Source organism: Amblyomma americanum, chromosome 6 (assembly GCF_052857255.1).
Source record: "Amblyomma americanum isolate KBUSLIRL-KWMA chromosome 6, ASM5285725v1, whole genome shotgun sequence".
NCBI classification, from domain to species: Eukaryota; Metazoa; Arthropoda; class Arachnida; order Ixodida; family Ixodidae; genus Amblyomma; species Amblyomma americanum.
Genome location: NC_135502.1, coordinates 59,817,758 through 59,961,936, shown reverse-complemented (window position 1 = coordinate 59,961,936; position 144,179 = coordinate 59,817,758). Strand labels below are relative to the sequence as shown.

At 44.0% G+C, this 144,179-nt stretch overlaps 4 protein-coding genes across 6 annotated transcripts; 3 read left to right on the top strand and 1 right to left on the bottom strand.

Moving 5' to 3' along the window:
- The first annotated feature begins 689 nt into the window (after positions 1–689).
- On the top strand, positions 690–5,157 carry LOC144094735 (toll-like receptor 9). Its single transcript, XM_077628644.1, has 3 exons — positions 690–1,749; positions 2,506–2,654; positions 4,665–5,157. The coding sequence occupies exons 1-3, from the start codon at positions 1,100–1,102 to the stop codon at positions 4,814–4,816; spliced, it is 951 nt and encodes a 316-aa protein (XP_077484770.1). The 5' UTR covers positions 690–1,099; the 3' UTR covers positions 4,817–5,157.
- Positions 5,158–6,303: 1,146 nt separating this feature from the next.
- On the bottom strand, positions 6,304–11,871 carry LOC144093575 (toll-like receptor 9). The gene is made up of 3 exons (XM_077627113.1): positions 11,146–11,871; positions 10,622–10,770; positions 6,304–6,574 (listed from the first exon to the last, which is right to left on the bottom strand). Exons 1-3 carry the CDS (start codon positions 11,820–11,822, stop codon positions 6,393–6,395), a joined length of 1,008 nt encoding a protein of 335 aa, XP_077483239.1. The 5' UTR covers positions 11,823–11,871; the 3' UTR covers positions 6,304–6,392.
- Positions 11,872–23,091: 11,220 nt separating this feature from the next.
- On the top strand, positions 23,092–94,749 carry alpha-Man-IIa (alpha-mannosidase 2). 3 transcript variants are annotated; one of them, XM_077627112.1, is made up of 24 exons: positions 23,092–23,247; positions 55,595–55,774; positions 58,101–58,343; positions 60,447–60,594; positions 61,975–62,146; positions 62,654–62,781; positions 64,535–64,708; positions 66,935–67,121; positions 69,771–69,948; positions 72,696–72,898; positions 74,715–74,900; positions 75,591–75,705; positions 77,052–77,125; positions 78,873–79,035; positions 81,102–81,232; positions 81,428–81,524; positions 83,865–83,990; positions 84,432–84,543; positions 84,666–84,802; positions 85,397–85,538; positions 87,109–87,242; positions 88,473–88,693; positions 91,078–91,192; positions 93,105–94,749. In XM_077627112.1, the coding sequence occupies exons 2-24, from the start codon at positions 55,616–55,618 to the stop codon at positions 93,261–93,263; spliced, it is 3,504 nt and encodes a 1,167-aa protein (XP_077483238.1). In that variant the 5' UTR covers positions 23,092–23,247; positions 55,595–55,615; the 3' UTR covers positions 93,264–94,749. The 3 variants fall into 3 exon arrangements, with proteins under 3 accessions (XP_077483238.1, XP_077483236.1, XP_077483237.1); XM_077627110.1 differs by lacking the exon at positions 23,092–23,247 and adding an exon at positions 35,434–35,727; XM_077627111.1 differs by lacking the exon at positions 23,092–23,247 and adding an exon at positions 49,905–50,040.
- Positions 94,750–99,928: 5,179 nt separating this feature from the next.
- l(3)72Dn (UTP4 small subunit processome component l(3)72Dn) lies at positions 99,929–143,825 on the top strand. The gene is made up of 17 exons (XM_077627109.1): positions 99,929–100,237; positions 105,661–105,715; positions 105,786–105,905; positions 109,253–109,321; positions 109,689–109,770; positions 113,643–113,811; positions 114,349–114,424; positions 116,602–116,649; positions 120,494–120,650; positions 121,614–121,675; positions 123,905–124,165; positions 127,540–127,720; positions 130,099–130,202; positions 135,257–135,352; positions 138,385–138,564; positions 141,770–141,826; positions 143,691–143,825. Exons 1-17 carry the CDS (start codon positions 100,062–100,064, stop codon positions 143,799–143,801), a joined length of 2,004 nt encoding a protein of 667 aa, XP_077483235.1. The 5' UTR covers positions 99,929–100,061; the 3' UTR covers positions 143,802–143,825.
- The last annotated feature ends 354 nt before the right edge of the window (positions 143,826–144,179 follow it).

Genomic DNA, 144,179 nt, shown 5'->3' with positions numbered 1-144,179 from the left:
CCCCACAACCTCCTTAATATCTTATTAGGATGCCTTCTCCTTTGCTGGAGGATGAGAACGAAACTGTCATTGTTGCAAAGGGCAAATATAAGCTGGAAATTTCTGGACACGCACATTTTGCACACTTCTGTGCTGAAAAACCTGTCTTTATCCTATCTTATAAATCGCATTGCGTCCTTGATCACCTCTTTATTTTCTTTTTGGTTTCCTGTCGGTGCAGTGCCTATTTATCAGAGTCCACACAAAACATTCTTGCGGCGACACCAATAAAAATAAATTTGCATTTTGGAAGTCACAATACGTAATCTATTACTCTCTGTCGTCTCGAAAAGGCGTCTGCAGGATAGAGTTAGTAAGACATTGAGTGTCGTCCTGAACGGCACTGCCCCTTTCTACCCGTTTCCTATGTTCCAGTTTTAAAGAAGTGCCATTTATTAGTGTGCATGCACCGAAACGACCGATAAGCTAACGCGTCTGGCCGATATACCCTACTCTCATCAATAAACGTGTTTCTTATTCTTATGCAATGCCTTCCATGGTTGATACTGAGGGACACTTCCCAGATCATAAACAAGATATCCGGCTTCGTGTCGCTGTCCCAGGCTGCGTTTGTTTACTTTCGTAGTTTTCGTTTCCCCCATCCTTCTCGAGTTGTCTGCCGCGATAAATGCGTCTGGTCGCAAGAAGTCGCTCGAGACGCAGGGGGAAAAAAATCACACGCTGTAAAAAGCACCACCAAAGTGGCTGACCCCAAGATAGGGCCGTGGGGTACGCCGAAAACAACATGCCACCACAGCCGGTCGAGGGTGCACTGTTTATGTCACTCTTGGGTTTTCTATATAAAGACTGCACCGTGCGCCATCAGCCACTGGCACGGACACTCTGTCACGCACGGACGCTCCTGAAACCTGGTGCGAGAAGGAGCGAAGTCTGCCTCTCTTCGCCTCGCACTCTTTCCACTTTCTTCTTTATAACAAAGTTGAATCATCCTGCAGCAAAAAAAGACGTGTTATCTAGAGCGTTCTATGCCCCGTGAAGTCTCGGCATTCCCGTCCTCTTAATTCACTCCTTGGATTCACAGCAAAGCAGCCTAGCAGCCATGCCTTACGGAGAGCTTCGTCGTAGCGCTGTGGTCTCATTGTCCCTACTGGTAGCTCTTGCAGTGGCCACTCCTTCTTGCGATATCTTCGACGCCCGTGACTACCGAAGATACACGTGCCGAAATTTCCGCTCCCCTGGAGACTTCCGCACTCATGTCCGACGTGAGCCATCCGTGAAGCCTACGTGGTTTCAGCTCATCGACTCCCAGCTCCCATCGCTGCCTCCAGCAGCCTTCGCGGGACTCAATGTCTCAATCCTGGAATTGAGGAGCGTCGACGTCAGACGCTTCGACCCGACTGCCACTCCGACGGATAACCCTTTCGGAGGCCTTGAAGACACTCTGCTCCGACTCACATTCAGCCTGGGCACCCTACCTTCATCGTTGGCTCTGCTCTCTGGCTTGCGGCAACTGGAAGAACTGGAGCTCGTCCACTACGGACGTCTTCGGCTGACGCGTGACTTCAATCATCTGCCCAAGAGCTTGAAGACTCTGTACATTGCCGACGCAACCATCGAGTCCATAGAGAGCGGATGGATCAGCGACCTCGTGAACCTGGAGAGTCTCATATTCCGCGGCACGGATCTTGCTCGTTTCAGCAGAGACTTGCTGCCTATGCCGGCGCCTCGCTTCACCACACTCGACTTGCCGTGAGTGTACCCACACTCCCTTAACCTGCTCATTGGGCTGGTGTCGATGAACCAGACAGGCGCATAGTGTATATGTACCGGCCAGTGTACTTGAGCCTGAGACAGAAAAGCATGTAGTTCTATCTTAAGGTTCCCCGTCATATATCAGCCACTGTTTCGACTTGTTCCCCTTAGTTTATATCCCGAGCGTATTTGAGTGCTTGTGTACTGTGTATGTACCCAATCAGATTTTCTTCTTAACGAGATACCTTCCACGTATTTCGTGTAGGATACCTTCCAAGTAGAAGCCTTTCGACGTCATCATGAATGCGGTTAGCCATCAAAAATGATAGCGTCCTTACTGTAACAGGTTCAGAAGCATGCTATATCATCTGTCCACGTTTTAAGGCAGTCATAAACTTCCATTACCCGACAAGAGTTCTTGCCACTGTCGCTTTTGAGCGACGGTGAGCATGTTGGCGGTGGATGTGCCTGGCCATATACTCTATATTTTAGTTCTTCATTGCCCTGCTTGATTATCTTCAATTCATGCGTCTCTGTTTTCAAACTATTCCTCTGTCCTAATTTTAGCTCACTAGAAAATCCTGGTGTAGGCATATACCGATGATGTGCTTAACTGATGGTGACAGCCACTACAAATGCATAATGCAAGACGGAACAGGCGAACCAGCTCAGAATACAGGGTCTTTTTCTGGACTATATTCATGGACAAAAATGTATTCCTTGAGAATTTCTCTCACTTTTGCGTCTGTTCAGAACCAACAAGCTGATCTCTTTCCCTGTTGGACTCGGCGACGATCTGCCTGCCCTCAAGTACATCAACTTGTTCAAGAACCTGATCCCGACGCTCCGAGAGCAGGACCTGGCTCCCATCAAGAATAAGGTTCCCGTCGTCGACATGATGTGTAAGGCCAGATTTAAACATGCACAAATATGTGCCACTAATTACAGCAATTTATTTTTCACTAGTAATATTTTTTAACAGCATAAATACCCACCGCTGTGCTCAGTGCCGTTGGCATTCAGTTGCTGATCCCAAGGTCGGGAGTTCGATCCCGGCTGCAGCTGCCGTGCTTTCGATGGAGTCGAAATACAGAAAACACCCTGTGGTGTGCAATGTCAGCACATGTTAGAGAACTCTATGTGGTATAAATTAATACGGAGAACTCCAATAATGCGTCTCTCTAGCCTATGTGTCGTTTTGTGACGTTAAACCACAGAATTTACAATTTGACCGGGTAACTTGCTGAAGTTGGTGTGCGTAGTTTAAAAGAATGTGTGCTTAAATATTGTTTGCGGTTGTCCGTATCAACCATTTATGTGTCTGCTCTCGTTAGCTAATTATGCTCAGGCACGTGAAGCTATCACCTTTCCACAACACGTTTCACCAGTTAGTCCCAGGATATTTTCTCTCTCTTTTTTTGCAGCAAAGCAGCATCGGTAAGTTTAAACATACGATGGGTTTGGGTAAGTATAAAGCCGAACACAGAAGTAAGGATTCTAAGACGAAGAAGGAGTCTTTATTTTTCAGCTCAGGCCCTCAAACGTCAACAGACTGCACACATCGGTTTCAGAGTTTTTTTATTCCTGATGAATAGAAAGTTTACTCACGCCCTAGAAATAATGCTCAATGGCCTTGTTGAGCTAATCTTCATCGATAAATTGGTGTTTTTGAATGTGCTGCTTTAAATGCCAAGACCCATTGGGGGCAAGACCGAGAGCATAGGCCGGGAAGTTGGAGGTTTCAAACACGCGGTCCTGCACAGAGTGTTATGTAACATCGAGGCGTGTCGGCTGGATCATTACCAAGAAGCATCATTTTTTTATCGGTTTGCTTAGGTGATTTTTTTTTATGACCTCATGCAGCCGAGAAACACGTAGGCCTAGCAGGCATTTGTCATTGTTGTTTTAGCTGGTTTTAGCATTTGTTGTTTTAGCTGGTACATAACTTCGTTCACCCAAAACCAACTCCTCGTCCCTCTTCACAAAACACACTACTCATCCAAAAAAAAGTCTGATCATGATCTTTCCTGTATAAACTCTTTTGAATTGGACAGGCGCTGGAGAATTGGATTTTCAGGCCATGCCTTGCTCGCTCTCAAAATTGGAGTGGTAGATAAACGTTTCGTGCCCAATCACCAATCACCCATAAAAGCTAGTCTCATCAGAGTTAATCGTGGCGGCTACTACATGACCGCCTTTCACTCCATTTTCCTTCATTCGTATCAGATTCTACGACTTTCAGCACACCCCGGCGAACAGACTATGTACGTGTCTCAATGTCTGTGCAAAATAATTTCTGTAGGGGCCCACTACTGATGCCACAGCAACCTGAAGAACCGTCACAGGCCTATTCGCCTTAATCTGCTCTACACTCTGTTGCATGTTTGTTCAGTGATTATTTCAACTGGCCGTCCGGCAGGCGTATCGTGTTTCAAAGATTCCCCGCCGTGCCTAACAAAGCTGTCCACCGTATGACAGTCGTATATGATAGCGCACAGTGCCCGTGGACATTCTACATGCGCTCATGAATTATAAGTCCTTCTTTCGTCAGAAATTCGATCACGCCACAATGACTGACTTTCCCGCTTCAGGCATTCCCACAGAGCGACCTGTAGCACGAAGCGATACCAGACAAGATGAGAGTAGAAAACCATATGTACAGTCAGTACCAAAAATAACGCGGCAAAATGCATGCAGCACTTCAATGCCCCCTTTCTAATGCATCGCAGTTAAGCGTAGCACTTATTCCAGCCTAGCTAATTCGAAACTTCATGCGAGTAAGGGCTCTAGGATTCTCTGTTCAGTGAACACCACGGAACGAAATGTGTCGTTCGTTTACGCGGAGAGCCGAAGAAAAAAAGAGTGACAGTTCGGTGTTTTTGGTGCTCAATCCCGCGTCATTTTTCATGCAGTCAACCCGATGCACTGCGACTGCCACTTGTCCTTCATCCTGGACTATCCGTCCACGTGGCACTTCTTCCTGTGCGACAGCCCACGCGAACTTAGGGACAACTACATCACCAACGTGCACCACAAGCAGCTCAAGTGCGAGGGAAGTGCCTGAACAGCGGCCGCCCTATAGACTGCCTCTTCAGCGAACCAGTGCGTTCGCGAAGCGCTTTTCAGCATTCCCTGTGGATTAAACGGGCGCACTCATAAGCCCTATAGTTGCGCTTGTGGGCCTCCTTCTTCGTTTCATTTCTCAAGTTTACAAGACCCAGCCATTCGCGAAGCGATTGTGATCTGCCTGAGGAATTAGTGAACTTCCGAAGGTAACTTGCGAACGGACATTCGCTAGGGGTAACAGCAGTGCATTGATTGATAGATAGATTGATTGCTTGATCGAGTCATCGAGTTATCGATTGATTGATTGATTGATTGATTGATTGATTGGTTGATTGATTGATTGATTGATTGATTGATTCATCGATCCGCACCCCTCCTGTGGTAACCTACTGCTGGTGACACTTTCCGTTTGAATAAATTTTGTTCATGCAAACCTTCTTGGTTGTTCCTTTTTAGTGCCATTTTTTGTCTGCTTCCACTTCATTATTTTTTCGCGCTGCACCAAACGAAGGACGATGCAGCTGATTTGTTATTGTTAAGTAGTAGAAGGAAAAATTTGATCAACAAGTGTGAAGAACGGGGGAACTCTCGCGCGTACTTCAGAGATACTTCAAGCCGCCAGTACTTGCGCGACTGCCACGCTTGGCGCTTTGTTTAGTTTCATTCGTTTGTAACATACCGAGGAAATATATTATATGGTGACAAGCAAATAAGGCAAAACTTTGACCCCCCCATCAATGCCCTGAGAACAGCTTGTCTGCCACACTCTCGTTAGAAGCAACGTTTAGTCTGAGCGGTTTCCAGCTAGACTGAAAAAATATTCGGAAGATTGTTGCTCAGGCTGAACAAGGACTTTTCTTTTTTATTTTTTTTTACCGCATGACATTGCATTTGGACAGCCAGAAATTTCTTTCTCTGGGGAGCCCCTCTCTTTGCAAGTGGCGTTATTCTGAAGTTTCATTGGCTTTTGGATACCGGATTAATTTCCGGTACCCTGCACTCAGTATCAGACCTCCTGCTTTCCTTCCTCGACTGAAACTGAAACAATGGACTCAATGCGAAAAGACTCAACAAGCGAAAGTTGCGAAAAACATGAATCGCAGCCGGGAGTGGCTTTAAAATGCGAACGCTATAGTTGGTAGTCTCTCTAAAAAAATATTCTCTCTAACAAAAAAAAGAAGAAAACACCTGCAATGATCACGCCTCCTCTCCTTTTTCACAAACGTTATGCGTCGCACATTGCCGAGAGTCTTACAATAGTAAATAACAGTTGATATCCACATTAATGGTGAGAGTATGCCTTAACATACGTAGTTTGTTAGTATGACGTACTATAGTGGTTAAACACGGACCTATCCAGAATTATGAAACCTCAGTATGGAAGGGCCCTTGGGCTCATTGTCAAGCTGTCGGCTGCCGCCTTTAGCCATTTCAGCACTGCATCAAATATAGGCGTTTTTTTTTTTTGAAGAAAGATGTTCTTCATTCGAGTTGTTTATTCTTCACTGGACACTCTAAAATAGTAATTTTTTTTATTCAAGAAACTCATTTTATAGTTATGCAAAATAATTACTTTACACAGCTTGAGTGCTTGCAGCTTGTTGCCGTCCTCTACACTGCGGTAAGTCCCTTGCAGAGAGCGCCCGCAGATTTCGTCCCTTCAGGGAAGCTGGGGATTCGCACTTTCCGTAGATAGGGTGACGTCGCCGGTTTTCGGTGAGGAATAGCAGGTTACAGTCGCAGTTCAGAGGGTTGCCTGCGGGGCGAAAAAATGTATGACTTAATTTTAGAGAAATCAAGAACGACTTCATCGAAAGAGCATCCAAGAAAGCAGTAGTGAGGATAGCTGGGCGCGTTGGTGGCTTTAAAAAGCAGAGGCAAAGTAGGAAGGAAGCATGCTTGTCTGCGCTGAAATCACAATCAAAATGGATTGAGAAAAAAGGTGATGAGTATATTTGATAGTACCACATGACTGAAAGGGAAAAAAATTAAACATAAATACATTAAACATTTAAAAAGCGTACTAGAAGACGACATGATTGTTTTCATCAATGTTTCCGGCTCTCTGAAATTTTTCTTGCGTGATGTTTTCATCAATGTTTCCGGCTCTCTGAAATTTTTCTTGCGTGATGTTTTCGTCTTTTGTGACAGACGCTCGACGTCGGAACACAATAACTGAGTAGAACTAACAATCTGTCTTTATATACTTAACCCTCTTCCTTACTATTTAAATACGCTGCTACTTTCAGTTACGTGAAAATTTCGGGCAGCACTAAAGGATTGCTCCCGGATCATAATGTATCATTTCGACAGGCATGAGCGAAGCTTCCAACCGCGAAACGGAGGACACTGCAATTCCTAAACTGTCGCAACTTAGGTACTGCCACTGCAGCGCCACACTTTAACTTGCAAAACCGCAAGGCGCCATATTGCTTTACGTTGATATGGCTGCACATCTAGCTTGTAGCCTGAGCAGCAGCTGTATTTATTGCTTGCGCACGTGCCTTAACAGTGTTCCTACATCTAGCAAGTCAGCAATCACGTTTTGCGGAGAGCCATAAAGGCCTTTGTGTTTGGAGTGACATCGTGTATAATGCTATGAATACCGATATAAAGTGTCAGCGATCATCAGGTATCACTGCATTTTATTTGTACAGTTTTAACGATTCTGAAATAAATGACTGTTAGAGCCATTTGAATCCTTGATATCAACTTCGGTTCAGCAAACCAAGCCCCAGTGTTGGCATTTTTTGAAAGCGAGGATTCACTTCAGCACACCTTTCTCTGAAGTCTTTAGAAGTTCGTTTAAGTGGTATTTCACTGTATCGCTTGTTTACTGTCTCTGCTCACACGATGCATAAGAGTGTGTTCTTCGGCTACTTGGTGTTTGCTGAGCGAAGTTTTGGAGGACGCAAAAAAGCTGTCGCCAGACAAAGGAAGGACGCTACACGGGCGCTCATTCACTCACAATATTTAACAGATGGCAGAAACATATTGAAGCTTTGTGATGTCCAAACACATAAAGAAGAATAGGCGCTACTTGCTGGCGTATACGAAGGACACGCACTAACAAAAATTTGACTCAGCGTCATTACAAGGGCAATGGACGTTCGGTTGACGCCTCCTTTATTCTTGACGTGAAATGCTTCCGAAAGTTCACGTGACGCCTTTCTTCGGTGCTGACCATTATATTCATGCAGGCGTGTATATACCTTATGCGCATTAAGGTGAGTGATGACGTCTTTGAGGTGCCAGCGGTGACAGCACTCCCTCATAACGTGGCTTTGTGACTGTTTGTACAAACGAACAGAAAAAAAGACTGCATTTTTCCGGAATGCGGCTGGAGCAGTATTGTTGGCGGTTGCTTCAATACATTCGATGTTTTTACTCTTTCACGCTAACCCGACTAATGATCCGAAATAATTAATTAATTTTTAACGCTCTATAAATACGTAAAATGGTTCACTTAGAAAATCACAGACCATTAAACCAAGCGCCAAAGGCGTAGTCTATTTAAGGAGAAATATCTTTACTTTTAGCTTCTTTTTCTTTCCACGACCTTAGGAAATCGTAAGAAATAGCAGGAAAACACAAGATTATGGCCGCAAGCGGGCGCTGATATGGCAACTGCGTGCGGCTCCGCGAACTTGGACGTACAACGTCAACGACCTGAGGATGATAGACACCGAAAGCGAGCTTTTAAAACACACACTACAACTGCGTACAACTGGAACTTTCCGCTCTTTGTTAGCAGCGCAGAAAGAACACTTTTCAAAAAGTGCGCAAGTGGGAGCGTGCCCTTCAACTTTGTAATGGAATAACATTACACTCCTCCTGCAAATATGAAAACTAATATATAATGGGGGTTTAACGTCCCAAAGCGACTCGGGCTATGAGGGACGCCGTAGTGAAGGGCTCCGGAAATTTCGACCACCTGGGGTTCTTTAACGTGCACTGACATCGCACAGTACACGAGAGAGAGAGAGAGAGAGAGAGAGAGAGAGAGAGAGAGAGAGAGAGAGAGAGAGAGAGAGAGAGAGAGAAAACAGCTAGCTCTAGCATTTCGGCCGAGATCGAACTCGCGTCTTTCGGGTCAGCAGCCGAGCACCATAACCAGTGAGCCAACGCAGCGGCCTGCAAATATAAAAGTCAAAGTCCGTCTAGCAACAGCGATTTTGGTAACTATCAAATAGAAAATGTCATAATTACGCAATTACGAAGCTATCCCATACAAAAATGTTCTATGGCCGGCTATAGAATTTTGGCCCAAATAGCTATAGACCTTTCCTATTTCTGTCTATAGCTGTCTATACACGCTGATATATTTTTTCTATAGAGAGCTTAAGACAATTGTATGGTTCCAAAGCTATAGCTTTAGTGGCATAGATTTTTCAATAGCTGGCAATAAGCACCTCTATAGGTGCTTATAGACGTTCATAAAAGGCCATAGACGGACATAGCTTTCTCCATAGACGCCCATAGGACTTTTTTGTATAGGATAACAACAATGCTTCGAATTAATCCCCGCCTGATCTTTTATTTTGTCTGCTTGCTTTTAATCTCTGCAAGGCACACTTACGCGGACACGAGTCCTTCGGTTCACTTACCTGAGGTATCTCTATTCACTCATTCGACATGTCCATTAACATCGGCTGCAGTCACGTCCTGATTGTGAATTTAAGTATTTTGGATTGAAACAAAAAAATCGCGCAGGCTCTATTAACGCCCTCGTGTAGGTCACATAAAGGGTATCGTTTGAAAATAGACACAATTAGCCAATCGCCAACAGGAGTGAGAAGTGGTAGCTAGAAAACATGAAGCCATTAACTGTGTGTCCAACAAGCGTCTTTGTAACTCATGTTGAGTATGAATTATTAAAGAATAAAGAAGTATAGAGCTACTGCTGAGACTGCGAATATTAACGAACTGTAATGCTAGGCTCTTAGTATACAGCTTTATACAAATTGGAGGGAGCACTTAAGCTCCGCCTGAAGGGTATGACATGATAGCGTTAATGAGTTTATGCCCATATATGCGGAATTGGTCAGTCTCAACTTTAAATTCATATATACCTGGGAGTGATCATACTACTCGTTGCGCCATTCTGCGGCGGTTAAGGAATGCGCCACTGCACAGCGATGGCAGGTGCTGCCACTGGTGGGTTTTGTGCGACCAAAATTGCTGTTCCCGAGCAACCTCTTGCGATTAATCATTAATTGAACTTCTACCTGCCAGGGTGGTTAGTTTGCTGTCGTGTTAAAAGATAACTGCTCTCTCAATAATGTGTTGTCGGTTGATCGCTTTATCGACTGATGGGCCTTACCGATCGATTGATTGAATAGCGGTATTTCCTTTCCGCTTAGCCCTTGACCTTTCTCTTGCGACTTTGTTACAGCTTTTCTGTCAGTACAAAATATGCACTGTGTATCAAAGCCATGCACCAGTTGGCCAGCTAGTCAGTGTTAACACACGAGTCTTCTGACCAGCCTCTGTCTTAAGAAACATTGAAACGTGGGTTGCTGCTACGTAAGTCTGAGCAGGCATTCACTGAGCCATTGTCCTGTTTTCATCAACATTTTTGTGTCGGCATTCTTCGAAAAGCTGACGATTTTGACAAAGCAGAAACGTCAGACGCTCGCATGCAGTTACCTTTCAGCGATAGTAGAAAAGTGCCGTAGTAAGTGTTAGTGACTGAAAGCGTGCAAGGTAAAACTATCAATTTAACATGGCCTTCAAAAATGAGAATGAAAAGGATAGTTAGACGATATGCCGCGGACAAAGCAAACAAACGTTGGAGACTTACCCCTTAGCTGCACAACGACGCCTCTGTTCACTAAAGGTGCTACGTCTTCGCTGCCAAGTTGGACGATTTGATTGTCTTGTAGACCGACGTACTTTAAAGACGGAAGACCTTTGTCGAGACCAGCTGGAAAGCTTGTCAGCGAGCAGTCCCTGAAAGTCAAGTAAAAGCAATTTGGTGGATCTTATTTCAGGATCACATGAATAGATTCCATAAAGAGAAAAGTGAAAAATACTGCTTCTGTCTTCTGGTGGGCCTATCAAGCCGGGTATTGCCTTTACTGACGATGTCACAAATAAGCATCATGTAATTCGGCGACTCATGGGTCAAACTATGAGCACTTTTACAACTTTCTCCAAAAAAAAAAACAGTGTTCTGAAATGTTTTCAGTTTCCAATGTGTATCGCTATTAGTATTTTTTGTTCAGATATTCTTGCTACTCAGGATTCACGAGGACAGTGTACGAACTACGCGACCTGCTGGCTCAGAGAGCAAGCGACCGAAAATAATAGACGACGGCGACTCACTCCAATAGAAGCGTCTCCAGCTTGGCTGCCGTCGAGGGCAGCACGGTTCTCGCAAACGCCGTGAGGTTGACGTGACGTAGCGAGAGCGCCTCCAGGTCTGTCAGAGACGAAAGCCAGTAGTCGTCCGCGCTCGCAATGGTCGAGCGGACTAAGTGCAGCTTCCGCAGAGTCCTAGGAAGTCCGTCCTGAGAACTGGAAGCCAACCTCACACCGCTCATGTCGAAGAAGACCATCTCGGAGAGTTGGGCCATGCCTGACAGGAAGAAGGCCCAGTTGTCTGGAACAGTGCTGTTGTGGCTGAAGACCAGCTTCTCCAAGGTGTCTTCTAGTCCGCGCAGAGGTGTCGATTCGGCTCGACTCCACTCACCGGTCAGAACGACGTTGTCGAACTGAATCGTAGAGACGTCCAAACCTTGGAAGAGACCCTCAGGGATGCGTTCCAGTGCGCTGTTCTCAAGGACAAACCTCAGTTTGCCTACTGGTGCTGTCCTGTTGGGCTCAAAGTGTTCAAGTAACTGGCCTGAAGATCGCAGATCGGTGCACGTGTAGGTTACCTGCCCTGAAGATCTTCTGGTGTAGAAGCAAGAGGGCACACATGTTGACCATTGCACAGCCCATGACAGTAGACAAAAGCTCTGGAAGCCACGCGACGCTCCTCGACGACTAGACCACCGCATGGTTCTCGGTCTTTGGCATGCTCTGCCAGGTTTTAACGTCGTCCACTCTTGCACGGAGCAGTGGGAAGGCCAGACTACGCAGAACGCCAGACGCGAGATAGGGGCAAAGCGTGCGGTGCTAGGAACAGATTGCGAGCACTCGGATTTCGCCCGAAGCTGCAGTCGAGGGCATTCCCCACGTCGCCTTTGACGGTGCCAGGAGCATGGCTATACATCAGCATGTCACTTGGTCCTCGAATGACATTGAGTCGGACGAGGGCAAAGACAAAAAAGGATAAGAAGGAAAGAACTCCCTTAATTATTTATATTTAACTGTTGAAGTCAGATAGTGTAGAAAGTTGCCAGCGTGTTGTTATTTGAAAGCACAGGTTTGCGGTTGCACTACAAGTGCTCGACAAGACGTGGCCCCCTTCGAAGGCAAACCGAAACAGCGTCACCTTCTGACGTCAAGCGCAGATTTAGACCACTACGAGTAAGTTAAAGGTACGGAAATAGGCCCGCCAAAATACGCAAATTCAAGCAGCTATTTTTTTCTTTTGGAAGTTTTCAAATGCCTTGGAAAAGTCGTTTCGATGTGTTCGTCGTATCACGCATGGTTCCAGGAAGTGACAGAATTCGTAAAACCGACTGGCCGGTTTTGAGAGCCCCGCTAGACCCTCGGCTTTGAGGCCGCTGCATAGCTTAACCTAACGCAAAACCAGTCGTGTGTCTGGTTTGCACCTTGCTTCGACGAATAAAAGAGGGCAAGATTTTGGTGGCGTGCGTGTGTAGTATCCGGCGCAGAGGGCTACAATGTTCATGGAAACGAGGGCATCTTTAACCCGCCGTAACGATATGTGCATTCGTTGGAAGAATCAGCACACGGTGAGCAAAATATATTGCACGCCAACGGCATGCTTGGAGGGAATACCAATAAGGACGCTCCTATCGAAAGAGGCACAAACATCACCGTTGTCGAAGAACAGAAAAATGTGTGGCCAGTGCTCGCGTAGACTTATAGCCAGCGGTTCTTTCGCTGGTGCTGACGGAACGCTTTCCACGATGGCAGATAGTATGCAGGCAGTCACAATGAGTGCTTCTGCATCAGTGTATTCGACGAAATACGTTAACAGTCGCGGGTTACTTACTAAAACATGGCAACAACATTTTTCCGGGATAGAGTGCATTTCCGAATTGCGTCCTTTGTTGCTTTTGACGAACCCTGCGACAAGCGCCCCCATCAGTGAAATCCCTTGCTTATTTAACACTTATTCGTCCCAAATTTTTTTTTTAATTGGCTCTGGGGGAAAGGAAATGGCGCAGTATCTGTCTCATATATCGTTGGACACCTGAACCGCGCCGTAAGGGAAGGGATAAAGGAGGGAGTGAAAGACGAAAGGAAGAAGGAGGTGCCGTAGTGGAGGGCTCCGGAATAATTTCGACCACCTGGGGATCTTTAACGTGCACTGACATCGCACAGCACACGGGTGCCTTAGCGTTTTTCCTCCATAAAGACGCAGCCGCCGCGGTCGGGTTCGAACCCGGGAACTCCGGATCAGTAGTCGAGCGCCCTAACCACTGAGCCACCGCGGCGGGTTCGTCCCAAATTAGAATATGCATCCGCGATCCGGGACCCTCATCAAAATAACCTTTACATTACTCTCGAGTCTACAAAAAGCTCAGCTCGTTTCATTTTCTCAACCTATTCTTACCATATAAGTGTCACTGAACTAAAGCTCAATGCTCATCTCCCAACTTTAGCGAATAATCGAAGGATTTTCAGACTGTGTCTGTTTCATAAGTTCTATTATCATCCACATCTCAACTCCATTATCGGCTCCGTACATCGCATCTCCGATCGCACAAACCACAGGAAGGCAGTCTACCCTCCCTTGCCCACACTTCTGTGCATCTGTCATTTTTCGTTCATACAGCAAGGGACTGGAATGACCTGCCAAACGCCATCGTTGATCAGATCGACTGATCGTAATTCAGATCGTCCATTGAAGAAATGTACTGCTGAATATTCCACCCCCCTCATGTAATACCCCTTCAATGGGGCCTTTGAGGTACTAATAAATGATAAATAAATATAGATGGTGCCAAGTTTTTCCAGCACAATGTCGCCACGTTCTTTCAAGAGACCTGCAGGTACTTGATCCTCAACGGCCGCTTTTCTCCTATGCATTGCCTATTAAGCTCCTGTACTCCTTTTTTTAGTTACCTTCGGAATAACCACTTCCTCGGCATTACAGCCTCTGTCATTGGCTTCCTGGCGATTCTTTCTACTGTAGAGATGTGTTTATAGTATTCTTCGGTTACTTTGACCATCTGATCGTTTTTCTTGTGTCTGGATTTATGGCCCCATAAGCAGCTAGGGCTATGTCCTCTTCGTGAAAGACATAAGAGCGCAAACTGGCAACACAAACGAGGAAGGGAACAGGACGAGCGCTGCAGCGCTCGTCCTGTTCCCTTCCTCGTCCGTGTTGCCAGTTTGCGCTCTTATGTCTTTCACGAATATGCACCAACAAGCCCAGTTGCAAGTACTTCTATGTCCCCTTCTCGGTTTTCAGTGATCAAGTCCGTGAACTTCACGCTACAAAAGATGGCACGAGCACTGTCAATCCGGACGGTGATCGAAAACTCTGCGCGGAGCCTGTCGGCACACGGCACTTCCTCACTGGGGCAAGACATTTTCTAATAGGTTCCACTATACACTAGCGAATTTTTTTCACGTTACTTACACGAATAACGCCGCCGCGGTGGCTCAGTGGTTATGGCGCTCGGCTGCTGACCCGAAAAACGCGGGTTCGATCCCGGCCGCGACGGTCGGATTTCGATGGAGGCGAAATTCTAGAGGCCCGTGTACTGCGCGATATCAGTGCATGTTAAAGAACCCCAGGTGGTCGAAATTTCCGGAGCCCTTCACTACGGCGTCTCTCATAGCCTGAGTCGCTTTGAGACGTTAAGCTCTCACAACTCAAATCAAAATCAAATCAACTTACACGAAGGACGCTACTTTGATTTGGAAACGCTGCTCCCAATGTCTAAAAGTTCATTCGCGTCCGTGTGCTCGACCTATACTGACGTTTCGCGACTTCGTAATCGTCGATTCCATCATGCAGTGACCTTAGTTGGCGCACGGTTCGCAGTGCCACTGACCTTTCACATTCCTCGACGGCCTCGACCATCAGCCGCCCGAACATGTTGCCGTAATTTAACCACTTATCAATGCTTGTAAACTGTAACTCCTTGCAGCACATACACGCATTCACACTGTCTTCTTTTCTAACTATTACAGATTTCATGGCACGTGCCAAGGGAGGCATCGAGTCGCACTTCAAGGGCGACGTTGCACAAGCCACCGCAACGTCATCCTCTCCCAGAGTCGTTTGCTGGCCAGTGATTTTGGAAAGGGCTGACGTAACGAGAGGCAAGATATACTATTACTTCAGTTACCGACGCGCTATCTTGGGGGTTAGTTAGCTGAGTGAGTTTTGACTGCGCTTTGGCTACGAGAATTCTTTGCTTGAACGTCTGATAACTCTGAAAAGAAATTCAATACTTTCTTCCTAAACCTAGCGCTAAGTGCAAGCGAGACGTAGTTGTGAGCGATATAAGCGGCCACTTTAACTTGCTGATAATACCGCAAACTTGAGATTTCAAAACCAGCGCACGATCGAGCTTTCACAGGCGGTGCACAGAGTAGTTTCGTACTGCTTCAATTCATGTCGCAGCTGCGGTCTCTGACATCTCTCGTGGCATAAACTGATGCAGCATTCTGCTATAAGCGAACTAATTAAGAGTGATCCTGTCCCTCATGCTCCGTCAGTGCTGCACTGCTGTCATTGTAAAAAATTATGAGCCATCGGCATCGCGAAAGACTGAACAGTAAGGCTAAGTGTCCGTTCCTGATGTTAGACAAAAAATCCGCGATTTTAAGTACCCGCGTCTGAAATTTTTAGGGTTTATGTGTTAATGTGGTTTGACGTGAGGGACGCCGTACCGAAGGGCTCCGGAAATTTCGACCACCAAAGGTTCTTTAACGTGCACTGACATCTCACAGTACGGGGCCTCCAGAATTTCGCCTCCACCGAAATTCGACCGCCGTAGCCGGGATCGAACCCACATCTTTCGGGTCAGCAGCCGAGCGCCGTGACCACCGAGCAACCGCGGCGATTGCCGAAATTTATAAACTGATGTCGTAAAAACGCAGCCGCCGCGGTCGAGTTCCCGGGTTCGAACCCGACCGCGGCGGCTGCGTTTTTATGGAGGAAAAACGCTAAGGCGCCCGTGTGCTGTGCGATGTCAGTGCACGTTAAAGATCCCCAGGTGGTCGAAATTATTCCGGAGCCCTCCACTACGGCACCTCTTCCTTCCTTTCTTCTTTCACTCCCTCCTTTATCCCTTCCCTTACGGCGCGGTTCAGGTGTCCAAAGATATATGAGACAGATACTGCGCCATTTCCTTTCCCCAAAAACCAATTATTATTATTATTAAGACAACTGTCAATAGACGGTTTGTTTAATTAATGAATAAATAATTATGAATGAATGAATGAATAATACAATTTTCGGCCGAGCTGTCCGACAAGAGTCACACTCATGGGACTCGTTTCCAGCTGGGCTCCGAAGCGCGACAGCCTATCGCGTTGTGTATGTAGCGTGCGTCGCCTGCCACGGCCGAGGTGACCGAGGTGCGGGGGGGGGGGGGGGGGGTGCATTTTCCCGCATAGCTGCTGGACAGCGCGTGACCTACTGTGGCGTGCAGCGAGCAGGCGTGCATTTGGCGCGCATTGTCGCACACGAGCCGCTGCTCGCTGGGGTGCATCGTGCGTCGCCATGGCGACGCTGGCCTTTGTGGAGTTCGCGCGTGGTGCTCTTGACACGCGACGCGGGAAAACAGAGGCGCGGGAACCGCACCTGTTCTGCTGGCGCGCTTGACCTTGCACGCTACGTGAAGGCAAACACGGGACGAAGAGCTCGCTGCGATAAGCCGCTCTCGCAGACTCTATATAGAGGCCTTCGGCAGGTTTGCATGGCATTTGTAAACATCTGCGTTGAGCTACAGCTCTAAAATTATGGCTTTTTGTTTGATTTTAAAGAAACAGAGATTAGCCCAATGTATAAATGGAGCAAATGAAATACAGCAATGGAAGAAGCAATAGGGAGTAGCTCAGCAACAGAAAGTAGCCCGGTTATCTCGGTTAGTAAAGCGACAGCTCCGGTGTAGCGGTGGTCCCGGGTTCGAACCTCGGACCAGGACAATTTTTTTTATCGGCGAAGTTTTGTAGTGAAAGCTACATTGGCCACGAACTCGCAGCCTCGCGGTGCTCGCATTCCCACCGAGGTCGCACCGCATCACGTGACCAACCACGTGACTGGTCACGTGACCAACACCGTGAGAACTAGCCAGACAACCAGACCAACCTGGACTTGCAAATAAAGATTAACCAAGGCTAGCCAAGCTATGCCTTAGCTTTCGCTACGTATATCCTGGCGTAGCCGAGCTAAGCCACTGCCAATTTTTTTTTTGTAGAAGCTGTATAGCTGTACAGCTTTTCTTTGCGCTTGGGTGGATGCCAATTAGTAATTGCTCCCTTATTAACAATCTACTCCACCTTGGGGGATTCCCCTAAACATTTGACCAACAGAGATAGCATATTTTTAACGCGAAAGCGTTAAGAAGCCCGTGTCGCAGAAAAGCCGGCGTCGTTGGGCGTGAGCGACAAATCCACGAAGAAAAAAATCCCCAGAGAAGCCACCTAAGTGACCCACCCAGGTCAAGTGTTAAGACGTTTTGACGGGCTAGTTGATTATGAAGCATAACGAAGGGAAGAGCGCGAATGTGAGACACACAGTGGGACAAAGAATGAGAACGAACACAGCGCTGACCATCAACTGAATGATTTATTTCCGTGTCAACGTGTATAAATACACAGAAAACACGAAAGAGATTCAGAGCATCCGCGCCAGGAACAAAAAAAAAAAAAAGAGAGCTAATGCTCAGGAGCAATACAATGATTGTGACTGCTCCATAAATGACAGTTCCTCGTGAAGCAGAGCATTTGAAGGGATGCTGACACACAAATACCCCAACCGTTCAATCTGCAGAGCCACGATCATTTGTCGCTGAATCTGTCGCGATTTCTTGCAACCACTGCGGCATCACTGCACCGCGGCACGCGCTGTTTTTTTCTGATTTTTTGCTTCGTTCTCATTCTTCGTCCCGCTGTGTGTGTGTCAGATCGCGCTGTTCGCGTCATGATAGGTCATGTGACCTTGTGACATCATCACAACCTGCCAATTGACTGTGAGCAGACTGCCAACCGCGGCAATTGGCAGTTCAGTTAATGATTAGTGACGAGAGGCCTCTTGGGAACAGCAACCTTGGTCGTACAAACCCCACCGGTGGCAGCACCTGATATCGCAGGGCAGTGGCACACCGCTTAACCTCTGCATCACTGCGCCAGGAGTTGTACAAGGACGCCCAGGGATCTATGAATGTTAAATAGAGAATGACGTATTCCGCATATTTGGCCATTAACCCATTAACGCTACCGCATCGTACCCTTAAGGTAAAGCTTAAGTGTCCCCTCCAATTTTTTTTTCACTCAGAACATACAAATTTCTCAAAAATATTTAAGGTGAAGCTTCTGAAGAGAATTTTTCTCATAAAAAGTTCTTCCAATACATAGGTACAACTGGTGAGGTACAAACAGTCCGCAAGTTGAATAGTCGATACTATCAACATCACACGTCGGAGAGCATGAGCGCTCCGACGGCTGTCGCAGAAATTTTGTCTTATAGTTTCTCTACTTTTATTTTTCTAGTTTCTAATGCCAAACGTGAAAGCTTGCAAAAGAAAGTAACACAGCAGGGTTAGTACATATCAAATCCCGTGTACTGTGCGACGTCAGGCTCCTTTGGTTAGATGCTTGTGCAGGGCACACACGTATCCCGCAACTCTCAAGGACAACATGCAAAGCCGTAATGGCAACCAGAAGTATGCTTTCTGAGCCATTTTGCGGCTATCATTGCACAGGAAACCATCGGCATCTTTCTACATTCTTTAGCGTGTCGCTGTAAGCTGCCACTGCAAATAGAGTTGCATCACTGATACAGCAACACTGAGAATTCGCCTCCTGCTTGCATGTTTTATTAAATAGCTTTGCCTGAAAACAACAAAGTAACAGCTTAATTTTCTTCATAAATCTCACAGCTGAGGCTCCCACGGTCTGACTCCTTATTTTTCTCGGGTGCGGTTACGAGAAACTAGATTTCATCTTCAGTTAGGAACCCTCAGTGCAGTGCATGCGTCCTGCTAGCACGGTTAAATCACAAACGCATCATGTTGATTCGGCTTTCCTTTTGTTGCCTTTCTTGCAATGTGGTCGCGGTGAACATCATATTGCAATTACCGTCAAGCGAGGCAGCTATCTCCGACTCGTCGCAGCGCCGTTGGTGTGAACATCAAAGATTTGCCTAAAAGATACCTCTTCCATCTTCTCAAGGCCTCGTTTTACGGCCACCTCCTCAGTCTTCCATACGTCGCTCTCTGCCGACGTCTAAAGGTGCGCAGCTTCAGTATAGTAAATTGGGAGGGCTGTATTCCTCGCTGCTTTTAGGTGATACCAGGTGGCAGTGTTCGAGGGGTCTTTTCTGGAACAAACTTCGTTGAAGTGGTTCGTCGTAACAGAAAACCTCTCGAGCTCACCTGCTGGACAATAACAGAGTTATCCATGCAGGCGGCCTGAGCCTCAACGGCCTCGGGCTCTTATATGTGACCTATGATTGACATGTTAAAACAGGCGCCGTGCTTCATAGCGTCGGCAGTCAATGCCTCGTCCCATAATTTCGCGTCGGTGTCCGCAGCGATGGCAGGTTGCAAAATGGGGAGAGAGGAATCGCCCTCTCCACCGTCACGGGCGAGGCCGCAGAGGGAAAGTGGGACAGCGAAGAGGGAGAGAGGCGACGGGTGTCAAGTGGCTTGGGCGTACGCCTCGGCTGCGGCTAGTGGTTGGATGGCAACACGCCGCTCAAAAAGGATGGCACAAGCGTTCCCCGGCCCGGTGCCAGACTTCTTTTTCAGCTGTCATATCACAGCTAACGCTCACAGATTCGCGTTACCCGCTCGTAACCGCCTTGTGACTTTTTTTTTTAGACTTTCGTTTCGTTTTCGTTTGGCTGTGACGTCAGTCGTGACGATTGATGGCGAACGACCAATCACAGGCACGGATGGTCGTCGTGCTCCCTCAGCGTGACGTCTTCTCCCACGGCGCAGCTCTCCGGTAGCAGCGACCAACAGCAGAGGACGAAAGGAAAGGAAAACAGAACGTAACAAAACACGACCATTCACACAAAACTTAAATCAACAACAAAGTGAATATTAAAGGTTCATTGTTAATTACAATTGGTCAGGGGGATGTGACGTGTTTTCATAGTAGTGAAGTCATTCCGTTTTTTTAGTGCGGTAGCACTACTTGGCACATTTTCGATTTCAGGCATATGTACAGTACTCACGGATTGAAATAGGACATTCGGAGCGCGTGGCCGTCGCTTCATGGAGCGCCGCCCGTAGACGCTCATGGAACCAAGGTGGTGCATTGTGGTATGGCGCGAGAGGGAGAACATCTACAAAGCAGAATTGTTCCTTCCAGTAGCCAATGAGCCGGCCTGTGGTTTACCACATGCCTGCGTGGCACTGCAAGGCTAGCGCTCCGAATGTCCTATTTCAATCCGTGAGTACTGTACATACTGTCAAGGTCAACTGAAACGCGACCAAGAGGATTGAAACGCAAACTGCAAGACTGGAGCAGGATACTAGAGCGGTTAATTTTCGCATCGACAGTGCGCTCTTTGAAAGTGTTAATAGGCCACGCCTGTATTTCCTCTTCAGCCACTACTAATATTTTTGAAAGTTTGTGCTCGCGTTTCAGTTGCTTTGTTCCCGTTTCATTTGACGCTGACTTCCCAGAAGCCTGCTTTGTGACAGGCGGGCCACCTGCTCACCGGATTGTGGGCAACCTGCCAAGCGTGTACACCTTGCAGGCCTTCCCCTGGGTGAAGGCCTTCGGGTTAAAGGCCTTTGTCGTAAAGGTCTTTAGGTCAAATGTCTTTAGGTAATAGTTATTTAAGGTAACGGCCTTATGGTAAGAGCCTATATGGTGAAGGCCTTCATGGTAAATGTCTTCCGGGTCAAGGCCTTTATGGCGGATGCCTTTAAGTTAAAGGTCATTATGGTTAAGGCTTCTAGTGTAAAGGTCTTTAGGAAAAAATATGCTTTCGCACTCAGAGCACATGCCCACAGTAACTAGTGCCCCTGCAAGATATTGCGCGCTTAGCCATGCGAAACCGTCTGTTATTTATTTCTTTTTCGTGAAAGACGACCTACTACTGCTGCTGTTGCAACTACGACGATTCTGAAAGCGCTGCAAATCCCAGAGGTCACAGCTATCGCCTTAAGGCCTAGCCTTGCGTAAGACAACCGACGAAAGCACTACGGACGTGCTTGGCTCGCGCATGAAAACATGAACCGCCAAGGAAGCCTGCAGTTCCCCATAATCGCAGGCATCTGATGAAATTTTGCTGTGAGGACGGTTGAAGAATCAGTTTCATGTGCCCCAGGCGCCTGGAGCAACTCCCCCTGGCGCCTCCTTTTAATTCCACCACCGACATTCACTTGGTGTATATCGACGCGTAAGGCGTATTCAGCATTCCTTGTTCTTTTATAAAAGAAGCTGTTAGCGTTCACGATTGGTCATATCTAAGCGCACGAACTATCTTTACATTCATCTCCATGCATGTTCGCCAAATAGCTAGAGAAGCTATTAAAAAAAAAGTCCCAGACTTTGCAAAGACAATAATGTTCAAGACGAAAACGCGACTACGAGTGCGGTTACGATATCCGAGTGCGCCTCTTTTAGTAGGAAGCATTTCAGGCATCACAGGTCTCCACTCTCGATGGCGAGGTAGAACGGCCTGATCATGGTTTTTGCTTTCTTTTCCCTTTCATCTTTAGAATATTAGCGTCCAGGCCCGGCGGTCAGCCGTCAGGAGCTAGCCAAATAATTCGTTCGGAATTTTATCTTCACGGAGCCAGGGTTAACTTTGGCCTGGTCGGCCACAACAAAAAGCAGCGCGCAACTACGCATTTAGCGCCGAGATCCTCGAAGATTACGACTGGTGTGTTTCTTTATTTCCTGCAAGTCAGACAGGGGCAGCCACACCGAGGCCTGATTGGAGGGCTGTGAGTAGCGTACTATTTCCTTGACGCTACCACCGTTTCCATAGCTACAGAAAACGTACGTCCTAGTGCCTGCTTTCACATGAAATCATTACTTATTGATCTACAGACAACTCTAAGCCGTTAAACTACCGCGTCTTCGTAAGTATTACTTCCCGTACCGATACAGCGCCGGCACACTGTGCAGCTTCACCCGCATAATACCTTTACTGATCGAAAGATGGAGACACTAGATATCGATCCCGCTCAGAGCCGCACATTTACCGCACATTCTGGAGCGTGCCTTGCTACTTAGACAAAGCGCCCCTTCCGAGTAGCCCGTCGCGTTTCCCGAACGCTGTCACGTGTGCAGAATAGTCTGGCCAGGTAAGCGCGCATGTGAGGCACCAAAGAGTGGCGAGGAAGATTTCTTAACGCGCTTGCTTAACTCTGTACGTTTGTCCCTGTGCTGCAAATAAGTCACTTGAATTAACCGGGGCCTCTTCCTCTGCAAACTGACGGCACCGACGGTCAAATAAGAGTATAAAATAAAAGAAACTTGTCCTACTTAAGGCTACAGCCGAAGGACACCGAAGTAGCACTGTAAATACAGGATGACTGCTCTTGTTCATACTGTGTACAGCGCTTAACTCAAAGTTACTCGAGTCAGGTTCCGAAAATATGCACACGTATAGTTAATTGTTATTCTCAGAGCCGTAGGAACCGATGCCGAACTGAGGAAGGGCCTTCCAAACTTTCAACTCGAGGTCAGAACGGTGTGCATCATCATCCCGCAAAGCTAGATTAGGTGGCGCGTGTGCCGTCCTAAGAATGCACTCGGCACACTGACAGTACATATATCCGCAGGCAGTATCACGACGCAACTTGGCGTTCACGAAATTTGCCTGTATCGGCGATTGCTTTTCCCCTTTATCTATCCCTCCTCCAGCCCAGCTGCAGCGCGGAATTACACAAGTATTGTCCGTCGCTATCGCTGCGATAAGGAACAATGGGGCGAGGCGACGACCGAAGAGAAAGGGTGAGCCACAGTGGTCGCTCGGCAAGGGTGAGAACTGGGGCAGCCGCCTCTGTGAATGTGGCGCCTTACGCCAGCCGCTCACCGGCAGCTCGCAAAACGCCTGTCACTGGCAGGTCGCTCGCTCACTCACTCACGCTATCACTTGAGGATTACGGGAGGAACACGCCGGCCACGCCTCGGCAAGTAAGTGAGCTCTCTTTCGGCGCTCCTAGTATGCTTCACTTTGCTCGGCACCCGCCACATATGGGGCAGCGTTTTCGCTTCATGGCCAGTACCGTGAAGGACCGCCGTGTTTACAAACAAAGCTGACTCGACTGCGGAGGCTGAGCTAGCTGTCTGCGTGCTTGATGGTCCTAACCCAAAGTGCATGCGTTCAGATATGTGACGCTCGCCGGTGGGTATCACTTCTGTCGGGCTTTTTTTTTTTTTTCGCGCTAAGCGTACAGGACGTGACGTCAGCTCTGTGCCTGTTACCAATACCATTGACTATAAATACCCTTCCTATTTAACTTCATTATCTAGTGAAGGCTCCGCCTTTGACCCTGCACTCCGCACTAGTTCTTCTTTAGTTTTTTGTTTTGTTTTAATGTTTGGTTTTAGGTTTTAGGGGGGTTTAACGTCCCAAAGCGACTCAGGCTATGAGGGACGCCGTAGTGAAGGGCTCCGGAAATTTCGACCGCCTGTGGTTCTTTAACGTGCACTGACATCGCACAGTACACGGGCCTCTAGAATTTCGCCTCCATCGAAATTCGACCGCCGCGGCCGGGATCGAAACCGCGTCTTTCGGGCCAGCAGCCGAGCGCCATAACCACTCAGCCACCGCGGCGGCTCCTGTTTTAATGTCGGTCCATTCATGAGTTGTACATGTAACCCACCCTGCCTCATACCGGCGTTGGCAGCGCAGTATGAGTTTTTCCCGCTGAAAATGAAAGTGGTCGTAAAAATGTCCCCGGTGCGACTTCGTCCTCATAAAATACTTGCGATCAGATTCAATAGCAGCTACCACAAACGCCCATTGATTGTTACACAGTGTCTACTCAGTTTCATAATTAAGAGTGCTCTACAATCGGAAGCACGCCCAGCCGGTGTCGATTCGCTGAAAAGCTTCCAACAAGCTGCAGGTCCCGGCACCGGCTGACCTGCATGTCATAGTGGCACACTAGAGCGAAAACTAAACTTTTTTTTTTCGCTTATGAAAAGGTCTCTAGCCCCAGTAAACAGTTGAGCCTCTGAGCAGTGCTTTGGCGAAGGCATGAACAAACGAAGCTATCAAAACATGCCCCTCACCTCCAGAATTTATTTCTTCATCATCATCATCAGCCTGACTACACCCACTGCAGGGAAGAGGCCTCTCCAATGTCTCTCCAATTAACCCTGTCCTTTGCCAGCTCACAATAGGCCACGAGACGAGGTCGCCTTGTACGACGAAAAGCAGCATATCTATCGCAGAGCGGATACCTTTTTCTGCTGCCTCGGCTGCATCCGAGCCCTTCGTTTTCTGAACTCCCGGCCATCGGCCACTTATTTATTTAAATGTTATTTATTTGACTTCAAGGGCTTATCCTGGGTTATTACGTAAGGGGTGGGCATTGAAGTGGTGATTACTGGAGACAGTTGTGGATGGCCGTGGTTGTCAACTTTGGTCGATTTAAAACGGGAGTGTTCTGTTATCACAGCGACGTGGGCGGGAACGTTATTCCGCTGTCTCGCTCTATGCGAGAAGGACTGTTGAAATGTCAACAGTGTTCGCACGCTGAGGATGAATGGCATTGGTATGGCTATAAAGGATGAGCCGAACACTCGTCGGATAAGTTGCTTGTCCGGTGGGAGAATAAAGAAAAAAAAATGAAGGTTATGTTTGGTTTGAAATTACTGCCAGGCTTTTCATTCGTTGACTAAGTTTACAGCCTGTTTACAAAGATAAACTTCTCTCCCTCTCAAGTGTAGTATGTGATTAACTGCCGATTTTAGCCTCGTATTTTTCTCGGAAGTGACCCGTTCTTTGGTGAAACGACCTGAATGTAATAACGTGTCCGAACGCATAGAAAGAAAGCGAATCAGCACTGTAAATTTACGCGTTTTTTTACAAAGAGTTGTCCTTTCGGCTCTGTACTTCAACAAAAAAGACTGGGGGCAATCACTTGGATTGATGCGCAGGAAACGCGATAGCATTTTTCTTTCACTCCCCAATCTACTTAAATTCTGGTTCTATTCCTATTCCTACTAGGCAACTACGTGAAATGTGTCACTTTGTTCGATCGCGGCGATTGCTCATGCCGCTACCCGGGTAGTGGCGCTGCTGTTAAGCGATGCGCCACTGCACCGGCAGGTGGCTGTTTCAAACCGAGCCACAGTGGGGCTTGTGAGACCCGGGTTTCCTTCTCGGAGCAATGCGAGAAGGAATAGCTCCCAGCCTCATTTTTGCCCACATGGATCGCAGGGAAACGATATGATTTGCACGTTGGTCTACTGCGGCCCGAATCATTTTCTGAGGCCATTTTCTGACGCCGCTACATGTGTATCCTCCAGCAAGGATTTTTTCTAATGCTCTTTTTAGAAGCTGAGTTATCTGCAGTCAAATTTTGAATTTCAGCGCCTTCGGGCTTTTCCCTCTCCTCTCGTCACTTTTTGCACGCTCAAAGGTCGGCGCTCCTCCGCCAGGTGGGAGGAGGGGGAACTTCCTGACCCCCGCCGGAGCTACGCGGATTCCTGGCCGCAGCCTTCGTAGCTGCCTGACGCCTGAAAGAATCTCACCAATAGCCATCTCTGAACTGGTATACGCAGGAGCGTGTGACGGAGGAGGGTGAGAGCTTGAAAAAGTGGCCGGAAAGGGCTCGCCAACTTTCGCGTCCGATTGTGGGTTCTCTGCTGCGTGTAGAAGTGTATTGTTTGCGTTTGGCTCAGGTGTTCACGACAACACAATGCAGTGATTGGGCAAGTTGATCTACTCTCCTCTGAAGGTGTTTCAGAGCCCCTTTGGAGTGTGGGACTTGCGTCAGGCAAGGGGTAGGTGTCAGGGTATTGAGTAGGATACATTTTACTGTATTTATGTACGTTTCAAAATGAGTTAGTCTGTGTTTGGCGCAAGGCTGCAGCATCTGATGTGCTTAGCTTTTTGTACGGTGGAGAGTATCTCCTGCGGTTGTAAGACGTGTTTCTAGTCGTTCGCTCGCTATATATGGACGGAAGAGATGTGAGTTGAGGATGGGAAGGACCCGTTCGCTTAATTAGCGCTCGAGCTAGGTTGTGAGCCGCCTCGTAACTCTCTTACCCGACGTGACCCAGTGTTCAAGTAATTCGGTGATGTTCTTGTGAAGGGGTAGCAGCAAGGAGTTCTACTGCTCTTTTCGGTGGTCTATACCGGTCGTATAATCGCGGCAGGCTTGCTCTAAGTCTGCGATAACGTGGGCCGTTTTGCCGGGTCTGTCTTGGTATCTAATAGCCATGGGTAGTTAAGAAGAACTTCTTGTTGGGCGAGTTGGTGCATACTGTTGTAGGTACGAATTGCGCACAAAAGACACACACAGGAAAAAGCACGAGGGAGACTGAGTCTCCCCTGAGTCAGTCTCCCTCGTGCTTTTTCCTGTGTGTGTCTTTTGTGCGCAATTCGTACCTACAACAATAGCCATGGCCACAGCTATGGCTCCAGCTGTGGCAGGGTTTTCTTCCCTAATGGAGGCTGTTCCCAGTGGGTTGTATATGTGGTCTACCGCAGCTATCACGATGGCGCCCCCATTCGGATGTGCCGCAACACCCACGTATGTGGCATATAAATGTCATTCTGGAGTTTTCGCCAGAAACGCTCCACTCGAGCCTTGAACCTTCACATGTGCAATTCATGGTGCATATGTTTAGGTATTAGGGTAACCGTTGAGAGAGAAACCAACTTAAGCAAACTTTACATGAGTCTCCGTATGCATACCCAATCGCTGCATGCGATACGAGCGGCAGCTGTCCGCATGGATTCATCAGTAATACTTGAAGTATACGTCTGCCCACGCATGCTTTTATACCGCCACAGACTCTGGGTTCAAACGACAGCTCTCGATCAATTCCGTTCTATCTCCTTTTTTCCGCCCTTCTCCACAGAAAGTAAAGCTTACATTGCGCACACGTCACGCCATTTTTAGGCGACACCGACGCTTCGTAACTGTCGCATTGCGATGTTGAGTAATCGGAGTTGCGTAGGGAACTTTTGCGGACGGCTCAGCGAGGCCGGGAAACGGCGTCATCGGAGCGCGTAGAGGCCTCAGTTCCAAAACACTGTGAATAATAATAATTGGTTTTAGGGGAAAGGAAATAGCGCAGTATCTGTCTCATATATCGTTGGACACCTGAATCGCGCCGTAAGGAAAGGAATAAAGGAGGGAGTGAAAGAAGAAAGGAAGAAAGGGGTGCCGTAGTGGAGGGCTCCGGAATAATTTCGACCACCTGGGGATCTTTAACGTGCGCTGACATCGCACAGCACACGAGCGCCTTAGCGTTTTTCCTCCATAAAAACGCAGTCGCCGCGGTCGGGTTTGAACCCGGGAACTCCGGATCAGAAGTCGAGCGCCCTAACCACTGAGCCACCGCGGCGGGTTCCGACACAGTGCACGATGGCGATTTTGAGTCGAGAACTCCGGCGAAAGAGAAAGCGAGGTTTACAAATCAATTCGGGAACTGATTTTTGATTTTGTCACACAGCGCCTTGCTCCATCATAAACTAATCTTGCGCGAAACCTGTGCACATTTCTTATCGTGTAAATAGTTTGTGTATATTACCTCTCCCCCTATCCTCTCTTGTTTTCTCCTCACCTCTTTCATTTCATTTCTCCATTCTGCCTGATATCCCTTATCTCCACTGCCCCAGCTCAGGTGCTTCAGTATCGATGGCAGATGCCGGGGCTAGCAAAATCCCCTGCTTCCTTTTTATTATTATTTTAATAAACCACCACTACTACTACTACACAGCGCCTGTCGACCTTGTGACTGGTGTTGTTCGCTTGCTTGAAAATGCCCTCAGTTGCTGGTTTTTGGTCAAAAGCTGCTTTCATTCCAACTTACTTCTAATCTGCTTAAATCACCGGTATAGAGCGAATGCACAACCGGTGTAAAGGCGCCTTGCAAATGCACGACACTTTCGTACCTCGCTGAATTATACTGCTGCTCGTTTAGATTATGCTTCGAACGAGTAGAGTTGTACTGGGACTGCGGACATCTTAGAACCACGGTGAAGCTGAGCAGTCCTCAAAGAAGCGCTGTTCTCGAATTAACATGTTAAAAAGTATCGCAAGGCATTGAGGGAAAACTGTCGTGCGGCATAGTTTTGTTTCATGCCAGGGACACATCATGCCTATACGAGTACGTGGCATTTTTTTTTAACTTACGGGAGTGCAACGCAGAGCTGTCAGTGCATAAAGGTCAAAGTAAAATATTTGCAGCGCCTGTTTCGGACAAATGGAAAGAGCCGAAACTCTAAACAGAAACGCGGGGTCAATAAAGAAGCTCGTCAAAAACGCCACCACCGTGCGTATCGGTACGAGCCGCGCAAACAATGCAGCAAAGCACGTTGCGTCGTCAGGAATTTTTCCGTGCGGTCACTCTCTGTTCACTCGCTCTTTTCCTTAGAGAATAAAGAGATTTTATCTCTCTTACCTAATTTCAGTCTGCTTTTTGTTGCGAAGCTGTTACGTTTCAGGTAATTTTTTGTGTTGTTCCTTTCACCCTCGAACAGTTTTTTTTTTTGCTTCCTCGTTCAATTGCTTCTTTTCTTTCATTCCTTCTTCATTCTTTTTTTTTATTCTGCCTTCCTTGCAGTGCTTTTTTGCAGTAGCTTGTGCTATTCTTTGCTGTAGCGCGCTTTTAGAACCTCAGCGCACTTAAAGGCCACACGCAAAAAAAAAAAATATAAGACGATGTTTTGCTCAAAGTTCGAATCCTCTCTTGCATTCTCTAGAGTGTTTGCAAAGGGCCGCATTCGTGGAAAGATTACGCTCTTGTCACATAGAGGACTACGATAAGTGAACATGCATCTTCCATAACCGCAAGGTGCACAAGTGTAGAATTTAAGAGTTGTAAGAAGAGTGCTTTTAAGAGTGGCCTATAGTGCGAAAGACCCTGATACGTCGCATTGCTTCACGAGAATCTGTGGGAAGACATAAGCGTGTGTGGACATCTTGTCCGGATACCTGTTCGGATATCTTGCTATACGAAACCATCTGGGATATACACTCGTTTAGGTTGATAAACGCTGGCATACTGAAAGGTCTGGGTTTTCGATATAACCTCGTTACCATAGCTGTTTACTCTACACTTGCGCTAACTCGGCCTGTTCGGAGGGTTGAACACGTATGCATGAACACCTCTGCAGGCTGGCCACATATTGGCCGCATGCCGCTATGAAACTGCTCCCTTTACAGCGATGTATGAGCGGTGAAGATGGGCAAATGTGCTTTTTGAATGTTTAGGCAGCACTCATGCTAATTCTTCAGACATGTACTCTGGTGTTGTTTGGGACGAGAATAAAAATTCCGCACGGATCGGATTGCAACAGTAATAAAGTGTTGAAAAAAAAAACGCCCCAATGGCAGCGTCAAAGCAGAAGAAAAGGCACCATGGGGCAGACAACTTCGCTGGACGCTGCCAACATTTTATACTATAATCGAATTTGTTCGCATTCCTAATAGCCACCATTTGTTCGCTTTAGTGTCTTGTTGAAGCACTTACGCAATTTTCGGGCAGTGACTCAGTGGTGGTGCTCGGCTACAGACCCAAAAGACGTGGGTTCGATCCCGGCCGCGGCGGTAGAATTTCGATGGAGGCGAAATTTTAGATGTCCGTGTGCTGTGCGATGTCAGTGCACGTTAAAAAAACCCAGCTGGTAGAAATTTCCGGAGCCTCATAGCCTGAGTCGCTTTGAGACTTTAAACCCTATAAACCAAACCAAACCAATTTTTGGGCACAATTACAAGCCGTTTTAATCCCACTCTGCTTTTACCGAACTGTCGCCTATTACGGATGGTTCTTCCCATCTCGCTGACTGCCGAGTTCCCGATATCTGTGTACGAATAGTATGTTTAAGTTTCATTCCCGCGAAGTGAGTCCTTATGATTTTAGCCTCAGTTCAAGTTACGCGGCACACACGCGGTGCGTTTAAAGCTGTGTAGTCAGAATATCAAACGATACGACGGCTGTTTTCATAAGCACCGGAAAAATAGCGGTTTTTGCAACATTCTAAGCACCTGGAAGCAACCGCGCACGCACAGATGGGCTGCGGCTTTTGATATTTCCACTTTAACCTTTCTTTTTTCACTTGTCTATTCATTGCACACGTGGCGTACTTTGTGGCAGTGCCACGATACGACGAATTTCGGTGCCTGGATCCTTTATTTGTTCCTCTGAACAGTGGAGATGACAGCGTTTTTGCAGGGATATATGCCCTGTTATTGTAGCGTTCTAGCGTACAGGAAGTACCAGCTGCTCTCTATCTGTGTATGAGCCGCCGCGGTGGCTGAGTGGTTATGGTGCTCGGCTGCTGACCTAAAAGAAGCGGGATCGATCCCGGCCGCGACGGTCGAATTTCGGCGGAGGCGAAATTCTAGAGGCCCGTGTACTGAGCGATGTCAGTGCACCCAACCACAGGTGGTGGAAATTTCCGGATCCTTTCACTATACGGCGTCCCTCATAGCCTGAGTCGCTTTGGGACGTTAAACCCCCATAAACCGTAAACCACCTTTCTCTGTCTGTGTGTTCCCGACCCTTCGAGAGCGCAGCAAAAACGCCGGCCGCAGCTGCAACTTTCAGCATTTTTATGTTTTTTTGTTTTTTCCCGATGGCGCGAATTGGGAACCAGCAAGTTGTGTGTTTTCGTCGATATGTTGTGCGCGTTGGGTCACCTTTAGACCATTGAGGCCAGTTTTTTCTCTCTTTTTTTAAAAAAACCCAACGGGCTACTATGTACGAAAGAAGTAGCTGAGGTCTCGGCGTGTCGAAACGCGGCAGGCCTAAAAACCCACTGAACGAGAACGAAGGTATGCAAGTGATGCAGATATTTCCTATTCTTCTCTTTCGACCGTGACAAGCTCCCATTATCGCGGCGCTCGTAATAACCAGCGGGAGATGAGCTTGAACATCTTCGCAACACACGCGTCAGTCGGCCGAAGAAGCTTCAGGCGGCGGCGCGCGTGTTTTGTGCGCCCCGCCGGGAGCTGCTGCTTTTGTATTTTGCGGCTCAAGCGTCGAGAGGCGGAAGCGTGGCATCTAACAAGTGTCATTGGAGAGGACCGGCTGTGTGTGAGCATTTGCGCAGCATGGGCTGTTGGCTGTCTACGTAACGACGAAGGCAGCCGACGCCCGTCAACTGAGTCGGCTCTCTCTTTTGCAGTCTGAGGCCTGGGATAAAATAGAGAATGCCGGTTAGCGGCTCGAGTAAGACGTTGACTTGCTTCTACGTGTTTGGCAACCGTCTCGATAGGTAAACCCTGCACTCACTCACTCACTCACTCACTCACTCACTCACTCACTCACTCACTCACTCACTCACTCACTCACTCACTCACTCACTCACTCACTCACTCACTCACTCACTCACTCACTCACTCACTCACTCACTCACTCACTCACTCACTCACTCACTCACTCACTCACTCATTCACTCACTCACTCACTCACTCACTCACTCACTCACTCACTCACTCACTCACTCACTCACTCACACTCAACCTCAACCTCATCAGTTGAGGTGTTGAGGTCTCCTTAGACGCCCTCACCTCACTTTTCCTGGGGCTACTGCTGACCTCACTCAACCTCACCTCGACCTCAAATTGTGAGGTTGAAGTCGGCTGCTCGACCTCAGAAAACAAACGAAAAACAAAGCAAAAAGCAATCAAGAAGTTTTTCAGTTAAAAGCAATTTTGGGAATCCTAGGCTGTCAGACAGGAAAGCCAAAATGATGATGGTATTATTTAGTACGGTGTGTACAGACACTATTGATGTGCACGCAGTAGGAAAAGCTTATACTCTGGGATGAACCCTCAGCGTATATGGCCTGCGGGCAGGGGTGTCCCATACGCGGTTACCACCAGTACGTCGGTGAGTACTTTATATGTGTCAATATTTGGCTACCTGCTTCGTGTATACTTGTTCGTATTGGAAGCCTCTCGCTCATTCACGCACGAACCGGCAATTCACAAATACAGACCTTGTACACTCTCTACCAGAAATTGGGAGGGGGGGGGGGGGGGAGGAGGTATTCACGAGGCTCTTTTCAGGCTTGAGAATAGTTACCGAATACAAGGAAACTGGCCGTCGATGTACTTTCCAATGCGACGGTTATGCAGACGCATATCAGTATATTTCGATTTTCTAGCTCCTTCCGGCATAGCGAGAATGCTCTTTTCAGTCCTGTGTATGTTGCCTTCGAAAACACTTAACAAGCTGCGACGACTGTAGTACACCAACAGAGGCACGTTGTCTTTATGTCTGTGTAGAAGCGAGCGACTTAATTTATTAATGCGCGAAAGCATTAGATGGCTCACTTTCAAGGTCATAGAGCAAAAAAGTGTCCGCAAGAAACGGCGCCATGCGACGTCACGAGCCGGCCAGTCACGTGACATAGGTGGTGACGTCACATAATTAAATAATGATAATTAATACAATTCGGTAATGTTGAGACTAATTAGTATGATTGGTGATGACACCATGTGAGTGTGACGTCATACCACGTCACGTGACAGCGATGCAATGTGTAACGTGCCATCAAACCTAGTCACGTGACGATGTAATTTCTCGTCATACCAACCCCCCCCCCCCCCCCTCAACGAGATCCATATGGATCCCACATTACTGCACTTGCGCGCATGACACATTACAAAGAGTGCCCACAACCCGGTCCACATTAATGACATTCGAATTGTCCAGCAGGTAAATGCGCCAGTTCTCATGTAAGACATACTGCAAAGGTCATGCAACGACACATTCTTTTGACTCTCGAGACGATGGCGATGATGCCCATGCTAACAGTGTGTCCTTATGAGCCCGGGGAAGTCTGACATACCGCTACCAAATTGAAAGTTGCCAGAATATTGATTAAATATTGTACATTGCCCAGCAACCGAAGACAATTATTGTGCGGGAAATTAGGAATATCTGCAGCTAATAATTAGGGATGATGATGTTGATGTTCCTGGGAGGTCAAGACCCTCCTCCGTTCCCGCCACTTCGCTCCAGGTGGCGATGGTAATGGTTTCGAAATCCTGGGAAATATCCGATGACTCGGTGAACCCGCGGCATTTTGAGAGAAAGGGCTAGATTACGTCTTCGAACACTGTGCCAGCTATTAAAATCACACGGGTCAAAACAACTGGCCTAGAATGGCTCTCCGCTCAAATTTCCCCGCAGCGAAATCTTTTTATTCCGAGACCCCTCCCCCCCCCCCCCCCCCAACTCTGGAGGAAAAAAAAAAACTCCTAAGTACGCATACGCCTCAACAGAATTCTAGGTGCAGTTTCGTCAACCAGTCTGAGACAAGCTGCTTTAAGTCAATCACTTATTTTCCTTCAAAACTGAACTAATGAAAGGTACGCCAGCACCCTCGACGTTTTTTACCCGCGAGCACAGCGCGAGCATTATGCGAAGCCGTTCAAGGTGAACGATGGGTTCCTGCAAAATAGTTAAAGGAAAGATAACGTGTAGTGCCTGGACGTCTGGAAGGCAGGCCGCCAACCTAACTGATCCCATACGAGAAGAAAAAAAGAGAATGATTAGAAAAATACTCACAAAAATTGCACACTAAAAACAGAAGCGAACAACAGTGTGCCCTATTAAACGTCATATTAGAAGGTTTGGAACAGCGACTCCGCAGCACAGCACGAGCATGTAATCAGTCCCATTCCCTCATCTTGATTAAAAAAAAGGAAAAGAAATCAGCTGCCACATCACCATACATTCATTATAGTTTTTCATTTTTTCGCCGCTGCAACGCCGCTATGCTGGTGCGTTCACTTCGTGCTGCGGTGTTCCGGCATAAGTGAATTTCCGAGAAGGAACAAGCAACCGGGGACCAAAAGAGAAGTTATTCGGAAGGATAAAAAAGTGAAATCATGTTTGCATCTGCCTGCATTGCGGAACGGGAATATACAGAATTCGTGAGATTCGAAAGGGGAAGTCACCGATCAAAAGCGTCGACGGTGTTATACAGGTTTCTCTGGCTTCGTTCTTCTTTAATCAAATCATCAGGTGTCCTTGTTAGGAACCACCTGAATCGCATTCTCTCGCCTGTGCCGACTACTCCAGTTTCTGTTAATTAAGCTTGTAATGTACAGCAGGATCCCCTTTATTCGACTGCAAGGCAAGATCCCTGACGTCAGCGCCGGCGACGAGCATGAACACGAAGCGCCAGCGGGGCAAGGGGGAGGGAGAGTGGCGTGCTGTGGCAGTAACATTCCTTCCGGGAAGACCAGAGGGGTGCTTCTTCCTGTAGGCTCGGACTGAACGGACTTAGCTTCCGGACAGCACCGGAAGCTAAGAGGGAACTGTGGGATCCGGTTGTCTAAACAGGGGAAACCGAACACCAAGCGTCATTGCATGAACGCTGCGGTGATGCGCTGCAACTCCGCTTCGGAAGCGGCACTCGTCGGAGTAAGACGTGGCAACTGCAAAAATTGTCGACCTCAAAATTTCGACCTCACTGAATGACGACGTCACTCAACTTGAAACTCACGCGTGAGGTTGAGGTCTGATTTTCTGACCTCACTCACAAAATTTCGAGCCCTCACGGACCTCACCTCAACCTCGCATCACGACGTGATGTCGACCTCATGAGGTCGAAACCTCATGAGGTGCCCACCTCTGCTAGTTAGTACGCTCAAGCTTCCAACTGCTTTTCAAAAATGCGTTCGGAACGTCCGATGGGACATGATTCGGTCGATCCCCCCGCGCGGGACCCTCTTTATTGTACGTCTCGCCTCGCACGTGGCCGATGTCATGGCCCGGAGCTTGCCGGTCGCAGCTGAGAATTAAGGGAACGATTACCACAGCTGGCGGAGAACGACGGAGCAGCTGTGTCAGAATGTCACATACCGTCTCCGCTAAAGGTCAGAGCACAGGCGGCGACAGCTTATGCCACTTGCTACTTTAATCACGTAAAACGCACTGAATTGCACAGCAAGCTTGCCTCGCTGAGCTGAGCGCCCTCTAGGAGCTGAAAACTAGCGGTGATTACTGATAACGCTAGGCAAAGGATTACGTCATGGAGGCTAGCTTGAACGACATGTAAGCGCCGGCGAATGCCAGTCAGGCGTCGGCACCCAAAAAGTGTAGAGAGTATACTGCCTTGGCTGCTTGCTGCTGCAGCTGCACCTACTGCTGTTAGCTGCTGCTGCTGCGCTCAAAGAGTGGTTGCATGAGCAGAGCAGCTGGTAGAGCGGCTGCTGCTGCTCCAGTGTTGATCGCGCTGCAGACGTCACGCGGCGACCGAGAAATTTCTGCGCCGCGATTCGAAGCATACTTGCAGCAATTGTTCGCAGACTTGCTCAAGACGTTGTGCCCGGTTTGTTCTTCGCGACTGTCTTCCGCGAAGAGGAGCCCGGTCACACTTCTGTCGCTACTTTTTATGTCATTTTACGTCTCTACGCACGGAGGAGTGTCGACTCTCGGTCACCTCTCTTTTCTTCGTAGCATAAGGTAGGCAAAATACGTTTTGTGAATTGCGCATGCTATGGATACGAAAGTTCTGCATTTGTGGTTTTCTCCTTGTCCTACAGGTATAAAATGCCACGTTGAGAACTCACTTCGCGAGTCAAGCTACGCGTAATACTAAAAATTTTTTCCTTTCGATGCCGAAAGTCGACAACATCGTCGACCGTTTAGCAATCGAAATTCATATTCATTTCTCTCCGTGAAAACGCTTCATTTTTTTAGCGCCATAGCAAATTCGCCAAATATTCTGAAAACCTTCGTACCAGATTTCTTTGCAGCCAGCATTGTTATCGCTGAATATCTTAGTTGTTAGTTAGAATTGTATCGTTTTTGTTGTTGGTATTGAAATTTTTTATTAATAACGGACAAGAAGGAAAGAAAAAAAAAGCAGGTAGTTATTTCTTCAATGGGTTTTATCGGGGAATAATTTGCGACTTTCTCGATACGGTGCGTTATACGGAGTTCGTTTGACAGTATTTAGGAAAAGCAATGCTGAAGTACAAAATTGTGAACCAATTAGCTTGATCTAATTGATGTTAAACCAGTTTACTAACGAAGCCGCTAACAATAGGATCAGCGCAACATAAGACGTCAGTCAAGCGAGGGAACCGACTTTTTTTCTCGAACGTACTCGACAATAGACCGCTAATTCTGCCATCAATCATATTTACAGAGATATCTGAGAAATATAACGTTTTTAAAGACCGAGTGTTTCTGCCAGCACTCAAAATTTCCTAAAAACAAGGCGGCCGAAAAAAAAATTTTCAGGAGTAAAGAGTCATAAGCTGCGGATGTCAGTAATTTTGAAACCCACACTTATAGTAAAGCTTATTACTTAAAATTTGTTTATTAAGTCTTAAATTAGCCGTCTGATGTTCATGGCAAATGGGGAGTTTGTACCCACGTACAAAACGACACGTCCCCACATACAAAAGGCGCCCGTGTGCTGTGCGACGTCAGTGCACGTTAAAGATTTCCAAATGGTCGAAATTTTTCCGGAGCCCTCCACTATGGCGCATCTTTCATTCTTCTTTCACTCCCACCTTCCTCCATTCCCTTATGGCGCGGTTGACGTGTCCACTGAGAAATGAGAGCGTTACTGCGCCTTCTCCTCAAAAACAATTTATTTATATTTATATCATGAGCACAGTTTGTGCATCGTGCGACAGTTGTGACACTTTTTCTCATAACCTCCTCATATTTAGCACGCCTTCCTTTTGCCATTGAAAACCATGTCTTCAACCAAGACCTCGGACAAGGACGACGGCAACGACAAAAAAATTCGCCCATTGGTTCGAGGGGAGTGACGTCACCACACCAGAAATGACGTCACTTCCGATAAAGGCATCGACAGCATCTAATGCTATCGCATTCACAACGCATAATGTATTGTCCCTCTGAATTATTTGCTCCATATCAAGTTCCCGTGGCTGTGGCTAGTAAAACATAAAACAAGGATATTAATAAGAAGGAATGCAATTAACAGACACTCCGAAGCTATAAAAGCGGATTACTGACGCTTTTAGGATAGTACCTGATCGATGTGTCCTGCTATATAGTGCTCAGCTATGGGGCCGGAACTTCGCAACTGAAGACAATGCTGCAAGCCCTGGAAAGGAAAACGATGATTGTTACATTAGGAGGGTGTAACAGTGCAATGTGCATTACGAAAAAAATTGGAATTAAATACATTCTACGTAAACTTTGGGCGATCAAGGTGATTCAGGCTCAATACTGGGATAATTAGGAATCAGTGAAACAGATTATCATCCTTCCGGTGACTTAATTGAGATTATTCAAGTTTTAATTTGATAATTTAACTGTAAATGGTTTTGATTCGTTTTAACCTGATAAACTACTCCCTTGCACAGTCGAACGACATCAAAAGACATCAAAAAATACCAAAGAAGCTGCGTTCTCGGTCACAGTTTTATGGAACTTTCCATTCTCCTTAAATCACTCTCAGTAAAAATAATCACTAGCGTAGGTGTTCATAACTCTGTATCATTTGCAAGCGTGATAGATCCTTGAACGTACGCGCACCATGGAGATAATTCCCCTGCATTACAACTTCCATTTGCAGATCGCCGAGGAGAAATTGCTACATCGGTAGCTCGGTGTGATAATGAATGACAAAGTAGAGGGCTATGTTGGTGCTGAAGACAGTGCTAGAAGCTGCAGTGAAGTTCTGCACCGCACACGTTGGTCGCTGCTTAAGCTTCCTACGCAGGATTCGGAGAAGTAAAATAGACGATTGGGCAAAGCTTTAATGGATAACGATGAACAAACGGTGCCAGATTGCAACAGAAACACCCGGAAAATTAAGTCACAGTGTCAGCGCTATCTAAGAGTTTATTTCACAAAGGGGCTAGCGCTGTCGCAAATTTTCTTACTTGTGTGAAAGCGACAGTCTCACGTTCCTTTCTCTGTGTATATTTTTTTTTTCTCGTTGTTCGTTCATTGTTATTCGGAGAAGAACACGTTTCCGTTCATCAAAACATCGAGCGGGTCAAAGCATGGCTTTTAGAGGACGTGCTTGAAGGCATTTGTTGGAGCTAATTTAATTCGGTTGCCAACAACTGCGTGACAGTGTGACGTGGTGACTGTTCTACGAGATTCTTTAAAATTAAGAAGTCAGATTTCTGTTCATCTGCGTCTTGCTAAACGCGGAGAAAGAAATTGTTTGTCGCCGCATTTCGCTTGCCTCCCCTGGTCCCTTACAAAAATTTCCTTAGCCAGTCTATAGACTGTCCATAGACTTCTGTCTATAACGTCTATTGATTCGCTATAGACACATCCTAAAGAACAGTCTATAGGAAATACAAATCCTATAGACAATCTATAGATTTATGGCCATAGACAAAACTTAGTCGACTTTTTTCTATAGACAGTCTATAGACTACGAATAGACAAATATATCCATAGGAAGGCAATAGAGTCTATAAGAATTCTATAGACAGCCTACAGACTATTTCTGTAAGCGGTATTTCTTCGTCCGTGACTTTCCTGGCGTTGACAGATATCTACGTCGCCAGAAAACCTACATATTGCACGACGGATCAATTTAATTCGCTTCTATTCACGCAGTTGGCAGCCGTCAAGTTCATTGCCTTTTAAGACAGCTAAAAAAAGTTTTTTTTTTTTTTGTAATGAACCTCGAAGGCATTTCCATTCTCAGGCGTTTTTGTCAGGCTTTTTGCACAGCTTCAGATGACGTACACAGCGTTTCTGCAACTCAAAGGCTAAGACAAATAAATTTTTTGTTCTTTTTTTTCTTGTTTTTGCTGCTGCTTGGTGCCAACGCCCTTGTTTGACCGGTGCATCCTTCACGACGCTTAGACTAAAAATATTGCGAGTGACGATCTTTCTGTGCGCTTTGTAAGGTCGCCGATACCGTTGGAATCTCCCGAGATATAACGTCCATCTGCTGCTGTTCCCCAAAGCCCGATTTTCCACTTTATATAGTTTGTCGTTAAGGGGGCCGCTGCAAACAAAAGAGCAAATTTAGTAAAAATTCTCAACTTACTTATTCTTTTCGTAACCCTCAAGTCTCCATCTGTCTCGCAACCAAAAATTATAGCAAAATATGCAGTAAAAATATAGAAAACTACGTATTTGTTTATTCGTGGTCGTCGAACAACCAAGCCATCTTGGTATCATTACGAAGAAGGGAATGAGAAGATAAGAGCTTTCGTTGGTGGCAATGCCGCATTTCTCTGCCTAAATGCAAAAGCATGCGAGGAGATTAACGAGGCATACGAAGGAGTGAACATTTAGGGTGATTTTCTCAGGCTTCAGTTTTTCTGCGATTGCTATCACTCATCCCTTCGGCATTTCGTAACTAATGACAGCAAAATGAGTATGTTATTTGCGCATGAACACCGATGCGTTAAGGATGAGAATGAAGCGTGTAATTTTTTATGTATACGTGCTATAATTTCCTAAAGATGCCAACAGAGAACGAAACCAAGGAGCATAGGATATTTTTTTAAATTTGTGGTGTTTATCAATGCGAGAAAAATAGGGCAATTATGTTGAACATAACTGATTGTAAAGCAGAAGAAAAAACAACCACATGACGCCGGTGGGATCCGCACCACAACCTCCGAATTTCGCGTCCGGTTCTTTACCAACTTATCTACGGCTGTCCAATGTTCTGCTTTCGGAGGTATTTACGTGTAGTGTAACCTAACCTTGAGAGTGTTCACCAGCCCCACCCTCGCCGTGGGTTCGGATCCCACCGGCGGCATGTGATTGTTTCTCTTCTGCTTTCTGATCAATTATCTTTAAAATAATTAACCTCTTTATCTCTCATTGATGAACACCAAAAATTAAAAAAAAAAACAACCCCTATGTTCTTTGGTTTCGGTGACTCTTAGCTTCCGTCATGTATGTCATAACAAGCCTCTCCTTTCCCTTTCCTTGCTTGCTCAATAGTTCTTGAAAGTTATTCGTGTAAGAAACGTTTTTGTGTAAATATCCATGCTGGAGTTTTACTTTTATTAACATGAGTACTGAGCATCTAAAAAAACGAACGAATACTTTATTTCACTGAACAGGGATTTACAAACATGTTGACATAAAAATATTGTGCTGTTACTTCAAAGTTATTTAACGCCTTGAGAATGACTTTACGAAGGTGTTTTGCCTTCACTCAACAACTAAACCAGCTGGCTTAAAATCATTTGCACCTCTGAACTCAGCATAAACATTCCAATATCTGTGCCAAATTTGTTTACACTTGATGCTTAAATGACGACAATAGTTTTAATTACCACTTCTCCTAAAGAGAACACTTTACACTTCTCACCCTTTTTCAGGAGTTACAATATCATACGGTTCATGAAAATGCTATGGCTGTAATCAAAAAGAGTACTTTGCACTTGTTCTCTGTCTTGTCTTGGGCTGTCGCGCGAAGCACGATCTTAAAACAAATTAATTTATCGAGGCCCCCAGATAGGAGCATAGAAAAAAATAAAAACTTCAGATCCATGATTTATGCGAACGCACAGCTAACGATGCACGATACAGCGTCAACATCGTTCTGCAACATTCCAGAACGATGTTCAGCCCAGTATTTCTTCTAATATCACAAAAGAAAGCGAATATAAAGTATTCTGACACACACATACGACCTAGATGCGCTCATGCGGTGATCCACAGCTTAGTTCCCCGTCATGACTGTCCATCTAGTCCCTTGACGTATCCAGAATTTCATTGGTATTGTCCTCTTTTGTTTTCTTTTGAAGGGCTGACCTATATACTATGCAGAACTATGAGGCGAACGTCTGAAGTGACGAAACTGGGTCTCTATATTGGATGGTGAAGGAACAGCGTTAAGTACGGGACAGGAGACAAACATGGAAGCACAAAAACGGGCGCCTGTCCCGTACTTAGCGCTGTTCCTTCACCATGCAATAGCAACTAGCCCGTCAACTCGCTCCTCTATATTTGGCCAGCCTTCCTTCTCCCTACTCCTCTACATTTCCTCCACCCTTAAAATTGGAAATTGATTTTTGGGGAAATGAAATGGCACAGTAACTGTCTCACATATCTGGGTGGACACCCGAACCGCGCCGTAAGAGAAGGGATAGAGGAGGGAGTGAAAGAAGAAAGGAAGAAAGCGGTGCCGTAGTGGAGGACTCCGGAATACTTTAGACCACCTGGGAATCTTTAACGTGCACTGACATCGCGTCCTTACACACTTTATCTTGCGATAACCGGACATATGGAACGCCAAATATCTACGACGATAATTCACGGTTTCAGTTGCGTGATGTGTTTCATGCCGTGTCATACACCCTAAGTTTATCTCGCTCCGGGCCACTTGGTAGCCTTGAACGAGTGAGGAAAGTGCCTCAGCTTGGTTCTGACCGGGAACGAGCATCTGGTAAGCTTTTAGCTTTATCACAGTGCGCCGCGATTGCCCGACTTTACAAGTGCAGATCAAAAGTGCAAAAAGATTCGAACGTACTATCGATCAGTCTTTGCTACGTTTTACTATATTTCTTTAAGCGCAACATGCTCTCAGCAATCATTTACTGACAGATAATAGAAACTTAATAGGTGTTCGAGTAACTCTTGATCCAAAATTCGACTAGGCATCAAAATTTGCGTGTCTACATTTCAATTTTTTTCTTCCGCGGTGGCTCAGTGGTTAGGGCGCTCGACTACTGATCCGGAGTTCCCGGGTTCGAACCCGACCGCGGCGGCTGCGTTTTTATGGAGGAAAAACGCTAAGGCGCCCGTGTGCTGTGCGATGCCAGTGCACGTTAAAGATCCCCAGGTGGTCGAAATTATTCCGGAGCCCTCCACTACGGCACCTATTCTTCCTTTTTTTCACTCCCTCCTTTATCCCTTCCCTTTCGGCGCGGTTCAGGTGTCCAAAGATATATGAGACAGATACTGCGCCATTTCCTTTCCCCAAAAACCAATTATTCTTCAGATTCGCATTTTCGTTGTAATGATCGCCCGCTCTGTAGTCGCGCCATTCTTAAGAGATCATAGGCATTAGGGGCGCACCTTCCTCTTTGAGACTATAGCACGCAGTGAAGGTTAACTTGCACACCGACAGTTCTGTACAGGTTCCTAATTTCCCTATCTTGTGTCTACAACTCAAGATACTCCAAGAGGTCTAAAACACTATTACACAAGCGCGTGTCTTTAATGCCATTCGGCCTCGCGTAAATATAGAAGCGGAGGTTGGGGCCGCTGACGAGCAGTTTTGAAATCCACATGCTCGCAAAATATCGAAAGGTCATTGTATAGCAGTAAATACTGAACGCATGGACTTTTTGCTAGTGAATTCTTGGTCGCGCTTTGTTTACGGCGGTAATACAGGATGCAGTCATTGAAAAATACGTTGGCCTGGAAAAGTACCGGAAAGCGCCTGCTATGTGGAGCCAGCTTTTCACAAGATGGCGGCATCGTTCTTGTTCTGCGGTGACGCTGGAGAACGCTCAAAGTACGCGAGAATTAATCGACAAGAATTGAGGATAAACTACAATAGACGTAGCTACTGATAACCCAAGAGCAAATGCTTATGATTTTTGCCTTCTTTTCCACAAACCGCAACTTTTTTTTTAAATCGTAACATGCGTATTTATAGATAAATAAGTTACACATATATTCCTCTGAAGCATTTATACTATATGTTGGTGGCATATAGATCGGGTCATCATGATAACGTGAGTAAATGGCTAAACTATGCCAGTTAACCTTTTGTTGTAACTTTGGGAGAGAAGTTCAAAGTGTGGTGTTGAAGGCGAGAATTTTTTATCACGAAGCATTTAGAACATACGATAGAATTCCAGCTCTGGGCACCAGCTTTGATGTATCTAGGACTGTATTGTCGTCAACACCACTCAGTAGCGATGTATTAGCATAGGCATCTTCGTTACATTTATCCACATGTTCAATCTCTACGTGGCAAACAATTGCAGCTGCAGAGATAAAACGTGTGGTCTGGCCTTAGCAGAGGCAGAAAAAAAAGTTGGCAGGCGATCATACGATGTCATGCGAGAAATCTTCGTTCGCAGTATTCGTTTCAAATGTCGCATTTACATCTTCGCTTTTACAATGATCGCCTTTCCATTGGGTGTTTGTATTTCATATCGCCGTCACTTGTTCGCTCCTGCGCTTCTGGTGGTTAGAGGCCTTTATTGCGACAGCATGTGTTTGGCATGTTGTCACAATAAAAAAAAATAGATATAGATATAGATGCGATATAGATACAGACATAGATATAGATAGATATAGATGCGCGCCGGATTCCCGAAGGAAGTCAAGCAAGGTCAGGTGCTAGGGCCCGGAGATCCAATCTTCTGAAGCCGGTGTTCGACCTGGCGGTAGTTCGCATTAGAGCAGATGTTTCGGCCGAAGGTAATGCAGAGAAGGGCTGGTCCAGAGCAGGTGTCCAGAGCAGGTCCAGAACTCTAGATTACCTTACTGCGGGGATGCTTGCCTGCTGTTCATTGTTCTGATCTCATCCATCACAAACAACAACGCAAGGAAGTTTGTCACCCTAAAAAAAAAACATTTATGCACTCTTCGTTACGTCACATGTACCCCCTTCGCCAAAAGTAACCGAGCAGCAGGATTTTGCTTCTCAACCACACAAAGGAGCCGCTACGGCTCCCCTAAAGGCCGAAAGATGTCAGAACATGAGGACAAGGGTTAACCTAACTTTGCACATATTCAGATCGTAAGGGCTGCTGTAAGTGCTTCGCTACGCGGCTAAGAAACAAACCATCGTTGCCGGCTTACTTTTGGCAAAGACGGTACGCAAGCACCCACGGGGTAGCAGCAACGACGTAGCGTGTACGACATGTCTACTTAGAATCCCCGCCTGTCCTCGATGTGTCGATCGGCGCAAGCATTTGTTTTTAATTTCACTTACTTTCCAATGGTATCACCCGTTCCAGGTGTTGTCGGTCATGCGGATGCAAGGAATGAGGAGGGTATTGTGCATTCATGAGCGGATAAAATACCTCCCTAACACAGTGTCTTTCGTATGAATCTTAACTCCTCGCGCTTCGCTGCGTACGAAATTAGGGCCAAATTTATTTACGCTGTTATCGTTAGTGCCACAGTAATTGTAAGCTAACGATTGGATGAGCAAGTGCCCTTTACATACACTTCTATAAGACCTGCATGCCAGATCACAGAGAGGTATTGGGGGTTATTGCACAGCTTTTTTTTAATTGGTTTTTTGGGGAAAGGAAATGGCGCAGTATCTGTCTCATATATCGTTGGACACCTGAACCGCGCCGTAAAGGAAGGGATAAAGGAGGGAGTGAAAGAAGAAAGGAGGAAAGTAGGTGCCGTAGTGGAGGGCTCCGGAATAGTTTCGACCACCTGGGGATCTTTAACGTGCACTGACATCGCACAGCACACGGGCGCCTTAGCGTTTTGCCTCCATAAAAACGCAGCCGCCGCGGTCGAGTTCGAACCCGGGAACTCCGGATCAGTAGTCGAGCGCCGTTCCAAAAGAGGCAACGGAAAGCGCGAACCATTGAAGGCTTCAGGGCGAAATAGCGTGCACTACTTTATCGCCGAACAATGCAAAGCGTGCCCGTAGAAAGATGGCGATGGAGAGCGAGAAAAAGTGCATTGTAAATAAGCGTTGCCTTTGTTCTGCGTCTGCAGTGTTCGCTGCCGAGCCGATCCCGACGTACCGTGAATTCCTAAATTCTATTCTTGTCGTTTTTCTACTCCTGTATTCCATTTTATTTCTTCGCTTCGGTCGCCGTTGTGCATATCTGCGCATGTAGCGTCTTTTGCGATCAACACGCGCTTGTTACAGACCGGATTGAATGAATAAAAATTGTGATTTCAACTGAATTGGGCTATGGGCTACGGAATTTGCCCGCGGAGGATGAAACATTTTGAATATGTCCCGAGTTTTAACTACAAAAGTATGTACAAGTCTTTGCTTCGGTTTCGAGACCTCACTTTCAGATTTTTTTTTATATAACGATCTTGCACTGCCTATCTAACCAGACGGAAAGTTAAGCAAAAACGCACCCATTTAACTTAGACTAATCGCTTCAACGACGTAACTGATAAAGCTATTGATACCTAATTGCTGTAGAAAAGTCCTGCAAAAACCTGAGTATTAAATGCATCTTTTTTATGTCGCTGAATATAACCAAGCTTTACGTTTTTTTCGGAACAGCTGTTAGAATTTTGTTCGATGTGGCAGTCCAGAACTGGCGCATCGGAGGGAAATTAATTAATGCAGTTCGCGTTATGGACATGTAGCAAACACGAGAGTAAGTACGTAGCTAGATTTTTTTCTTTTTTTCCTTGGAGAGCGAAGGGGGGTGTAAGGTAATGTCAAGGGTTCTGGTAATGTATTACACTCTAAACATAAAGGAGCAAAAAGGGAGTATGCTGCAGGTCTTCTAGCGCGCCTTCTTACATAAAAGGGAGCATGGGAGTGCGCTAGCAGACAGCCAGTTTGTTCCTTTTTACTCCCGTGTAGGCGTATTCGTGTTTAGAGTGTACTATATATAGGGAGGGTGTGGCGTGCCAAACGAGACCACTGCGAGGAAGGTTGGGCAGGGGGGTGTAATGATAGTGCCGTAGTTGAATACTTTTCTCTATAGACAGCCTATAGGCTATGGATGGACAAAAAGAAATGTCTATGGGAAGGCAATAGAGTCTATAAGAAGTCTATAGGCTGCCTATAGACCATTTTTATAAGGGTGGAAAGAGGTTCCGACATTTTGCAAACAGCACAATGTGGACGATTCACCGCGGTGAGCAGATTTGCAGATGAAGCGCTCTTGTTGGCAAGCATTCTGGTGATGGAATGAATTACCCTTAATTTCTGACTTCACAAGAAAATTACCTATTAACACGTATGCTATATCTCTTTAATGCACAGTACGAAACCAGTCCTGGCTCGTCTGCTAACTTGGATTATTTATTTTTTGTACAGGGAGAGGCAGGGCCTTTCGGGAAGTTAGTTCGAGGACCATTTGCTCTTACGTTACAATAGGGATCCTTAATTCGTATGCGCATGCGCCAATGACACGATTTAAAATAATTTTATGAGCTTACACCTTCATCTCAACTGCTGCCTGTTCGAAAATGTAGTTTAAAAATGATCTCTCAAACTTATCAGAAGTAATCGTAATGCGGTGCACTTATTTAAGCGCGCGGTAATTTTAAATGCAACTTGATTCCGCGGAATAGTCATCAGTAATGTAAAATTTGGGGGACATTTAAATTTAGGAGAGCCTAAATGTGTTATGGGGCGACAGCGTTACTTGGTGGTGAGGTAGCGTGCCCGACTCGCGACCCAAGGAATAGAGGTTCGATTCCAGCACTTGGCCAGCCAATTGGGCTAGTTTGACTCTGACGTCACGACCCTCTCTACCAATCAGGGCTATCCTGTCACAACAAAGTTATAATGCTCGTGTTTCTTTTCACGCCGGTTTTTTTTTTTTTTTGAACGCATCACTTCTGCAGCCTGAGTGCGCACATTAAAGAACCTCCCAGGTGGTCTATATTAAACCAGAGCCCACCACTACGGCGTCTCTGATGGCTCACGTGTCTCATCGGGACGTTAAACCACGTACTTACCACGAGAAGCCAAAAGTACTCACTGTTTTCCTACATAAGTACCTTTTCAAGAATTGTGTAGCAAAGGAGCACTTCTGAGCAGCCTTACAAGTTGGTTGCTTTGCCAAAAGTTTCCATATATAGCGACCAAATAATTTCCACAATTCTTGAGCTTCACTTCGTTAGTTATTTGTCACCTTGACATAAATGTATTCTAGCGGGTATAAATTTAACTAAACATGCGTCATAAGAGGTTGTTCGTCCCTGAAGTTATAGCTGTAGCACTGAGCAATACAAAGAAATGTTCTTCAGACTTTTTGTGCATGTTCACGGGAACGCCAACTCGGGAAATATATTTTAATAAGAGGTCATAAAAGGTTGCTCGTCCCTGAAGCTATAGACACCTGTAGCACAGAGCAATACAAAGAAATGTTCTTCAGACTTTTTGTGTATGTTCACGGGAACGCCAACTTGGGAAATATATTTTAATAAGAGGTCATAAAAGGTTGCTCGTCCCTGAAGCTATAGAGACCTGTAGCACAGAGCAATACAAAGAAATGTTCTTCAGACTTTTTGTGTATGTTCGCGGGAACGCCAACTTGGGAAATATATTTTAATAAGAGGTCATAAAAGGTTGCTCGTCCCTGAAGCTATAGAGACCTGTAGCACAGAGCAATACAAAGAAATGTTCTTCAGACTTTTTGTGTATGTTCACGGGAACGCCAACTTGGGAAATATATTTTAATAAGAGGTCATAAAAGGTTGCTCGTCCCTGAAGCTATAGAGACCTGTAGCACAGAGCAATACAAAGAAATGTTCTTCAGACTTTTTGTGTATGTTCACGGGAACGCCAACTTGGGAAATATATTTTAATAAGAGGTCATAAAAGGTTGCTCGTCCCTGAAGCTATAGAGACCTGTAGCACAGAGCAATACAAAGAAATGTTCTTCAGACTTTTTGTGTATGTTCGCGGGAACGCCAACTTGGGAAATATATTTGACATACGCTGACTAACCAAACTTTTGGTCAGATCGGAAAAAGATATGATTACCTTTAAAACGTAATTCTGCCAGGTGTGACATAGGTTAGTTCATTCTAGAACTGCACGCCATTAACGAAAGGCAAGTTAGGCCTAGGCAATGCATACGCAGCGAAACCGACGGAGCTGTGCAAGCACTTGCCTGGTGCGCACTATTAAAACGGAAGTGAAATGTGAACAAAAAAAAATCTAGCTTCTCTGCTCGCACATACGTGCCGACGACGACCTCTTTATAGTGGCAGGCCCTGTACCTCAGTTCTCCACCTGTTGCTAGTCGGAGGCCGGAGTGCAGAGCTTTTCGCCCTGCAAATCTGTTCACCGCGGTGAATCGTCCGCATTGTGCTGTTTGCAAAATGTCGGAACCTGTTTCCATCCCTTATAAAAATGGTCTATAGGCAGTCTGTAGACTTCTTATAGAGTCTATTGCATTCCTATAGACATTTCTTTTTGTCCATTCATAGTCTACAGGCTGTCTATAGACAAAAGTGTTCTAAAAGTGTATGGCCATAAATCTATAGATTTTCTATAGACTGTCTGTAGGATTTATATTGCCTATAGACTTTTATCTAGGGTTAGTTTATGAAAAGTGTATAGAATTTACAGACAGAAGTCTCGGGACAGTCTATAGACTGTCTAAAGAAGTTTTTGTAAGGGCAGTGTGGTTGAATATGTGACGGCGTTGCTAAGCTTCATCGTGTGCTGCTCACTGCTTTTTTTTTACGCAGTAAGAGAGAATTAAAAAAGAACAGATAAAAATTGCCGGTGGCTCAGCTTTGGTTAAACCTGGAGTGACGTGATAGCTACAGCTGGTCGAGTGGAACTTGGTCGCGTCACCAACCACGTGGCGAACCACGTGACGAACCACGGCGCCGCGCCGCCGGCAGCTGCACCGCACCACGTGACCAACCACGTGACAGCGTGGCAGCGCCGCCACGCTGAAGGCTCGAAATGCTACCGTAATGTAGCTCTCGCTACAAAAATATTGGAGAGGGAGAGGCGCCAACTGCTGCCACCCACTTCTTGCGAAACTGCACTAAGGATTCCACAAATGACAATGGGCTAACATTGCATTTTCCTTTGTATTGAACAGTTTTGCGCATCAACTCGCCTTCTTAACTCCAACACTCGGACCTGAATGGTTTCATTAGGCTTTCTTTCCCCACTCATCTTTCTCTCTTTGCGGCTGGTTTTTGAACGCGATAGCGTTAAGAAGCCCATGTCGCAGAAAAGCCGGCGTCGGCGTAGGCGTCGTTGACCTTGAGCAATCTATGTGGGCCTCCTATAGGTCACGTGATCTTGTGGCGTCATCACAACCTGCTCATCGGATTGTGAGCAAACTGCCCATCACGGCAGTTAAATCAATGGTTCGTCGCGAGAGGTTGCTCTGGGTCGCACAAGCCACACCGGTGGCAGCATCTGTCATCGCAGGGAAGTGGAGCATCGCTTAACCGCTGTACCACTGCGCCAGAAGTGACGTATACATGAGGACTCCCAGGGATCTATGAGTGTAAAATCCATAATTACCAATTCCGTATATATGGGCATTAACTTATTAACGCTACCGCGTCATACCCTTAAGGCGGAGCTTAAGTGGCCCCTTCTCGCGACCTGGCCACAGTATAGATACGGCATGCCGACAAGCGTGTTTTCACGTGCCCACAAAACTGAGATTCTATTTTAGATAGCACAAGTGTGCGCGTTTCCGCTTTAGCTTTTGCAGACCCAAAAATAAAGAAATAAAGTCATTTTTTTACGTGTCAGACTATGCTTCCACGTGCTGCCGCGACTACGCGACCCAGGAAACACGAGTTCAGGCTGGGAGAGAACAAAAAAATAAGTCAAGGTAAACATACACCTCAAGCCACGAAATATGGAGGCAAGCCCTCGCCAACAAGTGATTAATCTAGCCTTCCAGCCCCAGTTTTTTTTTCTTGTTCGACTACTCATAAAATAGACGGGATGTAGTGTTTATCTCAGTATCGTCCCTTCGCGGCGGTCGCGATTCGTTTATTGCGCTTTATTAACGCTCCGTCTGACGGCAGCTCCCCTGCTCGATCCGGGACCGGCACGCGCCTATTAACGTTCGCTAGGGCAGACAGCTGCTGCAACGAACCAGAGCTGTTTATTGCACGAGACTCCGAGCTCCCGGTCGGACCTGTAGCGACGCGAAGAGCTGCTCCCTCCGAAAGGTGAGATTTACAGTTCCTCGGACGAAAGTGTCTGCCTCATTTTCCATAACAGCGTGAGTAGCTGGGGCGGAGGAGTGAGATCAGGAGTAGTGGTTTTTCGCGGATAAGACAATGTGAGATTGATGCCGAGCACTCCCAAACGGACTGTAGATTATCGACACGTTAGAAGGACAGTGTGTATCAACCTGGATCTGTACGGTGGTTTTCCTTGGTTTTCTCTGAGCAGGTGCGGCGTCATTTTACTTAAATAATAATAATTGGTTTTGGGGGAAAGGAAATGGCGCAGTATCTGTCTCACATATATCGTTGGGCACCTGAACCGCGCCGTAAGGGAAGGGATAAAGGAGGGAGTGAAAGAAGAAAGGAAGAAGGGGCGCCGTAGTGGAGGACTCCGGAATAATTTCGACCACCTGGGAATCTTTAACGTGCACTGACATCGCACAGCACACGGGCGCCTTAGCGTTTTTCCTCCATAAAAACGCAGCCGCCGCGGTCGGGTTCGAACCCGGGAACTCCGGATCAGTAGTCGAGCGCCCTAACCACTGAGCCACCGCGGCGGGGGTCATTTTACTTCGACAAAATTTCATTCTGCGGTCTTTGAACTTTATAATTTCTCACTTACAATGAAGCCATAGATTTACGTTTTGCATTTTGGGCGGGATTATTGGCAATTGGCATCTTTGAGCTGCACTTTACGGAGTTTCTTGCCTTGTGCAGTCATTTTAGCTTATGGGCACCTGCCAAGTTTGTGGACGAAAAAACAAAAACAAAACAAAGCACGTCGGCTCATCAGAAAGATGCTTCGAAATGAGCTGGCATTGTTGAAAAGGAATGCGAAATACTCTTGAGGGCTGCGTTCCGCAGGCTCGATCGTACTGACGCAACAACTTGCTGCATCTCTTTCAAGAGTATCGGCAGCATTTGTTTTTTAGGAGGAAATGATTGGTTACAGGAAATGAAAGGCGCGGTAACTGTCTCGCTTCTGGGTAGACACCTCAACCGCACCGTGAGGAAAGGCAGGAAGGTAGGAATGAAAGAGAGGAAGAGATGCCGTAGTGGAGGGCTCCGGTCTAATTTCGACCAGATGGGAATCTTTAACGTGCACTGACATCGCACAGCACACGGGCGCCTTAGCGTTTTTCCTCCATAAAAACGCACCGCCGCCACTACGGCACCTCTTTCTTCCTTTCTTCTTTCATTCCCTCCTTTATCCCTTCCCTTACGGCGCGGTTCATGTGTCCAACGATATATGAGACAGATACTGCGCCATTTCCTTTCCCCCAAAACCAATTATTATTATTATTATTATTATTATTATTATTATTATTATTATTATTATTATTATTATTATTATTATTATTATTATTATTATTATTATTATTATTATTATTATTATTATTATTATTATTGGTTTTGGGGGAAAGGAAATGGCGCAGTATTTGTCTCACATCTAGGCGGACACGCGCAAATAATAATAATTGGTTTTTTGGGGGGAAAGGAAATGACGCAGTATCTGTCTCATATACCGTTCGACACCTGAACCGCACCGTAAGGGAAGGGATAAAGGGAGGACTGAGAGAAGAAAGGAAGAAAGAGGTGCCGTAGTGGAGGGCTTCGGAATAATTCGACCACCTGGGGATCTTTAACGTGCACTGACATCGCACAGCACACGGGCGCCCTTGCGTTTCGCCTCCTCTTCGAAACGCGGCCGCCGCGCCTCTCACCAATCTAGTACTCTCTAAAGCATGAATAATAAGCGTATAGGAGGAGAGGAAACGTACCGATATTGTTGGGGCTGCCCTTCACAGTACTCCTCTTCAAAAACAAAGGAACTTCGAGAAATTTGTGGAAGATATCTGCATGGGGAGTTACTTTTGTTTGTCGGCACCTGGAACTGATTCAGTGCTTAGAACTCTGTAATCAGAAAGATATTGTGCGCAGTAATACGGCCGCCGCAGCCGGGATTCGACTTCATACCTCGTGCTCAGCAACTGACGGACTACATAGCCACTGCGCAATGAGGGAAAGAACGAGGACGAGAATAAAGTGGACAGCGAGGGAAGAAAGTGCAAGGACGAAACGCGTGCTCGACTTAGGGAGTGTTGCAACCATTACCAGTGTTATGCCTTTTTCCCCTTCTCTCTTCCTCCTTTTAGTCCCCTAATTCCTCTTCCCCAGTGCAGGGTAGCCAACCGGAACCCCTTTCTGGTTAGCATCCCTGCCTTTCCCTCCTCCTCTTTATCTATCTATCTATCTATCTATCTATCTATCTATCTATCTATCTATCTATCTATCTATCTATCTATCTATCTATCTATCTATCTATCTATCTATCTATCTATCTATCTATCTATCTATCTATCTATCTATCTATCTATCTATCTATCTATCTATCTATCTATCTATCTATCTATCTATCTATCTATCTATCTATCTATCTATCTATCTATCTATCTATCTATCTATCTATCTATCTATCTATCTATCTATCTATCTATCTATCTATCTATCTATCTATCTATCTATCTATCTATCTATCTATCTATCTATCTATCTATCTATCTATCTATCTATCTATCTATCTATCTATCTATCTATCTATCTATCTATCTATCTATCTATCTATCTATCTATCTATCTATCTATCTATCTATCTATCTATCTATCTATCTATCTATCTATCTATCTATCTATCTATCTATCTATCTATCTATCTATCTATCTATCTATCTATCTATCTATCTATCTATCTATCTATCTATCTATCTATCTATCTATCTATCTATCTATCTATCTATCTATCTATCTATCTATCTATCTATCTATCTATCTATCTATCTATCTATCTATCTATCTATCTATCTATCTATCTATCTATTACCGGTTAGGTACAGTGTTGGTCCAGTTTACCCACCTGTGCTCGGTAACCCGGAGTCGTTGCTGTTGTTGCCTGAAAGATGACGGCACATACCCACGGAGGGGGATTGGCCAGGGTTTGGTGCAGATCCAAACAGGGAAAGTCTAATCCAAGTTTATCTCAAACGGCTTATCAATTAAGATGCTTGTGAGTGAAAAGGAAATCATGAATTTTGATTGAGCTTGAGGAAATCGGATTGGAAATCAAGGAGACAAAGCGGTGCGAGTAGAATTACAAAATTTTGAGAATTGATGAGAAAGCGTATAATTTTGAGAGAGAAGAAAAGGTATCGAGAAGTTAACACAAAAATCTCCCGGAGTCGCAACTCACAATGATGGTGATGATGATGATGATGTCGTGGTCACACCCCCTGTGGGCGTGGAGGTGGTAAGAGTTGACAATACAAAGTGCAACCATTTAAAACGAATAAAGCGCCGCAGCAGCGTATTTGGGTGTTGCGGCTATGCGACGACTTCACCGGCAACTTCGGCGTATTGTACAGGAGACTACAGGGAACATGACCCCTGATAAGTGTACGTGTTATCCCCCTGGGCTATGGTAAAAAAAAAAAAGAAGAGAGTACAAGATTCTTCTTCAGCGCGAGCTTTTATCTGTAAACAGAACCATGGGTACAAAAACAACAGCCATTGCTTCCTGCTCAGACTTATGGCCTTTGTTGTCCGTCGGTCCGGACCCTTTGTTGAGACCGTATATATATTTCACCGAATTTTTTTCTTTCTCTTTTGCGGTACGACTGCTACGGAGTACACGCAGCAATTTTTCCGCGCAGTGTTTTGTCTCGATTCCTGGAGCACGCGAGGAGCAATACGATATTTGAAAATGACTATGCTACACGCGCTGTGGATTTCGTCGTTACTTCGTCTCTGAAAATTGAACAATTCTATCGCAAAACTGAGTCGAGCGTATACAGAGTGACAATGCAACCTCACCGTGATCATTTCATGCGATTCATGAAGACATAGCCGATAAAAATTTTGGTACAGTCGACACTTAAGACTGCTTACGTGTGGAAATGCGACAGCATTACTCTCCCCGGTTGCATTGCTTACGCCTAATGTTTGTACACGCATTAAAGTTCTTTTCGCGCGCACATGCCCACACACCCGCAAGGCGAGTATCCCCAGAGACGGTCATGGGCATAACTTGAACTAAATATTTTAACTATGAAGGCTAATTTCACAGGAATAAAACTTAGGTAGATCTGGATGGCCACGGAGTGCACGCAAGTAGTTATTTAAATAAAATAGATACAGAACCGTTCGATACAGGTGAAACGTTCCACTGCGAGAACTGTAAACCTTCCAGGGAAACACCAAACAGGGCAATCGTCTCTAAGAAATGTGCTGAACTGGCAGCGGTATGTTCAACTATTTTCAAGCTCAAAGGGCAAAAACATAAATATCCGCAAGAAACCTGCCGTTACAAAAGTGACTCTTGAGAGTTTCTTGGGGCGCTCCAAGGAGTACTGACTGAAAATGTAAACGCACCTTAAGCTGTTAAATGGTAGTTATTTATGTTTAGCCAACCAACTGTTTAAGAAGTAAAAATATCGTCAAATGTGCAAGGTGATTGATCCACCAACAATATTACTGCCTCTGTTACTCTCACAATTTAATGTACTCCTGCGATTAAAAAAAGAAAAAAAAAACGTTGGTTTAAGCTGCGTAACACACCGAGCTGTATACAGGTGGATGTCTAGAAAAGACTGCCACACTTTTCGCCGTCTGCCGGAGTAGCTGTAATAGCTGGTGTACTGTAAAAAACGCGCGTAATTTGTTCCTGTCGACGTAGTATACCTTTTTTGCTATTCAGCAAACTGCCTGTGTTCTTGCGTCTTTTTTAATACCCGATGTCTTTCTTTTTTATTGCTTTCATGCCCCTCTGCCTTTTCCACCTGCCATCGCACATTTCGCCGCAAAAGATTGAGCCGCACCTTCAAGGAAATAAACGTCGAGAAAATTTACGGCAGCGTTATAAACATGTTGTAGTGGTAGAGTTGCCTCACGAGCAATATATAGTGGCATGAACAACGCAAAAACATAGCTCAGAAATCTCGAGCAACGCACGACTTTGAGTTTGTGAGACATGTGCGGCGAACGTTACCACACCACATTCCTGAATTGGCTACAACCTGTTCCGCGCTAGCGAAACCGAAACACTGCGCCGGCCGGCTCAGATGGCGCACACAGCGGTAAAGCGTTAGTGGGAAGGGTAAAGTTCGCGCTCTCCACAGCGGCTCCCCCTTCGCATGCAGCTGCATTCTTTTTTGTGTATTGTACTTTTTTCCTTGCCCCGACTTTGTGCGTGTGCGTGAGTGTTTGTCGGTGCATGTGTAGGTGGTTCTGTGCGCTGGTCCGTACCGTCCGTCAAAAACAGTGCGACGCTCACTGAAAAAGATGGCTGGTGTGTTGTTTGCACGACCGGCGTGATTTCCGCGCCGTAATGAACCTGCTCTTAACGGTCCCATTACAATAGCAGCTGAGTGCACGGCGTGCTGCGGTGGTCGCGGCGCTCGTTGAGGGACGGTGCTGCTATGGTTGCGCTTAGCACCTGTTTATTTAACTTCGGCGGCTGTCAACGCAAGCGACACACTAATTTGTTTTCGGAACGACCCAGCGGCAGCATGACACGGGCGCTATGATACGCCTGCGGTTCGGCACTACCATCTTACAAGTTCGAAGATCGGCGGCCTGCATCGGGGCCGCCTGTGTCCTCGTGAGCTTCGCAGCCGTCTACATCTACTTCAGCAGGCTCCTTCCAAGCTCCACCAGCCTAGCGGGATGGCCTGCAGGCAAGGTAGGAATGCCTTTCTTTCCTTGTAGTAATGGTCACTGCTGCTTTAGCACGTCGGACCTAGTGGCCTAGAAATGGGGATGCGCTCGTTTCTAAGCCCCCTAGTAATCATTCACCTTTGATCCCGGTCTTCCGACCGCGAGCACCACTTTTGCATCGCACGCACAACGTGTCTGCAAGATTGAGCTCTGTTTGACTGCATATCCATGCCGCTAGAGTTGGTTGCGGTTGTGTAAAAAGAGACACCGATTTGAGGCATTGCTGCGAGAAGACGCGAAATTGAATCACAGGGGAGCGTCGTATAGAAGAAGAAGCCTCCTTCTTCTCTATATTACCGCTCTAGCAAGGAAGAATGACTTGTATTTGCTTTAATTGTGTCTTACACAGTCCATTCTTTTTTTTTTTCTCTCTCCGTGCACTTATACCAAGCTTTACTAAGGTATTCAGTTTAGCAATGGGGTTTCAAAACTTCAGGGCAGTACAGAGTGATTCTGCCTCAATGGAATTGAGTTAACCTAGTAAAAAAACAAACAAACAAACATCGGAACCAATTGGATTTCCAACTGGTTCCAATTGCACCTGTTCAGTTTCCACTTGGTTCCAACTGGACCAGTTCAGTTTCCAACTGGTTCCATTTGAATAGTCCAAATGGACTAACCAGTTGGACCAACTGGCATTCCATTTGGTGAGCCCTATTGGTCTTACCCATTGCATTCAATTGGTCTGTCCAGCTGCACCCACTGTATCCATATGAATGTTTGCATATTTGATATACAAGGCAGAACTAATCTGGTTCTTATAATAAGAGCTATTTGCAGCTTAACCTAATAAATGGTATTCGTCATCTCCACCACCACCACTGTGGCCAAAATTAATTTAAGTAACAGCGTTCAGGGAGCAAGTGCCACTGGCCCCAGCATGAGAGCCTCATAAATGGGGTTTTTAATTTGGAGCAGAAGTGTGTTCTCTGGATGTACATATTGAGCTAATATATGCTACTAGAGTCTGAATGTGTAGTGTTTCTCATGTGGGATGTATGCGTTTCTGTTGGCCTTGATTTCCATAAAAGTAGGCTAATTTCATTTCCACAGTAAAGATGTTGATTAGCACCAGACACAGTGTCTCCCTGCAGTCCTCACAAATCAGTTTTCATTTTGCACAGTAATAATAAGTTAAATTGCAGAAATATTTCTCACACTGCGTATTTTGCAAAACTTAATTGTCAGTTATATTTTGTGAATATTACCTGGGTGCAGTAACTGCCTGGCCTAATGGGTCCAATTGGTTGGTCCAATTGGTCGGGTGGCTAAAAACACAACTGGAACCAACCGCTGCAATTGGAAGATCCAGTGGGAACCAGTTGGAATTTCCAGTGGTTGTTTTTTACTGAGGAGGTCAACGTCAGTAATACCGCAATAATGGTGTTATTCTGCTGGCCCCGGCCAATCCGCCTCGAGTATGCACAGCGAACTCCGCGCGAATAAAAACTTTAGCCGCGGCCTAACAACCAATTCTGCATTGTTCCCTGTTACGCCGAGACTCGCTCATCCATCACAGCGGCAGCAAGAAAAAAAAAACGGAAGAGAGCAGCATTCCTGCCACCTGATCTGCTACACAGCTGCCATAACCCATGTCATAGACAGCTTTTCCCGTTGACTTGCAAATGTGGGCTCGGCCTGACTGTTTAATGTCTGCTTCAGTAAAAGCAAATTAAATGCTTGGCTCATTTGTCACTACGTCTCATCAGTTTGATGCACACTTGTGCTAATAATTGAATAAATTGTTCAGGATTTCTCAGTGCCATTAACCCGGCTATTATTTAGTGGGTATGTGTTTTGTTTTAGTTTTCCTTTCTTACATCTTTTCTCCCAAGCTATTGCTTACAAACACAAAGTAGTGTGCCTATATTCATGTTTCCTCTTCTACTACTTGACTGGTGTATACAAGTATTTACATTGTATTTGCACTGCACTGCACGTTTTTTGAGCGCCAAACAGCAGTTATGGCTGGTTAATGAATGAAGGCAATTTATGATCTGCAATCTTCCCCGCTCTGCAGTTTCTTCCCCTTTATTTCAGTAATGCTAGTTTTAGTGAAAGTGCACATCAATACAGAGATGTTTGGTAGAGAGATTGTGTGATATGACTGCCTTGCCCATCTGTAAACCATACCATTTGTTTGCCGATTTCAGGGGCAGTAATAGTAAAAACTTGGTCTGTCTACTTAAGCTTCTTCCTTTTCTTTTTTGGTCGCGAGCAGTAAGTTACACCTTGATGAACACTGGCTGCATTCTCTCACTAACCTGTGTTTTAAAACTTACTATTCACAGATGGACATGGCCGCCTTGGAGCAGCGGCTGCAGCGGCTGGAGAAAGAGTTGCGCAACAACCACTTGATGCTTACCCAGATCCGCGACACAGTGCGCAATTTCCTGAGTGCAGGCACCGGTGTAGGCTGGAAGGGTATTCCCAAGGCGCCCCCGGCCCTGCAGAATGTCTCGCGGATGGCCATCATGCTTTCACCAGCAGACTGCGCCTTCTGCAGCTCTCCTCCAGCCAGCACCGATTACAATGTGGGTACTGTACTGAAGTTGTGCTGTTGTCCAAAATACTTTAAAACATCTTTGAAAGGTTGCCTTGATTTTTCTGCACCACCCGCCTCAGCTTGCTCAAGTGTTTCTCTTGTGGTACAAATTAAAAGAGGGGGGTGGGGGGAACAATTCAGATTATTGGGAAAGCAAGGTTGCAGTAACTCTTTCTCTCAGGGTATACACCTAACAGCACCATGAGAGAAGGGGATGGTATAGGAGACAGAAAACGAAGTGCGGGCACATACCACGCCCAGTCTAGAGGATGTGTGGTGTCTCGTCTTGCAGTATGCTTGCACATGCTTGCACATGCTTGCACATGCTTGCACAAGCAGATGTCCTTGAAGGCAGATATGAGAGTGAAGTGCAACACTTGCAATTATTATGGCGTACCAAGCATAGCGATGATCTAGCCTCGTTACTGTAACTTTTATTGGTGTATTTATTTGGTGGTGCTAGTGAAGTGTCAGGTGTTGATGTGCTGGGCTCTACAGAAAAATGAATGCGCATACATGCTCTTTCTTTGACGAAAATGTTTTACCTGACAGTCAGAATTCCACGGCAGTAGTTCTTGACTAGTTCTCAGCCTTGAAATGTGTTTGAGCAGTGCCATTGCAGTCTCTCATCTATTCTATAATTCGTTATTTCTTTAATTGAATTGCGGCAGGCATATTTAAGCTTTTCTTGTAGAAATAGCAACTGCTTTCTCATTTAGTCTGCTACGTTCAGCACGAGCGATGCCTGAATGGTCCAAATGCAGGTTGGGGAGACCTGCAGTGCAGGCTCTTCTGAACACTGCATGAACACTGAAGAACTCTACTGAATCTGCCCTTGTGCAATGTCATATTGAAAGACATCACGCAAATGGCATGCACCATGCTTTTTGATAAAGCAATTCCAGTGACTCAAGGCATTCTTACTCAAATTGCAGTGTTTTTTTTTTTTTTGCTGTGAAATGCAGAATGTCACTCGGCATTTTTACTATATGAGAAGCAATTGTACTTTCTTGTAAGAATAATTCTAACCACTAGAGTTATGCAGCAAAAATTTATTTGGTAACGTGCTTTTCTACTGCAACATTGATGAACTAGCTGGTTGCAGTTCTTCTGCCTTACATTTGTGAGAAATAGTGCAGTTGAATCAGTAGGTACTATCTGCAACGAACGAAACGCAAACAAGAAAACTAAGGTGGCAACACAAAAAACACCAACATATTAGCTCTTGGAAAGAAAATACAAGCAAGGTTGATTAACACTTCTGAAGAAGAGTCTTTGCACGTTCGAAGTTAAAATAACCTGAGCTGTTATTGAGCTTCTGTTGGCTAAGACCTTCTTATTTTGCTGTTCGTGGCTTAATTGTCTTGTTTGTTTTTCACTTCTTGCTGATAGCACATAATGGGAAAATTTCTTGATTTTTAACTAGTTATGAACAGGTTCAGCATCTCATTGCCCATATTTTTAGGGTATTTCATGTGTTTAAAGTTCTATCAAGTCACAAGAAGTGTTGGTAACTGGAACCGAAATTACTAGCTCATTTTATCTATGAAAGTTTTATTTCCTCGCTGCTTCAGCACGAAGCCTTGTGTCATGCTTGATATTATTACTCTCTTAGATGCTTGCTTTAGGGATGGATGTCAAGGGCTCCTCTCATTTTGCTCTCACTAGAGTATAAGGGCCATAAGGAGATAGTGTTCTGTCATGAGCGATATAAGAGGAAAGTTTGAAAATTCGTTTATTGATTATTCCATAATTATGTATGACAAGAACAGCTTTCTTCCCCTCTGATTAATTTTCTCCTTGGCATATAATATCCAAAAGTCATTGTCAAATTCATTGGATAAATGGCTGCAAAAATTTGTAGTTTCAAACTGTTTGTTTCCTCTCATACTGCTCACGGCTGTACCTCCCACCCAGACTAGCATTGATAGGTATGATTGGCATCCTCTGTTTTTATTTGTAACTGCTTCTGACTGTGGTGCTAGTTAAAATGCTTTTTGTGATGCATTGTGCTTAGGAAGGCAGAGGTGTATGCAGATGTTTTGTCAACTACAAGTGTTTTTCTTTCTTTCTCTATTTGGTTTCCTTGCAGATGTATGACGTATGTGAAAAGTTAGCATTCGACAACCCAGATGGAGGCGTCTGGAAACAGGGCTGGAAACTTGAGTATGAGGAGTCAATGTGGACGAAAGACAGGAAACTCAGGGTGTTTGTTGTTCCTCATTCCCATAATGATCCAGGTATGAGGCCAGTGCTGATAAGCGCACTTTATTTGCCATATGTCATACCGGGAGTTGTGATGTTCGTCACTCCACATTGTTGTGTTGTGAAATTGGTAGTGAACAATCATTCAGCATCAAAACCCGGTGAAAGCTGGCAAGGAGTGCTGCCCTTGCTAACTGCTTTAAACATCTGCTTGCATCCACTTTGCTCGAGTTTATCTGTGACAATATTTGTAATATCGGTACCTTATAGTCATAGAGACTAGCAAGCCTTAATTCTTTTTATGTTCACTTGCTCAGAATAACACATTATTCAAGTAACGCTCACAGTACTTAGTGTGTCTTTGCAAGCTCTTGTTTCATTATATGAAGGAAGTTGCATTTCCCTGTCAAATTAGTTCACAGCTTATGGGATCAAGTACTTGTAGCTAGGCATTTTTTTAGACTTTCGGTCATGTCTTGCTGCGGTTCACATGATACCTTGAGTGTCATGCTGTGGAAATCTCTTTGCAAGAAACACATTTGCGACAATTAGGCAAACTAAAGATGCAGCCATGCCTCACCTTGATACAAACTGCACTCCGTTCAACAAATTACCTCTTTAAGACATTATTGCATAAAAGGCCTTTTGTGCAGCTGCCGCCTTTGCTTTGAAGTTGGGGTGAAACAGACCTAAATACTGTGGGGCTTATGGTGCTGTCCTGATGGTAGATGAAGCTGTACTGACACAGTGGCACACACTGCAAGGAGAGCTGTCTAGCTGTCAATGTCACTGACAGTCATAGTTAGACTGCTTTAGAGGACCACTCTTGCATGCTGTAGTGACAAACAGCTTGGTCTGTGCATGAAGGTCTTCATGCCACAGGTAGTAAAAAACTGCAGTGAGGCCAGGATAATTTGCATTACCAGGAGTGCACATTTTTCTGTCTTTCTGCATTCGTCTGCCTTAGCAAATGGTGCAGTTCATGTTCGAGCATGAAAGTCATGCCTAATGTATGTAGGCCACTGGTGACATGTCATCACATTGCACGCTTCACTAACACATCGCAATATGTTTGTCTCATTTTATTAATTTTCATTTTATTCCGGCCCAGCGGTACATGCACAAGAAAAAAAGTAATTGGAACTTGGCTCTGAGCTGTAAGTGTATGGTAGCACGATGGCGCAGAATTCTGGAAGTGTGGAATCAGGGAATGCTTGTTTCAAGTATATGAATTCAGGAACCATGCTGGCCTCTTGCATGAGCACATTTCGCTTCTTAACCTTTGCTGCATAATGCAGGAGTGTAGTTATGTAGTTAGATTCAGTGCCATGTACTGTGTATTTTTAATTTCCCTTTTACTTGGGTTAGAGGTCAGTATGATATGACCATTGGTTATCGTCTCTTTGTGCATTTAGGTTGGCTCAAGACATTTGACAAGTATTTCCTGGACCAAACGCGGCATATTTTGGACAACATGGTCGTCAAGCTGGGTGTGGACAAGCGCAGGCGTTTTATATGGGCTGAAACTTCTTACCTCTCCTTTTGGTTTGATCAGCAAAGTGAGGAGGTCAAGTCCAAAGTGCGGGGGTCAGTATAACACATTAAATGCTCTGTGGTGGCTTAGAATGAAAAAATATTTTTCTATGCTTAGTTTTCAGATTATTAATATTGCACCTGTGTTTGTTTAGTTTCCCCCGTCTATCATAGCTTTCAATAATTTTTCATGCTGATATCCTTCATACAGGGTTTAGCTTGTGCTAATTATAGTTTTGTTTGGCATAATTGTTCTACCAATTTTTCTTCTGCAAAACTTGCCTATAAACTTAATTGCTGTAAATATGGCAATGTGCCACAAAAACTGCTTTAATAGACAAATTACCTGTTGAAAGTAAAAATAAAAATTGCTCAGCACTATTTTTTAAAAATATCTGCTTTAATCTATCATGCAAGTGCCCATTCATTTGTGCATGACAAGCTCTTAGCTTAGGAGGGATTTGTTATATGATGTAATATATCAGTGGTTGTGAGCTCAGTGCCGCGAAGCTTGTGTGAGGGCTTTTGCTAGTGTTCAAGGCATGTTTATTGTTTGTGCAGCTATGTGCAGTCCGGCCAACTGGAGATTGTCACAGGCGGCTGGGTGATGAATGATGAGGCTAACACTCATGTGTTTGCCATGCTGGAACAGATGGTTGAGGGACACCAGTGGCTGGAACGAAACCTGGGTAATGTAACTCACAAAGCAGCGCGTGCATTTCCTCGGTGCCTTTTGTGCTGAGGGCAGTGCTATCTTGACTCTCGATGTGAACACTTTCAAAAGCATTGGTTGCCATGAAAATCTCTTCTAGTGTTGATAGTATCATGGCATAGTGTTATAGGTAGCATAGAAGAAAGCGGAATGACAGTCCTTATCTTTCTACGGCTCAGGATTTCTAGTGATGCTACAAGAACCTCGCTGCATAGCTCAGTAGCACACATGGCAGTGTGTATATTTTTCGAACATCATGGAATCGCAGCGCTGGCAGACAAGGATACAGAGAGGACACACACACACACTTGACTGTGTGTGTCCTCTCTTTGTCCTTGTCTGCCAGCGCTGCGATTCCATGATGTTCGACAAGTACCAACTTGCCGAGCAACATACCCTGCATAAGTGTATATTTTTGACAAAAGATGCAAAAATGGCAACATGAGCATTAACTTTTGAGTGAGTAGCCTTGTGTTTGTCGACAACCTATGCAGCAAGTTCAGTGATAGAGTGATATACAATAAAACCTTGTTATTTTGAAAATTTGGATAATTCACACTGTCGCCAGAGTCCCGCCAAGTACTCTATTTCATACATAGCAGTTAACGCTGCTAAAGCTAGCAATGTGTGCGAGTACATTGGGCAATCGTTGGCAAACATCGTACCAGTATGCATGTCCCAGAGACTTTTCCCTGATAGTGCCTGTGGCAGCAAGGGTGACAGACGATGCTGAACTTCCTTTGGGTGCTGCTTAATGGTGTAGTTCGCTCTAAGTGCACTTGTGGGGCACAGTACGCATGTGCATGTCTTCCTGTTTGTTTTACCTTCAGAGGAAGCTGCAGCATAATCAGGCTATGTGTCGGGGCTGTTTAGCATGCGCTGCGGTTTTTTCCTTCTGGACATGTCGCTGGAATGCAATTAAATGCGGCATAGTTGCATTGTTTTGTCTGTGTTGGTCACCAGCTCTGAAAATTAAGATGTCTGTGTGGTATGCTTGTGCATAGCCATGCTACCAATGTGTGTATGCACGAGCACAGTACTGCTAAAACTTTGTTCTGTGTACTTTAGCCTTGACATGTGTGTATTAAAATTCCACCCGCTTTGCAGTGAGAACCGACCTGCACACAGAATTTAATTTGACCTGCGTACACCAATTTCTTATGTGTTTGAGTCTTGGAAAGAAATCATGTATTTTTCATGATCTACATCGTGCAAGAATTCATTTGGCAGTAGTGCTTGCCTTGTTCATCAAGACTAACTGAAAGGCAACAGTCTGTTACCGCAGCTGTGGAAAGGCAGGTCCAGTGAACCAACTAGACAAACATCGCCATATGTGAAGTAGAGCAGCAGAAAGGTCACCTTTAACATCCATTCTAGTAGGTGACTACCCTGGTCGAGTAATTTGCCCGAGTTCACTGTTCTGTGGTCAGGCTCACAGATGACAGCCATTCTCTGTCTATCAGATTAATCAGGCAAGGCCTTGTGCCAGCCATGTCTTTAACATGCTATGTGCATGGTGACTCTGCGTGAGACTTGATGCATTAAGTCGGGTGGATGTATAGAGATTTTGTTAATTCAAGGAAAAGATAAATGCAAATTTGTGTCTCTGCAGGTACACAAAGAGGTAGGAAGATTTCTGGTTCATACGTAAACACCGCTTGCAGGCCATGTTGTCAGTCACTGTGTGCCAAGTTTGCTTCATGCTTTTTTTTTTTACTTTTTTTTTTCAGGGGTGCGGCCAAAAAATGGCTGGGCAATTGATCCTTTCGGTCTCTCATCCACCATGCCGTACCTTCTCAAACGAATGGGTTTTAGTAGCATGGTGGTGCAGCGAGTCCACTACTCGGTGAAGAAGTATTTATCAAAGCAGAGAGCTGTGGAGTTCATATGGCGCCAACCATGGGGTGCGTGCTTTTCTTCCATAATAACTGCTCTCTCAAAACTATTAATTGTTGCAGTTGTGTTATAATTAGGTGTATGATACATGGTTCATTACAAGGATCTCTGTAGGACAAAATAAGGTGAACAAGGGTTGAGAAGGAGCCTCAGCCCACTAGCCAACATTTTGACAAGAGCACTTGTCTGTGTTTGGATACTGCCTTCATTATTGGCACAGGATACATAGGGCGTTTGCTCTGACAAGGAAGCACCGGTGAGAGGGAGGAGAGTATTATGTGGGAAGGGTGGTGGTAGGCTGCGACTGGTGGCATTCAAAAAAGGATTAGAGCAGTTGACCTGAAAAAAAAAAAAAAACTGAAAAAGAATTACATCAGCTCACCAGAACAGAATACGGGGAAGTGGAGAAATGGCAAACATGAACTTGAAAAAGCTGTTTATCCAGGCATGGGGGCTGCGGCATTTTTTATGGCAAGAGGAAGTAGGTTTGAGCAGAAAATGCTGGCATAAAAAAGTGGTAGGATTTTAACGCATTTAAAGTGAGTAGATGTGCTAAAGCATATTTAGCCTGGTTGGCTCACGGTTTTGCTTTGCTGGGTCGTCGGCACGTCTGGCGATGGTATTAGTTCTATAGTAGTACTAGTTGATGAAGACAATGACATGCAATGCATAGCGCAAGAATGTGTTGCAGTTAAACACAAGGCGTGATCGGCTGCGGTGATAACATGGTGCTCTCGTGCACAGGCCGGTGAAGCTGATCTGTTCAAGCCGCCGCGGGTTCGAAACCCAGACATGGCAATAGTTATTTTATTTATTGTTTATTCGAGATCAGGCTTCAGGGATGAAACGGCTTTTGCAGCTGAAGCAGAGCTTTCACTCTAAAAGATGGAGCAGCAGGGCAGAACCAAACATGGAAAAGAAAAAATGAGAGAGAGCGACACAAAAGGAAAGAAAAAGGAATAGCATAGCAGTGCCTGCTTTTGTCAGAGAATGCCTGTATTCCTTCCTTTACATGGGTTCATGTGTAAAAGGATATATGAGATAGATACTGCGCCATTTCCTTCTCCCCAAAACAATTTTCATTTTTTTGCTTCTGCACTTCTGACCCCTTTCCTTTGTCCTTTCCATTTTTTTTTTTTAAATTTATTTCTCCTTCTTGCATTCTCTGACAGGAAACGAAACAGGCATTTCTATGCTGTTTTTTCTCTCCTCTTGTGTGGTTCCTTCTCTCCTTTTATGTCCTCTCCCTTTCCTTTTTTTTTTTTCCCTTCCTCCCATGTGGTTCTGCAGTGCTATTCAATCTTTTTATTGCAGTTTTATCAGCTCAGCCTTGCTTCCTCTTGCCATGACACCTGTTGCAGCCCCCATGCCTGGAGAAACAGCTTTTTCAAGTTCACATTTACTATCTATCCACTTCCCCGGATTTTGTTCTGCTGAGCTGGCCTATCCTGTTTGGAATTCTACCTGTTCCAACTCCCCTCCCCCCTTCCCACATCACACTGAATGAAGGCCCTATTTAACCCCTGCCAATGATGACCGTACTGCCCAGAGGAAGATAAGTCTTCTTGTTGAAACATTGGCTGGTGGGACTCCAGTGCCTTCTTAACACTTGTTCACTTTGTTTTGTGTTATCAAGAATCCCATCTTCCTGTCCTCTCTCTACTAAGTATCTTGGCAGTCAGTTCAGTTTCAGAGGCAGTTCTCTGAGGGAGGAAAAAAAACAGAAAATGCCCCTTGGTTCCTTGTTTGGGCAAACCTTTCGTTATCGTCATCATTAACAATCCATCATTAACAATTGCATCGCTTTCAGTCTTTTTGGTTATCTGGTGGTTTTGCTTTTGTTTATTGCCTTTGAGATGTTGCTCTAGTCGTTTGTGCTGCAGAAGAGCTATTTGTGATGCTGCTTTGAGGTCACTTTCTTGACTGTATGTTTCTTTGCACTTCTTTGTTCTTTGTTTTTGTAGTGAGCCCATTTCTTCATTTCTCCTGTGCTTGCTGTGCCAGTTTAACTTGATGTTCAACATGCCACTCTTTAGTAGCGCTGCAAATATAGCCAACTGAGGCATCATCAAAATTGTGGAGGCAGTGCCATCAAATTCCCTTTACTTTTTCTTGTTTTTAAACATTAAAAGGAAATGCCGGAAAGCGCCTGTGTGCTGTGGGATGTCAGTGCACGTTAAAGATCCCCAGGGGATTGTGACAGTGCCTTTCTTTTTTGTCTCCTCTAACTGCAGATCAAAACAAAACAACAGACATTCTGTGCCACATGATGCCCTTCTACAGCTATGATATTCCACACACGTGTGGGCCTGACCCCAAGGTATGCTGCCAATTTGACTTCAAGCGACTTCCCGGCAACAAGATCAACTGCCCCTGGAAAGTGCCTCCAGTAGCCATCACCGACCACAATGTAGCTGATAGGTAAGTGTTTTTGTAGCGGTTTAAGTCTTATAAAGTAAGAGCAAGAGAGGGTTATACCTGGGGAGTGTTTGGAGGGGAGGTAGTTTTGCAGTAGATGTAATCCAGCTGACGATGATGATGGTGGTGGTGACTTGGCAGTATTTATACACCAAAGTGTGACCTTAAAACTTTAACGATGCAGAAATCGCAGGTTGTGGTGGACTGTTCAAGGATAGTCAGGTGTAGGTAAAGTGTAGAGAAGTTTAAGGCAGGGCGCCAGTAGTTACCATTTTCGTGCTTCTGTTTTGGATTTGTAACTTTGCTTTGTTTTCTGCATGCTAAGTTCACTGACGATGTTATTTTGCCTGAAATGCATGATTAATGGTGCGGTGTGTTGCGGCAATTTCTTCGTAAAAAAATCTTTAACAGTCTGGAGAGCATGGTATTTGAAATGTTGACACATCATTTGAGTTGGTTTGAGCCGCTGTTAATAAATTGCTTTTCTTTGTGACTAAATTAGTAACATAAGTAATCTGACTGACTTCTCACTCATGTTGATGTTTAGTGGGAAGTAGGGTCAGTGGGAATCATTTACTTGAAAGCAAGTTGCCATGCTTTAAATGCTGGAATCTTGACATCAACAAGTAAAAATAAAGCGAATGCTACTGGGAATTTCCTTATAGCTTGTATTCTGTGCTCATAGATGTGGCCAGAGTTTTTTTGTACAGTAAAAGCTCGTTAATTGAAACTTCAAGGGACTGGAAAAAGTTACTGTATCCGAAAGTTTGAATTATCAAATAACTCCGAAAAAACTGTCAGGAACTGGTTGCATCATGGTAAATTTATTTATTGAAAGACTCTGCAATGGGTGCCTAATTTTAAGATACAAATGTCGTAACAGTGATTGCTTTTCACATTTCCATCAATGTTTTATTGCGTGGTTACTGTTGGGAGCATCAAAACAGAACTGCTTTAAAACTGTAAAGGCTTCCTCGTCATCCTCAGTGACATAGTGGAGATCCGCTGCTACCACGTCGCACCCCCTCCCCAGTGGCACCATTGCGTCACGTGTGAGGGGGCTTCACTGCATGAACTGCAAACAGCACGTGATGAGCACTAAGTTTCAGTGTACTGGAAAAATGAAACCATGCGGACAGAAGCGAAGGAAACTTTCAGTGGGGCCAAAGCAGAGAGAAGAGAACAAAAGGGGGAGGGAGGGGGTTTAAAACACTATTGACGTGCCATTCAGGGTCTGGAACATGAGTTGACTGGCTAATGTTGGCTGTTCGAGCAGCCGTCGCTGCAGGCTGGCACGGCGTTCAGAAAAATGAAACCAAAACTAAGCGGTCTGACTGTTCTAGGAGATGGGGCCATCAGTATGCAGGCTGCAAGCAACTCTTCAGCATGGAATTCAGGTTACGTGCAATCGAAGGGTATCACGGTCATCCTCAATATTTGGCTACAGCACCACTCTTTCTCAAGCACAGTTAGCGTAAAGCGGATCAGGCATCGATAATTATCGTTTGTTCCAACACATCTACAAAAACCAACTGTATAATACCATTCCAGACAATTCCTCATCACAGCATAGCCTCCGAGCACATAGGAAACTAGTCCCTAGGACGCGTACCAACTACGGGAAACAGCAAATGATCTATCAAGCACTTACCGCCCTAAATAATTTTTTGGATGATCTTGATTTTAGTGTTTCTCTCAAACATTTTAATGCTATAACCAAGCACTACTTAATGCAAAATGACATGTTAAATCTTTAAACTTTTGTGCACCGACATTCTGACACAATCTTAGCTTACCTAATAAATACAGGCCCTTTTTGTGCCTAACAGTATTAATGCTATTGAAAAGTGTTGTGTATTTCACCTATTTATTTTCTGTGCACAAGCAAAGTCTGGTTTTATGTCATGTTTGTTGCTCCGCCGTGTTCACTTTTCATGCAGTGTGTGAGCCTCCTTCTCTTTGCTTTGTTCTGTAAAACATTGAAATGTTTGTTTGATTTGTACATGTTCAATTTTTTCTTTACCCCTGCACTGTACTGCAAACTGTACAAGGAAGCTGAGGCCTCGTCAGGCGCTACAGGCCTTTTGCCTCAGCTTCCTTTTTCTTCGTAAGGAAGAAATAAAGTCTTTGAAGTTTGAAGTAGGGCTATTTCGATGATCTTTTCCCACGCTTGTTATGCCTGGGCACGGCCTCCCTTTAGGAGCCCATTCAAACTAACTGGTGCGAAACCCGTAGTGTCTGAATTAGCTCGTGTACAACGCTGTAGATTTACTGAGCGGACAGTTCGGATTATCCGGATTCCCGAATTAACGGCGGTCGAATTCATGAGCTTTTACAGTGGCTTGCATTTTGGTTGTCTTCTTTGGCCTAGTGGAACTTGCTTCACATACTTGTTTTGTTTCAATAAAGTGGAGGGTGATTGTCAAGTTTCTTTGGCTATGGCAGAAGACCCTATGTATGTGCATTCATCCCAACCAAGCGGAAAGACTGCCATTTGTTCTTAGGCTACAAAATGCCTCCGAAAAAAGTCAGTCATTGCCTGCATGGGTACAGTGGCAGTTACAGTACAACACTATGGCTCATGCAGGCTAGAATATTATTGCTGTGGATGAAAGGATTAGTTATGGGTTCACATTATTGTCTCCTGTGCAGAGCGATGCTGCTGCTGGACCAGTACCGCAAGAAGTCCTTGCTCTTCAGAACTCATGTTGTGCTTGTTCCGCTTGGAGACGACTTCAGATACGACAAAGCAAACGAGTGGGACAACCAGTTCAACAACTACCAGAAACTCTTCGACTACATAAATGTGAATGAAAACCTGCATGCTGAGGTACGTGTGGCTGAAGCGGCCGGCAAGTGTCCTCATTTCCTTTGTCATTTTGGAATTGAATATAACTTGAGGTGCTTTGTTTTTAGGTTCAAGATTTTACTTCAGAAGGGGGGGGGGGTGAAAAATTGGGCATCATATGTGGGGTTTTAATTTGGTTAGAATGGGGTTTTCATAATTTAGGTTTCTTTTAGTTTTTGCCAATGATTGACTGAGAGTACTTCATTGCTGGACGTGAAATTTCTTTTTATTGTTTGTTATTTTGATGAAGAAGGCCATAAATGGCAAATTGCACTTTGGAGGTGTCAGTCAACTCTCATTGTTATTATTTTTTTTGCAGCAAGAGCTGTTTTACAGAGCCTCTGTCCTGAGTATAATCCGATGACACAGCTGGCGCGATGCAAGATCCATTGCGCGACCTAAAGTCAGATAGAACTAAGGAGAAATAGATGGTGAGAGTCAGAGTTTGCGCAACGCCTGTACCTTTGCATGGCCAAAGTTAAAGCTAAGAGGGGAAGGTGGTTGTGCTGCATGCATGCGCCAGCTGCTGCTCTGCTAGTGCTATTGCCAACAAAGAAACTCTCGCCCTTAGCCGCGCTCAACAGTGTGTAAGTCTTATCGACATGGAGAAGCCCCTGCCGTGCACGAAAGAAATAAGGAAAAAAAGGTGCAAAATATCACAGGTGATCACTGCTCATACTTAGCACAGCATAGCGCATTTGTGTTTACTGTAACTGCTCTGCGCTATGTATGCAAAAAGCAAAGCAGCACAGCACAGCGTGCAGTTAAGCGGCTCTCATCAGACATTAATGCGCAAAGCAGCAGTGCTTAGCACTGATAATACCATCCAGGTCATTAGCATTTCCCTATCCGTGTAAGACATGCCCAATTTTGCTCATTCTTCCGTCACCACAGCTGCCATTTGGAATGCAGCTAGTGTTAGAGAATGCAGCTTATGTTAGAGTAGGACAATGTTATGGGGTTGCACGTGATGGAACAGTGCCAGTTGGACATCCAGCCAGTATCTTTTTTCTGGGGGTTTCTTTCTTGCAGGATTACTTTTTCTAGATCGTTGTGAACTGAAGTCATGCTGTGAGTGGTGCACTCTGAAGTGGGTCTGAGATTAGGTGGCAGTCTATGAGGAGGTGTTACTTTCCTATTTCATCCAAAATAAATTGAAAGATGCTGTTTGTCAGCAGGTAGGCATAACCTAATTCTAAGTACTGCTCAGTGGTGTTGCCATCCAACTCCAAGAAGGCAAAGCAAAATGTTGTCAGAAAGGTGGTGGGCGTTTTGATATGCTTGCAGCTATCACCAGGTGTAGTCGCAAAATACAGCAGCAGATAAAACTCGCCATACAGCGCTTACTCTGTGCAAAATTTGGGTGCAAACAACACACCACTTTGAAGCAGTGTAATCATTTCTAATCATATTCATTAGAGGAGTAGGAGACTGCATTGTGCAATGGGAAAAATTGTTCGAAGTTTTGTAGGCTGTTAGTGTAAAAGATCAAGCTGCTGCTAACTGATTTCTGAAAGCCTTATTTTTTAATGCCAAAATGATCTTGAGCCTTGTTGTACGCATATGTTCGTGTAGCACAGTTATGTTAGCTGCAGTTGAATTCGAGCACAGTGAATGTAGCCTGAGTGAAATTTTTACAATGAAGTACAGTCAATCCCGGATATGTCGAACTCGAATTGGATTGCATGATAATTCAATACATATAAAGATGTATAAGGCATGGCAATAGCTAACCTTATCTGTTACCCAGAAGTGTGAATATGATGCACCCACACTAGTGGTGTGCTTTTGGTAGCGACATGCTGCCCGCTATCATAATGGCGGCACACTGCCTGCTGGGTGTTGCTGGGCCTAGCTTACTTCGCATCGAAACCACAGAGTACGGCACTTTGGAAGAAACCACTGCCGATCATAAGACTCCTAATTGTGTTACCTGTCTACAATAGTCACGACATTATCTCAAATAAAATTAGATACAGTTGACTTCTGCATCGCCTTCAGTAGCGAAGCAGGCCAAGTGAGAGAGCTGTGTCGTGTTGAAAATAAGCGCACCAGACTGAAGGCCACACCCCATGTTCACCTTATCACACGGTTTCACAGCAGTAGCGCTGCCAGCAGGTGCCTAAGGCCATGCATAAGAGACGGCTTCGTGCATAAAAAACAATCATGGCAGTACCATTAGGAGAGGCGCCACTTGCAGGGATGTGGCACACAGTTCAATATATCGAGTGTTCACTAATTGGGAGCTCGATAAACAGTAACAACACTGCTATACTTCTGTATGGGATTTTTAAGGGGATGTTCTGACTATGCAATATAAGCAATAATACGATATATCTGGGATCGACTGTATCATCTGTTTCTCGTCAGACCCCATAGGACTTAATGTACAGAAATCCCTTTGGAGGCACACCACTTTATTGCACAAACATTCACTTTATCGAATTTTCTATGAACTGCAAGTTGGAACTGAACTGGTCAGTTTACTGAAATACATATTTTGCATTTTGGGAGATAAGCATCATTAATTCTGCTAGAATCTTGTTGACTTCCTCCTTAATTGTATTGCAGTTGTGCCAAACTGTCTTGCCAAATACAGCATTGTTTGCTGCAGAGCGGCTGACTCTTTATGTTGTAGGTACTCACCATAAAATTTCTCAGACTATTATATCTATTACGTGGAAATGAATAGCAGTTTTTCTGTTTTTGTTTGCGGTGAATCTTCACAGGTTCAGTTCGGCACTCTGGAAGACTACTTTGCAGCATTACGGTCAGAGTCCTCGGTGGACAGCAGCAACATGCCACTGGGCTTTCCTTCGTTGAGCGGCGACTTCTTCACCTATGCCGACAGGGACGACAACTACTGGAGCGGCTACTACACATCGCGGCCATTCTACAAGAACATGGATCGCGTTGTAGAGGCACATCTTAGGCGAGTGTTGTGTGAACTTGCATCAGAATATTTATCACAACTAATTGTTCTTTGTCTTTATATGAAGCGCTTCTGGGCAGCATTCAGCAGATTTGGGGAATGGATCAGTCAAAACCGAAGTATAACTATTCAATTATAAAATCGAACTACCGTCCTTGTGACCATTGCTATTTTCCTAAAGACAATTTTGAGCCAGGGCGTCAGGCTGTTCGGACACACAGTTCTGCCACATAATAAGAGTATAATGGTGACATTGCACACTATGCAAAAATTCAATTCAGAATTACTTTTTTTCCATAACAACCACTCTAAATTTTATTGCTAAGCCATTCACCACAAACTTGACATGCAAGATAGATTTTATACTACTACTGTGCACCGCACGCAACCAGGCTTTTCAGCGGCGAAGAAGCGGCTTTGTATGAGAAGCGCATTCACTTCCGTCACTGCATGTTAAGTAGACGTCACATGCATCTATAAAACTGATGATTTGAACGACATGCCAGAAATATGGCTGCTCCAACTCTTCGAAGACGTTTGTGGCATGCAGTATGGCCATGCCAGCAACATAGCTTTCTGTTCAGACTTCCTCTAGAACCACTGTCACTTCACGACAGCAGTGTCCGTACAAGGAATTCGCATCATAAAGGAAAAAAGAAAACCATGTTTTCCTGTGACGTGGATGCACTGGTGGCGCCCTTTCCGCAGCGATGTGCGGCCCACCGGGTGACAGCATGCCACACACTCCTGGCTTGCTCGGTGACGCTAGGCCTAACAAACTCCGCGGTGAACCTTTAGCAGAAAGTGCTTTCGATCTAGCCATCGATTATTAAAGAAATGTCTAATCTAATTACCGCCTGTACAATAACTTCATGCTAGTATTAACATACAGTTGATTTCCCTTGTGTCTTCATCAGCATATATTTTTTTTGTCAGATGTAGAAGTATGCTTGTTCAGCCAATCTTTTCCAAAGGTTCATTATCTCATTAGTTCATTTCAGCTGCAGTAACTCAGTACAGCCAGTCCCGGATATATAGAATTATTGTTTATATCGAACAATCATAACATCCCCTTGAAAATTCCATGCACTAGTGTTCGTGTTTATCTAATCGAACTCCCGTTAAACGGAACATTCGGCATATTGAACGGCATGCCAGCACCTGCAAGTGGAACTTCTAACGGTGCTTCTGCGATCACTTGTCCTGTGCAGAACCAGGTGGACTACATGCGTTGCTAGCTTTGTAAAACCATGTGAGGTGAACTTGAGGTGTGCCATCATTCTTGTGCTCATATTTTTTCACGCGACACCACTGTCGTGCAGGGAAGCCATGCAGTAAAGACGAAGACAACCTAAATACAAAGCCTATAGCGGCGGCCCTCGCCTGGCATGCTTAACTGCCAAAGACATTGTAAAAACCAACTCCACCTTACCTTAATTTTAATTAGATTATTCTGTTTATAGTATACTGGTAAAAGGATTAGACCTGTCATGGCAGGTGGAGGCTAATTCCAAAGCACTGCCCACTGTGGCTTCAATGTGAAGCAAGCTACTCCTAGCGATGCTGAGAGAACGGTGCACTACCAGTAAGCCCATGAGTGGCACATTGCTGGAGAAAGCGCACCGCTATTGTGGGTGCACTGTATTCTTGCTTCAGTGTTACCAATAAGCTTAACTTTGGCCATTTTTTTATGTATCAAATTATCGTTCAAACTCGCAATCTCCTTCAGGTTCGATATGGCCGGGATTGACTATATTTGTGCCCTTCTTATTCATGCTAGTTGCTTCAGCTCATTCTTGACCTTTTGTTTGTGCAGGGGGGCTGAGATCCTGTTCTCTCTCGTGTGGGCGCGCATGGGTTACATTGGCAATGACTTCCTACCACTGGCCAACAGCATGATAAACGGCCTAGTCTATGCCCGGCGGAACCTGGGGCTCTTCCAGCACCATGATGGCATCACTGGCACGGCCAAGAACGTCGTGGTTGTTGATTATGGAGTCAGGTGAGGCTTGCACGGTGGCTATTTAGCTTACTATTAGTCAATTTTATGTTGATCACTTGACTGATTAGTGAATTAGCAATATTTCTTGCTTAATAATCGTTCAGTCAATTCATTCGTCTTGTCACGAGAGCATGTCTTAATTTGTGTCTAAGTAAGCTGCCAGGGTGGCTCAGAGGTTATGGTGCTCTGCTGCTGACCCGATCCCGGCCGCGGCGGTCAAATTTTGATGGAGGCAAAATTCTGGAGGCTCATGTGCTGTGCAACGTTGGTGCAAGTTAAAGAACCCTAGATGGTCGACATTTCCGGAGTCTTTCACTACGGCGTCCCTCATAGCCTGGGTCGCTTTGGGACATTAAACCCTCACCAGTCAGCCAATTTGTGTCTGAGTGTTTGGAAAATACTTTCCAAGCCAAATAGCATGGGAACTTCCGAGATGTCTATTTCATCCATATGTTGTACAAAAAATCATTCTAATCATTAATCTCTCAGTAGAAAACAATCATTTAACGATCCTTCTGTACAACACAAAAGGTTTGTGGAAATTAGCATGCATTGTGTGATGCCTAACGTTTTAGAATTTCTTTTCCCAAAAGTCATATCCAAAAGCTTCCAGAAAACTTTCCACATGTTTCACGTTTACTTGACACATTTTTGTTTAATTCTGAATGTCATCCTTTCATTTTTTTTTAGGTTATTCAAATCCTTGCAGCATCTAAGAGAGATTATCACCAAGGGGGCTCTGTACATGCTTCTCAATGTGCCTTCCTATGGTGGTGTTGAAGACGACCTCTTCGTTCTTCAGATGGTAAGCTGAGCCTTGCGCCTTTATCAATTAGCTGCCACATGTATCAGTTATTTTAGTGTCCAAATTTATGGAAAGTTATCTTAGATGAAGGGGCAAAGCATCAGAAAATGACGCGGAAGAGAGTTTGGTTACATTCGCCATTGCTGTCGACAAGCTGGATGCGTTGCGAAGTTCCTTCTGCACTTACGACAGCGCAAATGCGAACTGAATTCTGCACGCACTAGAAATGTTAATCGAATTTTTATGAAGTAAAATTGTCAAGTTACATTTTTCAAAATTAGGCAATTTGGATCATACATTTTCTCAGATAGTATGTTTTTCCACAGCTTTTTAGAAATGCACGAATGAGGTTTTACTACCTGTCTTCCCCTGCAAACGCAGGAACCCACGAATCTTTTTACAGTGGGTCATGAAAAGAGAAATCTTATAGCTCCTCAACAGAACTATGGGAAGAGATGCTATCTCATCCTGCACATGGAGCACGTCCATCAGTTGCACCTGTTATCGGTTGCATCATGTGCACTTATCAATGATTCCTTAGGAACGAGATTAAGCGTTAGAACCTAGAACGGCTCGAGCACCTACTTCGTCAGATCCGCATGCTTGTATGTTTTCCGGCCAAGAGCAGGCAGGCAGTCTCGCCTCACGGAACCAGTGCTCTATGAGAGCTTCCCAAAAAGGCCTTTTCTCTTGCACTGCGCCCATGCTAAGTTCACCAGATGCCTCTGCTCTTTATTTGCCTGAAAAATTGACTTTAGCTTAGACTAAATCTTGGACAGTACGGAATGTTTTCTGTGCACAAAAACCAGCTTCCACTGCCACTGCTCCTGCTGTGCCTAAACGGTGCGGATCACTTCGTTGATCACGATGCACGATGACATGTCAACTGGCATCAAAATTTGGCCAGCTTGATTGCGACTCCACATACTGCGTGAACAATGCACCAAGACAGTGTGCCTTTCGGTTTTCATCTATATTATGACTAGTCCATTTACTGTGAACATCGAATATAATGAATGAATGCCATATGACGGTCATGTTCGTTATAATCGGGCTCGATTACAGTTATTTTAAAGCCCTTTCAGTTTCTTTTTTGTTTTGTGTAAGAATGCACTTTTTTGAAGTAAGATGTCTCACAAATTTAGGCCTTGCAAACTTGCACAAAAGAAATTTGTATTGCTGAGTGAAAATCTTGCTTTTATAGGGCACTTGAACTTTACTCATTCTTCTTAAATGGTACAAAATTTGTGGAAGTCATGGCTAGAGGACCATTTTTGGGCAAGAGCTTGAGACTATAGTTCTCAAGCATGTCTGTGCTGTACACCATGCACTGTGCTTTGTTCTAGGATAACACTCAGGAAACATATGATGGGATCCCTCACAAGCAGCCCCTCACGTTTACTAGAGAAGGAAGGATCAGGTAAAGTAAGAATCTGATGTGCGTATAACAGTATGTAGTATTTGTGCACATTTTTGCATGCACATGTGTGTGCAACTCGTTCACATACATGAAACCAAGCGTGTCCATGGTGTGATGCTGTTACTATACCTTAAACTGAAGAATTCCTTCTTTGTGTCAGCTTTGATATGGCTGGCCATTTGATTTGCGGACTTCATCCGATTGGATTTGAAATTTTCAGTCAGTGTTGATATGTGGTTGTCTCACCTGTCTGCAGTATTTGCAAGTGGTTTTACTTACTTTTGCAGTCTCGAAAGATCATGATTCATGAAAGCTCTCTTCTGTGCTAAAGAATAGGCTTTTTTGAATTTTCAATAATTTCAAATATTTGGTCAAATGGAAAGTATTTGGTATTCGATTCAATGAGAGAGTTTGGCATCCGAAATCTCTAAGTGTTTGTCTCGAGCAAATAATTTTTCTGGAACACTTGCTTCGTGGGGCTTTGGTTCTGCATAGCTCTTCTGGGATGGTACTGCAGCATGTGTGTAGTCAAAGCCCCAACTCTCTGGACACTTTCTAGGCGTACGTGTCTCATGTCTACACACCCGCGCACATGCCGGAGCCAGTGTGCACATGCGTGCAGCATCAGACGTGAGCAGGCGCAAGTGTGGTGCCCAGATCTGTACCTGTCAGGTGTCTGTGCCCATGTTACCCGCAGGAACCGGCACATGCGCTTGAAATTGTCCACATAAAATTCGCTCATCAAGTGCGATGGTGGGAGCACAAGAGGGAGCTAGCATGAGGCACGTGGAGGTGGATGCCCATTTCTGATGCCCGACGCTATGTGGTGCTGGGCATGCAGGCAAGCGGTGTGTAAGCTTAGCAGGTGTCTATGGAGTTTCCGCTTAAAAGCAACAGCTGCGCAACGACGCACAGTTGGAGGCCCACAAATAGGTCTCACACCCCACAATTAATGTCAGGTCCACATGTAGATGAACTCTCTGACAATTTCCGATGGCCATTTTTGCAGAAAGGCGTCACAGCTTCAATGAGTGTAGCAAAGCTTCGATGCACTCTCTCTTTTTTTCATGTAATGACCTTGTGTGTTAAAAAGAACACATGATTTTGAAAATCTCAATTTTCCATTTATTATCTTTTTATATGCCAGAAGTATTTGAAATTATTCAAAGAAAATTACTGCAGTAGAATCTCAATGATACGAATATTACGGAGTCGCAAAAAATACTTGTATCACGCAAAACTAATGATCCATATGCATAACCGCGGGAAATGCATTCATGCCGGTCTGTTTACAGCTGAAGGGATTTATTTACAGCTGTTTGGAGGGTGTTTGGAACTTCTGAAATTCTGTCCATTGTACGCAATGCAGTATGGCCGGGGAATTTAACAAATTCATATTATCCAGCAATTCTTATCAGCTGTGTTCATATCAGTTAGATTCTACTGAATTAGCTTCAAACCAAAAAACCACTATTCACACTGGTCTACTGGAGAAGTTTGATGTGACTGTATTATGGTAGAACTGGTAGTGTGACTTATCTATTTGTTCTTGTTGTTGTTGATAGCACATTTCTGTTTATTAAATAGTAGTCTGCAGTTTTCAGTTTGTTTAATGTCAAAGCTTTGCTCATCCAGGAAGACAGTGTAGCAACATGACAGTCTGCTATCTGTGCAAATGCCAAAGCCAGTGAAGGATGAAAGTGTGTGCCTAACCATCCATTATCTCTGCTTGCTGCATGCAATGCAGGTACGTCGTATTCTACAACTCTCTGACCGTGCCAAGGAATGAGATTGTGAATCTTCAAGTGTCCACTGCATCCATCGTGGTGATTGACTCCAACGGAAGTGTCGTGCCCAGCCAGCTGTCTCCCGTTTGGGAAAGGGAAGAGCTCATTAGGGGCACATTTGAGGTGAGTTGAAAGCTTTTGGCGCATTTTCAGCTGTTGATGTGCTTATGAGCCATGAGTTTCAACTTTGGTGTTGTGAAATCATGCTTTTGTGATGTGACTGAAGTTGCTAGCGTTACGTTCTCTACCCATAATTTTTATTAGCTGCACAATGTTTGGAGCCTCCATGTGGCCATATTTAACTTCTGTGGTCCTAAATAGATGAACAGTACTCAGGTTCTGCACCACTTTGAACTTGTTTTGGAGTTGATTTTGTTTTTGTTTTTTGTTTTTTCTGTAAGACTTTTTTTTTTGGTGCTAGTATGGTGTGCCAAACTGAAACATTATGTGCATGTTGTCGATATCTTCAGGATCAGTGAAATGTAGTACCATAAATGTTCCATAATGTGTGGTTCCTGTCTCTATGGCATTCTTTAGAGCTCTTGAACATTAGATAGTATAAACATTTGAGCATCATTTTCACGTAACAGGTAGCATTTTGTGGCATGAAATAATTTTTGTCTGCAGTAAATCATGATTGCCAATAAGTTAAACCCTTTATTTGGCTGCTAAAGATATGCCTCCAACCCACTAGTATTTACTTCTACCGGGACAGTGGTATGCCCATTTCCCACGATGAAGGGTACTGCTATATCACAGAGAGCGGCAACATCTAGAGAGAAAAGCTGTGGCTCTGTTTACCACTGTGAAAATTGTTTTTCATGCATTTAGACTTGCTCACATAATGTCATTGTTTCTGTTTCGCTGAAGTAAGTCTGTGTCTGGTTGTTATATAGTCCAAAAATATGTGTGATAACTTTGAAGCTGTTTGTTTGGTGCACTTACCACTGTGTTTATTTGCATGATAAATAAACATGCGTACTAAGTGTACCCCTGCACTGGTTATCAGAATTTGGGAAAATTTTAATTGACAGTGTAAACCTGCTTAACAGACCTCCCAAATCCGCAACAGTTTTTTTCTGACAAAAAAGTGTGTTTTGCGAACACGGTGAGGTACTAAATTTTAACATTTCAAAAATTGCTTTTTCATGTCATCTCAAACCCCCGGAGCAAAGCATGACTTGAAACTGATCAGTGCTTGAGTTCATATTAAGAGAAGTTTGACTTAATGACTTAATCTTCTCGTATGTTTTTATCTTTGTTATAGGAAATGGAAAAAGATTTTTTTTTGTTGTCTTGTGCACATCTAATAGACTGTAGGAAGCATACTCCCCATCACTGTTCATACTATATATTTCAAAGCAAACTAACAAGTAAGAAGTCCTCTATCTCACTTGCAATAATAGTTGTCCATGAGCTATTTCTGGAATCTTTCAGTGTTAGAGAGCACTGGTTAAAAGTAAATGAATCATGATTTTTTAAACTCATTAATAGTATGACAGGGTTTCTTGCCAGTAAATGTGTTCGCGCAGCACAATGCGATGATATAAAAAAATGCTTCGGGCAATGAATGCCGCAAATTTTTCTAGTGTGGCTCAACTTATTTTTTTTTATCTACATCATAATGTGCTTGCAAACATATCCCCTGCCTTTTTAAAGCACTTTCTCTCTATTGTCTTTCTACTTGATGGATGCATACTTGGTCTCTGATTCCGATTGCAATGGTGCACACAAAGAGATGAAAGCATATTCTGCGAAGATGTCAGAAATAAAGGCAAACCATTTTATTTGTTGAAATGCCATGTTATGTACTGAAGTTCTGGATGGGCATTGTGCAGCTGAGATTGCATGGTTATGTAGCTTAATTTGACTAGACTTTGCAGCGAGTTGTTTTGTCGTGTTAACTCCTGTTAACACACGCTCATTGCTGTACTCAAGTCTCAGCCCTCTGATGTTCTTGAGTGGGTGAAGTGCTGTTCTAGTTCTCACAAGTAATAACACAAGATGTAAAAAGGCTTGTTGCTACAGATTGTACTTTTCTGACACAACTACATATTGTACTTTTCTGACACTTCTTCCTTTGTTAGATACAGTGATTTCATCTTTGTAGTGGCCGCTTTGCTGTTGTGATAATCCTCTTTGCTGGCACTGTAAACAATGAAACGTCAAGCATGGTTGTTTGTTTCCAGCTGTCATTCATGGTTGATGTTCCACCTCTTGGCCTGGCCACATACCGAGTGGAGCACATTGAAGGAATCAGTGGCATGGTGTTCCGTGCTTCTGTCACGCTATACAATTCCGTCTCATCTCCCGACACACTGTGAGTGACACTGATTTTCTCGTTTGTATTTTTATCTAGACTTTCATCTAGAATTGGTCATTTTTGCGCTGCATCATATCCCTGATTCTGCGAGGTCATGATTTGAAGTTTTATTTTCTTTTATGATTTTATAATTGATGAGTTTTATTTGTTGCACTCATGTGAACTGTACCTGCTGCCTTTTGTCTCCTCTAGGTATTTTCCTATATCACGCTCTGATTCAAGAGAAGATTTTCGGATACAAACACCATACCTGGCTGCTACATTTTCACCCACTACGGGAATGCTGAAGGTGACTAACTCTCTTACTGCACAGCCGTGCTTTTCATTTTTCATGTTAAAATATGGCACCTTAGGTAATAATTGCCTGGTATCTTTGCTTTGATCTTCAAGGGCACTTTTACAGACACAGCGCAAACATTTGTGGAATGTGAAAATATTAGTTTCTTTATTTTTCTTAGCTCTTTAAACTATTGTGCAATAACTAACAGGTGTACGCTGTCCTTAAGTTCAAAATTATGTCAGCTGGGCACCTCCAGCCATATATTTGTCTTACAAACTAAACAGGTGGAACACTGACATTTATGCACACTTGCTGAGCACAGCAACTTTTGTTTGGCACTTGTGACCACTCAGGAAATGAACTAACTTTAGTCATCTTGTCACTGGCTTAAATCGTTTTTAAGGCCTAATAAGTTCCTGGGGAATGCGATTATTAGAATTTACAAAAATTATCTGTTATTCAATTCGATTTGCACCACACTTCTGCTATTAAAATTATTTGAGCCTCCTAAACATTCAGAAGCAAGTTCATCTGAACTTTCGACTGAAAATCGCAGCATTTTCAAACAGCGCTAACTAGTTATAGCAGCTCACTCTTGTCACATCACTTAACTTAATTTTGCCTCTTAGAATCAGCGCTGTTATCATATTCGATTGCCATGGTCACAGAAACTGGCGTGTAGAGGGTAGCGGTGCTAGCAAAACTGCGGTGAAGTGGCTACTTTAATACTACTGCAGAATTTTCATCAGTCAGAATCTACAGACCACATGTTTTGAGCTACAGGGCACAAGAAAAAGTGGACGACAGGAACAAAAGCCTCGGAACGTGCCTACTGGCAGTGTGTTCTGTGTGCTCTCTTTTGTGATGTAGTTTCGTTTTCATGCCTTCGATCTGCAGTCACATCTGGGCTCATCGCGGGGCTTGCAGTGTGACAAATACTATTGTGTGAGGGCTGAGCTGGCTATGTCTTGCTCACAACATCGCATATGCTAGGGTATTCCTCACCCAGTGCTCTCTCTTTACGTGTGTCGAGGGAGTGTGAAAGGGTTGATCCAATTTCTGGTTAATCTTTTTAGTGAGTTCTCATGTTGCATTTTGCCAGCAATGCGCTGTGCCGTGACCCACCAATAGCAACCTTTCATGTCACTCCACCAGTGTAAAGAGATATGGCCACCTTACAGTGCTTCATGGCAACATTCAGTAAGCTGCTTTTCCATGCAAGCATTAAATCAAACTGGCGCGCCATAATTTTTTCACTGAGCACAATTATTTTACTCAAAGAATTGTTGAGAAGTTTATTAGTTGACAAAATAGTTCATTACAATTACTACTGCATCGCCTCCCATTCCCCTACTTTATTTAAAAGTATATTGAGGGCTAATTGAAGTTGTCCTGTATCGATATCTAGCCGCATTCTAACAGAGGTGCTACTTCAACTGAAAATGGAATTTTTGTAAGCTAGAAAAGGCCAAAAAATGAAATGCAGGTATCGCCGTCGCTGGCTTATTTTGCAAGTGAGTTGCGGTGTGTCGACACTATTTTTTGTGGTCAAATCCCAGAGGCTAGGAAACACCACCGTTCTCTTAAAACGGTCATCTTTGAGTTCTTTTTGATGCAAATGTAGTTAGTGTCATTAGAGTGGGTGGAAAATTTTTAATGCAATTTTCACAGCTGTAAATTCGTTTTTTGCTTCCGGACAAGCATCGGCATGCCCGAAAAGGTTCATAGAATAAATATTTAACTAAGGACAAAAATTGGATGGAGTTGCTTTCATTGCTCCTCTAATCCCTGGTAGGCCGTCCTAGGTACATTAAATTGTTTTGTTAATGAGCAAAATATAATGTGCTTACTATATAGATGCTTCTTTATACTTGTTTTGGGAAAAATCTTTTTTTTTTATTTAAACTATCCTTATACTAGTTGGAAATATCCAATTTGCCACCAATCTTCATTGCTCATATTTTCCTCATAACTAAAAATTTGACATTCGCACACCCATACTGATAATCACTTTTGTTCTGTTTTTAGCAAGGATTGTTATCTAGTGTCGTGCAAGCACTGTATCTACTGTTGGTTTGTTTGTGCTGTTACCAATTGTAATTCTCACGTTTGTTTCAGTTAGTCTATGTTATAAGACAACTAAATAGGAGCAGTGGTTGTTTTTTATACAACCATGAATATTCTCATGTATAATTCCTCTTGCTAGACGTATTATTAACTGAGCACTTTTAGCACAGGGAAATGCCTTATTGTTTTTGGTAATAAAAGGGGATTGTGACTGCTGCATAGTCAATCAACCTAATATATTGGACTTTGAACACGGAAAACAATTTTTTTTTTTTTTTCCAGCATTTACTAGTGAAGGATCAAAACATCAGTTTAGACATTGAATCTGGTTTCGTGAAATATGGCACTCGTCCTAAGAACAAGGATCGCAGTGGAGCCTACCTATTTCTTCCCGATGAGAAGGCCAAGGTACTTATGCACTTTTTCCTCCTGTTTTTTTTTTACATTTATTTTCTTTCATAACAGTTATTTTGAGGCATGGCTATAGATAAAAACTGCAGTACAATAGAATATACCGTGGTCAAGAGTGATCTGACTTGTATTCTAATTTATAAACCAACATGTGCCGGTTATTTTGGGCTTCATGTCGACTTCACTGCTTGTCATTCTACCTTCTTTATTGATGTTTTCGTGGCCTAACTCTTTACATCGACGCATTTGATCAGGATCGTGAATTCAAGTGTTGTGGCGCTAGAAACAAATTTATTCTCTGTTTCTTTGTGGAAAAAAAAGCGAGAAGCACCTCCTGATGATGAAGAAATTATAGTTAACTGCAAGAGGACCAACTTTTTGTTGCTTTGATAAGTCTTGTTAAGGATATTAGCTTATGTGTCTCCTCCTTATTTTCAGGATCTGGTTTATGACCCACCCTACATACGGGTCACTGAGGGTGTGCTTTACACTGAGGTCATGGTGTTCCTGCCATGCGTTGACTTCTCTGTGAGGATCAAGAACTCTCCAGGTCTGTCTACAAGCTTTTATCCACGTACCTAAGTGATAGCAGTGTAAATATTCCATTGGAGGAAATTATGAAGCCACAATGTTTTGTTTAAACCTTTTTGTTTGCTTCATTTTCTTTTGTAGGCATTGATGGAGTTGGCTTGGACATCCAAAATATAGTGGACATAACAAAATCTGTTAATGAAGAACTGGTCATGCGTTTCAAGACGAGTGTCCACAATGTGGGGCCTGAATTCTACACAGATGTCAACGGACTGCTGGTTTGTGTTTCATTTTGAGCATCGTTGATGTGCCATTCAGACCCTTATGTGCTCGTCCAGATGATTTATGTGCCAGCTCTTGAGTGGTGCTGAAAGCATCAGTAGCCGAAAAGTGAACTGATACTGCTAATGAATTTGAGCGTTTATTACAGTTGGGATGTTTACTTTGAAGACATTGCATTTTCTGTTTCCTGGTATGCACATGTTTTGTGTATCTGTTCCTTTACTTGTTCCAGTTGATTTTCTGATATTTGGGCTACAGTTGGTACATAGTTGAAGGAATGGAACTTATAATGGGAAGGGCACATACGAGTGCGGCGTCACGTCCCACAACTATAGTGGGAACGCTATTGAGGCTGCACTGGACACCTGCCATTTACCTTAAAAGCCTAAGGTGCTTTTCATTTAATATGGACACTGTTACTGATTGGTAGGTGCAAGTGTTCTTGATCACTAGTGTGCTGCTTGTTTCATAGCACTATGTCTCCACTTTTCCTAAACAGAACTGATGCTCTTTCCCTTTTTCGTTTGATTTTGCTTGTTTGTATTTTGCATATACAGCAGAAGCATAAGCTCTTCTTTTATTTTGTCTAGATGACAAAGAGGCACACCTTGGCGAAGTTAACATTGCAAGGCAACGTCTATCCGATGCCCAGCATGATGTTCATTCAAGACAACAACACGAGGCTCTCAGTCCTGTCTGGTCAACCACTTGGCACCACCAGCCTGTACACTGGTAAGGCACACTGTAGACAATGCAGAGTGTTTCTTAGTCAGCATAGCTGTTGCATTTTAGTAGTTTGGATCATGAAGTTACTAACTAAGTAGATTGCTCCTGCTTGTTTCAGAAGCAGCTGTCTTTTCAAAGGTACACTAATGATTAATCAGTATCCCTGCAGGCACAGGAATTTCATATCCTCTTCTTTAATGTAGAGCAGATTTCAGCTGTTTTTGAAACATTGCTGCCTGCCTGCCCACGAAGCCTGATTCTAGATTGTAAACATTGCATGCATACAGAAGCCACATTAGTGCATTTCGTTTGCGTTCGATTGCATGTATATTGTATATCTCATTAACTTCTGGAACATAGGTAATTAAGGCCAGTAAATTGGGCAAAAGACTTAAACTTGATATTTCTGTTGTCAAAAGCTATTATATTTCATTCGGTTTCTTTTCATTCTCATGGACTGATATTATTACTATTATATGCATTTGCAATATCTGCGGCAGCAGGATGTTTGCCAAATTTATGTGAAAAGTATTTTTCCCTAAATTTTTTAAAATACAAAACAATTTACGGGAAGAAACTTTGATTTTCAAAGCGCGTGAAACCATTTGGGGTGCAGCTGAAACTGTAGAGCATACAGTGGTGGAAGCAAATTTCTAATAATTTAGCTGTGATAAGATTGTAATATTTTGACATTGACCTTTTATCAGTACTGAGATTTTCAAGATTTCAGCTAATTATCTTATCACCATCTGACTATTGACTCCTTGTGCATTGTGGTATGTAGATATGTCGGATATTTTCCGGAGGTTCTCCTTTCATAGTTTCCAGATACAACAGGAAAATATTTCATTGATGCTTTGACGAAAATAAATTAATTGCTTGTTCGAACTAAGCGCTAAAATGCCAAGGTGTTCCTTTTCATTAAAGGGACACTGACAGCAACTCCATCCAATTTTTCTTTTGAGTAAAAATTTATTCCAAGGCTCTTTCTGTGTATGTGGATCTTTGTCCAAGCAAAAGACACATTTATTGGTAAAAAAATTTCCTTCAAAATTTCTACCATCACTTGTTTCAAACTCATGATGTCTACACAAAAAAGAATCCGTTATCATTATTTTGATGTCATTGGTGGTGTAACCTAGGTTCTGGGATGCGCGCCCATAAAACTATGTCCATACACACAGCTCGCTTGCAAAATCGGCTGGTGACGGTGACCCCTGTATTTCATTTTTTTTTCTTGCTTATAAAAGCTTCTTTTTCAGAAAAAATAGCTTTTTTTTTTTTTCATTAGAATGCAGTAATATGTCGATGCAGGCCAACTTCAATTTGTCTTCAGTGCCCTTTTTAACCATGGTAAATAACAGCAGTCAGGATCAATGTTTGTCGTTGTAACTTGGTTTCAAGTTGACAAAGATGCTCTTTTGAGGTGCCGAAGTGTTCTTTTCTTCATTTTAGGTGGCAGCACGTTTGTAACTTAAGTCTAAATTGCAACCAGACAGCCTTCTTTTACAGTGCTAATCCTTCATTGCCCTTATGTCACATTGCTAATCTTTGTGGCTTGTTTCTGCTCACGCAGGAATGGTGGATGTTTTCTTGGATCGACGACTCAACCAGGATGACAAGCGTGGCTTGCAGCAGGGGGTCTTGGATAACCTCAGGACACCAAGCCAGTTCAGGATCCTGGTAGAGAAGTTCGCAGCAGAATCTCAGGTTGGTGTTATTACATTGCTGGGTAGCCTTTGCATGGCCAGTAGGGCAGTAGTCCTTCTGGTTCCGGCTTTCTTGCACTCCTTTGACATGGGCACTTCTGAAGTTATCGATATTCTGGGCACCATGTAAGGTGCCTGTGCAAGGTGCCCAATGAGCATGCATGACCGATAGAGCTGGCCGGTTTATGAACCCTGAGGGGGTAGACATGTACTGCATAGTGTACAGATGCGTGTAACCACTGTTATTGTAAATTTTTTATTAAGCAGTTATTCTGAGAAGCAAAAAAGGCATCCTAATTTACCCCAACTGCAATACACCTACATAATGTAGCCATAAGAGGTGTCAAAAAGCAGTAGAATTTAAAACAGTTTTTTTTTATCTAGAGGTACATAATGAGAACCTATGTTGCTGAAATGGTGCACCTCTGCAGCAAGCTCTGTTTCAGCTGAAGGTGGCCACCTGGCACCTTTGAAATCCGAAAGAGCAGCCTTCAAGAAGCTGCAGTCAGCACCACGTAGCATGCTACAACTCAGTGCGAACATGACGAAAATGAAGTAGCTGATGATGTTTACAAACATTTTACAAATAAAGTATGTCTAGTTTTGCTTTTTGCACATTTAATCTTTTTTTCACTCAAACCTGTAGGCTGTGTGAAAATGTATCAGAAATTGAGTGTCCAGAGAAAAATAATCTACACCTGCTGACTAGAGGGGCTGTCTGTACTTCTGTTGTGGTGAAAGTAGCAGGAATTAAAAATTGCAGGTGCAGCAGCTGAATGAGGTAGTCTGCCTAATTTGTCTGCACTCTCTAACAACATGTAGCAGTCATACTACAGCAACACACTTTACTTTTAGTGCCATCTATTTACAGTGCCTGCAGTCCGATGTCCTAATTGAGAGGGATGTTAAACACCCATAAACCAAACCAAACCATCTTTTTACAGTGATGGAATGATATTTTTGATTATTGTACTGACCTTCTTGCTGACCTGTTTGCTTGCAGTAACTTCTAGATAGTCTGGCTCTTGTACTTTGCAAAGGCCTTTGTGTCAGAGATTACCGGATAATTGCTACATGGTCATCAGCATGCTTGATAGTGGCAGTTGTGCTTTTGCCAAGACTGCTTTGCTGTATATGATACTCTGTTAACATTGTGTCAGTGCATCTTACTTTCACCTCTTTTTGTAGGCAGGATGATAACAGCGTTTCCTCTCCCACTTTCTTTGGACAGAAAGAGACACCGTTGATCAACCACCCATCCCTGCTAGCGCACCAGGCGTCCCTCAGCCTGCTGCACCCACTATTCACGTTGATCCACAGTCGGCCACAGCGCATGTCTGACCCACCCCTCAAGAGCTCGTTCACACCCTTGGGGGGACCCCTGCCCTGTGATTTGCACCTCATGAATCTACGTACACTGGCCCTGCCTCACTCAGCCACGGCAGGCACCAAGTAAGTTCCCACTTTTTTCTTCTAATTTTTTTTCCTTTTTCAAGCTAGTGGGCAGGCTCTGGTACAGGTGTAGATTAGCCATAAATTTACCCTTCGCTGTAACCTACCCTTGTGTACTCAAAGCAGTGACATGTTTTGGAGGTCAGAGGTCTGTAGGACATGCTGTGAGCTTACCTTAGAGACTTGCAAATGCAAAGGTTTTTAATTGGCATGCTTATATGCTTCTCTGCTGCTTTTGCAGCTACATATTACACATAGCACGCACCAGTGGCATGTCCCCAACTGACATGTCATGTAGGCTACATGTAGTGGCTTGACGTGACCTATTGACTACTTTTTTTCAAGCAGCACAAAAGGTGCACACAGCCAGATAGATTAGACGACAGCAGCAGCGCCATTAGTGTCATTTGCTCTGTCTCTATGTGTGCTGTTTTACTCTGTTCCAAAGAAGATCAGCTAATGTCTGCTATCCTGCATAAATGTCCTCTGCCACTTATGTTTTCTCATACCAAAGGGGCAGGGGTGCCAGGAGCAGCAGTAGATGTAGACAAGTGACAAAAAGGCTTTTATTTTGACCTTCTATTATAGCCTAGAAGTAAACTGAGCATGCACTGTCATTCTAGCTGCATTTGTACCAAATCCAGCAGAAAGAAACATTCAGGGGTGCATCGGGGTGCACTATTATCATCTGTGCTGTCGTGCCTTGCATGCAATAAGTCCCATTTCCCTACAGACAACGTTAGAGTAGAGTTGGAATGCAGCAATGTGCTCCATTCACTTCTGTCTGCACCTGTACACTATCTTTAAAATCCAATGAGTCAGGCATTTCAGATTAAAAACCATGAAGTATGCATCATAAAGCACATCAAGGACCCATTCCTGGGATTTGTGCTGCATTGGGAGTCAATTTTTGTTGAATCGTCGCTATATTACCGCATAGGCAGCTGAAACGCGACAGCATATTACACCAGTGAACAACCACCTTGCAATCAGCATGTTCTGATTGCTCTGTGCAGGACACCTATCTCAAGGCCAGGTCTCTTTTCTACTTCACTGTGCTACATTCTGTCCGTGTTTCTCGGTTCCATGGCTCCGTTCTGTGAAAAAAAGTAATTTCATGATCTTGCCCAAGTTGTCTTCGCAATGCAGTTGTGTGTTTCAGGCAGCGCAGCTGTTAGTGGACAGATTTTTTTTTTTCATACAGTGCTCTTTTTCACTGCGATATGAAATCTAAACATTCTTGTTTGATTCCTTCGCAACTTGGAATTGTCTGTCTAGCCATTTTGGTGCGCAGAAAAAACAGATGCATTTTTATTTTGCTTCAAGCTTCTTTGTCCTTATGCATGCTTATTCATCGTCGGGTCATTAGCGTATTGATTCATTCAGACTTCATCTGCTTTATCTTGCTATCATGACATTCAGTCTTGACATTAAAAGAAGGTATTAATTCCTTACAGTTGTCAGAGAGCAGTACTGGAAATGATCTTAATGAGGTAGAAAATGCGAAAGTGTTAACATCATTAAGTGGCACCGTCCCACATTTTTGTTGCCATTGTAATTTTATTTAAGTATTATCAAAAATAATATAATAGCTAGATGAAAGCATCCACAAAACTGGAGCTGATGCTTGAGGTATATGATGTCTGTTTTTTTTTTCAATTGGGCACCTCTCATCTTTTGTGCATCTCCTACCCAGGGCAAAAGTTATTTGTCAATTTATTAACTTTTAAATTGACGAATGAAAGCAGTGCACTAAGGGCTTATAATTAGGAATGTACTGAGCAATTCTTGTATTGGCATTTGATAATGACCCACACTGCATAGCCCAATCGTCTAGCCTGCGCTGCTCTTCCTTCATGCTGCATTTATTGCCTCCAAATTTTAGTTTGACATCTTCAAGTATCTCGTTATGTATGAGGGTTGCTCTGCTGGCAAAAAAAAAAAAGCAACTGTGTCATTCTGTACTCATATTTATGAAAATGTCAGTTTGTGGCTGCATTGCATGGAGCAAAAACAAAAGCGCCACATTGCATTATTTCAGTGCTACCTTTTGTGAGAGTTGGGGGGGAATCAGTGAAAGGTTTGCAAACTCCCTTGATGTTTTGTAAAGAGCCTGGGCCTGAGGCACGCAGAAAGCCAGTGTAACTTTGAGAAGTTATGCACCCTGTTACGTGGAATGCACATCCTGCTGCATGAAAAACCAAGCAGACCACATTTTCAGGGAGGTTCAAGTTCTAACGGCTTTTGTGTGGGGTCTTTTTTTTTTTTTACAGAGCTTTCAACTTTCACACCACCTCTGCACCTTTGCATGCGTTTGTCATAGGCTGCGAGATTTTTCCTCATGTGCATCTTCTGTTTGTTGTTCCTTCTCTGCCCATTCTTAGGCCAGAGTCGTCTTGGAGCCCTAGCAACACAACAGCCATGTTCCTGCACCGCCTTCCCCATGACTGTCGGCTACGGTCGTATGCCATGCGCTGCACTCTGCAGACTGACTCCGTGGTTTGTAACTGCATTGATATGTTACTGGGTACTGTAGGTTCGTTGGGTGCAGTGTTGTACTCTGTGTACAGTATCCGATAGGATTCTGGCTGTGTATGCTGTTGGTGAGCATATACTGGTCCATGTGGATGAACGAGCCAAGCTGAGCAAAAAGTGAGCTGCTTGTGAGACTGTAGTATCTCCTCGTACGAATGTGGACGTTACTGGTGCCATCTTAAAAACTAGGAATGCAAATATGTTCTTGAATTGTTTATCCATGCAGTGTTACCTGCTGGCCACACATGTGGGTTCATTGTTAGAACACTTAATTACAGCTTATTTATTTCGGCATTGTTTCAAGTACAAAGGACATCATGAATGAGCAGAAGCTGCTGATAACACGTGAATTCAGAAACGCATGTGCATCAAGGCACTTTATTGTGCTGCTGAAGAATTTACCTGATCCAGTCACATTACACCTCACAGGTGTAGGCAGCACTATGCTGAACTAGTTAGAGGGAGTATAAGCAGCATTTTCTTCTTGCTAGGTTCTGGCAGCACTGTGTGTTGTCATTAGCAGACTCAATTATGAGCCAGAATGTCTGCTGACGCATGGGGATCAAAGGAGGTTCCTCGAGTCAAAGTTTGTTTCTGCTGAAAGTGCCTACTGAATTTAGTTTGAGCATGAAATAATTTTCACTCCCATTCATGGCAAACTGAGTCGAACAACCTCCTATAATCGCAGTGAAATTGACACTGAAACTGCCGCTAAAGTCACCTGAGCTGGATTCGAACTCATGCTGGTGTGAACCCAGGTGCTAGCTTAACTGGCTGATGCCTCAGACCACTTGGCCGTCACCACAATAATGAAAACATTGTTTCTAACTGGCAGTTGTTCTATACACGAAAAGCATTTGCTGGAGATTAGGTGTCCAGACTCCAGACTGAATGACGTTACATAGACCATGCCACATGGAAGAGTGTAGGTCACCACATTGTGGCGCTTTAAGAGCACTGGCAGGAACTACAAAACAGAAGTAGGAACACAAACCACAGTGACACAGAAGGGAAAGCCACAAATCATTTTAATCATTAATCTCCCTCCGCACCTGATATAATCATACTGTATGTCCACATGCTCAGCAGGAGTGGTGTGGCATCAGTCGGCGGTGCCTATTGGTCCGAGACGTGTCTTAGAAAGGCACTGAGGACAACTCCGTCCAATTTTTATTCTGTGTAAAAATGATTCCGTGGCTCTTTCTGACTAGGTTGATGTTTATTCAGCAGCAAAAAGCTCATTCGTTGCTAAAAAAATTGAATTTCCAAAATTTCTATGCCATTTGATTCAAACTTGCGACGTCTGCGCCTAAAAGGACTCTGTAGTCACCATTTTGATGTGGGTGGCAGTGTAGCTTAACCTCTGGGATTCACGCCCAAAAGTCTATGTTGATGCACCACAGTTTACTTGCACGTTTGGCTGGTGGTGGTGGTGACATTTATTTCATTTTTTGGCCTTTTCCAGCTTATAAATGCTCTTTTTGCAGTGGAAGAACATCTTTAGCATTACAATGCCGAAAAATCTTTCAGTAGAGGCCAATTTTCAATTTGTCCTTAGTGTCCCTTCGACTGATTGGCAATATCTGCTTTGTGCAAGTCCGTGTAAGCACATCCAATTACATTGCTGATCACTAAGAGGTGAGGTTGCTTGACTATCTGAATTGTAATAGCTAGGATGCTTTCCTTTTTCTTTGTATTTTGCTTAACTCACTCTTTTGATTGTTCCTTATGCAAGACATCTTGTCTGGCTGCAATTATAAACAGGTCATAATGTCTTTCTTACACTAGAATCTTTTCCAGCTGCAGCAGTGAACAGGTCATAATGTTTTTTGTTCTAAACTGTGGTGCTGACAGAGCCTTATTTCATGCACTCCAGGCAACACTGGCTGACATGTTTCCCGACTACTTTGGACCAAGCGTGGAGGAGACGACGTTATCACTCCTCCGTACGATCTCGTCAACATCCACCAAGACCTCCCACCTCAGCTTGCCTCCACCAGCCGAGATAGCCGCGTACAAACTTCAGCGGCGGTGAACGCATTCCTCTCTGGTTAACCATTCCCATTCCATATCTGCTGCTTGCCAAAAAGAAAGAAAAAAATGGAGAGGAATTTTTTACTTCTCCGGGAGGAGAACGGCCACAGTCAAGTAGTGTGCCAGATAAGTGCCAGTCGCTGACTGGCATGGCACCACCGTGTGCTTGCTGTTAAGCCTGACAGCTACACATCACCAGACCAGTGGCACACACAGCAGAGAGCACTCGGTCCATGCCTGGCCACCTAATGCTCAAGTCTTCCCCAGCCTGCTCTGTAATGTCGGGCCTCTTGCTACTTTTAGTGAATGCTGCCGTTTTCTTGCTCTCATTTGGTGGTGACCATTGCCCCAAGTTTTATTTATTTTTTACTTGTCTACTTCATGTTTACCATGCATTACCAGTTCCATTCTTCTCTTTCTGGGTTAGGGTGCCCCAGCCTGCTTGAGCAGCAAACCAAAAAATATTTTAGTAGATTATAGTAGTAATGTAATGTCCAGTCATGCAGTTTTCATTGTTCAGGTGTTGTGTTGGCCATTATTTGGCAGCATGACACGTCTGGCATTTGAGTTTCCAGATGCTTTTCATTCTGTAGGTCAGCCATTGAGTTGTGAAGCAAAACTTTTCGAAGGAGTCGCTGTTTCATCTGCCAAAATATAAATGATTAGGGTGAGGCTATTTTAGTCAGGCTGGGAGGCTAGAGTAATGTTAGTTTCTTTAGCTCTGTGTACAAAGATACATTTATTTTTCAAACAGAAAAACGGTGACTAATTGAGACCTGTACCAGTGATGCAGAACTGTTTTGCGCAGTGAGTAAATGTGCAAGTTCATTCTTGAAAGGCAGCTGGAAGCATTAAGAGCTTGCCTTTTGCCCGTCTTCCCTTACTGATTTTGCAAAGTGTCACCAGAAAGGTTAAAGTGTGATTTGCACTAGAAATGCACTGTTAGCCCGCGGACACTCTATGGCACTGGAGTACTTTTAATGAAGACATCGGTTACTGTGCTGACATCTCTTCCTGCACGGCCCGCAGCCCAACAAAGCCCACAGGCTTTGTGCCTGTTTATGTTTAATAGTGTGCAGCCTGAAAAGGTTTGTTAGCAATAGCAGCTGTTATCGACAGCTGCTCCTTCAAATGTGGCGTACCACTTAGGCAGAACTGTGACTTACATATGATAACAGAGCAACTGTGAATAGTGTACACTGCGTGTAGCTTAGGATGTTTTAATATTTTTTCTGTGATTAGAAGGAAGGGAGAAACTTGTGTGTTCCCTTGTGTATTTTGCCGGTGAGTCATTAGAGGCAGTCTACTGTGTTTGTGTGACCCGTGATGCAAACCATTCCATAGCACTGTTTAGAGAGCAGTGTCCAGTACATGACGGGCTTTTTTGCTTTGTAAATAACATTTATTAAAGAATTAACTCGTGTTGTGGAAGAATGCAAGTGAGAACATTATAGCCGCAGAAAAATAAAAGCGCTTAGATATCCTTACTGTCTACATTTTATTGTGTCCTTTCACTGTTTAACCTTTTACTCAATGTTCTGTGCTTTGCACAAAAGTTTCCTGGACTGTGTTTTACCCAAGAAAAAGAATTGGCAAACACTCCACTCCTTTACCTCAATCTAAAGGAGTGGATAGAGGTCGTAGGTGGTGAGGCAGGAGGCTTATATCATGCGATTGAGTGAATGGTGTGGTTGGAAGCAAGACCTACGGAACTAGAGACCTGCACACTTCGCACTGCTCCAGCGCTCACCTTCTAGTTCATGCCTTTTGCCGCTAGGGAAGGGCAGCTGCGGGCGACGTGGCGCTACAATTAACCTGTTGAGCAAGCTGGCGTCAGTTATTTTACTTCAAGGATGTAATAGTTTTGTCATTTGTCTACGTTTTGAGTATTCATCATTCATCCATTGCCTTAGCAGAGATGCCAGAAAGTCTCACGCATGCATGCGCGCAAACAGAATATTCACCGCTAGGATTTAAAGAAATGTCATATTTGCATCATTCATTGCTGGGTTTCAAAATAAGACAGGACAAAGTCACAGGGAGGCAGTGAAAAGCAGACGATGTTGATATTGATGACAAACAGGATGGATGGATGGATGGATGAATACGGCTGAACCCTTTAAATCGGGCGGTGACTCAAGCCACCTAGCCATGTCTTGTGAAATTTTACTCTTGTCTTGCTTTTAGCCACCAATCAGGTAACATTCGCTTGATTATTTCTACCCGCTTAAAATCCACTTTCCCTTCACTATCCCTAAACCCCAATGCCTTGGGTAAGTCAGCCGTTTCCTCCTCTCCGCACGCAATGCACAAAGTGTCTTATCTCATGGTACCTGACTCTATACGTCTTAGTCCGCAAAACTCCAGTCCTGGCCTCAAGCAACAAAGAGCTTCCCCTACAATTATCATAGATATTTTCTTTGACAATTTCCTGTTTAAAGGTCTGGTACGTTCCCAGTGCCGATTTCGTCAGCATCCCTGTTTTCCACAGAGCTCTATCTGTTTCTTTAACCTTTTTCTTAACCGATAATTGCTGATTTGCCCCCTTACTGCTGTCCAGGTATTTGCTTGTCTATTTTCTAGTTCGCTTTCTCCATTTCGTGTCAATATTCTTTATATACAGGTATCTGAAAACTTTCCTAGCCCACTGCTTTTCCTCCATCTTTCTCAATCGCTCCTCAAATGCTATCTTACTGCTAGCCTCTCTGCTCTCGAAAGACGCCCATCCCATATCACCCTGTACCCCCTGATTTGGTGTATTGCCATGTGCTCCCATTGCTAACCTCCCTACTCCCCGTTGTTTAATTTCTAACCTTGCTTGAACATCTGGCCTCATACAAAGGACCGCATTACCGAAGGTCAGGCTAGGGACCATCACCCCTTTCCAGATCCCTCTTACCACTTCGTACCTATTGTAATTCCACAGTGCCCTATTTTTCATGACAGCTACATTCCTACTAGCTTTAGTCATTACATATTTTTCATGCTCTGTCAGATACTCAGCACTGTTATTTATCCACACCCCAAGATACTTGTACTCATCCACTACCTCTAGCATGAACTCCTGTATTCTATGCTCGCCGCCCTCTTCATTAAATATCATGACTGCAGATTTTTACTTACTATATTTGAAGCCTAATCTATCTCCTTCTGTACTGCATATGTCTAATAACTTCTGCAGGTCTTCCTTGTTGTCAGCCATTATCACTATATCGTCCGCGTATATTAGTCCCGGCAATGTCTGTTTAATCAATTCCCCTTGCTTTAAAAAAGATAGGTTGAAGCCTAGTCCGCTCCCCTCTAGCTTGGTCTCCAACCCTTGCAGGTACAACATGAACAACAAAGGAGACAGGGGACATCCTTGCCTAAGCCCCCGCTGTATCTCTACAGGCCCTGATACATTTTTTTCCCATCTTATGAGCACTCTGTTACCTTTATATATATCTTTTAAAAGATTAATTACTCCATCTTCCACATCCAATGTGCCCAGTATGCCCCACAAATACTCCTGAATAACATTGTCATAGGCTCCATAATATCCAGAAATGCTAGCCATAGGGGCCTGTGTTCCTTTTCAGCAATCTCTATACACTGCGTCAATGAAAATAGATTGTCCTCCAACCTCCTTTGTTTCCGGAACCCATTTTGTAGCTCCCCTAGCACCCCCTCGTTCTCCACCCAAGCCTGCAGTCTATCCTTCATAATCTCCATCACCACCTTGTAAACCACACATGTCACTGTTATGGGATGATAGTTACTTACGTCTGCTTTGTCCCCCTTTCCCTTATATATCATGTTCATTCTACTTAATCGCCATTCATCGGGGACTTTCTCATCCACTATCATTTTGTTCACTACCTGTATTAATGTCTTCTTGGATTTTGGTCCTAACTTCTTTATCAACATAATTGGGATACCATCTGGTCCTGTTGATGTGCCACTAGGAACCTTCTTCTCTGCCCTTTCCCACTCTCCTTGCTCAAGTGAAGCTATTGCTGTAACCGGTCTATCCTCCTTCGATAGATTATGTACAACATTTCTTTCTGTAAATTTTTCTGTCATCTTTGTTCCTATGTGTTTTATTGCTTCATCCCCTTCTAGTTGAATACCCTCATCTGTAACAATAAACCTTTGTTCTAGCCTAGTCTTATTACTCATTGCATTTAGATGTTTCCAGAATTTTTGGGCTGCTTTTCTATCCTTTTTATTTACTTTTGACATCCATTTTGCACCCTTTCTTCTAATTTTCTCATTAATCATATAGGATGCTTCCTTTCTACTCTTAATGAGGGTATCCCATTTTCTGTCTACTTCCAATTTTGGTTCCCGACTCTTCTTGGAATATCTGTGCTCCCTGGACGCTTCCTGACGTTTCTCTATTGCCCTCTTGGCCTCTTCATCCCACCAACTCTTGGGTTTGCATCTTTTCCCTTTTAGCTTTACTCGCACATTAGCTAGCTCTAGCTCCAGTAATTGAGTTAATTTGGTATAAGTCTATTCTGTTTCACTATCCTCAAAAATTACTTTCTCGATTTGTTTGGCTGCTGCTTCCAATTGCTTTTCTGAGTAAAAATTCCCCTCTGATTGTTCATCTCGCTTCAGTCCTACATTGGTTTTTCTTCTGAAGCTCAACTTGATACGCTTGTGGTCACTACCTAGACTTCTGGAACCATGTTCATCTATGCTCATTACCCCTAATCTATTATATATCATCTGTGACATTAGTGCATAATCTATCGTCGAGTGCAGACTCCCCGCCTCCCATGTTATGAGCCCTTCACACTTCTCGTTACTGTTGCATACAACTAAATCATGCCTGTCACACATGTCCTGCAGCATGCTTCCTGTCGAATCCGTGTACCCAACCAGGTCTTCTATGTGTGCATTCATGTCACCTAATATAATTATCTCACCCTGTCCTCCTAGCTCATCAATGTCGCTTGCAATACATTCTAACATTTTCCTCTTTTCCTTTTTGGCATTAGCTCCTGTCCACAGGTATACAAAGCCAAGGAGTGTTTGCTTGCCTGCCACTGTTCCTTTTAGCCATAAATGTTCCTTGCATCCCAGTTTAACCCTTTGAAAATTCATACTTTTATGAATGAATGCCCCAATTCCACCCCCCTTTCTGCTGCCCTCTGTTCTATTGCAGTGTTCCCATGCGTTGTGTGGGTTACAGGGTGGTTGCTCCATGTCTCTAAGATGCGTTTCCACTAAACCATATACCATTAATTCCTCCTGCCCTAACTCTTCTTCTATTTCCTCCCATTTAAGTCTATTCCTGCCACCTTGCATGTTAATGAAACCTATATCTGAATTAACTTGGCCCTGGCGCTTGCGTCTACTTCTCCCCCTATGGTTCCCTCGTCCCTTTGATCTTAATTCTTCCTTCTCTACACTGGTTCCCTCAGAGCTCTGGGTCCCCCCAAAAAAGCTGTTGCCTGGCGACCTATCCTACTACCCACCCTCTTGCCAGTGGCACCACCGTAGTGAATGCCATCCTGTGTAAAAGGGTGGGGCCTGACCTCGTACACTTCCCTGTTGACTTCCATCACCCCGTATCTTAGTTGTCGACTCAATAACCTAATTACACGGTTAGCCTCAACGACCCTCCTTTCCGTTTCGAAACAAACAGGTCAACCGAGCGCCCTCAACGGCTAGAAAGAAAGTTGGCGCACGCAGTCCCATAGGACCCCACCAAATGTGCAGGTTTGTAGTTCAGTAGGTCTTGGTTGGAAGTAGGGTAATTGGAAATTGGTCTTTATGGACTGCTGCATTGTCTGCTATTGAGACTAACTGTAGTGTAAATTTCTGACAATTTAGCTTCATAAACAGTTGTTTCAAAAGCATAAACAAAGTTTTCTTCGATTTGTGCAAAATACTACAACAAAATGCTAATAAAGAAAGTGCTATCGAGGACAAAAGTTTGCGGGACGCGAGTTCTTAGAAAAACGTTTATTTTAGCTCCACCTCGCTACCCAGTCGCCTGATATGCCAGAGGAAGGAGCATTTAGGCCTTTAATACCCTCGTACAATATCAGGCGACTGGGTAGAGAGGTGGTGGTACAATAAACATATCTACTAGAACTCGCGTCCCGCAAGCTTTTGTCCCTGATAGTACATATACTGGGGACAAGGAATGTAGTCTACCTCCTTTTAAGGGTCTGCGTGGTTACTAGCTTGATTTAAAAATTAAAAAAATAATTGGTGAGGACTGGCGCCCCAATTAAGCTCGTATTTCATTTCTGCTTTTCACTCGTATATTTAGCCTATAGTTATTCTGCCTATAAATAAATACTACAAGCCTCCTTGTTATCCATCGCGCGAATCGTTAAACCCATTGCTGCTCCTGTGGCTCGAGTTTAGTAGTGCGATGGCACATCCAGCGCGCACGTCGCGATCATTTTCGGATTTTTTTTTTTTTTTTGCTTACTTGTGAGTCTGCGGCCTTCGAAACCAAAACTGAAAGCGTTAATGGCGTTAACGTAGAGGGGCTGATGTTCGTTCATAGTTCTATTCATTATTTGCATAACCTATTATAAATTAAGTCGCTGTGGCTTATTAATTAATTTATTGACTACACCAATTATTGATTACAGCTTAACGGCTTGATGTTTTCTGTAGGATTGACCAATGGATTGAACCACGGCTGACATATAAATCCAATTCGATCCAATCCACAGCAGCGCGACTTTCATGTGCGCGTCGCGTGGTGCATGTTTGCGCGGTGTGCGGGTTGCGTTTTCGTTCTTCGTGTGCGCGTTCGTCCGCTTGTGACAAATTCGTTAAAACAGTTACAATGAGTGAAAAAGCAGAGGAAGACGGCTTAAAGAAGAAGTCGGGCAAGAAGTCAGTCAAGAGGTCTGGTAGCAAGCTAAAGTATAGACTTCACATGGTGAGGTATTTTAAGCCATCACCAAAGGCTATCAATGTTTTGGCCTATGACACCACGACTGAAAAACTTGCTGTGGCAAGGTATGTGTGCGCTTTCTCTTTTTCTGTTTGCATTCGATTTTTTTTCTGTCCCCCATTTGTGTTCAAACCACACCACAATCTTCATATAAGACGTGTGTTCGCGTGTGGTTCGAAAGAAAAAAAAAGATGTTTCCAGAAATTTTATGAACCGTTTTTTTTTACGTTGTCTCGTGCGTTAGGTCATGAGCCATGAGATTTGCTTTGTTGAGTTTCTGTAGCGCTGGTGCTCTTGTGTTCCCTACTCGGGTGTGTTTTGTTGGCATGGTTGCATGCGCATGACACCATTCGTTGCTGAACACGTGCGTTCTGGAGACAGGATCTCCGGAATGAATTACTTTGTTGCCGGAGGCCGTATAATCAGGAAGTGGATTCAAAATACGATGTCTCTGAGTGCTGTAATCTTTTCACGTGGGACGAAAACCGAAAAGAAGCAATGAAAGCGAACGAAAATTAATAAGAGTAGCCCTAGGGGCGACACTTTCCATTTCGTTTTGAACTATTGTGGAGGTGAGCGCTGCTGTTCATACCAGTTCAAACTTCACTGAAAAGGCAGCAAAAAATTAAAAATAAGCCAGTTGACACACCTTGGCTAAAGATGTGATGAGGAAAACCAGATAGGAGGCGAGGTTGTGGGGCTTGGAGAGGTGGGTGGTAGCTTTCCATTCCTGCCAACGCCAAAGAGATTAGAACAAAGAAACATCGGGGAGATTCTTTTGTTGAGTTAGTCACTCCTACTCATGCCTTGTGGCTACAGGCTGCATGGCTGCTGACAGCCCTGCCACAGTGACAGTGGTATGCAAGCTTTTCATGCCAGAGAAGATCCCCTGCCGGAAAACACATTGTAGGGAAAGTTGGTGCATAGCTTCAGATGAAGTGTAACAGAGGACTCTTGCCTCTCTTTTCCTCGCAATCGCCTATGTGGTTTTTCTTGACATTCACCATCAAACCCTGGCCAATCCCCTCGCGGATGTGTGCCATGTCTACTGAGGTCAACAACAACGACAGCACACAGAAGAAGGAACCAACGGACCCCTGCCGGCTTTGTGCAGCCTTAAAGGAACAAGCTTCAGCTGGGCATTGCTGTGGTCAACTGAGAGGATCAAGCAGGAACATTTTTACGATAGCGCCGAAGGAATCTCGCCATGTGGAGGTGCTACAGACGAAGCTTTGGTGGGCGAACTGCAGCGGGCAAAATTCAGATGGAATGTGCACGGTGTGCCAGCAAAATGAGACTGTAGAACAAGTTCTGACATGTCCAGCGCTCCGGCCACCATGTTTGGTTGGAATGTCCTTTGAACAGGGGCTTGATTTCCCACCGTGATGGACACTAGATGGCGATTCAGTTGCCAGTGATAGGACAGTGGAGGAAAAATAAACTTTTAAATGAATAGAAATAACCATGCGGAGTTTACCCGATTGGTGCCTAAAATCAAAGCAAGGGTGTACTTTCGTTCACATTCTGAAGGAGGCTGTGAAATGGCTCGTGCTGAAGGGAAAGAGTTGCGTTCGCCATCTCAACTTTAAGCATATTATAAGTCATGGTTAGGTGATATGAGCTGCCATCCAATATAAAGAGTTCAGCCTTATCCATCCACCATTCCATAGGTAGATACCAAAGGAACAGTTGGCATAGTTGGTACAGTGGTAACAACGAAGTGTCAACAGACATTGTGGAAGCCAAGGTAGATTGTAAGGTCTCCTACATCATAGGCTAGGACACTTATGCAGGAATTTTTGTAAGGACCACCCCTTTAGATAGGGAAGAAGCCACATTTCCAAATCCAAAGCTCCGCTGTGCATGCGCAAGGCACGGTGCTCATTGATAGCACGAAATCCCTACATAGGGCAAGTGAAATGTGATTTCATCTTCTTTTTATTTTGAATTTTCTATGTATGTGGAATAAGTCTAGTCTGTATGCTCTGATTTTAATGATTATTTTTGCTCTGGTCAGTGGAACGCGTGAGGAATCCAACCAGAATAATCGGCAGTGAAAGAAACGTCGCTGCGCTCCTTTAAAAGTGGCTGCGGCTAAATCGGCCTGATGCCCACATGCACATAAAGCAGCAGTGGCGTCATGAGGGGGGTGCAGTCCGCACGTGGTGCAGAGCTTAAGAGGGTGCAGCTGCAGATTTGAAGGGGGACGGGGGGGGGCACGCAATGCCTTTCTTATCTGCAATTGAGCTCAATATTTCAGTTACAAAACTCACAGCCTTCCCTAACTGTCTGTCAGAGAGCACACATGCCGAAATACCATTGCTATGGAGACACCTTGAAGCGGTGCGCATTGACCTGGATGAGGCCAACCATTGGTTAGCATTGCACTTATTCACATTCCTTCCTCATTTGGAGGTTTTCATCTTGCACAGTCTTTTCACTAGACATTGAAATATTCCTCATGATATCCCTGCTTGGGATATCCCTGCATGAGAGGGTCGGTAGTTCTAATTTGCTACCACTCAAAAAATACTTGACATCTACAATGCAAATATCTAGGATCACAGGCCTTGCAATATTATCTGTTGAAAGCAAACTGGCAAAAAGCGTTGAAGTCGAAGAAGCAGTCAGCAGCTTGGCAGCCCTCACGATGAGAAAAAATATTTATTGCCTGTTTTTTTTTTCTCTATACAAACAATGAATGAGTAAATTCGTTCACCAAGTGCCAATAAGTTGTCTACCTGCATATGAAAACACAATTTTTGTTGAAGAAAATTAAATTACAACTTATCAGTGTAATACCCCTTGATATCGACATACTACAGTTGAACCTCGTTATAACAAAGTTGAAGATGCCCGGTTATTAACCTTGTTATAGCCCGTGTTGACTGAGCTTCCAAGGGGAATCATCATTCCTTTGTTATATGCATTATTTCGTTAAACAGTATTGTGATACAGAGGTTCAACTGTAATTCCATTTAATTTTAATGGTTGCCCTCACAGCAGAGGAGACATCTTGGCACTTAGGACTCGCAGCAGAGGAGACTTCTTGGTGCTGAGGAACCTTCTTACCACTTCTTTGATTGCATTATTTTCAAGAAATCATTGCCCACGGAAAAATTTTTTTGGGTTACGAAAGAGAAAGTGATCAAAGGTACACAGGTCTGAACAGTAGGGTCAGTGCTTAAGCTCCATGAAGCTGTGTTCTCAGAGAGCATGTATATGTGAGACTTGGCGCATTGTCATGAATAGACTGGCTGTGTTGCATTTGCCGTCAACATCACATGGCATTTCACTTTGATTGCTCTCGTAATGCCTTCGTTATTGAAGCATACGTTCCTCCATTCATCGTCTTCTGCTGCGCGAATTTCAGTTATAAAACGGCTGTATTCTAAAAGGCTGTTGCCGTTATCTTTACAGCTGAAATTTGCACACCATATTTCTTTACGTAGAGTTGTGAACCATAACACTTCCATTGCACGAAGTTCGCAATCCCTTGATTTCTATCTAGCCCACACTTATGCTTGCCATCCTGTCACTTCCAATGCTTTAATCGGACTGAAGTGCTAGTGTTTACATGTGCAGAAGTGTTTGAACATAGTGGGGTAAACGGCTTACTACACGTTCTGAAGTTGTTTGTTTTGCAGTAATAAATAATGTTGCCCTGCCATTTTTGCAGTTTAATTTACCTGTCTTCTGGTATCTGTCTCTACTCTGTTGAATGGTTGCTTTTTTGTTCTTGCTTATGCCAACAGCAATAAATACAGTTGTGCTCTATGTGTTCGACTGGGGCCTTGTGCCATTCATCACTTCAGTTGTCCTTGGATCATTCCTGCATAATAAGGTGTTTTCATATGCTGGTTATGTGTTTGCATCCGTTGATTATTGGTTTCTTTTGGGTTATCCCTGCAGATATCAATGCAGTGGTTCTGTATATCTTGAAATAGTCCTTTACCAGTTGCCATTTTAACTTTTCCTAGCTTTTCCTACTCATATTGTTGTAAACCTTTTAAATACTCGCACACTATTTGCAATTTTCACACTGTCAATCGCCACAATCACCCTTGTCTTCAAAACACTGCCGTGTTTCTCTCCTGATTACTGTGCCTTTGTTCAAAAAGCAAATTTCAGAGCTTGCAGGGCTTAGCGCACAAAAAGGAAGCAGAAGAACAAGAAGGACGACACGACAGTTCTTGTGCTTCGTTTCTGTGTGCCGAGTCCTGCAAGCATGGAATCAAACCAACTAGCCCAACAACAGGTATTGCTCAAGTAAATTTCAGAGGTTTTTTTTTTTCTACCCCTGCTGACATGAACATGCACATATAGTCATGAAGTGTGTTTTTCATGCCGTTGTTTACTGAATTATCTGTCATATGCTATGGAGTGAGTTCAACACGGAAGCAGAGAATGGCGATAGTGCCGTACACTGAAAGAGAAGGGGGGTGGGGTGTGACACGCTGGCCACTGCACCGGATGCAGCTGACCCTAATGACATCACTGTAAAGCAGAAAACTATGCAGGTACAGCCTACAACACTTGTTAATACTAGTCGACCAGTTTGTAGGGAAAAGCAGGGTGACTGTTTGGCAGTTGCGCTCTGCTAGTGAGTAGCATGCTGCCACAGTTTCAGTATTAATGCACGATGTGGAGGAGGGCACTTGTGACGATGAAACTTACGTTTCTAGCATCATGGTGCTTTTGTTTTCTTTCAAATTACTGCAAGCCTACAACAAAAAGTGTCGCATTAGAATGCACAATGAAGGTTTGGGCGCAAAAGTGTGTGCAGGACATTAAGGTATTTTTGGTAACTGATTCCCTTGAATGTACACTTTTTAAATTACAATGCTGTTCATCGGAGCCTAGAAATAACCTTGTCAATGATAGGAAAACTCATAAACTCAACAATAAGGCTGCGTCCTTTGCAGGACAGAGGCCTCTTGCAGTGACCTCCTGTCACTCCTGTCTAGCACTCACGGCCACCCCCTCTCTCGGGAAATCAGCAGGCTGCAAGCTCCGTGATACCAGTAATCACTGCACGGCAAAAACTGTGCCAGCCATTGACTTTCCAGTGTTTCTTGTGAGTGCAAAAGAGGTTGTGACTGCAATCAGTTGATGGATTGATGGCACAAAATGGATCACACGGCAGTGTTTTGGCATATAGTTGAGCCTTCAGATTGTTTCATGCTGCTGCTTGTTGTTGACTTTGCAGCATGTGATTTTAGAAGGCATACAGGCGTCATGTAAGGCCGTGTTCTGTGATTGTGGGATGCTTTTTCTGTAATGGTCAACCAGTCCCGGAGGTTTCTTCGGGTTCCAAACGTGGTTGTCATGCTTGGATCAGATCTGTTGCCAATGGGTTGAACAGTGCTTTCAATTGAGGTCCAGAATGGTGCACGTATATCCAAGCATGTCACTATTAGCATGACCTGAGTCGCTGTATATTCAGATGGTGTCTTCTCCCGTGCTCTAAACAGTTTGATATTTCCAGGTTGGACTTCTCCATTGAGATCTGGAACATGAAGGCCATGCCATTTGTGGAAGGGGTAAGAGACTGTCCTTGCAAGGCTCTCTGTGCCAGTGTCTCATTGGGAATTGTTGGTGTTGCTTGCCCAGGTTGTGCTTGGTAACCCCAGTAATTCAGTCGAAGCGGCTGTGTGGGTCCAAGGAAGGCTGTTTACCACAGGCCTGCATGGTCGTATTGTAGAATATGACCTGGCCACTCTTGAGCAAAAGGTAGGGATTTTGTTCATTATTTTAATATATATGGCTTTCTTTGGCACTTTGCTGCTTTTTCTGGTAAAACAGGAGATTACTCCACGTGTTTCGAAAGGCATGTGCTGTGGGATGTCAGTGCAGGTTGAAGAACCCCAGGTGGTCAAAATTATTCTGGAGCCCTCCACTACAGCACCTCTTTCTCTCTTCTTTCACTCCCACCTTCCTCCCTTCCCTTATGGTGAGGTTCTCCACCCAGATATGTGAGACAATAACTGCCCTATTTCCTTTCCTCAAAAACAAATTATTATTATTATTACTCCTTTATTTCCTGGTGTTTAGAGTCTCTGATGGTACTAAAGGGGACCTTTGAAATTCTCTTGAACAGATTTGTATTGACGCAAATCTAAAATGAATGCAAAGGAACTGAGCAACAAAGTGTGGCACAGAAATCGTCCTACACTTGAAGTGTGTGCTGGCTGACTACATTTGCTTCATATTTACTTTCATTTTAGCTGATTAGTTGAAAAAGTGCTATCAGCTCCTTTGTGTGTGAAACGCAGGGCATTGCATACCACTTCTAGGGTGCTGCCACATTGCATCATGTCAGGTCTAGCTTTTTGTAAATCCTTGCCATACGTTCGGGATGGTGCCCAAGAACTACAACTGAGCTAGTTCATATATGAACACCTTTAGGTTATAGCTAGGGCTTGGACTTTTCTGTTTGTATTTTTGCAAAACTTAGCGGGCTTTCTTCAGTGTTTATTTCTAAACACAAATATTTGTTTTTTGGCGACTATTATTTGTTATGAGAAAATTAGATTTTTTTTTGCTCATATATGTGGCATTCCTGTGCGTTTAAGTCACATATAGCTCATCTTAGCTTGTTTGCAAGCAAGACCAGTTGATGTACTTGTAATTAACACACAAATGGTCATGTATAGAAGAGTGGTCGCAATGTGTAATGCTACCACCATAAGAAAGAGAGATGCGATCAGACCACAGTACAAAAATCGAAATAGACATTTATTTCTAGAAACTGAGTCGCATAAGATTCAAATAAACTAGAAAAAAAAGGGCAAGAACACACACATACACTTGCCTCACTTGGGCAGGCAGAACCGTGCCTTTCTGTCTAGTCGTCTTTGTGCCGGAACAACTTTACCTGGCTATCGGGGATAAATGCAACTGTATTTCTTGCTTGCGAAGCACTGCTCACTCCTTCAGTCATGGAATAACTTTGAAAGGAGCAAATGCTTTACAAGAAAAAAAAAAAAAGCTTCTGATTGGAAGGGAAGAAAGGACTACAGCTAAAGCTGACAACGAGGCAGAGCGCCTGGTATTACTTAGTGTGATTATGACGGCAGCGATGAGAGTTTGACTGACCCTTCCTTGAAGCCAGAACATCACACTCCTTGGAGACAGTTGTGCATGCCTTTGTCTTGATGGCGGTTGGTTATGGTGACAAGTGTACAGTGTCTTTACATCCCCTGAAAAAAAACCTCTGTAGTCAAGTAACAGCTGCAAGATTGTGATAACAGATTGTGAGGCGAAGGCGCTGTACACTAGTGGACAAAGCTTCATGAGTGAGCGGGGCCTCTTGATCGGTGCTTAGCATGTATCTAGAGTAGTGGAGCAATGACTCAAAATGTACAACTGTACTACTTCATCCAACGATCCCTCTGTCTCGCCACACTCCTGCCTTCCACACCTAGTTAAATCTGTCTCTTGACCATTTGTAACTTGCATTCCATAGCCAGATAGCTGTGGCCAAAACCTCAAGGATACTGACCTTTTTTGGTTAAAACAAATTTCAGAAATTTAACTCGTTCTTCTTTCCTTTTTTTTCTTTATGCCAAAGCAGCAATTCTCAGATATAGCTAGTGCTTATTTTCCTTTCGATATTTTATTCTCTCACATCTGAGAAAAGCTATAGAGTCATAATGAGCTCATGGAAATGGTGGGTCTGGCTTCAGTTATTGTTAAGTAATTTCTTTTTCCCCACCACAGTTTTCTCTAGCATCCACTTGGCAGCAAACTTAAAGGGACTGTCAGTGACAACTATAAAAAATATTGGCACATTCTTGCTTCTCTTTTTATAAGATAACAGTGACAAAAGCAGAACTTGCACGTTTGGCAGGAATTTATATTTTAAACTGACAAATAAAGTCGTTTGCCAGAACCGACAGTGATGCCATATTGTGTTCAGACTTCGTTGCTCTGTACATGGTCAGGCTGTGTCGACTGGCGTTGAAATACTACACTGTGAATAGGACTGAGCGCAGTAGAGAGGGCTATTTTTTGCCATGAGAAACTTGAGACGCTTTAATTTTTTTTTCTTTGCAACTATAGCCATACTACTTAAGAACGAAGTGGCAAACACTCCTCAAAGGCAGGGAGCTGGCTGGTGGCTGAAGGGCCTCAAAGGAAACCGTCCAGCCAATGGCATCGACCAGTTTTCGTGGTGTTGTGGTTAATCCCTTTTCACAGAGGCACCTGCTCGCAACATGCGATGTCACACTAGGGGAATAACAGCAATGTCATGACAAACAGTCAATGCCCTTGACCGAAGGGCCTCCTTTGGGAGGTTTTTGCCGCTTCGTTCTTGAGTTCTATTTGACTATAGTCGCCATATCTTGCATGGTTTAACCGTAATTTTCATCACGTCTTGAAATGTTCTGAAAAAGCAGACTGCCACTATACTGACAGTGATTCCTAGGCGACGGGTAGTCATTGCGTCTGTAAAAGGGTTCAGCTTAAGTTAAGGACAACATAGTGAGCTATGGAATGAAAAATGATAGGTGTAACGTTGAGAGACCTAAAGCGGGCAGAGTGGGTGAGGGAACAAACTCGTGTTAATGACGTCCTAGTCGAAGTCAAAATGAAGAAATGGGCTTGGAAAGGGCATGTAATGCGAAGGCAAGATAACCGCTGGTCCTTAAGGGTAACGGAGTGGATTCCAAGAGAAGGCAAGCGTAGCAGAAGGCGGCAGAAAATTAGGTGGGCAGATGAGACCAAGTTTGCAGGGATATGGTGGCCGCAGCTGGCAACGGACAAGGCTAATTGGAGAGACATGGGAGAGGCCTTTGCCCTGCAGTAGGTGTGCTCAGGCTGATGATGATGTTGATTATGACGACAAAAAGATGGAGAGCTGGGAAACTATGCGCTAGGAAATAAATGGGAGTAGCAGTAGCATTCAGTAGTTGAACGTTGCGGTCGGAGGCTACCGTAAGCTTTTAAAAAGTGGAACATGTTGTGGAATGGATTAATGCTACTTTTAACATCTACTTTTGGCATCTAGACTATCCGTTGTTTTTTCCCTCCACTCGAATAGTTGAGCATTATTACAGTCTGACTTGTGTTGTCAGTACTCTGTTGCAGTAACGTCGGGAGCTGCCTGGTGCCTAGCAGTGGATCATCAGAAGACCAGACTTGCCGTGAGTGTGCTACATACTGTCCATCGTGCTGTGGCCACCTCATTTTCATTCTAGGATAGCTCTAGATGAGGGCACACAGGGACCTGCTTACGCTGTAGGAACTATATCTGTAGTGCATATTAACATTTTATCATTGAGTGACATCGTTGAGTGCTGTGATTGGATCTAACTTACTGTCTACACTAGAATGCTTTTGTTATGTTAGAATGTTTTTCATTCGTGAATATAATTGCTTAAACCTTGCCCATTTTTCTCCTAAATACTAAGGCTTTGTGGCTTCAGTAAGATGCTAAGCAAGTAGCCTAATTTATGTGGCTTTTGTGTACGTACAGTAGTAACCTGAGTCATTTTTATTTTTATGTTGCAGGCTGGAACAGAAGACTGTGTATGTATCTATGAGATAACAGAAGATGGCCTGAATTTCTGCAAAACACTCAACAAGCTACAAAGTAAGTGCTTAGGGCCATGAATATTTCGATGCGCACAATCTATTGGTTTGGTGCTTGCAGGCATTTGCTCTGTGCTTCTTCTGCTGGGCTTGTTTATCGCAGTTTCTCTTATGGGCTTTTTCTTTTTTTGTCATTTGCCATTTCCTCTGTAGGAAGGAAGGATGGAAGCTGGGCATTCTTTTGCAACTTTTTAATTGCTTGTTTGCCTGCTGTGTTCCTTTGCGTAGTGCTGCAGGCATCGAAACCAGTACTGATGATACTGTATCAAGACCCTGCAATATTTGCTGTCACATAGTCTGCAGCTACCTTAGTTACTGTTGCCATTTAATGAATTCAGTTTCACTTGTATCACAGGATAAAATCTCTGGCTGGCCCTCAGGAAATCTATCCAAGGTTTGAAGGGTTCTAGGGGACCTTAGTAATTTGTCAAGGTTCACATTTTTCATGACGCTAATTCTATAGGGGGCATTGGCGGGCTTCCACGATGTTTCGTGTCCACACAGCTGCAGAGCAGGGGTTGACTGACCTTCGAGTCTCCCCAACTATTCACGCGATCGCCTGATCTAGCCCCACAAGAGCTCTCGCTATAATACCCCCAGTACTCCATGGCTCATCAGTCCATCGCACTGTGGTCTGCTAGCATGGGTTGCTTCTTACTGTGAGAGAAAATGGGGTGGCTCAAACCAAGTTTCGGCTCGTGCTGAAATTCATGTGTCTTTAATGGTCAGATGGCAATTTTTTAACGAAACCTTTACTTCGGTTTCTCCTCATTATCCTGATTTTAGCTCCAGCTGTAAAATTTCCAGCTGGAGTAGCTCGAGCAGGATTTTTATTTATTTATTTATTTAACAAATACTGCAGGCCCTAAGTGGGCCCTAGCAGGAGGGGCGAAAAAAAATACAGCTTTGTGAATATCAATTCATCGCGCGAAACATAAGTAAGTAAAATACACTGAGACATGTTCAACTCTTACAATAGAACATGCATAAATACGAAACACGACAATGAGGTAGACGACAGCAATTTGCCAATGGAATCAACGGACATGATGACATCAGAAGGCAGCTTGTTCCATTCCTCGATAGTGCGTGGATAAAAGGAATATTTAAGGCATTAATTTTAGTTTGATATGGCGTTAAAGAATGTGCATAATGATGTCTTGTGGGACGAGTTGCAAGGGGTGCAAAGTTAAGGTCGGAACTCATGGCGAGTTTGTTGTTTTTCAGCAGAAATAGAAATTTTAGTAGGATTTTTCTACGTATTTGCAGAAATAGAAATTTCAGTAGGATTTTTCTACGTATTTGCAGTAGTGGGGTGGCATTTTCTTTCATTAAAATGGAAGGAGAGTCGGATATGCCATATTTGGAAAAGATGAAACGCACGGCTTTCTGCTGTACAGCTTCCAATGCCTCAATATTCTTTTTGGTATAGGGGTCCCAGACTGTGCAAGCATACTCTAGTTTGGGTCTTATGAGGCTGTAGTATGCTAACTGCTTTATCCGGGAAGGAACGTTTTTAAGTTTGTGGCGAAGAAGTCCAAGTTTTCTGTAGGAAGATGAGCATGTATTGGCAATATGAGTGTTCCAACTTAGATTACTAGTTATGGTAACACCGAGGTATTTATATTCCTTAACTTCTAATGGGAGGGTGTAAGGAAATGAGTACAATTTTTTTGTTGGTGATTTTCATAAAATCTGTTTTCGCTGTCAAGCTGCATATCCCAATTACTGCACCATGTGTCAATTTTCTGGAGGCTAGAGTTAAGGAGGATTTGGTCTTTAGGGCTATTAATTTCGTTGAACAAAATGCAATCATCAGCAAAGAGCCTAATTTGGACCGGTTCATATATAACAGTAATGATATCATTTATATATATCAGAAATAACAACAAGCCAAGCACACTACCTTGTGGAGCACCTGAAGTAACTGGTAAAGAATTTTAATGATAACCGTCAATGCTAACAAACTGTACATGGTTGGCGAGATATGATGAAACCCACGTGATTACAAGTTTATGAAGACCAATTAGTTCAAGTTTATATATTAGTTTAGCATGTGACACAATATCAAAAGCTTCTTGAAAATCTAAAAAAATGGCATCGACCTGCCCTGAGTGGTTAAGGACTGTTGCAAAGCTGTGAATAACTGATGTTAATTGGGTCACAGTGGATAAGCCTTTCCTAAAACCATGTTGAACAGAAGAAAGTACACCATTGTCATCTAGAAATTTAGTTATGTAGTTAGCTAAAACATGTTCTGCCAATTTACAACCAGTGGAAGTGAGTGAAATGGGATGATAATTAGCAACAAGTGCCATGTCACCCTTTTTAGGCATAGGCACAACACAAGCTGTCCTCCAGTCGGAAGGCACTCTTCCTGTTGTAAACGACATGCGAAATAATATTGAAAGAAATTTAGAAATAACTTCTGCATAACGACGCAAAAATATGTTGGGGATTTTATCCGGACCAGAAGTGGACTTAGTTTTAAGATTTAACAACAGTGAAGTTAATCCTGGCAGTGGTACAATGTCTGGATCAGGAAAACAAAATGCATCACTACGAAACCTACACGGATTTGGATTTGAGAATACACTATGGAAGTGCCTATTAAAGTGCTCAGCAGTGGTAGTTTTGTCAACAAGGATTGCACCCTCATGCATAATTCGTATTAATGGGCTTTTTCTTTTCTGCTAAATAGTTCCAAAACTTTTGAGGGGAGTCATGAATAAAGTTCGGTAGTGTGTGCTCAAAGTAGTACCATTTTGCTTTCTGAATTTCTTCAGTAAGGTTCGGTTTGAGAGTTTGAATTATGGATCGAATGGGTCCTCTTCGTTTCAACCGTTTAATTTTCTTCGTAAGATGCACTATGTTTCAACTGATCCAAGGATTTTCTTGCCCTTCAAGGTGGAAGATGTTACCCCAGCTAGAAATTCAGCTGTAAAAGTGTTTTTCCAACTGGAATGGGTACCTGTGACTTAAGTCTGCCAAGTCACCACTTTCATCTGGGAAGGCTTGCAGTATTGTAAACAAAAAGAAAGTGTGGATCCCACACCAATGAGGTTACTATCATTGGGTAAAAATATCTTCCAAAAACGTTTGGTTCAGCACACAGCCCCATTTTGTTTTTCATATTTGAAAATGTTTGACTCAATTTACAATGGGTTTTACCTGTCTTTTTTTTTTTTTTCTGGAGATATTCTATTCGCTGTAACCTACTCTGTTCTGTTTTCTTGTAGAATGAAATAAACACTAGTACTTACTAATCTAATTGGATTTGCAGACAAAATATTAATGCGTGGACATCTACTATGTCATTTTTGTTTTTTAACATCCTTAGTTGAGAGTGGCAGCATAGGGTGGTATTGTGTCAGCTTGTCTTGACATGAAACGAAGTTCTGTGTCGCTTAGGGAATTTCACAAAAGTACTCGGAATAACCTGGAAAACTTAGGGAATTAGGAAACAACAATTGTCAGGCTTGTATTTTGTCACTTTGGACATTTCTTGAGGGGCAACATCACATGCACAGTTCTGCCAGCAGTTTTTATAAAAACCTGTGCAGTACTTTGTGTCCCTCCACGCACCGCCTATGGACACTAAGCCGAGTTTTGGTTTCAATTTGCTGTTACTTGTTTTGGAACTGTTTTACCAGGTGGTTAAAGAAACAATATGTTGCCACAAAAAGAAGGGACTTATATGGTTGACTGCCACCAACAGCACCATTCTATGCCATGCTCTGTAAAGTGTATTGTGTGTAACGTGCAACATGAACAGAAGCATGTGTCTGAGTGTGCTGCTTTTTTCAGAGCCTTTGTTTTCGTTGTTGTTGCGATGTTGCTTACTGGCGTACAATTTACCTCTCAATGTTTCAGGTCGAATACTATGCCTGGCTTGGAGCCAGGATGGGAATGTTATCGCTACTGGAACGACAGATGCCATTGTCACGTGGGATGTCAAAACAGGCCGTGCAATAGATAGGATTTCAGTTGGAAGGGTAGAGAAGAATGTGGACACGCTTGTGTGGTGCATAGCACTGACGAGGTCAGTCATACTTACAGCCTGCATATGGGGCCCGTAAGATTAGGCAAATAATAGGGGATCCTGTGCAATCTTTTATTTGCAATTCATTGGTGACACTGCTGGGATCATCTGCTTGATGTGTAGTTTTTCTGCCCAAGAACACAGGGAGAGAGATTCCACTCAGAGCTGCATGATGTCCTTTGAATACAGGTTACCTGCTGGCTGAAAACAAGTACAGTTAAACCCGGATATAACGAACCTCCATATAGCGAATTCCTTGATATAACAAAGTTTTTTAATTCCCCAAATTGCTCCCATTGAAGCGTGTCTAGTTGAGACCTTCATGTAACGAACGTGCAGCGGCGGTTGACCTTAAATAACGAACTAGCTAAGCCGACTATCTGTTAACTTGTGCTTGGCGAAGCTGTAGGATATGGGAATGAGAGGTTGAACTTCCAATAGGGGGAAATTATAAGCGAACTTTGCCAATGCATGAAGTGCTTTAGCCAGTTATGGCAGACTAACAGCTGCACTTGTAATTTGTTGTGCACCTTGCAGTGACTTCACAATAATCACCGGTGACTCATGTGGGAGGACGTCATTCTGGGATGGAACAACTGCCACATTGATATCAGTAAGTGACTCTGGCTATTAAGGAATGTGGTGATGAAATAAAATGCATCTGTTGCTCGTTCACTTTTTTTTCCACTTTGTTGGCTTTTGCTTTAGTGCAGAGGATGCAAGTTGTAGCACTGAATAGTTACGCCTAAAAGTTATAGCTCAGCAAGTCAAAGCACTTTGCTTGTGCAGCTGCCTAATGGCCCCTAGGATTGCAGTCTATCCTATTCATTTTTTTTTTTAGTGTAGTATGGTAAGAAAGTGGTCAGAAGTTACTTGCGGGTAGTGCATTTACGTTTTTAATGCTGAAGATGCTTACAGGAACCGGTTTTCAGGTTTTATGAAAGGTTACAGTTGGATTTAGATTATTCATGCATGTGTGTGTGAGAGTATAGACGTTCATATCACTGTATAGTGCTGAGGAAGTAATGTTGCGTGTAGTACTGTTAACTGCTCATTTATTTTTTTAGTTGCGAATTAATCATATTGTCATCATTATTTTGTATGGCTGTTGCAACTAAATATGCTGCTGTAAAGGAGCACGTTTGCAAGAGCAAGCAGCGAAGTCCTTCGTGGATAAAGTTTAAGATCGTCTGATTGCAATGCCATAGAGTGAAGGGGCATGGTGCCACATTTCCTAATGTATATACATTTGGGCACACAGTCTTTAGCTATCTCTGATTTTTAATTTTTTTAAGGGACTATTAATATACATGGTTTGTATAAAAACTGTCAGGATAAGCTGCGGAAAAATAGATTTATTTGGTACAGTGCCTCAGAAGTCTTCAAAGTGCATCCCTTGAGCTTCGGCACACTTTTGCCTACGGCTTTTCCACGACTCAAAGGCTGTCTGGTAGGCGGATTCCAGAAGGTCTTCAAGGGCACTCGTGCAAACTTCTTTGACGGCACTTGGGGTCCTATGGTGATGTCATCTGTAGGAGGATTTCACTTTTGGGAATAGGAAATAGTCTGCTGGTGCCAAGTCGGGACTGTAAGGGGGCTGGGGAATCGTCGCGTTGCCGTTTATCGTCAGGAAGTCGCTTACCTTTGTGCAGCTGTGGCAGGTTGCATTGTCATGATGCAATTTCCAATTTATATGTTCTGCGATGGCTGGCCTCACCCGGTTGACCCTTCTCTTCAGTCTTCTTAGTATTTCTAGGTAAAAAGCACCATTCACTGCCTGTCCCTCAGGTACGAATTCGTAGTGGGCCACCCGCTTTGCGTCGAAGAAAACGATAAGCATGGCTTTCACTCTGGATTTGCTCATTCAAACCTTTTTTTTGGGCGAAGTGACGCTGGAGTGTGCCATTCGGAACTTTTCCGCTTTGTTTTATGGTCATATTGAAATATCCAAGTTTCTTCTCCCATGATTACATTCTCCAGAAAGCAACGGGTCTTCTTCAACGTGTTGCCGAAGGTCCCCGCAAGCGCGCAAGCGCTTCAGCTTTTGTTTGTCCGTCAAGATCTTCGGCACGAGTTTAGCGCAGATCTTTCGCATCTCCAAATGTTCAGTCATAATGCTGTGCACTCTCGTCTTATAAATGCCAGTTTTATCTGCGGCCATTTGCACACTTAAACGACAGTCTGAGTTCTGCACTTCACGCACACGTTGCACGTTGTCATCGGTTCTTGACGTTGACGGCTGTCCAGCACGGGGCTCATCCTCCACACTCTCTCAATCATCTTTGAAAAGCTTGTGCCACTTAAAAACTGCAGTTTGTGACATGATTTCATGCTTACACATTTGGCGATCATGTCCAGCGCCTCTGTACCTTATATCTCCAGTCCAACACAAAATTTGATGATGTTGGTCAATCGTTCGCTGCATTTTGTCCACTAAGAACATGATCTAACCTGAAAGAACGTACACAGGTGACTGGCGATTGGCCAGTTTTGAAGGTCACATCCCGCACCACCGCGCATGCGCGGTGCGAGCGCGCTGCGTCGTACAGTCACGTCAAGAAAAAATTGTTCCCGATACTTTTTATACAACCCTGTATGTCTGGGGTGTTTTGGCGAAGCAAACAGGATGTATACTCTTTCCTAGAGTCATGGCAGGATACTTAATTGTTGTTAGGTGGCCCCTTTTGTTTAGCCGCTGTGTGCAGAATGCAATTTTCATTGTATACATTGTAAACTGGTATTGACAATGCATAGCTGCTCCATGTGTGTTCTTTGATTTTGCTTTTTCAGAGTTTTAAAGTGCACAGTGCTGATGTTCTGTCACTTTGCTTTAGTGAGGTGAGTGGATCTCTTGTGCTTTGTGATTCTTTGATCTCATTCAGATTTTGAGGTTGGTGAACGTGCATATGTGGGCTGCTATAGGGGTTCATGATACAGTAGAACCCTGCTATAGTAAACGCGCACTTAGTAAAAACATGGATGTAGTAAGGTGAAACTGCAGTCCCATTTCGTCTTCCATAGAAGACTGTACATTTATTTTCGTTTCTCGTAAAGATGATCATTAATAAACTGTTATAATTAAGAGCATTTGGCCATGCCAATACACTTTCCACGGAATGACTTCATCGCGGAATGTACACAGTCTAAGGTGTCTAAGAGCAACAGACACATAAAGTCAACACTTGGTGGTACCAGTAACGATAAACGAGATGGCTTCACCATTGGGCTCATGAGCTGCGAGAAGAACCCAACTTTTCGAGCCCTTGGGATCATGCCTCATGGCCAAGAGAAAAACAGGAAAGCTGGCTGTGAGCGCAGAAAGACGTCTGTGTGGGCTGCTGCGAAAGGGAAGGCAGTAAAAAAGCACCGAGGACTGGGAACGGGAAAGGGGGAGGGGGGTGGGGGGGGGATAGGTCGCAGTAGGGGGCAGCGCTAGCACAAAGTGTTGGCAACATTACTTGGGCGGTGTTGCAACGCTTTATTTTGTCACGTTAACTACAGTAGAATCTCGATGAATGGAAATTGGTTGAATGGAAGCCCAGCTTCAGGGTTGATTGGTTTTCTATTAAGGCAGTATTAAAAAAATGTCATTAATTGTAACCAAAATTTTCCCACTGTGTATGGGGTTAATGGAACTAGAAATAGTATCAAAACTCCAGCTGCCATCATTGCCCAATTCTAACGCGCCCAGACTCCAAAGCACAAGCAATTTTCATGTCCAAGAAAATATAAAGGCACAATTTGTCCATGTCTGCTTTCGCATTACTCATTGCTCTCTGTACGGTTCCTCGCTGCCATCGCGGCACACACACCTCAGAGTAGCACGTGCATAACACAATTGCAAGGCAAGCAGTCAGAGGCAAACACAGATCAAGGGTGATAACACAGCATGCCTTTCACGCTTTCCATATTCATATGCAGCACAGCTGGCTAGCCTGGTAAGCTAGAGGTTACCGAATATAACGTTGCTAACCGGAAATTTTCTGTAATGCTACCTACCGCCAGGTGGAAGAGCGATTGTACAATTGAAAATTTTTGCCTTTCTTTTATATCAAGTTTGTGCTCATAATGTGCCATTCTGCTCATTCTCTCTATGAATGGAACTCCTGATAAATGGAACATATTTGCCTGGTCCCTTGAGGTTCTGTTTGAAGAGAGTCCACTGTATTGCCTACACTCAGGCTGCAGAACATGGTGCCTCAAGCTATATATGTGCAAAAATAGTGATTCCACTGGACTTGGGCGAAGTTGAAAATATGACAACTGAAAATAAATAATTAGCACATAATGGGACGATTTGTACAGAATGGTTCCAGATTTTTTTTTCATTAACACTATGCGTTTTGAAAGTGGTAGCCAGATTAACTGACAGTTACCATCTTCCGAGCCATGCTATCACCAACAACTCTTATAATAAATATTTTTGCTGGTCCGATTGACTTTACTTTAGAGAGATTCTACCGTAATTGCAGAAAAATGCTTATTCAGGTGCAATGGGTCAAGTACACAGCTTCTCCTTCTAATGCAGTAGTTGTCTGGACAATCTTTCATGGGCACCACTGTGAACTCGTTTTGTCCTGTGTGAGTGGCACATGTGTTTGTGTGTTGGTTCAAATGGCACCAAAGGTAATATTGACTAGGGCTGCATGTTTCAGAATAAGCAGTATGAAAGGTCGCCGCGGTGGCTCAGTGGTTATGGCGCTTAGCTGCTGCTGACCAGAAAGGCGCGGGTTCGATCCCGGCCGCGGCGATCGAATTTCAATGGAGGCGAAATTATAGAGGCCCGTGTACTGTGCGATGTCAGTGCACGTTAAAGAACCGCAGGTGGTCGAAATTTCCGGAGCCCTTCACTACGGCGTCCCTCATAGCCTGAGTTGCTTTGGGACGTTAAACCTCCATAAACCAAACCAGACCAAGCAATATGAACTAAATTGTTGTTCCTGGCATTGTAGTCAAGCAAAACTGATAGGCATATGCGAATATTCTATAATTTCGAATATTCAGTCGAATAGTAAGGTATTTGATATTCGATTTGATCCGAATGTCTGGTACTTGAAATCTCTTAAGTATTCGTCTCGAGCCAATAACATTTCTGGAACTCTTGCTTTGTTGTGAAGAAGTCAGTGCAAAAAACGAAAGAGGGATAGAAGAGAGGACATAAGACGTTCATGAGCGATGTGTCCTCTCTTCTGTCCCTCTCCTGTTTTTTGTGCTGACTTCCTTACAACATGCAACACCAACTAGCCCGGCAGCTTGCTGTCCTGTCTTGCTTCGTGTCACTTCGGTTCATCAAATCTCTGCCAGGATGACACTGCAGTGCATGCCTAACCAAAGCTCCCAATTGCACACCACGTGCCTGCGCTCCCACGCGAATGCTGGAGCTGGTCTACACATAATCGCGGCAAGAGACACGACCAGGCGGAAGCACGGTGTCCCGGTCTGTACTTGCCAGGTGGCTGCGGCCATGCTACCCGCAGTGCGCATGCACCGTAACTGGCACAGTAGCGTACATTAACAGAGAGGCTTAGCATAGTGCAATCCGCTTCTGCGCGCCGCCAGTGTGCACGTGCTGATTAGTCCTGATGGAGCAGGCATGCAAACAGCTGGTGACACCCGGCGCATTGTGGCGTCCTCAGGGCGATCTGCGCATGTGCAGTGGCACCCTGCGGAAGCGGATATCTCTATGCTAAATCTCTCTAATAGGAGGACGCGCGGCCCTCTTGGCTTCTGCGGAAGGAGTCTGGGCTGACTGTGTCTGCCGTAGCTGCTCTTCTGCACTTGAAATTTGCTAAGCAAGCACGACGGCATGAGCACAAAGAAGAGCTAGCACGAGACACATGGAGACGGGTGCCCTTTTCCGACACCTGACATAGGTGGCGCTGGATGCGCGGTGCGTACACCTAGCAGGTGTCGAGTCACTGCCTGAAAGCAATAGCTGTGCGATGACGCAATCGCAGATATGAGCAGCAGTTGGAGGCTCCATATATAGGTTGGTCTCACACTCCACAGATACGTTCGCACCGCATGTAAGTCAGATCCCCCAATTTTCGATGATCATTTTTGCTGAAACTCGAAACAGCTTCAATGCATTCTCTTTTTTTTTTCTTGTACCGGGCTTGTGTGTTTGAAAAATACATGGTTTTGAAAATGCCTATTGTGCCATATACCTTTTTTGTGTTCCATAATTATTTGAAATTTTGCTTCGAAATTATTCGAAGGAAATGACTTCGTTTCGAATTTGCTTCGAACCAAAATACCGTAATTCGCACATGCCTAAAAAGTAAAAACTGATATTGATCAACTACAGATCAGCCCTCTGTGCTTTATTTGTGCAATATTTGTTCACGCTGCCAAGGAGTCACTGTGGCCTCTTTGCAAAATACATTGCTGCACTTTTGTGCCTCCTGTGTTGAACTATTCGTCATAGCATTATTTTTTTATTTCCGCTCAGGGATGTTAAACCCCACAATTTGCAATTTGTTACTTTTGATTGAGGTAGTAGTATAGTTCACTAAAATTTCCTCTGTTGCTTCATCCATGATGTTTCCGCTCAGCTTTCTTGCACGCAGTGTTTTTTCTTTTTTTTGAGCAAATGGGGGGGGGGGTTCCTACCTTCTACAGAATGTTGTTTGTTTAATCCAGTTTTTACGTCACGGGTTTCTTTTTTTTTTTCTTTTCTCAGGATGAGAAGAGTGTTTTTGTGGCTGGTGTGGACCCACTGCTGGTGAAGTTTACAAGAGTCAGTGGCACACAAAAGTGGGCGAAGTCAATGCAGAGAACATGCCATGAACTTGATGTTCGAGCGCTTGCATTTGCCAAAGGAAAAGTTGTGTCCGGAGGTATGGTGCTTCATGTCATGTGGCAAACATTTGGCTGATTTTTACCATAAGTGTCTACACATGTTGTGCAGGCATTTTCAGTGCTCGTTGAGCCTTAAAGTATTGAACTCTGTGCTTATTGAGTGCTCGTACCAGCCAGCTTTCAATTGTACTCAAGGCTGCTGATGCTATAGACACAATAATATTGTGTTAAATATCATTGAGTTTTTGCAACAACATTGCGAACTAGTATGATTGCCCAGTGAGTAAAATGCAAGGTTAAACAGAAACAACTTATTTCAGTGAATTAATTATGTCAAATAATTATACATAACATAAAATATAATAGATTGTATTGTGAGGTCTAAGGAGTGAGATTATCTGTAATCTTCTGTGTTGGGTGTGATGTGATTAGGTAAACTGTATGGGTGCCTTTCCTTCTTCTGGAAGCATGGGTGGCTCAGGATGGGCAAAGCTGAGTTTCTATTTGAAATGAGAAAAGAACTTTTTCAACATAAACTCGCTTTGTCAACTCGAGTTTGTCTGAAATGCTCTAACCAGACGAGCGGAGAAGTTGAAATTGCCAAATTTCACGTCCCAGTTTGCACCTGGCTGATTACTCACACTGGATAAAATATCCAGCGTTGATTGCAGTAAAAGCACGCATGGTACTATGGAGTTTATTTTGCAATGAAGCAGTGGCACAAGACACCACTGCCTCTAACATTGGCTGGTCAATTTACTCTGGTCAATTCAGAGCTTTGTATACGACAATTGTGCTGACAACAATGCGCCAATCTTTCTTGCTTCTGGTGCAACTGACTTCCTAATTATGTTCTGGGTAATGACAGCAATATTGTCAGCTGAGGCAGAAGTACAGTTTGAGACAGGAATGGTATGCTGGTATTTTGGATATGCACTATTAAAGCAGGAAGTATGAGTACATGGTGTGAACGCTTCCTTGCTATTGTCTTTTCGGCCTAGGCTTGGATGCTTCCCTGGCTGTGTCAACAGAGACAACACTTGTGAGCCATGCACCGTTACAGGTATGCTTAGCATTCATTCAGTAACATAGCTCTTGGAAAGTACTCAGTAGGACATCCGTTGTCTTTATTAAGTTATTGCAGCATATGCACTATGAATTGGTGGACTTCGAGCTTCACCTTTACTGGTTTGAGTAACCATCGATGCATATGTTTGTGTTTCTGTTACTATTATTACGTACACCCTCGATAACTCAACCTTAGGTAATTCACACTTTCATTTCAGTCAAATAGTTTTTAAAACTGGTTCACCGGCTATATTACCAGTGCATTTTAAAGAAGCGCAGTTCGTTTTGCGGCTTCGCTTCGTTCATACTTGTCTTGCTGTAACGTTTCCATCAAGCAAAAGAGCGGTGGTCAAGGTGGGATACGTCAGGCTAGTAGCACCGCACCAGCTGAAAATTTGCCAGTCACACCCCAGCATGGCAAGCGACCGTTCAGAAATCCCTCCCAAGCGGGCATGACCTATTTTGCCCACGCATGCTCTAATGTGCATACAGCATCATCAGGCATGGCGACAATTGGAGGGTTCCTGTGGTCATGTAGTTATCTTTTGTGAGCTTTACTACCACCCTGTGGCGATTGTGGCTATCAATCATGCCGTTTACAGTGCAGAGTTGTGTGTCGCTGGGTGGGGGCACCTCGCTGTACTGGCACCATTTTGCTCTCCCTTTGCTTTCGTCCTTGAAGACTATCGATGTGTGCCGAAACTGCGTGCTTATTACGAGCTGTTCACAGTTTGCGGTGAAGCCTGTTCACGTGGATGCCGCCACCTGCAAAAGGCTACTCTGCTACTGCGTTAGACCTTGAAAGAAGCCGTGGGAGCCTTTACCATTTTTGAGCAGTTGTGCTTCGACTCTCCCAACAGTGTGCACACAATAAAACATTGATGAAACTGCCAAAAATGGTAGTTGCTGCACACTTTTCACTCGGGAGCAAATGGCCGTTGCCCATTTTTTTTCACCAACTAAATTTACTAAGATGCGAGACGATTTTTGGCGCTGTCTTTAGAGGCTGTTTGATAATTTGACTTTCACATGTTTTTTTTTCCCAGTCCCTTAAAGTCTGAATTAGTGTGGGAAACTCTCGCATTATTGATAACTTTTTTTTAGCCACACAACCAGCTGAAAGTTGTTGATTTAATAAACAAATAAATGTCTTTCACCCATATTTGATGTTGTGCTAATGCTTATATCTATGTTTGCTTAGCAAAAAGCTTCCCAATTACTTCGTATGCGTAGATATTCATGACCCAAGTCACAGTTTGTTTGAATCATATTAAGATGCATTTATGATAGATCAGACTTCTGATAAGTCAAACAAAACTCTCTTTTATGTTCAACATGACTGGCTCTTCTTCATGCACGATGCTGTTTTTGCTCAACAGCCAGACATGTCAGTGCTGTGTATAATAGATGCCAAAGTAACTTTCTATAACTACAGTTCTGGAGTACCGGGAGAGATCGAAGTAGGTACGGACTGCTTCAAGGGGTACGTTAGTGGCAATAATATGTTTCAAGTGTAATTTTTTTCTGTGCCTGTGAGGGAGGAATGAATGATTAATCTGGCTTGACAAAATGAAGTGGATGGTGATGACTGCAGCAACATAAGGCATGGAAATATGCATAGAACAAGCTGTTTCAATAGTTACTCAAAAGATGTCACGCTCAAAACTGTCTACTTCAGTCTGTGGCAGTCCATTTAGTGACATAGTATCATTTAGGGCTCTGGGGATTCAAGGCTTCATTTTACCACCAATGTCAAAATAATTTTCATTCCTCACTTTTTTTTCTTTTTAAGTTGTTATACTCCTTGCAATTAGAGCTATGTTTTTTGTTATATATATACATATATTCTCTTTTTCCAAGCTGTTGACAAGTGTTGCATTTCTTATGGTATTAGTTTTGAACCTGTCTCTTCTTCCCCTATCCTTTTTATACTCTCACTATGTCAAAAGGGCAATTTGAAGGCGCATTGCTACTGGGTACTGTTTCAGTTTGCTGGTTAGGTGCTCAATCATACTCTCTACATGCCATAAGTTACACCTTGAAAGAAATACAGTTGCTTTGCCTCTCATACCCTATCACTTGCTTCTGCAGCAGTTGCCAACGGCACCTAGCCCAGTAATTTTATTATGCTGCTGTTTTACTATTTAGCTGGACAAGTGCAGTTCCTGGGCTGAGATCGTTGAGTAGCTCAAACAATGGTAGCACTGCTTTGCTTCTTCCACAGTTATCACCAGTGCAGTTGGCCAAGTCCAGTGGCCGTATCCTGCTCAACTACGGCGAGCACCTTGAACTGTGGCAGCTGGGCTCCACCGTTGAAAAGGATGGGCCCTGTGGTGTCCCACTTCATCTAGCCACTCGCCCTGTACAGCTTGCCTGCATCAAAGCACGGGCTGGGGCCAGCTATCACACCGCGGCCTTGACACACGACTGCCGCTGGTTGGCATGCTCGGACACGGACAAAGCCACGCTCTATCGTGTTGACATGGTTAGTGCACGGCTGAATGCACATCTTGCTTCTAGGGAAGGAAAAAGGCCAACGCATTGCAAGGGTTGTAAAGGGCTGTTTCATTTGTGTAGCCACTGTATACAATGACTAGGCTGCATGCAAAGATGTGCAGAGGGTGCGTCGGCCATGCTGTCCAGCACAGCAGGATGGTGTTGTAGATTCTTGAATTGGTTCAAATCATTGTGTTGAATAATGGAGAGGAAATGAGACCAGTGCACTGGTTTTCTTTTCTTTTCCTTTTTGCCTCTTGTAGTGCTGACTTTTACCACGAGGCACTGGGAATTTGTAAGGTACCATATGTGCTGACATTTAAGGCATGTTCATATTTAAAATAGAACGTAGTTCATAAAGTTTGTGAGCATGTATAAAAAAGGCACAAGGGCACAGCTTTATCAGTGGCAACCCATGCAACAGTGACTGGCAAACTTTTCTAGCTTGTTTTATTGACAGTGCCTGGCTCTTGCTTACCAGTAGTGCTGAATGGAAAAAAATTGCACTTCTAGTGTTCTCAATTGCCAGTTGTTTGAGAGCCTTCATTGTTGATGTTGCTGATTTTAAATTCTCTCAAAGCGTGTGTTGACCACACAAGCACTCCGCTTTTGCACTGGCCGTACGCCAGACATATTTCTTCTGTGTCTTGTTTATACATGTCACACCACAGGAAAACAGGGCTGTTTGGCTCACACGAGGCTGCCACCATTGAACAAGTGCGATTTTACCTTGGCTGATCCCAGAAGCAGTCCTACATAGCACCGCCATGTTTGATCAATTGAGGTCATGAAAATCGTCAGTACAGTGTAATCCACTTTTAACCATACCACATATAACGATCAAATTCTTTAGATTTATCAATTTTTCCATAGCCCCTATGTAAAAATAAACAATACACAATGATAGACTTATCGGGGAAATAATGGATACTGCGATAGAGTTTTGGCCACCCGGAAGCTGTTTACGACCAAAATTTGTCTTTAAGTTTGATGAAAAATAAAATACTTTGAAACGAAGGACGCTAAAACTCCACAAACGGACTGGAATGGTTTAAATCCGTGGGAGAGCGTTGCTTACGGCCTTGGGAAACCAAGTGCTATCGTCGTTACTATCACAGGAGGAAGGAGCTTGCTTCGCGGCCGCTGCCCAAAGCTGTCCCACACAAACGTAGTTTCCGCCTGTTTGGGCATTCGTTAACTGGGTAAAAATGACGCCAACTAAGTGCAAGCCTGAACTCCTTTCCCCCACTTTTGTCATTGAGACGGTTGAGAATTTACTTTTTTTCTTTAAGCGCTAGCTTTTCTTGGCGCCTTCTCCTGTTCCGCGCTGTCCGCAGCACAGACCTTGGCAGTGCACCAAGATGCTATGTGCGTATAACATCCGAATGTGTTTATCTTTCGATGGAAGCGCCAGAGGGGGTGGCGGTGGCGCTAAGACGTTGTGCGTCCTTGACAGGAGCGCTGGTGGCGGCGGCTACATGCACGGGGTAATACCTACATGCATGGGAGAATACGTGGGCGTGTTCTTGCTTTTTTTTTTTGCCGGTCCAGATATAACGATAATTGGTGATAACAATTGTTGTTTTTTTTTTCAATATCATTATAAGTGGACAACACTGTATGCGGGCCCGTATTATATGCAGGTTTTTATGGCAAGTGTGTACAATTTTCTAGGAGTAGTGTTCAACTTCTGCTTGGAATACAATAATTAAGCAATCATGGCAGCATAAGCCTACATACACGCATGCCCTATTATTAACATGTTCACTGCGGTGGTGATTTTCAGAGCCCTAATCCATATGTGGCGTTGCCCACCGATGGGCCACCTTTAATTTTCTTTGGTGCATTGCAACAATGCAAAGCTACAATGCACAGGGAACCACCAATAAATTGGAACAGCGACGTGGCATGTGTACTTTTCGCAGGCTGTTCGATAAATCAGAGCTGGCACACAGATTCACCGCACAACTCGGTATATTCGTTGGCGCACAGCATGAATGCACGACATGACCCACTCGTGACTCACGACGCAGTGAACATGTTAAAAGGAAAGGTTGTATTTCGGTTGCTGGCTTGAAAAACTATAGTGAACTAGAATGTGGTCTAGTGGTGTGAACAGAAGGGCATTTGGCTATTTTGGTTCACCTAAGGGCATTGGTGGCTGTTCGTAGCAGTGCCATTTCCTGTTGTAGGTCCGGTGGAGGGCTGGTTGTAAGGGGTGGAAAGGTGTAGCAGCTCACTCGTGTTGGACAAGCGAAGCGAACCTGTTACATGAGCGAAAAGGTGAACGAGAGGGTCAATGGGGCGAAAGGGGCCACTCAATTTGAACGCAAGCACAAGTGCATGTCCACAAAGGCTTGTGGCGGCTGCGCATGCAGCGTGTTGTACCGACGCGTCCGATTTCAATTGTTGGGTTCTATACATCTGTGTGTAATAAATTCATAAGGTGACATTTTTGCTCTCCTGAAGCACCATGTAAAGCACAAGGTTTAAAACTCATGTAAAGCACAAGATATAAAAGTCTCGTAAAGCACAAGTAAAGCCTGATGCTCTTGCATTCCGTCCCCTTGGTATGAAACTGGGGACTCTGCAAAAAATAGCAAGGTTTTCAGAAGTGCTAGGCCTTGTCCATTTTCATTGCCATGAAGTTCCAAGGATATCCCTTGAACAAAGGATTCTTTCATATGCTCTGCCTTAGGGTGCCAATTGGCTTACGGTCGACTGCTGAATTGGCACACAGAAGAGTATGTGGCGGGTGCAGCACTGGTATAGGGCTCCATCTAGGGCCGTGCTTGGCTGTGTTCAGCAAATGTCTGCTTACTAAAGTACACAAGATACAAGGCCTGTAACAGCTATTGCATGCAGAATGCGTTTATTGGGCCAGCAGTTGTTGAAGTTCAATTCTAGCAGCCACCAGAGAATTAGAATTTAAGATGCTCTTTGCAGTTGGCAATTCAAAAAGTATGTTTAATAATACCATGCAGCCTAGCTGCACCTGCGTATATATGTGGGTAAGAAAACCACTGCCTCACATTACTAAAATAAGTACACAGAGCTGCCCGTACTTTTTCAGGTATAACTGCCAAAGCAGCTAGAAAAGGTTGCAGTGCACCACCTTGTGGCATCAGTGCTGACAAATGTGCATTGGCATCGCACTTTGCGCCACTGGATCATATTCTAGTTTACTATGCTCGCTACACTGAAAAACATTTTTGGGTTGCCCAGGCGCTGATTTGCCGTCCCATAAACCACTGGTTGCTACTCTTGTGCCGTGTTGTGTGTGCATGTGAGTGTGTGCACGCGTTGTTTCATGTCTTTCTCAAGTCAGAAATTCACATTGTTTTGATGTTGGTCTGTCCACAGAAGGCAGATGGGATTACGCCTGTGTTCACAAAGGTGTCCCCATTTATGGAACATCTGGGTCCCGCCAGACAGCTGCTGTTCAGTCCTGATGGAAACCACCTTGTGGCATTGGGTCACCATGGGGCCATCCATGTGTTCAGCATGCCGCCTTCACACCTGCACACAATTCCACCTGCACAAGGCAAGTTCATTTATTTGCAGTTGCTTATTTATTGATGCAGCTTATTTATTAGTGGGGGTGTGTGAAAATCAATTTTTTGTTTTTGAAGCGAATCCTTATACAGTAGCCAACTGATTTTTCGGACTCCAGTAACTGGCATGATTTTTCGGACTCCAGTAACTGGCATGCTGTTTCGGACTTTATTGAGGAACTGTCCCATGTCTCATAGGAACATGTACGTATTCTTAGCAGTATTTCGGACTATGTAGTGTCCAAAAATTTGATTGTGTGAACTAAAATAAATGCCAGCAATACTGTGAAAATCCTTTTTTCTTTTTTCTCTGAAAGTTTTTTATTCTTCCGACTCAATTATATGCAAACGGGCATCGATATTACAACTGACCAGCTCTTTCCTGCCGTGGAAAGTGTCATCATGGATATAGTAAGTGGAGTCGGTCAGACAGGCTGACTTGGATAGGCATGGCTATTTGTTCAACATGGTTGCTAACTCACGTTAATGCCATGTTCTTTGTTGTCATTGAAGTCATCGAGGTGCCGTGCAAAGTACCGCAGACACCTGGCAGGGACAGATCTGACAGCAACAGCCACACTTCCGCCTGTTCGAGTCTGTTGCTGCGAGCATGCGCTGACCGGCTTTGGCGTGTGCGCCCGAGCGCAGGCACATGGTGTGGGGTCGGGGCTTTGGATGCGCGCATGCCACGGTGACATCCCGGTGCAGGTACACTGAACCAAAACCACACGCAGCAAGAGTTCTAGAAACGTAATTCGCTCATGAAAGATACTTTTGAGGTTCCAAATACTAAACATTCGGATCGAATTGTATATTGAATACTGTACCATTCAACCAAATGTTCGAAAGGATTTAATATTCTCACAGGCCTGTTTGTCATGAATTACGAGCATTAAAAAAGGTTTAAGATCGCCGGTCGACCGGAAGTTGGAAGTGAGAAATATAAATATTTGGGTGTAACACTTGACAAAAAGTTAGAATGGTCGGCACACATTACTAATATTTCTACAGCTGCATCACGAAAGCTATGTGTTTTACGAAGAAAGCTAAAAACTGCCCCAGCACACATAAAAAAATTGGCTTACGAAACTTGTGTGTGGTCTTTACTTGAATATGCTTCAGTAGTGTGGGACCCATACACGAAAAAAGACATGATGATCCTTGAAAAAGTCAATAAGAAAGCGGTTAGGTTTATATATGGAAAATACAAAAGGGAAGACTCTCCCTCGCAGTTAATGATCTCAAATAACATTCATACACTAGAAACCCGCAGAAAGATTAATAGATTGATATTCTTGTTTAATAGTTTAATAGGAAAAAATAAACTCAAGCTTCCAGAGAGAGTGCATTAAGCGTCCTCTTGTGAGAAGGACTCGGAGCATTCATGAACATTCACTTGCTCCCCTTTTCGCCAAAACTAACAGTTTTAAATACAGTTTTTTCCCTAAAACAGTGCAAGACTGGAATTCGTTACCGGCATCTCTTTTTTCCTCACAAAATTTTTCTGATGCGTTACATCGTCTACTTACCTGCTAATGTTGTTTATATGTATGTTTTGTATCCGTGTGCTGCTGATATTGTATAATTTTATTCTTTTGGTAATGTAACAATGTAAGTTCATTCCTGCTTGGGCCAAGCAGTGGCCTGCAGTATTCTGAAATAAATAATAAATAAATAAAAGGCTCCTTTAAATTAGCCCAACTTATCTGATAATTTTTATACAGTGTTTTCAGCCTTGTGCACTGAAAAATGTACGTTCTCTAGAGGCATTTTTGTGTAGAGATTACGTCTAACTTAATTTTGATGTAAACTATTTGAGGTGCAAGAATTGGGGAATATTGGACTTCACCCGAAAACAAGCCCGGAGAATGAACTGGCACAATGTTCATTTGGCGGCTGTATATTACATACTGCTGAAGCAAGCCCATTTCTTGGACACAAGCAGTTGCATAATCCTCCTCCTAGGTCATGTTCAGTAATGGTTCAAGCATTCCTCGACACATGTTTTGACTGATAACTACCATTTCAAATGAGTAACATGTATTTATGCATAAAAATGAATTGTTAATGTTATGGAAAGCTGGTTTTTGGTGTCATGAAATTGGTGCGTTCAGGTGGTATGAATGGCATTCCTTTAGTGCACTCATTTTTCTTTTTATAGTACATCTATGTGGTAACATCACCATTATGCTACGGTGTGCAATTACACTTTATTTTTTTATGCAGCGTATTAAATTAAGCTTATAGGATCATGATACCACGTGTTTAAGAGAGTGTATGGGCCACAGCAAACTCTGTAAAGACTTCTAGCTTGCATATTTATTTAAAAGGACGTTGACATTTCCTAATGCATAGTTTCTGTTTGCAGGTAGCACAGCACATGCTTACATGGCATGTCTGTCATCCAAGGGGCACCTTGCAATTGCAGACAATGAGAGCAGCATTGTGGTTTATGACCTGAAGACTTCCGAGGTATGTGAGCAGTTCTTACTTTTTATCAGTGAATGCATACGGTTTACTCACAAACTTGTTCTGAATGGGGCACTGAATGTTCTTTGGAAGCCAGCTGGAAAACCATTGCCTTGAACAATTGCTACATAGTGAACAGTAAGCAGATTTGCAGCTTTGCACCTTAGCGTTGACGTCACTTGCAGTGTTGAGAATGCTGCACCGTTTGTGCCAACCTGCGCCATTACATTAAACTTGCTACATGCTGCTACAAATTGGTGGTTTGTGGTGAAATTGCGACAAGGCCATGCCAAAATACTTGTCTTCTGGGTAGCAGTGAATGGTACAATATTTGCGCCCCACACGCCCCTCTTCGCATGTCTGTGGTGCAGGGGCATGACTGTGGTTCCTTCTCTCGATGTGTGACAAGAAAGGTGGCGGACGAAGTCCAACCGCATCGCATTTTGCTTTCCAGCTCTTTACTGCCTACTGTTAGTGCATGGTGTGCATATGTTCTGCACATCAGTTTTGGTGGCGCTGTCAACACTGTCCCAAACCAAGAAGGTGAATGCACATGGAAAGAAAAAATTTCCTTTGAGGTTCTCAAGTAGCACAAAATTTAAGTCCTGCTTGATTGTGCGGGGCTTTTATGAAGCACCATCATGTATCACGTAAGTTCAATTAAGACCACGAGAAAGGGTTTGGACGCGCCCCAACTAATAGCCCGATTCCACGGAACTCATTTGCACTCACTGTAACAGTGCCATCAACATCCGAGCTTAACACTATACGAAGGTCACAACATGCAATATATGCTAACCTAACCTAACCTAACCTAGCCTAGCCTAGCCTAGCCTAGCCTAACCTAACCTAACCTAACCTAGCCTAGCCTAGCCTAACCTAACCTAACCTAACCTAACCTAACCTAACCTAACCTAACCTAACCTAACCTAACCTAACCTAACCTAACCTAACCTAACCTAACCTAACCTAACCTAACCTAACCTAACCTAACCTAACCTAACCTAACCTAACCTAACCTAACCTAACCTAACCTAACCTAACCTAACCTAACCTAACCTAACCTAACCTAACCTAACCTAACCTAACCTAACCTAACCTAACCTAACCTAACCTAACCTAACCTAACCTAACCTAACCTAACCTAACCTAACCTAACCTAACCTAACCTAACCTAACCTAACCTAACCTAACCTAACCTAACCTAACCTAACCTAACCTAACCTAACCTAACCTAACCTAACCTAACCTAACCTAACCTAACCTAACCTAACCTAACCTAACCTAACCTAACCTAACCTAACCTAACCTAACCTAACCTAACCTAACCTAACCTAACCTAACCTAACCTAACCTAACCTAACCTAACCTAACCTAACCTAACCTAACCTAACCTAACCTAACCTAACCTAACCTAACCTAACCTAACCTAACCTAACCTAACCTAACCTAACCTAACCTAACCTAACCTAACCTAACCTAACCTAACCTAACCTAACCTAACCTAACCTAACCTAACCTAACCTAACCTAACCTAACCTAACCTAACCTAACCTAACCTAACCTAACCTAACCTAACCTAACCTAACCTAACCTAACCTAACCTAACCTAACCTAACCTAACCTAACCTAACCTAACCTAACCTAACCTAACCTAACCTAACCTAACCTAACCTAACCTAACCTAACCTAACCTAACCTAACCTAACCTAACCTAACCTAACCTAACCTAACCTAACCTAACCTAACCTAACCTAACCTAACCTAACCTAACCTAACCTAACCTAACCTAACCTAACCTAACCTAACCTAACCTAACCTAACCTAACCTAACCTAACCTAACCTAACCTAACCTAACCTAACCTAACCTAACCTAACCTAACCTAACCTAACCTAACCTAACCTAACCTAACCTAACCTAACCTAACCTAACCTAACCTAACCTAACCTAACCTAACCTAACCTAACCTAACCTAACCTAACCTAACCTAACCTTGTCGAAGCACTGCAGCTTGCATCTGAAATCAACCGTTGAAGGCGACTGTTGTATTTACTTGTATATTGCCGCCTATACGTAGACTCCCCCCATCTCGCACCCCTGGCTGGCTTTAAAAAAAAAATGGCTCCAAATGTAAGGTGCATACCCCCTCCCGCCCCGGCCACGTTATGTAGTTCCCGCGGGATGGCATGACGGCATATGCACATTTCAGAGCAGTTAACGTGCAACTGTACAATCGCGAAGCCAGCAGTAGTAGGCAAAGGCAAAGGAAAAAATGGCACCGATATCACATCACCTTTGCAAGCGACCTTTCTCTTCATGCCCATTGCCAGACGACAGTTCTTAAGTCTGATAGGCATGGAGCTGCTTGCACATGGTTTGTCTGATGGAGGAGGGCAGCAGCAGGGTAGAGGGCTGCTTTTGCTCCCTCTCTATCAACCAGCCCTGTGGAGCGGCACAACGAGGCACAGATGCTAGGAACCAGCACTTGTTGGTGCTCATCGATTGCATGCGCTCAAAGTTTGATGCAGCAGAACCCGGCTGTTGCATTTCTCACGGGAGTGCGGAGAAATAACGTACCAGCTGGCAGAGGCGTGTGGAGGGTTCATTAGATTAGGGCAAAATTTCCCCCCCCCCCCCCCAACCCTCTCTCACCGAGGCTCCTAAGGTCAAAATGAAGCACAAACATGAGCAATGGTTAAAAAAAAATTATTTCAATATGATGGAATTGCAACCTATACAAAATAATATTTACCAGTAGTTTTTACTTTTGTAACATCGACAGACGAAGGCAGTCCCCGCGCCGCTTCCAAGGAATTTATATTCTCTCTAAACTACAGAAAATATGACACATCTGTAAGAACCTGAAAAGATTGTCTCAAAGCGACCCTGTAAGCAAACATCTTCGAATGCAACATCACGGGTCCTCGGCCGCCAGTATCATTAAAAAGCTTGCATGGCCATAAAACTGCACTATAAACAATGACGGGACAGGTCCGACTGAGTAAAGGTATAGGGCAGTCTTGGCGGCCCCCTCAGATGATTGGGAGGAGGGAGGCACCCCTTGCCGCCCCTGTGCACAGACCTATGCCGGCCAGGAAACAGTGGTAGGGAAGTGTGCATGAAAAAAAAATATATATATTTATATATGCCATTGCCTTTTCTTTTCTTTACTTCTGCTAAAGGAAATCGTGCTTTTCTAGAACTTGCAAGGCTTTTTGGTTTTCATGATCGTTCGCGGACGCAGAATCTCCAGAATGCCTCGCGATGGCTCTGTCTACATGAGCAGCTGTTAATGGAAGGGAGGCAGCAGTGAGTAGGGCGGGCGCATGGAGCAAGCAAAGCTTGGGTGCTTGTGCATAATTCTGAGCTGTTCTCGTGGTGCAGTGGCCGTTTTAATTTTCGTCTGTGGAAACCAAGAAATTTCGTTTTTAAGCTGCAGGTGACAGGGAAAGCATGGATGACAGAAGCAGGCCACGGAGCCAACCCACGCAACTTCACCTCGTTTCCCGAGGCTTAGTTTCGTTTTCGTGGTTTCAGCCGTTGACGCTGGTGCAGTGACTGCATTGGAGCTGCACCAACAGCTGCGCACCGCCCGTGAGCACACTCGGCGTCAGTGTGGGCGTTGGAAGCCACCAAACACGGTGGCGGCCAAGCGCCAATAGAGTGTAGAGTTCCGCTTCGGCCGATTTGGTGTTGCCATAAATTTTAGAAATGGAACTGTTGAATGTGGAACGAAAACGATTTTTGTTAATTTCTCTTTGTCAGAATGTCAATTAGCATTCCTGGCACAAAGTCTGAGCAGCTCCTTACCTAGTGCTTGCATAATTTGGTGCACATTTGAATGAACTTCACAACACACCCGGTCCCTCGACAGGAGTAGCAAGATTAGCCGAAACCTTCATTTTTATTTTTTATCTCCCCCTTGCATCTGAGCCATGCAGGGAAGCCACCATGGCGGCTGACTATCATAGCGTTCTTGCTTTTCATGCTGTGTTCCCCAGACTCGGGCTATTGATATATAAAGTCCTTGTAGTTCTCAAATGGTTTGCCTCCTAGCGCAAAGGCTCTGTGAAGAAGCCGCTGCATTTCTCATCTTCATGTCGCGTCCCCGTGGAAGTGGTCTGCTTGTAGGTTAACGCACTTGATTCCTTTTTTTTTTTTTCATCTTTGCCCGCTCGCACCACAGCTATGCAGAGAAACCACTGTGGCAGGTGGCTGCCGTTGCATTCCAGCTCATGTAGCGTGCCTTCATATTTGGCCTACTTTTATGTTTGCACATGTGCAGTTGGTCATTGGTCATTTTAAGCATAGTGACCAAAAAATTGTGTCACCTGGGAATGTTTCCGCTAGGTTTTACTGTATATCGTCCCGTAGTTTGTCGTGTTGTTGCTTGAGGAAACGCTTGTCAGGGATGAATAGGTGCAGTCACTTTGCCTTGAAAAAGTGGCGGACGAGCGGGCTTGGTGTGTGTGTGCAGTATGTTACTGGGAAAAGGTCCAGTCTGAATTACAGTAGAAACTCAGTGATACGAATCTAACGGTGTCGCGAAAAAATTTGTATCTAAAATTTTGTATCATCCAAACGAACAAAATTCATATGCAGAAGCATAGAAAACGGATGCACGTAGATCTGTTTACGGCTGATGGGATTTATTCACGGCAGCGCGGTCACGCTACTCGTGGTGCATACCGCGCGATTAGCAATTGCTATTTCGGCAATGCTCGAGGGTGCAATCACGGCTCGTGTGTTCGTATCATCTGATGTGGCGTGGGAGAGAGTTCGGAACATCCGGAATTCCACACGCTGTGCACAATGTCCTCCGACCGGGAAATTTTACGAATTCGTATCATCGCGAAAATCGTATCAACCGTGTTCGTATCACCGAGATTCTACTGTATATGTCCTTAGCTTATGTAGGCACCGAAGTGACACATCATGAGGCAAAGTGCACTCACTGGAAATTACAATAAAATTTCCAGTCTTACGCCTATATATCAGACTGCCCAAAAATGTCACTTTATTAACATGTTCTTAATTTCTTTTCCCTGTGTTTAGATTGTTTGCAGGTTGCCACAGACTCAATATCTACCAATAGCCATGAGGTTCAACCCAGCCTCCTGCAACCTGTTGGTCATTTACAGCAATAACCAGGTTTGTAGCTATTTACAAGATCTTCTAATCTGACCACCCTGCAACCTTGAGATTCTTATGCTGTGTGGTCTCCAAATTGTTGGGCCTGTGACTGCAGCGGTGGCCCAGTGGTCTGAGCATCCGCCTCGCATGCGTGAGGTGCGGGGTTCGATCCCCAGTGCCGCCTGGTACCCACCAGTAATACAATGGGTACAAGATTTTGCCTGGTCTGGTGCTCGGCTTATATAGGGTGAAATGCTTGGGAAATGGGTCTTTGACCCCACCTTGAGTAGAAGAAAACGACTTGTGCCATGGCGCTCTTTGGCTGCAGACGCCCTTGCGCCATAAAAACCAATCGTCATCTTCATGTTGGGCCTGTGTTTCTTTTCTGAGGGTTTAAACATTCTTTTAAATGCTTTCAAGGTTTCTCTTTGTCACTGCCTTTGCCCTTCCCATACAGTTAAACGTGGATGTAATAAACCTCCATATAGCAAATTCCTCAATGTAGCGAAGTTTTTTATTTCCCCTACGCTGCCCCCATTGAACTGTGTGTATATTTGAGACCTCCATGTAACAAATGCGCAGTGGCAGTAGACCTTGATATAACGAACTCTCTAAGCCAACCGTCTGTTAGCTTGTGCTGAGTTACGAAATTTCGAAGAAAATTTTCACAACGATAAAGCACGAACTGTCGCAACAGGAACGCCACCGTTGGCAACGAGCGACCGCAGTTGACTAAACGCATCTTGCTCCAGCGCCGCCGGTGCATCTCCGTTGCTTTCACTTTTGGAACGCCATACCACGTGGCACTACAAGCATTCATGCTCAAAGGCAGCAAAAAATGATAGGGCATAGCGAAAACAAAACGGCACGAACAGTGCATACCCATTGCTGCCGCGCGGTACGTTGTTCGCATGATTCCGGCGCCGATAGCTCTTGTGCGTCAGGACTCTGGAACGGGGACGGCGGAGAGCGCCAGCTACGCAAGGTGGAGAGTCTGTCTCCTGCAGCAACAGCGGCGTACAGACAGAGAGAGGAAACATGCGGGAAGAAGCATGTGCCTCCGTAGCCGCTCTATGGCGGCAGCATGACCCCGCACGCTCTCCTCTAGCTCGACCGGTGCCCCCACCTCTCCCGCTCTCCTCACCCTACTCATAGCGGCGTTACACGAGCCGCGGCAGAGGTGGCGGCAGCTGCTGCAGCAGTCACACTATCAGCGCGATTGCGGAGCTTTTCTCCGTGTTTATGTCTTTGAGTACTGGGGTTTTCGTAAACATTTTCAAGGTGATTTCACCTACTATATTTATTTCTTATCTTGGTTTCCGTTCTGCATCGTCCTTTCGGGTCTTCTTGCAAAAACTGCATGCAACGAAGAATTCTGGACTTTTTTCAACTTCATTATATCCAGGTTTAACTGTAATGGACGTTTCATTGAGACAGGGTTCACAGATTGCCCATAATGTAATGGATGCCGAGTTCCTCTCACTTTGATAAATCGCTGTGGCAGCATCTCAAGAGCCCTGGTTTAACTTTGTTCAGTTTCTCATATTCATGAGTGCTGTTCTTTTCTTCAGTCTTCTTTTTTTCCTCCTATAACCTTAATTGCTTTGTCCCCAACTCTTGGAGCCACTTATGGTCTACAGCCACCTTTTGTTCGAATTAGCCATGTGAAATGCAATCAAAACATCCTGTAATATTCTGTGTTTTGCATTTCACACCGGTTGATACTACTTGATGCTAGAAAACAGTGAAAGAGATGCAACAAAGTTTTAAAGAGACAATTTACTGACTCTTATTGACAGTTCTTTAATTAATTAATTTTTTCGTGTTTGGTGATGGAAATTTTCTTGCTGAAATAAATGAATCACCTGGCTGTGGTGCTGAGGAATACAGCGAACAATTTAAACCTTAATTTTTTACCATATACAGCAGCCTCGCTTTCTCGTGGTAGATGCCGTTTATGAATCCTGACATTGAGGACATGAAATGTAGTCAGTGCAGTGACTCTATGCAATTCTTTGCACTGGACAAAATGCATGATGTGTCGCAAAGGCAGCGTACAATGCGAATAAGGAGCGTTACATTAGTGAGGATGCAGTGCAAGTTTTATTAAAACCACAGTTAATAGCACCATGGTGGTTTCAAAAATATTATCAATAAATAATACTGGCGACGTCTGTCGCAGATGCCAGTAGCCTCTTTTGCTGCATCGGCGTGCTGTGGCTGGCAGCACCGCTGCAAGCATGACATGGCGGCGGTTGTGCTATTTTTTTTTTATTTTTCGAAAACATTTTAAAGGATGATCAGGCAAGGTTAAAACATAAAAGTTTCTATAATTTATTGAAAGAGCGAAAAATAAGCTTCCTTATGATTAAATAAACAAAAATTAACTTTCTCCATGATGCTGACTCATAGTCATGATATGCAGTATATTATTCACTCCAGGCATCTGCCATATTAGTTGCTAAGAGAGCACAGCATGGCACTACCACTGACTCAGACCTGACCTTCTTTGCCAATTTAAGATATAAATTTCTACCCGTACCATGAGTTCAGCCCTCATTCTTGCTACCACAGGGCCAAATCCACCAGAATATGCCACTATTTTTATACTTGTTTCTGACAGTAGACTGTCCCTATAGTCACACACTAAAAATTTTATCACATGATAGCATGCAAATCACTTGCCCTGGGTAACAGTGTTCAACGGTATGTTTTGTGGGAGCTTTCATAAGCTTTTGCTTCTTCAAAGGTTTATCATTCCTCTCTTTTTGTTGTTTGCATGCATGTATTGTGGTTTGTAAACTTACGGATTTAGTTGATCGTAATTGAAGCTTTGTTTTATAAACCTTGCTTTTTTTTTGTTACATGTCTGTGTGGCGTACTTAAAATCGTAGGCAGCCATGCCTCTTTCACATTGAGCTTTGTGGAATGATCCAACCTAAAAGGTGATTTTGTAATATTGGCAGCATTGCTCATCATGTGTGACAGTGGAACTCGTAGGCTGAAACTGGTTCCTATTTTCTTTTTCACTTTGTTCTTTCATCGTTCAGGTTGTGGAATTCAGTGTGAAAAGCAAGGCATACAGCCAGTGGTGCCAAGACGTGCATAAACTGGGTGGATTGACTCTGGACACCAAAACTCCACTCAGGGGCATAAGCTTTGACTCCAGGAGGGAAGGAGTTTTCTTTGCTTACAGTGACTGTGAGCTGATTGTGGTTGACAAAGCAAAGGTAATGTGTACATGGCCATTACGCGCGTGACATAACTTTTGGTATTTGAGCAGTGGGACCATGACTAGTGAAGCCTAAATCGTGGGGGGGTGCAAATATTCGAAAATTTCAAATAAGAATCGAATATGTTTGTTGTTGAGGTTGAGGTTTATTTTCCTTCAAAAATGAAAGGGGGAACTGCGACAAAAGGCGGTAAAGCCTGACGAGGTCACAGTTCCCCAATACAGTTTATACAGCAGTGAGCAACACAGAAATAACAAATATTAACATAGTATGATGGTGAACAAAAATTACTTTTGATACAAAGACAGTGCACCATAAATCAAATCAAAGGCAGTGTATAAACATGGCATGAGGTCACTAAAGAAAGCACACACACAAACAGCATGGCACGAAAATAAGAGATGCTACGCTAAGTAAAAACTGAAATTATATTGAGTCAGTGCTGATTAGTAACCTTTTGATGTCTTTATTAAATGTGTTCTTAGGGAGATAAACATGACACTTAAAGATGGGTTATTGAGAACGACTGGAATCTGGTAATCGAGCTTTTGTTTTCCGTAATTTGTCCTTGTTTTAGAGACCAGGTTTCTGTGTTGCCGAAGGGGTTATTTAGAAGGAGGGCGGTTTGGAACAATGGAATACAAACGACTACGATAGATGTACTGTAACAGGTGAAAGATGTAAACATGGTTTGCTTTAAGTAAATTATGCTTATGGTAGAGTGGTGATGTTGGTAGGTTTTCCGGCCTACCATGGTAACCCTCTTCATATTTGTATTTGAGAAATCGTTATTCAAGAATTTCCAAATATTCAAAAGTTTTCCAACATTTGCTACTGGTCATATACCACACCGATTTTCGACCATGGCAAAGCAAAATATGTGGGCAAATCATGCGACGATCGAGTTTAAAGTGCCAGGAAAACAATACAGATGCATCCTCTTCGCTTTCTTCTCCAAAATTTATTGCATGGACCAACTGCATTCGGACGCTGCTAGGCTTGACCTCGTGGCAAATCCCTCAAGTTGGCTTTCCCACGTATGACACTGGATGTGAACAAGACGGCCGACCACTCGCTCCGAACAGACACGAGAAATTGCACTGGTTTTTCTTTCATCCTTCTATGACACGTTACAAACTTAACGCCCACACTCATGGCATTCGCTCTGTCACCTCCACAACTCTCCAAGCATGAGCTCCGCCATCTCGTTTTGGTCAACTGTGATATGCGGGAAAGTCCACCTAGGAACCTTTGCATGAGGCTGCCAAAGGGACGAGTTGAGGTGTCGCTGCAGGACAAGTGGTTGTGTAAAAATTCCGCCTATTGCATGGTGCACAGTATCCCGCTCACCTCTTAAATAAGCTGCTCCATGGCAGGCATGACGAAAACAGGACGGCTCCTATTGCTAGGCCAAAAAATAGTTTGGCCGCATAGTTCCTGTTTCTGACTTTGCTGCCAGCCAACAGTGATGGCGGCTGGCGGCCTGCGCTCTCACTGGTTGTCCAAACCCAGCTCTTTGCGCCGCCACTTTTCGGACACCGACCGGTGCATCACTGGTCATTTCTTTCTCCTTTTTAAAAGTAGTCTCGTCTTTCTGATGCCAGTGTTCATTCCCATCGCTTAGGTCTACATTGTTCTTCCAGCACACAAACTGCACACTCATCATGGGCTTTTCAGTGTTTGTGCAGTGTAACCTGCTCGTAAGGCCTCACTGCGTTTTTGCATTTTTGGCATTTTTTTTTTTTCAGGGGTGCAGGGCATTTTATAAATCAACCTTCAAATAATCCGGGTATTCCTTCTGATCCTTCGAAATCCGAATTGCTAATAAGGTTTTACTGGCACCGTGTTATTTTTAGTTACCATTCGTGTGTCATTTCATGGATTTAAGTTTGCGTGACTACATTACAGGTTGTATACTGTTATGCTGTACATCGTGTTCTTTTATGCGGTGCTTAGTCAGTTTTGTTTTAATTTCAGTTGCACAGGCCATACACTATTAAAAAGAAATTAAGGGCAACAACATTTGCCTGTATCTTTTACTGAAAAGATATTTGATGTTTGAATTGATATTCGAAGCCATTTTTTTTTTGTCATATTCGTATTCGAAAATTTCAGTATTTGCATACCCCTACTTAATAGCTGTTGCTGAATCTCTCGTTAACCAGTGATAACCGTCCTGTTAATTTTTTAAATTAGTTAGTTGCCTTAGTGAATTTGTAAAGCAAGTATTTGGCATATGTTGTTGAGCTTTAATAAACTGCCTTCTTTCTTGCTACTACATTTGTAGTCAAAAACTATTGGCTTCGCTTTGAATTTATTGGAACAGAACTGCTATTTGCTTCGTATTCACTTCAGACTGAAAATCCACTATTTTCGCCAATGCCTAATGAAACCCATGTTGTCATGGATACTATCATGCACTGCAGCAAGCAGTTCTTCAATCACCTTGCTATGGGAACAAATTGACTGAATGCAATGATAAATATTGGTTTCTGTTGTATAAAAGGTTTGATATTGTCTCCCCAGAAAGCTCATGTGCAAGTATTATTGTGGTAAAAGAAGTTAAATTTGAAAACTAAAATATAACGTTTTGTTCACTACTGTATTTGATGGACTACCCAATGTTGCCTCAAGGCACGACCCACTAACACCTTGGTAGACCTTGGTGCGAAAAATGACCATTTTATGCACAAGGTAAATGGGAGAAAATCATAAAGACTGTCGCAGCCAGTGCACATCATTTTAACTGCCTGATGTTAAATTAATGAAAAAAATGATACATACACAGATTGAGAAAAAAAATGGTTTTGACGACAGGAAATGACACAGTATCTGTCTTACATCCTGGTGGACGCCTGAAATGTGCTGTAAGAGAAGGGATAAAGGAGGGAGTGAAACAAGAAAGGAAGAAAGAGGCAACATCAATCTGTTCCCATATAGGCTGAGGGAATCCTATTCCCTCAGCCTATTAGCAGCACTGCACTATGTAATGACTTGTTATAAAATTCTGCTGAGCCTCAAGCCACTTTGGGCTAAGTGGTAATGTCAGAGCTGATGCATATTTTACAGAGTGGTACAGTGAAGAAAGTAAACATACCCCATGGAGAATGTGTTTGCATGGTTAGTGCATAGTAAACTGAAATGCGAATGGCCGGCTTCATGGGATAAGGAAGTTGCATTTCTTTTCTTTTTGTAACCGCAGGTTCTCAAGAAAGGCACCAAAAGTGACAGAGCAGTGCGAAGAAATGCAGAGTTCAAGGTATGTGTGCTCAAAGGCCATGAGTTGGGCCTTAATCTTTTTCTGGGACGGCATCAACAATTGTGCACACGACTTTTCAGAATTTTTTTTCGAAGCGTCTAGAGTTGTTTTCATGAAGTCATTTGTGCAGCTACCTTTGAAATCCCGGCCAGACAGAATAGTAGGGCCATTTCATGCCTATAAAGAAAGCATCGCTTTTCAAAAACAAGAAATCATAATGGACGTCGCAGAGTTCTACGGTGTGCCTAGGAAGTGTTCTCTGGTTCTGAGAATTTTTTACTCTCACATGGTGGAATGTATCATTAAATGACACTGTGGCTGAGTTTTAATTGTGAAACAGCTTCAGATGATAAAAAAAGGAATTATTTGAGCATAAATGTATTTTTTTTAGAAGAAGAAGAATAGGGCTCAAATTCTGTGACCATGGATGTCACTTTCCACAGCGGCGCATCTTCTCCACGCACCGCTGCGGAAAAGTGCTAACGCACTGTCAAGTCGCTGCTATGAGCGGCGGCTGTTCACTTCACCACGGTCAGCGAGCACACTCCATTTGCTCGAAATGCCGTTGAGAGCGCTGCAATATGGTAGCTGACGAGCACAGTCACGTGGTATTTTTTTCATATTGCGCGGGCTTTCTTTAGATGGCGGAAAAAAGGACCCCGTAGGAGATACAATGCTACAATAAACTAGATCGGTTGTTTCTAAACCTGCTCTACAACCTAACATAACGCTCTTGGCACTGAAATGAATACACATTTGAAAATTTGCATAATTCATTTTAGTTAACTAATTAAGCGGAATATAAAAAAATATTCTGAGGAGCGCCACATGATGGCAAACAATGTATCGTTGGTTTCAGCGGGCTGCGGTTTACCACTTTTTTTAAATCCTTGGTTCAAGTTACGTGAAACACCCTGTATATAGGCTGGCAGCCTGAATCATTCATTTTTCTGCCGCCGCAGTGGCTCAGTGGTTATGGCGCTTGGCTGCTGACCAGAAAGACGCGCGTTCGATCCCGGCCGCAACGATCGAATTTCGAAGGAGACGAAATTCTAGAGGCCCGTGTGCTGTGCCATGTCAGTGCATGTTAAAGAACCCCAGGTGTCCCAAATTTCCGGAGCCTTCCACAACAGCGTCCCTCATAGCCTGAGTCGCTTATGTTAAACCCCCATAAACCATTCTTATTTCTGAATTAACAGGAGTTGAATTAACGAAGGCTTACTGTATACTTTTCCCATACACTAGTGGGCAGGCAGCGCTGCCAAAGCTAGCACGCCTGTTCGCGCAGTCTAAGTCCGTGCCCAAAAAGGAGTTCACCATACAACTAAAGTGAACACGTTAGTTTCGTTGCAACAAACATTAAGTGCCATGGCTAGCACCTTCTGGACATTGTTTTACTTTTTTCCATACTTTCGTGCTACAACTCATCGGGACTTCAAGAGCAAGAATTACATGTGGCGATATGATACGAGGTTGGTAGGGCAAATCGCTCTTGCTGAATCCGTGCCCAAAAAATAGTTCACGCTCACTGAAAATTATAACCTGATGGCCACAACACTGAGTGCCTCACAGCTTTGATGGTGATTTTCAGTGCTACCACTTTGTTTTATACCGCTCTTTGTTTTCGTCCGAACGCTCTCTGAAGAAGAATGAATACTAATACATGGCGGAGTAATACGTTTTCACGGATGCACTACTTCTGCAGCCTCCGCGGCGTTGCCTGCTATGTATGAAATAGAGTATCATGTCTTGCATCATGACTTGCATGGGCAGCTTAATGTAAAATCAGCAGCACAGTAATGTTTACAATGGTGCTTAAGGCTTTTATTTCTCTTTGCTCATTATTTCTATTTCTTATTTCCAGTGGCTGGTGATGTTTGACCAAGTACAAGATGACATGATAGTTGTAGAGGTTCCACCATCGCACATCCTACAGCTACAACCACCTCTATGGAAGAAGAAATATGGCACTTAAACAACATGAAAGTCATTTGTCATATCATTGTCTGTGTGGTACCTGTTCACTCATATATTGGTTAAACACCATAGGTTTTCCTCTTTCCCAGGTGTCAGTGATTATTGGGCATCCGCTTCTTTCTGTTATGTAGTGGTCTTGCAGTTCTTCAGTTTTTTTCAGTGCATCATGAAAAGCTCAATTCTGCAACTGTAATTCACGCCGTCTTCGTTAATTCTTTCACCATGAATCAACTAGCCCAAACAAGAGTATGTAATTGTTCTCAGGAATAGCATTGGTTAAAGAGGACAGTTCATCCACTTAAGGGGGACGCGGGTCTTGAAATCGCGAAAAATGGTCAAAAATGGCAATTTTCAAAAATTGCGATTTTGAAGTCTT

Excerpts from the sequence above, each read along its gene's own strand:
- LOC144094735 (XM_077628644.1), top strand. The coding sequence starts at position 1,100 with ATGCCTTACGGAGAGCTTCGTCGTAGCGCTGTGGTCTCATTGTCCCTA. Across the intron at positions 1,750-2,505 it reads TTCACCACACTCGACTTGCC|AACCAACAAGCTGATCTCTT; the intron begins GTGAGTGTACCC and ends GCGTCTGTTCAG. Across the intron at positions 2,655-4,664 it reads TCCCGTCGTCGACATGATGT|TCAACCCGATGCACTGCGAC; the intron begins GTAAGGCCAGAT and ends TTTTTCATGCAG.
- LOC144093575 (XM_077627113.1), bottom strand. The coding sequence starts at position 11,822 with ATGCGGTGGTCTAGTCGTCGAGGAGCGTCGCGTGGCTTCCAGAGCTTT. Across the intron at positions 10,771-11,145 it reads CTGGAGACGCTTCTATTGGA|GGACTGCTCGCTGACAAGCT; the intron begins GTGAGTCGCCGT and ends CTTGACTTTCAG. Across the intron at positions 6,575-10,621 it reads CGTCGTTGTGCAGCTAAGGG|GCAACCCTCTGAACTGCGAC; the intron begins GTAAGTCTCCAA and ends TTCGCCCCGCAG.
- alpha-Man-IIa (XM_077627112.1), top strand. The coding sequence starts at position 55,616 with ATGATACGCCTGCGGTTCGGCACTACCATCTTACAAGTTCGAAGATCG. Across the intron at positions 67,122-69,770 it reads GACCACAATGTAGCTGATAG|AGCGATGCTGCTGCTGGACC; the intron begins GTAAGTGTTTTT and ends TCTCCTGTGCAG. Across the intron at positions 84,803-85,396 it reads CAGATGTCAACGGACTGCTG|ATGACAAAGAGGCACACCTT; the intron begins GTTTGTGTTTCA and ends TATTTTGTCTAG.